The sequence below is a fragment of the Cyprinus carpio genome, chromosome A2, assembly GCF_018340385.1.
Source record: "Cyprinus carpio isolate SPL01 chromosome A2, ASM1834038v1, whole genome shotgun sequence".
NCBI classification, from domain to species: Eukaryota; Metazoa; Chordata; class Actinopteri; order Cypriniformes; family Cyprinidae; genus Cyprinus; species Cyprinus carpio.
The window spans coordinates 7,325,618-7,469,796 of record NC_056573.1 but is presented as its reverse complement, the minus strand read 5'-3'; the positions used below and the strand labels follow the sequence as shown (position 1 = coordinate 7,469,796).

Here is a 144,179-nt window from a genome sequence, read left to right as displayed (position 1 = left end):
TTACAGTGCCTCAGCAGACACTAAACCAGTGGAGCCATATTAATTACTTTTATATAGCCTTTATGTGCTTTTTGGAGCTGCAAACTTTGTCAACATTCACTTGCATTGTGTGGACCTTTCTGCAGAAAAGTGATACGTATAAGTATGACATGAGTAAATAATGGAAAAATTTAATTTTTAGCTAAATTATTGCTGTAAGATTTTGCACATATACATTTAATCTGCACTGTTCATAATCAGGTTTATAAAAGGATGTTGTCTTTTTAGGTGTTTGATGTAGGAGAGAGTCGCTCTATGCCTCTTGAGTTAACCCAGCAGGAGACTGACCTGTCTATCTGGGGGAACTTTATATTGGCCGCAGGATTGGCAGATGCTGTGTCTATAACTGTGACAGCAACAATAGACCTGTTAAAGACACAACTTCAGGTAGTTTTGGTCAGTCATCTAAATTCACTTAAATGAGTTTGCTTTTAAAATCAAAGGAAATAAATGCATGTCAGTGCCACTAAAGATACACTTATGAAAAATGATTTGCAAGATGACAAGAATGAAAGCAAAGTCAAGGCAAGGTGAATAGGATAAAATGAAATAGATATCAAAATTCCCCAGCTGACTGGTTGCATTAAGAATTGCAAACAAATTTTTTTTTTTGTATCGCAAGTTTCTGAATTTTTTTTATATGCAAATGAGACATGGTCTGATTAAATATACATTTTTAGAACAGAACAACCAGGTTAAAAAATCTTGTTTCTGTTTCCTTGAGTTTAATATTTTTACAATGTGGATTTTAGATATCTCTTTAGCATAAATCAGAAAATACTGTGCAAAGCCAGAAAAAAAGTACATTTTCACTGTTTTCAGGAATAAAATGTTTGAAATTACGTTAATAACTTCACTTAAGTTGGAAGTAACCACAATATACATTTAATTTGTGGAACTGAGTGTCTGATCTCACAATAATAGCTTAACACGCTGCAATATGCTGGATAGGTTTTTGGATCCAAAGCTGTGTCTCTGGGATTCCGAGAGCTGCAGACTGGAGGTTTTAGATCCTTGTGGCAAGGAAATGCTGTGAATGTTCTTAAAGGAACACCACAGTCAACCCTTCAGTGATTCATCTATGCCCAGGTGTGCCCACAAACATTTGCTCGCATGCGCAGAAATGTTCAGACATCCTTTCTGGTTGCACTTCATTTCGACACTTTAGACATTCTACTAACTGTAAGTACCTTGGAAACTACATGTCAACTAACTTTCATTAGTTACTTTCAATAAGTTGCCGTACTTGCAAAGTTATAATCAGTAGAACGTCTGTTGAGCGACCATCAAAAAAAAGTGTTAGTACTGTAGATATTAAACAGACAGACTACTAATACTCTAATGACTGCTAGTTGACATGTAGAAGTTGCAAATAGGTAGTTGAATGTCTAAAGTGGACTATCAAAATAAAGTGTTACCTTATTTCTTTATGTCACTGTCCTTACAGATGAGGATGTACACTCTTGGCGAGAGGGACAGTCTGTCAGTCCATCAAAGGTTTGGACTGGGCTGTGTGTCAGAGGCCGTGGCACATGCTGTGTTCTACCCCTTAGAGGTATCACAGTGCTACAGCAGGTTGGAGTTCCTTACTGTAAGGTGTTGTTTGTGAAATGTTTATGAAAGAAAGTGTGTAGTTGTTATGTCTGTCAGAAGGTGAACTTTTACAAAGAATTTCTCATGCAATAACCAGTTACACTTAATCAATAACCATGGAAGTCATAAAAGGTCATAGTTGTTTTCTTTTTCAGAACACAATAGACACATTGAGAAATGTCACATTTCTTTATCTCTAGTTTACAATAAAGACAGGATACAACAACATAAAGAGCAAAGGATGCAAATTAAGTGTATAACTAGTGCTGGGCGGTTTGACCAAAAATCTGTAGCACCTTTTTTATTTTTTACGTTTCTGACTGTTTCACATTTTTTTCTCCCTGACTGTGCCTTTATATGAATCAGAATGCATGAAACATTTGCAGAACATTTGCATTTTAATCGCAATCCAAACAAACATGCTACATGAGCAGTTTTTGATGTAAATTAGATTGTATAATTTCAAAATTTAACCCTTTAGCGCATACGATCACACCGGTGTGATCAGTCTTGGCTGGTCCCTGAAGCGTACGATCACACCGGTGTGATTAGAACTTTCAGTGCGTCACATCATCAACTGCTAAATTTAAATCCGCTTTCGCGCTTTGGCTGGCGCAGAGCCAGATCGGATGCGCTGAGCGCTGAACATATAATCACAAATATTCAGTGTTTTTCAACCATATAATGCTTATTTTAGGTTTCAGATATTTAAAAACACATAAGTACTTGCAAAACCATACATTTACAGTTTGTAAAATACACGCTGATGTCTATGGAAACGGCAATAATGACCCTAACAAATATAATTTGACTACATGTTTTTATTGATATCATATACAGATTGTGTAGGTAACTATAAAGGTTTACTCTGCCCTTCTCCGAGTTTACCGGAGACCTACTTTAATGTGTTTCGGGGAGGAAAGGATGAATTTGCGTGTTGTAAATCCCACAGCTCGGATTCAGCGCGAACTAACATGGCGGCGCCCATCACCCGGTATAGATTAACTAACACGGTCGATATAAATGTGTTTAAAACTACCAAATATATTTACTTGCACATATTTCAGAATCGGAATATCAGATATACCATAATATAGAGAGCATGTTTGTGAATATTTTGAATAAAACAGGAAAAACAAAATAAAAGCGATCCATGTGTCATACAGATCTATTTTGGCTTTGGTGTGTCACATGACAAGCATGACGCGTCGCCATCGAAACAGTAAGGCGGCACACTCTAAATAACGGTCGCCTGAAAAAGAACTCAGAGTCTCAGCTTGAATATTTTAAACTCACGTGCGAAAGGGTTAAAGCAAAAATAGAATGGTCTTTAGCTTTGTGAAATTCTGCTATATAAAACATCTGCACGAAACAAAAACTGCAGATGTGCTGAATGAGAACATAAATTTACTCTCTGACAGCAGGTGGCGCATATATGGAAAAGCAGTCATACAGTGTTTTCTTGGTTACTGCTGTAAACAAAGCAGAATGCTACATCAAAGTCATGTCACTCAGTGGCCATCTTTGAAGTGCAACTCCTATCTCTTTGAATGGGGAAATATCTAATTCTCCAAAACTGTTCACTAAGCTTACGATTAAATTTCATATTTGAAAACACCAAAGAAATCGTCTCAGGTTACATATGTAACCATGGTTCCCTGAGTAGGGAACGAGACACTGCGTCCTCTAGGGGTCACTATGGGGAAACTAGAGGATGCAGTTCAAGTTCCCTTGAAAGGGAACGTCTCAGGTTACGTATGTAACTATGGTTCCCTGAGTAGGGAATGAGACACTGTGTCTTCTAGTTTCCCTATAGTGACCCCTAGAGGACGCAGTTCAAAGTTCCCCTGAAAGGGAACTGACAACAACAGTGTCATAAATTTTGTTACTTTTGCTCAAATAGCCTTATAAAAACTTATTTTTCAGGCTACATCGGCCAGTGCACATGTGGTGTCCTAAGAGCACATCTCAGTCAGAATGCTGACTGTTTCTATAGCAACCCTCATTCAGAAGGCAATGCTTCCTGCGACTGAGCAGCCATATTGAGCATTTTTCCCCATTCAAAACCATATGATTGACATGGGTAACATCTTGGGTATTCTATAGTCTTTGGCTACATTAATATGCATTATAAACGGCCATAACCACCACAGACATTGAGAGGGACAAGTCCCCCCAATAATTGGAAATGGCCAAACTGTCACAGAAGCATTTTGCCTCATATAACAGCTAAACGCACGGTGAAAAAAACTGTTACATAGTTCTGAAACATAAACTCACAATGTATGTTTTGTTTTCTGTTTTATAATTTACTCAGTGCAACTTATAACATCCAAGTGAAAGATATAACCCCATCATGTCAGAATAAAACAACAAAAAACAGAATTACTGAGTTGGAAAAAGGATCATCCCTTCCTAAAAATAGGCTCGTTTGAGATGCAGCAAGCCTCGCCTGAAATGTAGGTGAGAGTAGGCGGCTGCAGTGAGGGGAGGAGTGAAATAAGTGCAGTCAAGACGGACAGTTCTGAGCTCTCGAAGTAGAACAGACACCTACGAGACTAAAGGCGGATATTGCGTTATTCACACTCATGCGCTGTGTTGCTGATAAATATGATATAATTTCAGTTCTGTTGATATATATATACTGTAATAATATAACATTTATAATTATAATTATAATATAACATTTATAATTATAATTATTATAATTATTAAAAAAATGCCAACAATTATTGCCACCACTGCACATGTGCAAGAAGACATTTACCACATTTACAATCATAATGAGTAATTCTGATCAACTTAAAATATTTGACTGTATTTCACTCATGAATCAGTCATTAACATTAACTTTAACATTAACCTTTCTCCTCTGGCAGTCAATTATGAGCTGGGCTAGACAGGATCCAGAGCACTTCAGTGACTCCAAGCTCTTCCTCTTCAATTTTACAGCATTTGCATCAGGACAGGCCAGTTACCCTCTTGCTGTCATACAAACACACCAGCAAGCTCAAGGTGAATATAAATCTGAACTGATGATAATTACTTGGATGAATGTTTTCTTTAATCAACAAAAATGTCTTCAAAGGCTTTTACTAAGTGGTATCTGTGCTGTACAATGTTGCACATTTTTATCTTCCTCATCTTAGAATATGGCTATCAGTCTTGTCTTAGAGCACTAAATACTGTTCTGTTCACATACAATTTGTTAAATAACATTGTAAATTATGTAAAGGCTTCCTATTACAAAATATGCTTCTTTTTATACAATACATTCCATTCCCTATCAAACAAAACACAAATCATAGAAAAAAAAAAAAAAGCTTGACCTTCAGTTGTCCTTTCATACAGAGAGTGTTCAAGCAGGTGCAGTAAGCTCTTCAACAGGACAGTTCAAGAATAGTAAATATTCTCATGTTAGTAAATACAATCGTCAGTACCAGACTGTACAAACATGTTGTTAGGGGTGTAGCATCTGGATATGCAGGGTATGCACGAGCATATGGGCCCGGGCTGATTGGGGGCCTGTCGAGGGGGACCATTTAATTAAAATAAGGGAACGTATTCTTAATTCATGACCATTCATATATATATATATATATATAGATATATATATATATATATATATATATATATATATATATATATATATATATATATATATATATGAAAAAAGTTCATTATTTTCCATAATGTAATGATAAAAATTATCAACTTTCTCTTCACAATATCCCACAGATTCTCTATGGGGTTCAGGTTAGGAGAGTTGGCAGGCCAATTGAGCACAGTAATACCATGGTCAGTAAACCATTTACCAGTGGTTTTGGCACTGTGAGCAGGTGCCAGGTCGTGCTGAAAAACTAAATCTTCATCTCCATAAAGCTTTTCAGCAGATGGAAGCATGAAGTGCTCCAAAATCTCCTGATAGCTAGCTGCATTGACCCTGCCCTTGATAAAACACAGTGGACCAACACCAGCAGCTGACATGGCACCCCAGACCATCACTGACTGTGGGTACTTGACACTGGACTTCAGGCATTTTGGCATTTCCTTCTCCCCAGTCTTCCTCCAGACTCTGGCACCTTGATTTCCGAATGACATGCAAAATTTGCTTTCATCCGAAAAAAGTACTTTGGACCACTGAGCAACAGTCCAGTTCTGCTTCTCTGTAGCCCAGGTCAGGCGCTTCTGCCGCTGTTTCTGCTTCAAAAGCACACGCCTGTGCACGGTGGCTCTGGATGTTTCTACTCCAGACTCACTCCAACTACCTCCGCAGGTCCCCCAAGGTCTGGAATCGGTCCTTCTCCACAATCTTCCTCAGGGTCCGGTCACCTCTTCTCGTTGTGCAGCGTTTTTTGCCACACTTTTTCCTTCCCACAGACTTCCCACTGAGGTGCCTTGATACAGGTGTTTAGAGTTAATTAGTTGATTCAGATGATTAGGTTAATAGCTCGTTTAGAGAACCTTTTCATGATATGCTAATTTTTTGAGATAGGAATTTTGGGTTTTCATGAGCTGTATGCCAAAATCATCAGTATTAAAACAATAAAAAGACCTGAAATATTTCAGTTGGTGTGCAATGAATCTAAAATATATGAAAGTTTAATTTTTATCATTACATTATGGAAAATAATGAACTTTTTCACAATATGCTAATTTTTTGAGAAGGACCTGTATGTATATATATACACAGTACAGGTCAAAAGTTTGGAAACATTACTATTTTTAATGTTTTTGAAAGAAGTCTCTACTGGTCATCAAGCCTGCATTTATTTGGTCAAAAATACAGAAAAAACAGTAATATTGTGAAATATTATTACAACTTAAAATAATAGTTTTCTATTTTAATATACTTTAAAAAAATAATTTATTCCTGTGATGCAAAGCTGAATTTTCAGCATCATTACTCCAGCCTTCAGTGTCACATGTAACATCCAGTTTATCACATGATCATTTAGAAATCATTCTAATATTCTGATTTATTATGAGTGTTGGAAACAGTTCTGCTGTCTAATATATTGATGAATAAAAGGTTAAAAAAGAACTGCATTTATTCAAAAAAAAAAAAAAAAAATTCTAATAATATATATTCTAATAATATATTTTCTTTACTATCACTTTTTATCAATTTAACACATCCTTGCTGAATAAAAGTATTGATTTTATTTAAAAAAAAAGAAAGAAAAAAAAATTACTGACCCCAAATTACTGACCAGAAGTGTATATTGTTATTACAAAACATATTTATATTTTAAAAACATAGTTTTTTTTTTTTTTTTTTATTTTTTTTTTTTTACTTTTTATTCATCAAAGTATCCTTTAAAAAAGTATCACATGTTCTGAAAAAAATATTAAGCAGCAGAACTGTTTCCAACTTTGATAATGAATCATCATATTAGAATGATTTCTAAAGGATCATGTGATAATGATCCTAAAAATTCAGCTTTGCATCACAGAAATAAATGATAATTTAAAGTATAATAAATTTAAAAACAATTATTTTAAATTGTAATAATATATCACAATGTTACATTTTTTTCTGTATTTTTGATCAAATAAATGCAGGCTTGATGAGCAGAGGAAACTTCTTTCAAAAACATTAAAAATAGTAATGTTTCCAAACTTTTGACCTGTACTGTATATATATATACACTCACCTAAAGGATTATTAGGAACACCTGTTCAATTTCTCATTAATGCAATTATCTAATCAACCAATCACATGGCAGTTGCTTCAATGCATTTAGGGGTGTGGTCCTGGTCAAGACAATCTCCTGAACGCCAAACTGAATGTCAGAATGGGAAAGAAAGGTGATTTAAGCAATTTTGAGCGTGGCACGGTAGTTTTCTGCCAGACGGGCCAGTCTGAGTATTACACAATCTGCTCAGTTACTGGGATTTTCACGCACAACCATTTCTAGGGTTTACAAAGAATGGTGTGAAAAGGGAAAAACATCCAGTATGCGGCAGTCCTGCGGCAGCGAAAATGCCTTGTTGATGCTAGAGGACAGAGGAGAATGGGCCGACTGATTCAAGCTGATAGAAGAGCAACTTTGACTGAAATATCCACTCATTACAACCGAGGTATGCAGCAAAGCATTTGTGAAGCCACAACACGCACAACCTTGAGGCGGATGGGCTACAACACAGCAGAAGACCCCACCGGGTACCACTCATCTCCACTACAAATAGGAAAAAGAGGCTACAATTTGCACGAGCTCACCAAAATTGGACAGTTGAAGATTGGAAAAATGTTGCCTGGCCTGATTAGTCTCGATTTCTGTTGAGACATTCAGATGGTAGAGTCAGAATTTGGCGTAAACAGAATGAGAACATGGATCCATCATGCCTTGTTACCACTGTGCAGGCTGGTGGTGGTGGTGTAATGGTGTGGGGGATGTTTTCTTGGCATACTTTAGGCCCCTTAGTGCCAAGTGGGCATCGTTTAAATGCCACGGCCTACCTGAGCATTGTTTCTGACCATGTCCATCCCCCTTTATGACCACCATGTACCCACCCTACTTTCCAGCAGGATAATGCACCATGTCACAAAGCTCGAATCATTTCAAATTGGTTTCTTGAACAATGACAATGAGTTCACTGTACTAAAATGGCCCCCACAGTCACCAGATCTCAACCCAATAGAGCATCTTTGGGGATGTGGTGGAACGGGAGCTTCGTGCCCTGGATGTGCATCCCACAAATCTCCACCAACTGCAAGATGCTATCCTATCAATATGGGCCAACATTTCTAAAGAATGCTTTCAGCACCTAGTTGAATCAATGCCACGTAGAATTAAGGCAGTTCTGAAGGCGAAAGGGGGTCAAACACAGTATTAGTATGGTGTTCCTAATAATCCTTTAGGTCAGTGTATATATTATATTATATGGCTAGAACTGCGTCATTTTTTTTTTTTTTTACAACATGCAAACACTGCATTGCTAAGGCCAAATGAAATAATAATTAATAATAATAATAAAAACTGTGAGCTTGCACAGTTTTAATTCTCTTTCTTTCATTTTAATTCTATTTTATCGAAAGATTTCGAAAGTAGCCATTCTTTCCTTTGCGATAACACAAAGTCTTAAATTAAACACCAAAGACATTGTGGATGAATTTGCCGAAAGAAAGGCCTGGAGAAGTAAATTTAATTAAATTAATTAAAACTAAAATGAGTGAGTAGATTCTTTCTTTCTTTCTTTCTTTCTTTCTTTCTTTCTTTCTTTCTTTCTTTCTTTCTTTCTTTCTTTCTTTCTATTTATTTATTTATTTATTTTTTGCATTTCATGCTGTTGTGTCAAGAGTGTGTTTTCATCAAGTAATTTAGTAAATATGACGGCACTTTAGTGCAATAATATTTTTAGAATAAACTCAAAATTACGAGATTAAAGTTGTTATATTGTGTAAAAAAAAAGTTAATAAATGTGAAAACTCCACCTATTCAAAATAAATAAATAAATAAAAAGTCTGTGACGGTTAACTGACTGATTTATGAAAATAATAAAACAATGTTGGCAAAGTTATATTGTTGGCATTTCTGAGGTAAATGTTATGTTATTGTTCACAAGCTGTTTTATTGATGATTTACGAAACACTGATTGATCGATTAGGTAAGTCATTCGTTTTATTAAGTTCTGATTTTTTTCAACATATGATATGAGATTCATTTGTTTATTTCTTGCTTGAAAAGAGGACAAAATGATTGATTCACATGCTGCTTGAACTGAGGCGAATACAGTGATCTCATGCCACATTAAAGAGCAGAAAAACACATTTATTGTTTGTATTTCATGATAAAATTGACAGAATGTAAAGGTGATTTTTGTTATATTAAAAGTAATAAAACAGGCTTGTTGCAATTATTGGGTGGCTGGCCCACACTACAGACTTGAAAACGTTAAATATTATTTCCAAGCATTTATACTGTCAATAAAACAGTTTGTGAATAGTCATATAATGGTATTTACCTCAGAAAAGACAACGATAAGGAGCGTTGGAGCACACATAACCTATGAGTTTTGGGGGCCGGTATGTTTTTGCATATGGGTCCGGGGCTGACTTGCTAAGCCACTGCGTGTTGTACATTATTTATCTTGTGAATTTCTTTAGCATTTACTAAAAAGTATTTGACCACTATGTTGTTGTTTATTCTCTCACAATTTCAGCTTTGTGTTCAAACTCTCAGAAGCCTACAGATGCTCTTCAAGGACTCTTTGGAATCTATGAGAAATATGGAGTCAGAGGTTTATATATTGGAATGGGTGCTAGCTTTGTCAGAGCAGTTCCTTGTGCTTTACTGAATTACACCCTGACCTCAAAATTTGAGACATTGCTTTATTCATTGTTATAATGTTGAATAATGGTTCAGGAATGATGTCGCAAACCTTCCTTTGAATTATGATAGATTACATATAGTCTTGTGTTACCTGTTATGGTAACAACTTATGACTTTGGTATCAGTATCACTGTTTTTGATACCTGAGCCTTTTAACAATTACATGAGCACAGTATCCATATTGTGCATCCGTATTTGAGGCACTGTATTGGGTTAATATATATTTAACAGTTTACAATATAGTTTTTGCAGTGAAATGTAAACCATGTTACCAACCATCCTGACATAAAAAATAAATAAAATCTTTATTTGCTTCATGCTATGAACTTAATCACATAGACACAGGTGTTCAATTTTAAGGCCAACTCAGACTTAATAAAAACTTTCCTTTCCTTTCCTTTCCTTTCCTTTCCTTTCCTTTCCTTTCCTTTCCTTTCCTTTCCTTTCCTTTCCTTTCCTTTCCTGTCCTGTCCTGTCCTGTCCTGTCCTGTCCTGTCCTGTCCTGTCCTTTTTTTTTTTTTTTTTGCTTTATACCCATATATTTCCTTGTAGGCTAAGCCCCATATGTTACTAAATTCCAGCAACACCCTTCCTGAATGTGTGGGAAAATTATTTTAACTGTGTATAAAATGTGTTACAACTGTACTCAGTCCACCCAATCAGTATCTGTACTGAATGAAAAAAATCTACTATTTGCAGTATGCAAACATCTGTAAAAAAAAAAAAAAAAAATTCTCATACATTTTCCAGTTTGTTTGCAAAGAACTAAACTCTACTGAAATGTAAGATGTTAGAGAGATGCAGTGAGCAAAGTTTAAAGAGAGAGAACAAAGACTAGGAAAAATCAAACCTGTGATATGATGACATACTTCTGAACATTTTGTAAATATTTAAGGAATAGTTCTCCCAAAACTGAAAATTCTTTCTTTATTGGAATAAATTTGGATACATTTAACATTGCATCACTTGTTCACCATTGGATCCTCTGCAGTGAATGGGTGCTCAAAAACAGCTCATAAAAACCAACAAGTTCAAGTTCAAGTTGAGCTTTGTTGTCATTCCGCTACATGTGTGGACATACAATGGAACGAAGTGTCATGCCTCACAGGACCACGGTGCTACATAAATACAGACATACAACGTGAAGTAAAATAGTATAAACCTATACACAACTAACCTACTGACAGATTTTGACTATAAATATACTATATAAAAATGTTTACCTATACATAAGCTAAAAAGTACAGACTATACGAATGCTTCACATAATACTATACCTATGCACAACTAACCTACTGACAGATTTTGACTTTAAATACTATAGATAAATGTTTACCTATACGTAAACTAAAAAAAAAAAAAAAAAAAAATACAAACTGTACAAATGCTACACATAAACACTGTACCTATACACAACTAACCTACTGACAGATTTTGAATTTGAAACGTAAGTCAAGCAACTGGCTGGGGAATAGTGCAAGATGATTTGTAGTGCACTAGCATGTAAACACATATTTGAGTCTTTTGTGGGATTATGTACACACAGCAGTGTGTGTGAAAAGTGTCTAGTGCGCATAGAAGAGAACTGCACAAAAAAAGAATGTTTGAGATGTTGTAAGTTTATGGGTGGAGGAGGAGGTGAGATGGTCCATGTTTCAGGAGGTATGGGGTTTGTGTGGGGTTTCAGAGGGTGGGGTGGTACAAGTAATCCACACGACTCCAGACCATCAATTCACATCTTGTAGAGTGAAAAGCTGCACATTTGTAAGAAACAAATCATCAGTGCATTTTTTTTTCTTGTAATGAAGATAGAGCACTTGAACTGTGTTATTATTAATTGTGTTTCTAAATATCAAGTCAGGGGAAATTGCATGTTTTTATTGTAATGTTATAGCCAAAAATCCCTGCAAAAAAATCATTTTTCTGATACCTTTCACACAAGACAGGGCCCAGATATTCAAGAATAAATAAACATTTGTTTTCATTGGTGGCAGCACCATGCAAGGAGCAGTTGGTTACACACATACTAAAACCTGATTGATAAATCTATCTTTCGCCTAATGGGTTAAACGGGCCCTCATACTCATACTCTGCATGCTTATCAAATATCAAACGGGCTTGACTGACGAAACTTCGCTTATTCCTTGCGCTGCCACAAGAGGACAGCGTCCACAAACCGGACTGAATTCATCGAAGCCAGCCGTTCTGGTTACGTGGCCCAAGTGACGTCGGCAAAGTTGACGTTTCACAAACATGGCGTCGCAGCAGAATGAAGTGGATGAGCTGTTCGATGTGAAAAACGCGTTTTATATCGGCAGCTATCAACACTGCATTAACGAAGCCCAGAAAGTAAAGGTAAGTGTCCGGCAAATAAATATTGTTCATGAGACGAAACCATTTCCTCAAGAGTTTTAGGTTCTAGAGTAACTTATGTCTGTTAGCTAGCGGCTAACACATTATACCTCATATATATCACGTAACTTACCTGTTTAAAGACTGTAATTAACAAATGACAAACAACTACATCGAATTGTTTTATATTTCTTTTAGACGTCAAGTCCAGAAAAGGATGTTGAGAAGAACATTTTTCTGTACAGAGCATATATTGCTCAGGTAAGCTCATCAGTCTGTTGTGTTGTTTTGTGTTGTGTTGATGTTGTTCGGAATAATCACACATACAAATTTAGATTGAGCTGCATATTATTTCTATGTAACAGTCAGCTACAATATATCTTTCCCCCTTTATCAATGAAGATACACAACTGTTTCCCTTTAGAGCAACAAAGACAGTGAAGAATGTCTTTTTTTATATAAAACTGATTAGGGCTGGTATTAAGGTGATCAATAACTAGATGGTTAACAGTGATGATTTCTGTCTTAGAGGAAGTATGGTGTGGTATTGGATGACATCAAGTCTAGCTCCTCTGAGGAGCTGCAGGCTGTCAGGATGTTCGCAGAGTACCTGTCCAATGAAGGCAAGAGGTTTGTGCAATCTTACTTTTTTTTTTTTAAACCATATATATTTAAAAATGTATAAACGTACAGTTTAGCCATTTGTTATGTCATTAAATGAATCCAGGGTTTCTGTGTGTCTTAAAAAGTCTTAATTCTCCCATCCACAAAAGGCATTAAAAAAGGTCTTACCTAAAGTTATGGCATTAAATGGTGCAAAGACTGCCAACAAATGAATGTTTCTTGGTGATGTTGTATTGTTTTCCAATACAAATATCTAAACATCAACATACATTTTCTTGAGATGCAAATTGAAGATATGAAGTCTTGTTGAACAAAATTAAGTGAACTTATGAGTAAAACAACAACAAATGTCATCTCATCTCATTTTGATTCAGAAAACAAGACATGTAATTTTGCTTCTCAAATAAATGTATCTCTATATAACATTTGTTCGACATTTGTACTGGAAAGCAAGACAAAATACTGAGGAAGAACATCACTTTTTTTGCAGGTATAGTAAAAAATATTGTTATTTACCCAGTATATTGTATATGGTAATGGAGAACTGTTGGAAGGTGTATGTGTAGTGATGCTAATACAACTTATTGTGGGCTCCTTAGGCATTTACCAATTGAGAACATACTGATGTAAATTTACCTTTGTGAAACCTGCATTATGCACTGATTCATATAACTTGTGGCCCATTACTTTTTTTAGGGATGCAATAGTGGCAGAACTGGACAAAAAGATGGCCAAGAGTGTTGATGTTTCCAACACCACCTTCCTGTTGATGGCGGCTTCCATCTATCTGCATGAGATGAACACAGATGCTGCATTACGTACCCTGCACCAGGGAGAAAGTCTGGAGTGGTGAGTTTCTGGAGACTTTCTGGTAGTTTCAAAAAATTGTGGATTTAATCTAACGCAAGTTGGATAACAAATCTATAAGTTGTTAATTGTCATTTCGTGTTTCTCTTATAGCATGTCCATGACTGTCCAGATACTTCTGAAGTTGGACAGAGTTGATATGGCAAGGTATTTGTTTTTATTCATTTATTCTTTCTTTTATTATTATTATTATTATTTAGTTTTGTATGTGTGTACAAATGGTATATGTATATGTTTTATTTAAAAAAAGTATATATTTGTTAAAAAAAGTAGCTTAACTTCAGATTCCTTGCTACAAATATAAAATTAAACCTGCTTTTAGTAAATGGCTTTAAATACATTATTGTCATTGATCTGTGTTGCTCATTAACTCCACAGAAAGGAATTAAAGAAGATGCATGACCAAGATGAAGATGCTACTCTGACCCAGCTTGCTACAGCCTGGGTCAACCTTGCAATTGTGAGTATTGAAGTAAACATGAAAAATTATTTTCTTGGACATTCCTTTTCTAAAGGCTGTGAGTCTGCTGCCGGCCATTCAGGCCATCAATGAGTGTCTCTCAGCCCAGTTTTTGCCATTTGTTCTGCACCGTTTGCACTAGTTGGACCACCGTCAGTGGCTTTTTGGTCCGTTGAGTATGTTGAAATGAAGTCGGATCCTTTGGTTGTGAGAATTCATTCTTATTGGTCATTTAGCTTAGCCAACCAGTGCATGAGAAGAAAAATTCAAATGTATAAATTCAAAAGGGCACACAGAGAAGACTCTTCTCATTTTACCTTAGCATATGCACATTTTTTCAAAGTGACGTGGCCATCGGTGATGTAAGCAACCGAAGACCAACTGATCAACATGATTCACATTTAAAATAGTATGCAAGTTCTGCTCTGTTTATGGTTTGTATATCTGCAATCCTATTACTGGTTTCATTTTTTTATTGAAGATGAATATAGACTACTGTCAACTGCTGGTATGAAAAGTTATTTACTCTGATGCAGATATAGAAAGTATGGGCCTGTCCTAATACCTACACTTGCGGTCTTTGCACTTGAGCACTTGTCTACTTACAAGACATATTTCCTGCATTTGGCACAAGTGTTCAAGTGGGCGTGTAGAACTTTTACTTATCCAGTTGGACATATTAAGTATGTCTAAGCTATTAGCATTGTAAAAATGTAAGTAACGTTTTCACAATCTTATTTACACATTTTGTACATTTGATACATTGCACTTCAAAATAAACTTCTAAATGTCTGTTCAGAAGTCCCTCTAACAGACTACAATTTAATAATTGTGATGCTTGTATAAAATCACTTGTAAATGATGTCTAAAATACACATGCAAATACTCATGCTTTTACAACCAAATTATATTTAACATCTAATTAATTTAGCTTACAGTGTAATGTTCAACATCTCACGATTTTGGGGCGTGTGCTTTTCAGAATTCGTTTTGAAATTTAGAATGGGTCATTTGTATGATTCATGTAGATCTGGTGAGTTTTTAAAATAATTTCGGGTGGGGGAGGGCTGTACCCGCTCAAATAAATCCGCATTCTCGAATTACAGAACCAAATGTTTCTTTTTACAATGTGTTTTGTAGCGTTGATTATACTACGGGGCCGTTGAATGCTTGAATCTGATTGGCTGACGAATGTTCTGAGGTGTGCAGTTATTTTCTGGGAAACGCACGGCGAACGTAGTTCCAGGCAGCTTGACCATATTACAGTTCCATATCACTTCGCATAGTAAAACTGTAATAATGGAAATTACAGGACTAACAAAAACAACAACATGACAGATGATTTTCCTAAAATACACATGACATTTCTCACTAGCGAGATAATAACATTGCTGTTTAGAAGCGCTGCTGCAGAAGAGGGAATGCACAGAGGTAGCCCAATTCACACAAGCTCTCTCTCTCTCTCTCTCTCTCTCTCTCTCTTTCTTTCTCTTTCTCTGTATGTCTCTGTCTCTCTCACTCTCTTTCTAATAACTTAATTAATAACTGCAACAGAATGCTATCAACGGCTCAAGCCTCCATTACCAGCTTTAAAATTATGTTTTGGAACCAGCAAAAGAGGCGCCAGATGAGATGCGGAAGAAATAATCCTACAATAGTGATTTAAGTACAAAAAGTGGACAAATCCCTTTAAATATATCATCTGATCAATATCTTGAGGTGTGGTAACTGTAGTATAACCGGAATAATTGACTCCGGGCCATTGAATTATTAGAAAAATAATGCACACCCGAGGTGTAACGGCCACTCTGCTTTGCGTCAAATTATTCCTTACGTATTGTAGTCTTGTTTTGTGGCGTTGAGTGTTGTAGCCAATCACAGGCATCTCTGTTGAAAGCAATGGCCATTCAGAGGTGTTTAATGTAGGTTAGTCAGAATTGCTTCACCAGTCACCTTGTATCCCTTTTCACCCATGGTGAGTTTGCTTCCCTGTAATTTATCACACGGCATTAAAGCAGTCAATACAGCACAGTCAAGAATAACTTGAAGAGATTGCCAGCGTTTAATAAACTGTGGACTAGCTTTTATTCTTGCTGCTGATTTGAATGGCAAAACTCCCTGTTTTAAGTGTCTGTTGATGGCCTTTCATTTTTAACAAGAAATGTGCACACTACTTTTCTGATGTTCGTTGAAATTTTTTGTCTTTTTTTCCACTTGCCAAATCTAGTCACTTGAAGTGTGTCCATTTTGGACTTAATGCCACCAGATGCGTCCCATCAGTTGTGGGACTATATTCAAGCCAGTCATAAATCGCATACCATTAATTCCTGAATTTTCTACCATTCCTTACTTGAAATGAAATTACCGGTTGATATGGCCCGTTCTCAATAAAGTTTACACGTGTTTTTGGTCCATGAACTGGATCTCGCTTTGAACACCACTGTCTGTGGAGGCTTGGCCAGGCCCCGTTCCAGAATTAAATCACTGAGGGTGCTCTTTGTTCCGTCCATGTATATGGATATAATGAATCTCTCTATACTACAGAGCCCCACACATGGAATGCAGGAAAAAATAGTAGGCTAAATGGTGTGCACAAATTACTTTTTCGTTCCCTCGATTTATAAATTATGCACGATTTACTAATTCTTCTCTTTGGTTTGCTAAATCGTGCAAACGTTTATAAATTGAGAGGATGAATTAGTAAATTGTGCACATGATTTAGCAAATCGGGGGAGCGATTTAGTAAATCTAGGGAATGAAATAGTAATCGTGTGCACGTTTTAGCATATCGAGGGAACGAATTAGTAAATTGTGCGCACTATTTATGTATTTTTTCTTGCATGTCGTGCGGTGCTCCATACTATACTGCACAATCAATTATATACATTGCATCTGCAATTTGTTTGTTATGATATGATTCGCAAGGGTGCACTCTTGCGTATTCAGCTGTGAGTGAATTCTTACAGACTAAAATGCCTCTGATTGCCCATTGCGATCGAGAAATCAACAGATATGTCTGTAATTGGCTACATTGCTCAACGCTGCAAAAACACGTAAATAGTAACTTTTGATCCTGTCCACAAATACACACTGGATAGTTTGCCAGGTCTTCAACTGAGGTTGCTTTTACTTTTGTTTGATTGTATTTAGCACCCTCTAGCACCCCTACACCCCTATAGACTACCCCTAATGTTGCCCCTGATGATGGGATACACTTAGCCTTGAATACCGCACTGAAGTAATATTCGAGTGGATTTAGTATGTGTTAAGGGCACTGAGATTTGGAGTTTTTATGACCTGGGATAGTTTTGTACACATACTTCCTATTGCATACACACGCTCTCAATGGCCAAGACTGCAAGTATGGGTATTTGGACAGGGCCTAAGTGCTAGTTGGCGGTTGACTGTAGTCTTTGCAGTGTGTTCGAATTCAGTTTGTGTCACAGCCTTTATTCTGACTGATTCATGTGTTTCCAAAGAAAAATTGTTGTCTTAGACCAGGGGTGTCAAACTCAATTCCAATTCCTTCAGGCTTATTTGAAAACTACATTGTATGTCTGTTGGAACAAAACTCTGCATGGCTCTGGCCCTCCAGGAATTGAGTTTAACACCCCTGTCTTATGCCCCGTTTACACTAGTGCATTATCGTTTTAAAACACATAACTTTTGCTACGGTTACACCTATTGTTTACACTACTCTGGCGTTTTCGACCCTCGAAAACCGAGACTTTTGAAAACGCTGCAGACCCTGTTTTAGTTTGAAAACTCCGGGGTTGTGTTTCTGTGTAAATGGACCAAAACGGAGACTTTTGAAAACTATGACATGGCTGCCCACATTCGCTCTGCGTATCCTTGACGACCGTGTAAACAATAACATCCTGCGCATTGTTGAACCCATAGATGTACAGGTAGATTCCCCATTCGATCGCTCCAAGCACGTAGACGCGTCCACGATCTAAATAATAGGGCATCTACCTATTCATATCTTTGGCTGTACCTGCATGAATGTCACGTGACATGCGTTTTAGATTGTGTAGTGTAGACGGAGATCAATTCTGAAACACAGCGGACATGGCAGTGTAGACGAGGATCGTTTTCATTCTAAAACGCCGTTTTAAAAACGAAAATGCACTAGTGTAAATGGGACCTTAGATTTTCAGCAAAATGTAATAACTTGCTTTTCCTCTAAACGCATCAATTTAATTCTTAATTTTTTTTTGCACTTAGATATGTACGATTTTGTAGTGAGTTGAATAGTGTGAAATTATTTTGTTTTATTTTAAATCTTTTAAATCCTATTGCTGGGTATGGCTGTTTGTTCCATTTTCGCTTAATTGTAAAAAAAAAAAAAAAAAAAAAAAAATAAATTTAGTTTTTTTTTTCTCATTGACTGGGAATTAAATGTTTTTTTTTTTGTTTTGTCTTTTTTTTCTACCAACAGGGGGGAGAGAAATTGCAGGAAGCATTCTATATCTTCCAGGAAATGTCAGACAAGTACTCGCCCACACTGCTGCTGCTGAACGGTCAGGCTGCAAGTCACATGGCTCAGAATAAGTGGGATGAGGCTGAGTCAGTACTCCAGGATGCTCTGGACAAAGTAAGATCCTGGATTTCAGCACAGCAAATAGCAAAATGTTTGGTCTAATTCGACAAGTTTGACAAGTACAGATTGACTTCTTGGTTGAATCCAACACCTTCGAGCTAAGCAAACAACTCAAACTCAGACCATATTAGAAATTCTATCATAAATGCACAATCTAATCAGGGCTTAATTTTTCTGCTAGTCTCTTGCGTTGACCTATACAAGGCAGCAAATTGGTTGCCTGGTTGAAAACTGAAATTACTATTGAAATTGAAAGCAGAAGTCATAAAGATGTGCTGCATATTGTTTATTCAATGAGCTGGCTTTGGTCCAACTGTGGTGAAATGTCATGATTTGTCCTTTATCTTATATAGGACAGCAGCCACCCGGAGACGCTCATCAACCTCATTGTGTTGACACAGCATTTGGGCAAACCTCCTGAGGTGAACTTTCTAAACATAAATTTTGTCAGTACAGTCAGCTACAGAAGCAGTGTGGATGTTACATGTTAAGATTAAAACTATATCTGCATGCTGAGGAAGCATTAGTTGTGTAAAGGAGAGCAGAGATGTTCATAGTTTCTTTGTTTCTGCACAGGTGACAAATCGATATATGTCTCAACTGAAAGATGCACATAAGTCACATCCATTTATTAAGGAATATCTTACTAAGGTATGGTTATTTAGTGACGGGACACCTTGTTCTGTTTTTCTTTTTTGAGAACATTGTGAAGGCATTATTTGAGTAACGTTGAAAGCATTGCTAAATTTAATAAAGACTCAATTATGTTCCCACAGGAGAATGAATTTGACAGGCTTGCCATGCAGTATGCCCCCAGCGCCTGAAAGAACTACAGTTTTAATTTGTCTCCTACAATGCACCACAATATTATTTTTTCTCTTTACATTTTTTTTTAAATGCCTTTAAACAAAATAACATTCATCTGTTTGAGATTTTTGTTTGCTCCGTCTTTTTGACACATCCAATACTATACAAACATTCCTGTATGATGGTTAAATAAATGTTTATCAAACATAGTGTTGTGTTGATGAATATTCATATTGTGATTTAAAAAAAAAAAGTGCAAAAGCTGTGTGAAGTGTCTTCATAACACATCAGTTCACCTTATTGATTGTGAGTTCATACAAAATGATAATATGGAGTAACAAACCATTACCAATAAAAATGTTTTAATTGAATGCACTTATGATCAGCATTATACAATGTTATAATATTGTTATGTTTATTTTTAGCTAGATTTGAGATTACAAAACAATAACAGACACCTTATTTCTCATGTTCTTACTTTGGGAGAATAGCTTGTAGCTTGTATTGTAGCACAGAAGCCTTTAAATTACAGTTTTTCACAATTGCCAGGGCATTTTCTGAAACATTTACCCATTTTCTCACAACTTTAAAAACAACTAAACTAAAATTCACAAAACAATTTAAATATAAAAATGTTTTTATAAAGATTACAGAACATTTATTAGGCTTCAAAAACGGATGGTTGTTCAACCAACAATGGTGATTTTTTTTTTTTTAATTTTTTTAAAAATAATTATAAATTAATTGACAATTTTATGTGCTATATTTTTGTATTTTTCTTTTATCTTTTTTTTTTTATTATTATTATTAGGGGACAGTGAAACCAATATTGTTCTTCATCATTCAAATATCCTAAACTTAATGTTATTAAGAAACACTCTATTTTGTTTTATTTACAAATGTCTTTGTAATCCCCTAGCTCTTTGTACACTCATTTGACCTCAGAACTAAAGATGCTGGAGAGTGCAAACTGCTCCTGTTTTTCATTTATAGTGTTTTCCAGGACCCTTCTTTCATGGTACACATATCACTTCCCTTCCCTTTTTTATGCTTTAGCAGCAATGCTGCACTTTGCAAAAATATGAGCAGGAGGTGATATATCATATTCCTGGCTCTGATCACAGGGAACATTCTGTAAATAGATGAAGACAACATCATTTCACAATTAACAGTCTTGAAAAATACATACTGTAAATGTTATTGGCCTATTCATCTAAGATCTTTATGTAAAAATTTTTTCCTAACATTCCCATAAAGCTATTAAAACATTTTTTAAAGAACATTTGTATAGCATTTTTACAACTTTAAACATATTTTAAACATAGCAGGCTGGAAGTAGCTACTTAATGTAATTAATTTATTTAATTAATTTTGTGTGTATGAGCATAGGAACATTTGATACAGTACACAAGGCTCATTTTTAACTGCAAAAAATTTGAACATGCAATGTGATCTTAACTGTAGGAAGAACAGAAAGTGTGGGCACAGTGCTGACTCTGAAGGAAATTACATCTGTTGCTATTATTCAATTAACTTTTTTTTAATTTAATAATAGCTTCTAAAGAAAAATCAGTCATATCACAAGACTGTCTAATGTAATCTGATCCTATAATAGTGTGTGAGTTGCCCCCAAATAATTTCCATTGTTTTGCTGACATCTGACTTGCCTCACTCATCACTGATAAAAAACAAACAATGGTCTGTCATCAGTAAATGTGATGATGCGGTTGCTGAAATGAAAATGCAGTCATAGGTGAATAGTGAATAGCCTGATATTTAGAGCTGAGACAGCAGCTCTGTGTACTACAGGTGATCTGAAGGAAAAAAAAAAGACTATCCTTTTAGGATTTGCTAAGGACACAATGTTTTGTTTGCACAGAATTTTTGCAGGTTGATTTCTGTACCTTTCTACCTAAGACATTATTACTACCTGTTCATTGTAGTTATTATGCTTTAATGGATGTGAATGGAAAACTGGGTCCAAACATCTGAGACCAGAGCACCGCTTGACCCATTAAAGAAGCCAATATGAACAATGAAGTCTGTAATTCAAAGCTGAAGTTAATCAGTTGAATAAGAATAACAGCAAATCCATTGCTGTTTTTTTTTTTCTTCATCAGACAGAATTTGTGTGTGTGTGTGTGTGTGTGTGTGTATTTGACATTTCTTTTATTAACGATTCGTCAGATTTTAACATATAGAGTAACACTTTTTTATGTTTTTATTTATTTATATATATTTTTTTTTAAATAACACATATTCCATATGGTCTCAGGGTTTTGTACTCCACAGATAGGATATGCCCTACTAAATATGCTGTCATGGCAACAGAGTTGTAAAATTGGATGCAAGTTTACAAATAAAATAAAATAAAATAAAAATCATACTAAATTCATGATAACATGCACATGCCTCTTATGCTGATACTTTTGAAACAGTGAGTATTTTAAAGTTTATGTGTTGGCCCCATTCATTTCCATTGTAAGTGTTTCAATGTTACCCACATTTAAAGCAAAAAGAGTGACAAGTGAAGATTTATTTATGTGATGAACATTATGCCAGAAATGCTGTTGATTGAACCTAATATGTACTGAACCTAGAAAAGTAACCTAAGAAACACACACATACTGTATATCATAAGACAAAGATGACTAAACCACCAAGTGGGTCACATTTTAAGTACTCCTGTTATTATGTTTACTATATTGACCACCTGGAAGCTGCCTGATGAAATGTCAAGTGCCCAGTTTGAGATAGATTTACTCAGCTCTTGGAGTTTTAAGATCACTTTTGACATGTTTATAGTGTTGAAGGTGGAGCTATGGGCAATAAATCAGTACACACATCCTAGTATATGTATAAACAGCTCAAGGACCGCTTGCAAGGTTGGAGAAGTAGTGCTGTGCATTGATTTATTTGTTCAGTATGAAGCTGCAGAGGGTCCAAGGATTCATGAATGATGCTGTCAGTAGAGGACAGAAGTGACCACAGTTTGACAGTAGTCTGTCTGAAACAGACTGAAAGCTCAGGATGAGTCAATGAACTCTTGAAAATGTCGGTGCAGACTGGGTCCAGCTGCTTTTCACAGGTTTGAGGACTCGTGGTGAGATGGCATCCGGTTCCTGTACTTACCTGCTAAGAACCTTGAACTCAATTTGCAAGTTCTCCCATTTCACAGAAATCATTTTGTTGGTCCCAAATTAATTAACAAACTAAATAATCACAAATTTCAGAAAGTGTGTGTGTGTGTGTGTGTGTGTGTGTGTGTGTTTAGCAGTAACAAGGTAACCAAAGTGATGAATATACTAAATGATGACAAATTTCAGAAAAAGTTATCGAGTACACATTTAATGTGTTTGGTCACTCCTTCTTTTTGACTACACAAATTTATCAGTGATTTTTATGTCTCATCATGTCACTCTACAGTCTCTCATTCTTTTCATAGAAATGCAAGTTAGAAGTTAAGTCAAAAGGTCTCAAAGGACTTAACTTTTACTTTCATGGTGAACAAAAACCCTTTGATACACGGACAGAAAGTCAGAATGATCCAGTTAAAGCAATAAAACAAGAACAGTTCTTAGAAGAACCAGGTACGAACACTTCATTCACACAATTCATAGTTAATATTTCCAGATTATCTTAATATAGCACAACATTTAGTGTTTATTTTGAGAATCACAGTATTTTTAATGAGGCACAAAGGTGGAATATGTTTAGAGGAACCACACTTGTGAGAGGAACTTCCAGAGCAGGGGTCTCCAACTACAGACGAGTGTATTGGAGCAGGGCTGGAACTGAAATCAGCAGGCAGGTAGCTCGCCAGGAGCAATGTTTGAGACCCCTGCTCTAGAGCGACTGTGACAGAAACCCATATCTCATATGGTGTAAATTGAATTTAAGTTCCAAGCTACAGGTTTAAGGGACAGTACATACCATAACAGTTCTTGTAAGAAGATCTTTTCAGCAGGAATTCACAGCCAAAGTCAGTCAGTTTGATCTCCAGAGTGTCCTTGTTGAAGACCCCTGGGAGCGCCACCTGACAGCCACTTCAATTGGCTTGTGAACTCCTCACTTGAAGAGGCTGCTGTAGTGCTCCCAAAAAAATGAGCATGTCCTCGGAGGGTGAAAGGTGCTCCAAGACCATTATGTAGGTGTCAGGGTGGTTCAGTCAGTCCAGCAGCTTGATGATGTGAGGTCAGCTTAAGGAACCGGTTTGGAATGAACAGTCTAAATTTTTTTAGACAGTTTTTATGATGTTTGTTGAAAGTAGTTTCTCAAATAAGGACTTGGGAAAAATTAAAGGCTGTTTAGCCAATTAGTTATTTGTAATGTTATTGACATTAATCTAAAAAAATATATAAAAATCTGTATCAGAGAGTGCAGCCTACAAGGCTGATGCATTGCATATCCTCCATCTTTGCTGCAAATTTCATAGCCACCTGAAGGTCATCCTTGTAATGGGTCCCTTCAGAGACCAAGCCAAATCCACCTTCCCCCTTCTTATTACCAATGCCAAAGTTTCAACAAATGTGATCAATTAAAAGGGAAATTTTACACTGCTTAATTATATAAAGCAGTTTCCTGTAGTGTGACGTGCTATATCTATTCTCAAATATTTTTTTTATTTTTTTATTTCTGATTCTAATAATTATACTTGTAGTCTTATGACTTAATATTAGCAGGAATGTTTAAATGAACTGCAATAAATAAATAATAAAAGTGATTAAAATTAATAATAAAAGTGATTAAAATTAATAGAAAAAAATAATATTAAAAATGGAAGGAGACTCCTGATGATCATTGTGATGTCCTGTAGAGAAGTGGTCTACAGAGAGGAACATCGACCAAATAAGTCTTTTCAACCAAATCATCAACCAAATAATTTTTTCTTTCTTCCTTTTGTGTATTTTTTTTCAGAATGTTTCCAACAATCTTTAAACATACGTGACCATATTTCAGGTTTGAATTTTGCTAGTCCCTATTCTCTCTCTCTCTCTCTCTCTCTCTCTCTCTGGGCTTATTGAAACTTTCCTTACTGGTCATAGATTTAGAGGATTTTTTTCCTACAGTGGTTGTGGCAGTGGTTGTATTTCCTCTGACTGCCACATGAGGGCAGCATATATTACCTTCATTCCCCTGCATCCCTACCATTTTGCTTGTTCTTCGGTTGTTTGTGAACATACTGAAAAATGAAAATGTACTGCCCTTTAAACTGATGTCAAAATATTTCCAACAGTCTGGTTGTTGACTAACATCTCTGACACTACTCAGCACAGAGCTATGATGATATAGCACAACTCCCCTGGAGGCACATTAACAGTAAACATTTTGGATATCGCCCTCTGACCCATCCATTTCAGGTCTTGGATTCTCTACTAATGAGCTTATGAGTTCAGGTGTGTTTGATTAAGCATAGTTTGAAAGTGTGTACTGTTGGTGTGTGTCCTGGCATAGCAGTCTGGCTGTGGTTGACCTAATACTATATTTTCACAAAAAGCTGTATTAATGTAATGTGTTTAAATTGTAGCATTCAATGTACTGTACGTTGTAGGCCTTTAGAAGACATGATATTTTTTGAACAAATATAAATATGTGACCCTGGACCACAAAACCAGTCTTAAGTCGCTGGGGTATATTTGTAACAATAGCCAAAAATCCATTGTATGGGTCAAAATTATTGATTTTTCTTTTATGCCAAAAATCATTAGGATATTAAGTAAAGATAATAAGAATTCATTTATATTTTGTAAATTTCCTACTGTAAATATATTAAAACTTAATTTTTGATTAGTAATATGCATTGCTAAGAATTCATTTGGACACTTTTAAAGGTGATTTTCTCAATATTTAGATTTTTTGCACCCTCAGATTCCAGAATTTTAAATAATTGTATCTCGACCAAATATTGTCCTATCATAACAGTACATCAATGGAAAGCTTATTTATTCAGCTTTCATGTGATGTATAAATCTCAATTTCAAAAAATTTACCCATATGACTGGTTTTGTGCTCCAGGGTCACATCTATGCACAAAGTTACCATGATAGCACCATCACCAAAAGTAATTAATTGTGCCTGCCCTGCTTTACTATAACACGCGTTCATTGTGAGTGCTAATATTATGTTAGGTTAGAACAGAGGCCGGCTACTGCCAGAGACACAAAGAATAATTTCTTATTAATGTTTGTAATTTCACAATAATTTGTCTTAATATATGTATATGATCAAAAGCCTGTTGTGTAATGTCTGATACATTTTAACATGATTTTTCTAAAAATTGATAAATGGATAATCAAGTAATATGAATCTTGAAATACTACTAACAATACTAATAATATAAATATTATTCTTGCATTTACTAAAACTCATTGAACATACATTTTCTACTTATTTTTTAATTAATTAATGTTTTGGATTGTTTTGGAATACATTTTTTATTAGTCTTAAGGTATGAAAGTTAATCTTACTGAAAAGATTACGTTATATAGATATGGCAACCAATTGTTGCATTTATTATCAATCCATATTTAATACTGAAGATTGAAATGAAACATAGCAAATTACTTGGTTTGAAAAGCTTTTAAAACGTATATATCATGATGTCATAGATCTAATGTATTGCACTTTGATGGGTGTGTAAGTGAATACTGTCATGTAAACTGGTTATAAATTGATTATCAAATAAAAACACTTATTTAAGCAATTCATTTTAAAACACTGATTTATTTGTGGTTGAAACTCAACTACTGTGTGTTGCTCAGAGGTGTGGTTCTTTCTGACTTGGCCGCATTTGGAACTGTTTTCACTGGTGGAATAAAAACAAACAAATAAACTAATGAATGATTGAAAATGTCCATATTGTAGAATTCAGTCAATATTAACTTCTTGTTTCCTATACTGTTGTATAAAATCAATAACACACTATGGCTGAATCACAGCCCTGCTAATCTTGGAACAACTGCATTATGCATTCTGTTCACAGAAATTACTACTTCTCTTCCCAAAGAGTAAAACAAAACATTAGATTTAGTTTTTATGGAATGATTACAAAAAATATTGCATCTATATAGAAGCTTCAGTTCCTATTCATTGTAACTGCGTGGAAAAGAGCAACTAGCACTTTTTTCAAAACTTCTCTTTTTGCATTCCACAGAAGACATACGGGTTTGAAACAACATGAGGGTGAGTAGATTATGACAGACTGTTTATTTTGGGTGTACTATCCCTTTAATTGTTGTTGCTGGATTAGGGATGCAGTCCTAATTAGTGCAATTAGAGCACATCAAAGCAAATTTCAAAGTGAGTTATTTACCCTCTTTTTTGGATAATCCAGTTTTCCACCAGTTTTCCATCAAATAAACAACTACTTCAGGCCACAAAGTTTGATAATGCCTTCACTCTGAATATCTGCTTTATCTGTAGCTGCTATACCTGACAATATGTTATTTTGATTTTATCAGTTGCCTGATAATGCATGTTTCTTTATCCTAGAATCCAAACCCACATTAAAACATGCACAAAATACTATTAAATATCACTGAAACCAAATGATAATTATAATAATTAATTAATTCATTAATTAATTAAAAAATTAAATGGCCACAAAACAAAATCTTGGCTCAGTCCTAAAATAATATTTCTTTCTACATCTCTTATTCTGTACATTTTGTGATGGCAATGTTTGACGTTGAATGTTTAGTTATATGAGTGGTAATGAAAGTGTTCATGGAATATGGAAATTATTATACACTTTTATTTGTTTGATAAATTTCTATTTTAATATTCTTAAAAGTTATATGCTTTTGTTGCAATCCAAAATGATTAAAGGCACTCTTCAGTCAAATAGGAAATTGGAACAATTGTATGCTAAAACTACTCTGTCTTATGATTTAGTATCTGGCTGGAAAAGTGACTAACAACAGGGAAATTTATCTGCTTATTAACAGAGGGGTATACGCTGGGTTGAGAGGTGAGTGTAACCAATCAAATTGTAGAAAACTTTGCTATTTTTATGCATTTCCTAACATATAAGTGTGTGTGTGTGTGTGTGTGTGTGTGTGTGTGTGTGTGTGTGTGTGTGTGTGTGTGTGTGTGTGTGTGTGTGTTTGTACAGTTTTTTTTTCTTTTGTGACTCTTGGCTGGTTGCTAAAAAAACCTTATTCCTGTAAAGAGACTTGGAGCTGGTGATTTAATGCTGCGCAGCTGGAAAAAGGAAGCACTAAAGATTTTAGCACTTACATTGTAGAAGTCAAGGCAGTGCTAGTGGCTTTTTGGATGGAATGCCGTACCACAGGTTAAGGGTAGTGGCGCAAAAACAAGGTATGCAGTATATGCGGTCCATAGTGGCGCCGCACAGCTCTTTAATAAAATGTTATAAATAATCAAAAGCTTAGTTGTTTAAAATAATGAAACATTTTTATTTAATGGTTTTTAGCATTTTAAACAAGTTCAAAAAATATTTTTATTATAAACTTAAGATGCATATCTCTTTAAAGTCCGCATGAAATCAAAATTGACTTAATTTACTTTACAAGCGCACATTGCAAGTCTTGATAATCATCAAATTAATCTGAATTCTTATAATCTTAATAATCTTAATTAATCAAATTAATCTCAAAATAATATGATTAATTAATCATTCTTTGCATGATGAAGGCACCTCCGTGTGGGCATGTGATGATGACAAAGAAGGGCACTTCAGAAACAGTTGTTTGGTCCCCTACACCCTTCAACCCTTCGAAGCTCTCACTCCGGAGGGTAAACCCTTTGAAGGGATTAGGGCATAGGGATGAGCCCTTCTAAATGGAACGCAGGGAGTGACTGACTTTATGAATGTCTCACTGAATCATTGATTCAGTCGATTCATTTAAAGGGGTTATATGATGCGATTTCAAGTTTTCCTTAGTGTTACAAGCTGTTCGTGAATAGATAAGATCCCTGAAGTTGCAAAGACTAAAGTCTCAAACCCATAGAGATATTCTTAAAAGTTTAGACTGGTCCAAGCCCTCCTAAAACACCTCGTTTAAACACGCCCCCACATGTCTACGTCATAATGTGGGAAGATTTGCATAATGCCACCCAAATGTTCACGCAAAGAAAGAAGGCGTAACTTTGATTCTCGCTGTTGCTGCCGGCACTATGTCGCAGAGCCGCTGTTTCATCATGAAAGAGAAAATACTTTGTTTGGTCTTCCAAAAGAGGACACAACTAGAAATCAGTGGTTAAGTTGTATTTACAACACTGTTCCAGAACAGCTCAAACCAAATATTCTGATGTGTGCAGTGCATTTTATGGAGGACTGTTTCCTGATCCTGGGAGAGTAGACTACAATGCCGGCTGTTCTGACTCACAGTCTGTAAGTATGTTAACATATGTAAAGAATTTACCACTGATGATTCAAACATGAGTTTTGAGCAGTGTAGAGCAGGGCGTGTTGTTTGTCGTTTCTCTTATCACAAATGCAGACATGGTTATATGTTTACATGGCACGATGCAACGCGTAAAAAGACAGTAGATGTCGCGGCGGTGTTCTGACCGGGACACACATCACAGTATGGCAAGGGGCGTAACATTTCTGTGACACGCTTGAAGCATTCGGCCAATCACAACGCACTGGATAGCTGGCCAATCAGAGCACACCTCGCTTTCCAGACTGATGAGCTTTGTAAAAAACAACGCGTTTCAGAAATAAATGTCATATATTAAAAAAAATAAAACACATTATAAAAAAAATAACTAATTTTTTGAACTTTAATCCACATAAACACATTTCAGTACACCAAATACATAAAATAATGTTCTTTTTAGCAACATCATATGACCCCTTTAAAAACTTGGACTCTGTGTGTTGATCAGAGACGCACAACAGTTATCCTTATTTTTATTGGCGAAGTTACTGACAATGTGTCTAAAATGTAAATATTCACACCTTATCTTCATTTTTACTGTAGGTAAAAAACATTTATGTAACCTATACTGTCTTTCTAAACGCCAAATGATGATGTCACATGTACAACTTTCTTGCGCATCTGACTAATATTACCACACGCTTGTATTTTACCAACACTCAAAACAACATCATTAATTTTAAAAATATTCACACACGCACATCAAGTTCAACAGCACCAACCCAAAAATAGTAAACTTTATCTCTTGACTGAATCTGCACATGCATTTCAAGTGTTCTTGCTCCGTCCAATCAATAAATGCACATCTTTGAATGAGCCTACTGTCAATACCACCCATTTCAGGGGCTGCCAAAATTAATTTTTTTGGTAACACTTTATAATAACTGCACACTATTGATCATTAATTAAGCATTAGTAAACAGATAATTCATAATTTATAAAGCATTAATAGACATAAATAAGCAGTTTACAAATACAGATATAAATGCTTTATTCTTGATTTAAAAGCATATCTATAATGTGTTTAATAACTTTATTATCATACTTTATTCATGGTCAATTTATCATTTCTCAATAAAGTATAGCATTAATTACAAACCGGTTATTTAGGAGTTGCCAGTGATTCATAAGTTCACAAGAAATTGTAAGTAAATGTAGTAAATTCAGGTAGTTATAAAAGCATTTAGTAGTGGTCAGTTAACTATTTATGTGAGCTCATCTAAAGTGAGGACTAGTTATGCCTTGTAAAGCATTTATAAATGATATTTAAAGGCCCAGTTATCTTCTAAACAGAAAAAGGAAACAAACACAACACAGTGATACAGAACATAGAAATATTAACAGCCTTTAAATCTCATTTGTAAAAGCTTTACAAGGCATAAATAGTCCTCACTTTAGATGAGCTCACAAAAATAGTAACTAACAACTACATATGTTTTATAACTACCTGAATTAACCCTGAATTACAGTAGAAATATGTGTTCATAAACCATTTATTAACACTCTAAGTACTATTACTATATGTCTGAAAAATAAGATGTATGAATGCACATTTAAATAGTTTTATTAATCATTTACTTACAATTTCTAAGTGATCTTATGAACCACTGACAACTCCTTAATAACTGGTGTGTAAATAATGCTATACTTCATTTAGAAATGATAAATTGATCATTAATAAAGTATGAAAAAACAATTATTAAATACATTATATATATGCTTTTAAATCACGTATAAAACCTTTATATCTGTATTTATAAACTGCTTATTAATGTCTATTAATGCTTTATAAATGATGAATTAACTGTTTTCTAATGCTTAACTAATGATTAATAGCGTGCAGTTATTATAAAGTGTTACCAATTTTTTAAATCAGTTAGAGCTATAGAAATACATATTAATATTTACAAGTAAATCTCCGTATTATGTGTAGGCTAGCCTACTTTCTGTAGTCACATCCTGACTCTGCCACTGCCTAAAAGGGGAAAAAATCAGTTCATTTCTGAGTATCTCTATTACTCAAAGAAAAAAAAAAAAAGAAAAAAAATAGTTTGTCAATGGGCTATTGATTTACATTTGAGAGAAACTAAGAAGATTGTATTTTTGAAGATTGTAAAATTGCCGTTTTGAATTCAAAATAGGCCATCTGTGTGATTCAAGTAGATCTGATGAGTTGAAAACTCTTGCTACTTCATAATTTAATACAAACCAATGCTGAACTTTGACAATAAAGAGATTTTTAAATACTATAATAGTGATTTGATAATGTCTAAATATAAACCCATTAGCAAAGCATTTGAAAAGAACTATATTTCAGAGTGGAAATGGTAAAGGAAACAATAAATGATCCTCTGCTTCCATCTAGTGGTCATAATGGGAATCATGACATCCATTTTAAAAGTATTTGTTTTTCTACCAGGTAAAATTTTGGCTGAAATCTTCCACTTAGCATGGCAAATTTTCCATGAAATATCTCTGTAAGTAAAAATGAAAAAATGCAGATGTTCTTTAAAGTAAATTTTACTTACGGTGTTCTCATTTTATTCAAAAATGTGCAAAAATATGAATAACTTTGAGGCAAATGAATAATATTAATATTATTAATATTAATAATAATATATATATTTTTTTTTTACTTCTGATGAGCTTGAATCCTTATGCACAAGCAGAAGCTAGTTAATATGCTTTTTTGTCATTAACTTACAGAAAGTTTTCTGCGGGAGTTAGCGTTAGAGGCTACTAGAATTCAGGGGGGTGCAAACACCGATCTTGCATTCCCCTCAGCAAATGTCCAAACAAGCCCCTGGTTAAGGGAGGGCCTTCTGAGTATAATGGGCCATGAACATGAGTTTGTCCATGCACCTTAAAGTTGTAATGTAACTGAAGTAACAACGGATCTTTTCTTTCTTTGTTGTGAAACAGATTATCGAAAAATAAATTGTAGGGTGGGGACTTGGTTTCATTATGATTTGATTGAATGGTGGGAAATCTGGATGAGAGATTGTAGTCAGTTGTAGGAAAGGGGCGGGGTTTAAGCAGACTAGATGATTAGAGAAATCCTGCATGCATCATCGGAGGCAAGTCTGTCATTTCACTGGAAGACTGAATTATATCCTTTTGATTAAAAACTTGATTAAAAAAGAGAAAAAGAAAACAGAAAGAGATTTCAACTTATTTTTAAAATAATTGTGTTTAATAGTAGAATTTGTGGTGAAAAACTACCCATGATGCTGTACAGAAAATTCTACTAATCAGAGAGCCATGGCGAGCAAATCGTCCCAAAAGAGATTGCAGGGAACGCCCTCCGTCATAAAGCAACGTATGACATAATCAAGTATCTTTGCACAGATTTTGCAATTACCTTAAAATATATAGTTTGTGTAGACATTTTCAACAACTTTAAATGAATAGTTTTGTATTTCACCAATGTTTTTAATTTGATTATGTCATGTGCAATGCTTCATGGGATTGTGGGTTGTTTCCTATAAAGCCTTTATCAGAATTAGCCAACACTTTTAAAAACACTGTTGTAATATTTCATAATATTACAATTTTTTGCTGTATTTTTAATCAAACAAATGCCTTGGTGAATTTTAAGATACTATAGTTTCAAAAACATTATAAACATTTAAAATGTTGAACTTAATTTACCTTATAGTTAATGATATCCATAGACTTTTTCATACTATGGTAATCAATGGCTACCGTCAACTGTTTGGTTACCAACATTCTTCACGCTCTTCTTTTGTGCGCAACCTAAGAACCTCATACAGGTTTGGAACAACTTGAGGGTGAGTCTATTATAGAATTTTTATTTTTTGGTAAACTATGCCTTTAAAAGAATAACTCATAACAAAAGTAAATAATCTACAGCTGCATGTTTGAAATAAAGAAATTCATCAAGACATTTTTAACTTCAAACTCTTGCTTCTGGCTTAAATACGGCACCCATTCACTGCAGAAGACCCTTTAGTGAGCAACTGATGTAATGGTATTCTCCAAATCTCTACTGATGAAGAAATAAACTCATCTAAATTGGTTAACATTTTCTGGTGAACTATTCCTTTAAGGCTGAGGAAAATAGTGGTTGAGAATGGGACTTATCATAAAACCTCCTCCTCCTTTTTAACACAAAAAAATAAAACCTTTTCTTGTAACACCACATTTAAGTTATGTTAATATATATATATATATATATATATATATATATATATATATATATATATATATATATATATATATATATATATATATTATATATACAGTACAGACCAAAAGTTTGGGAAACATTACTATTTTTAATGTTTTTTGAAAGAAGTTTCTTCTGCTCATCAAGTCTGCATTTATTTGATCAAAAATACAGAAAAAACAGTAATATTGTGAAATATTATTACAACTTAAAATAATAGTTTTCTATTTGAATATACTTTAAAAAAATAATTTATTCCTGTGATGCAAAGCTGAATTTTCAGCATCATTACTCCAGCCTTCAGTGTCACATGTAACATCCAGTCTATCACATGATCATTTAGAAATCATTCTAATATTCTGATTTATTATGAGTGTTGGAAACAGTTCTGCTGTCTAATATATTTGATCAATAAAAGGTTAAAAAGAACTGCATTTATTCAAAATAAAAAAAAATTCTAATAATATATATTCTAATAATATATTTTATTTACTATCACTTTTTATCAATTTAACACATCCTTGCTGAATAAAAGTATTAATTTTATTTAAAAAAAAAGAGGGGGCAAAAAAATTACTTACCCCAAATTACTGACCAGTAGTGTATAATGTTATTACAAAATATTTATATTTTAAAAACATAGCTTCTTTTTTTTTTTTTTTACTTTTTATTCATCAAAGTATCCTAAAAAAGTATCACATGTTCTGAAAAAATATTAAGCAGCAGAACTGTTTCCAACTTTGATAATGAATCATCATATTAGAATGATTTCTAAAGGATCATGTGATAATGATCCTAAAAATTCAGCTTTGCATCACAGAAATAAATGATAATTTAAAGTATAATTAATTTAAAAACAATTATTTTAAATTGTAATAATATATCACAATATTATTTTTTTTTTCTGTATTTTTGATCAAATAAATGCAGACTTGATGAGCAGGAGAAACTTCTTTCAAAAACATTAAAAATAGTAATGTTTCCAAACTTTTGGTCTGTACTGTATATATATATAATAATAATAAAAAAATTTAGGTTACCTGACAAATTTGTGTAGCCTAATAATAAGCAATAATAATCCAGTGAGCTTGTACCTCCATATGAAAGTGAAAAAAAAAAAAGTTAAAGTGACGTGACATACACCCAAGTTTGGTGACCCATACTCAGAATTCACATATGCACAAATGCAAGTAACATTAAAGTAAATCTTATAAATAGACAATTATTGTCTTATTATTACCGCATGAATATACTCTCTTTGTAACAATAGTGAAGTTCATTTCTATCATCAACACCGATCGTCCTTTACGTTACAGTGCGCTGATAGAACAGGAATGAAATATCCGTCACATGATGAGGGGGCGGGGCTCTCGTAGCTATGAGCCAATAGCAGCGCACGTAAACCCGAGCTTTGTAGATCACGGAATAGAGCATGAATAACGGTACTCCACAATATGTACTGATATGTTTCATTATTTCCACACCAACGTCGGGAATCCATTACTTATATAAATAAATCATTAAACAGCCAATACTGGCCTTTTCGTCTATAGACTGAGACGATCGCTTCAGCACTGCGAGCTGTTTATTCAGTCTTAAGATGGCCTGGATCTGGAAGGTAAGTCGAGCAGCTGAATGTTTGTCTCGCATTATATCTAATAATGTATGGATGCGCATTAATGTTCTGCTCAGATTACAGTCACATTTTTTTTTTATTTTTTATTTTTTATCTGAAGTATGCAGCGAGAAACAGCGAGGTTTATGCTAAAAACTGTGTGCATTTGTAATGAATAAAACTGTGTGGTAGAAGCTCATGTCTGGTAACACTGTTCAAATGCGACACGTGTGATCACCCAGTTTGCTTACACTTTGCAACCAGATTTAATGGCTGTATCCTGGTTTATATAATGATAAGACTTGTGTATCCAAACATGTCGACAGTGTCTGATTCTGCAAAGACCATGTAAGAGACATAAAATGTAACAAAGTTATTCGTTTTCCTGTAATATGCACTTTATTACAACCAGTGATGTATTTTTATGGTTTTTATGTCCTCCTTGAGGTTTGACAACCTTCTATTCAGAAACAAATGAAGACCTTCATGCATCATGAGACCACTACTCATAATATATTTGGGTGGAGGGTTTGTTTTGTGAATCATTTTGTGATGTGAAAAGAAAAAAAGGATAGTAAATACATTTTCAAACCTGCTCGAATATCTGACCTTGTGTCAATCGAAAAAAAGAAAGAAAGAAAAAACAACTCTAAAAACCTTTGTGAAGTGATTTTTTTTTAAACTTTCAAACATGGGAAGTAAGTAAAACGAGAAAAGAACATATTAATTAAAATAATAACTGGAATACACTTTACAACTTTTGCCCTAATTTGCAGTCTGGACGCATCAACGCAAGTTGCTAAAAGTCATTGCCAGTCTGCAGATGTTCAGCAGTCGGAGTTGACAGATTAAGCAGGAAATTGTGTAGTGTATGATGGACAAATACTCAAATTTTAGCTTCAGATTCTATGATTCTATCAGGTCTGAGAATATCAGACATGTCTGATATTTATATCCAACCTAATAACACAAAAAAAATAATTTTACATGTAATGAATAGAAAAAAAATAAGTAGCATATTTCCGCTTGGGTTTGTTGTTCATAGTGTGATCCTCAGTGTATGATGCCTGTAAAAGTTGTGTAATGTATTCCAGCCAACATTATGACACTTCTTATGACACTACTTCTCTTCTCTTATGACACTACTGCAAAACAATTAGCCTATTGTTTTCAGACAAGTTGACAATCTCCAATTGGTCAGACACACTGATAGTTCCTCCTCCCAAAACCATTTTATTAGTTGAGTCAGTAGCCAAACGTTCGTCGAGCCCACTGATTCTAAGAATGGTAACGAACAATTTCCACTTGAGCTTAGTTCAGCATGTCACGGTTACAAACAGTTATCAGCTCCACAGTAGAAATTGGTATCAACTGGGCTGGGACCCATTCAGCAAAGAATGGAACGGCTAAGCAATGAGAACGGTGTATGACCAATTGCACATGAAGGTTGTGTTCAGGAAACTTGTCTGAAGACAATAATTGTTTTGTAGTTCTGCTTGTAACAATATAGGGCGTGTAGAAATCACACTTCAGTTTTAGGAACCGGCTGTGTAAAATTGTGTAGACCACCATGCATAACCTTCTATACTGTGTTTTTAAATATCTGTTTTTTTTTTTTTTTTTAAATATGTGTTGTTTTGTAAATATCCACTGTGAAAACAAAGCCGTGTTTAGCAGTAATGTTTAAAAGAAACAGCACTTTAACAGCTGTATGGAAAGGATGCAATGTCCTACACGCAAAGGGTTGTTTAGCAACTATGTTCAACAAGTAACAATTTTAATTTAAATTACAATGTTTGCATGCCATTCGTTGAAACTGAAGACATATAATCAGGAGATGCCTGTGTGGCTGTAAATAGCTTCAGTTGGCTGTACTGTCTGATAAAGAGGTGCCTTTGTCAGTGCTTTATCATTACCCTTAATCTATACCTCTGCATCAGACAGCAATCAGCAAACAGAGAAAAGCTACAGGTTATCTATTTAAAGCTGCTCATATAAAATACATGTTCCTGCTTATATGGACCTGAAGTGTTGGGGTTCCGTTGGAATTCCTTGAATCCTCTTTAAGCACATTTCTTTTTTATTCTGGACAGTTTGGATGGTAATATAACGTTCAAGAGCTGGTGAGTGTGTAATTGCTAAGAATTAGTTTCAGTGTTGTCACAGTGGTCAGTTCGGCCTGTGCTCAGCCTTCTGCATGCATACACTTCACTGTAAAAAGACTTGCAATTGTTACCTTACTTGATTTAACCATAGTTTTGATCGTGCAACTTATATTTAAGTTTATATTTTTGATATTTAGATATTTAGACATGTTAGAAAGCCAAACAATTTGTATACGAAAACAATACTAATTTAATATTATTATTGTTATTATTATTTCTAAGACAGTAATATATTACTATTGAAATAAAATTATTTAACAAATTAATAAGTAATTGTTTTACTTTATTGTATTAACATTTCCATGCATACAGTCTCTGAGATGCTGAAAACCAGGGCCGGCCCAAGCCTTTATGGGGGCCTAAGCAGAATTTTATTTGGGGGCCCCTCGGTGTCGCCAATACGACTGATTATTGTCAATTCACACACTATAAATCTAACTCAGCCATTATCAGTTTTATTTGTTGTAGCTGTGTTGCTTACATCACACCAGTGTTTTTACCCTTCTGTGATTTTTAATTGTAACAGTACCAAACCCACAAAAGTGGTCAGGTGTTAATTTGCACTTTAACATTCAGCCTTACAGTACTAAGTGGTATATAATGTGGTGTACTGAAAAGTAGCTAAATAAACCAGCAGACAATGCATTACAGAAAATAATGTTATTTTAACCGCATAAATGATTATACACAGCAGCAAGTCATCTGTACATAAAAAAACAACAACTCTTAATCTATAACTAACTAACTGAGGCATAATGGTATTGGAATATACTAGCAAAGACCCCAAAGGTATAGGCAAAGGTACATAATGTTAAGCTGTTATTACTTATAAGTACTTATAAGTTTATGAAACAGAATTGTTTTATTACAAAAAATATACACCCAGGAAAATTAAAAACTATTTATACTACTACTATTTATACTATTTATTGCAAACAGTGGCAGTTATCTGCACCTCAGTATTATAGAACATTATAAAGCAGTATGTGGTAATAATGTATTGAGTGTAAATTATAATTTTAATTCAAATTATTAAATGGATGCCACCTTATTGGGACAATAAAGCCCTCCCTACACCTACTCTAACCCTACCCAATACTTTATTTTGAAAGGTTTGATTATTTTCTTAATTTTCATTGAAAATAAATGCTTTTCTGATGTGATCTGAAATTTGAAAAGGGAGAAAAAGTTTGCCAAAAGGCAGATTCGGACCCAGGTCGATCGCATCAAAATGTGTAAATTTTACCATCTGCGCCACAAGAGTTGATGACTGTCAGCTGCCTTTTGTAGTGTTCACTAGCCGATTCATACATTGGTGAGTGGAGTTAATGTAAACAGCCTCTGCCAACAATTATTCTATTTGCACAAAAATCAAGCCATTTCATAAACAGCCGCTTAGCCCCTGGTGGCTATGCTTACCCAAACAACAGCTTAGTTATAAAACGCGTATACCAGCTCTGCTGAAAACAATGAATCATGAGCTGCACACATGTAAATGAACACAGTGCTGTGCTTCACTCTGAAACATGCAGCACAGAGTATATTTATTAAACTGAGTCGAGTATAATAAAAAATTATAAATCACAGTCTTTTGCGATTTGATAAGTGTACTAAGCCATATCACAATTTCAATTTTAGTTTTAGTTGAGAAATGTAAAAATATTTTTCATTCATTTATGAAAGTGTTGTACAAATTATCTAGTGATTGATTGGAAACTCTGGTTAGTGTAATAAGAAAATTTATATTCAATTATCCACTGTCCGAAAGTTTACTTTGTGTTTATTCCGATGAATATGCCTGTAATGACCTTGTGATCTTAATCCATAGATAATATAGAGAAAAAAAGAAATGTATTGTGTGTTTTTAATGGGAAAAAATGTCTTATATGGACAGTTATGACTGAAATGAAGTCAAACTGGGCATTGCAAATATGTTTCAGAACATTTCAGAAAATAGTAAAGACCCAAAGAATCTAAATCAAGAGATTATGAGTAAGATCATGAGAAACAGACAGTTTGGATGGGATTACACATAATTCTATTAGGCTAATTTTAAGAGGTTTAACTTTTGAGTGGATCAACAGTCAAAAATAAGCATTTTGCATATTTCTATTGACATAAACACAATAGCAGAGAAATGCTAGTAGGAGTTATTCAGCATAGCAAACTTTAGTATTTTTAAACATATGCCTGCATGATATTAGCCCAATTTAGCCAATTTAAATGAGCTTTCCCTGCATGCATTGCATTCTGACTAATCCAGCACCCACTCACACACACATGATAACTTCACATTTGGCGCATTATACATCTTAACGCCGCTGTATAGGTTTATTTTAAAGTCTTTTATTGTATATGGAATATATATTAATATATAAGTGTTATTTTTTTCTGTTTATGGCAAAGCCATAAGCATCATTACTCCAGTCTTCAGTGTCACACAAAAACCCACAAAAAACATTGTTCCACAAAAAAAATCTCCTCATATTCAAAATTAAAAAAATAGTTGTGTTGCTTAATATTTTTATTGAAAGCGTGATTTATTTATTTTTTTGGTATTTTTAAAGAATAGAAAAAACATTGTTTGGTAACTTTATAAATGTCTTTACTTTCAATTTTGATCATTTTAATGTACGACTGCCAGGGTCAGAAATGAACTTTTCCATTAAGAAATACTCAGATCGATAGTTAGGGCAAATTAATACTAAAGGAAAACTTATGTAATATGAGATTACTTCACCTTCAAAATGACAGACACCAAACAAAAAAGGTAACGTTAAATTTTACTAGAGCTCCATTATCGGTTCTGCTTTCAGCACTGGAGAATAAAAGATATATTCTTAGATGTTTTATTATTAGTACATGAACATTATCTTGCACATTTTATCTCCCCAACAGATTCTAATTTGAAAGAAGTTTGTAATGCATGCTTCGCTATTCCCAATTCAGAAGAGCGCACACACAGCCTGTGTCTCTGAATTCTTCTCATACTCGCTCCTCTCTGCCGTGTCTCATGGAGGAGCCGTTTAAACTTGCAGCACACACGCAGCATGTCTCATAATGTTCAGTTATACTCGTGCGTGGCTCCGCACCGCACGTCTCCACGAGCGCATCTGGCAATATGGATGGGACTTGACGCATGCGTCTATTGGTGGGATGTAATCTGTCAGATGGGAAACAATAGAACAACAGGAATTCCTATTGGAATAATAATAATTTTGTAATTGTTTTAATGGAAACCATAAGAATTTATGTGATGGTTTCTATTGTTTTTTTCAGCAGGGTAACAAAACCCATATTGTGCAGCACACTATTGACAATATTAAGCTGAAGCTTGACTTCAAAATTAAAATCGCAAATCAAATCACAATCGCAATATCTGTCAAAAAAATCGCAATTAGATATTTTCCCCAAATTGCACAGCCCTAATGTATATTTTTTATATATATTGTTCAAGTATTTAAAATAGAGTTATTTCTTGATTCAAACATTTAATGAAAAATGCAAACCTGCAAAAATTCAGAATGAACAACTTTCACATCACTTTATGAAGGTATACTTACATTAATATTTATAATGACTGTTTCGTGCATGGATGTTATTTCAGTTTTAACTACTTAGTTGTGCTTTGATGATAATTAAATTTGAAGAATGAAAATTATTTTTGGTAAACTTTCTGTCTGGATTTAGTTCAGAAATGATCTGTAAACAATGCCTCTCTCTCCATTTACAGAGAAACAGTGTTGGGCAATATTTGCTCCCTTGTATTGATTTCCAGGAGCATTTTTTTTTTACATTCGTCAGGGCAATTTTTTATGATCGCCTTATTAATTGTATATGTTTTGTCTTTAATGTTAGATACTTTAACCAATTTTTTTAAATTTAACTAATTACTTGCAGTCAAAATACAGTTACCAATAACATCAAACTGTTTAAAATGGTATAAATATATAAATATATAAAACAGAGACCCATTGACTAATCTAAACACCTCTTATTGGCCATTGCATTCATAATCTAAACAGAAACGTGTGTGATTGGTTATAATGCTCTAGCTGAAAAAAAAAACAACATGTAAAAGGCATCTGATGGAATGTGTACAGATCATTAATTTAGTTAATTGACACTTTTCAATTATTTTCCCAATTCTTTTTAATCACGGCAGCCATAATAAATTTAGTTTAATTGTACAGGGGCAATTTCAGCCTCTTTGTTATGAATGTGATTTTTGCCACAAGCGCCCATTAATTTTCAACCCTGGTCCCTGCTAAATAAAAGTATTTCTTAAATTAATCTCACTGACCCCAAACATATAAGATATAAAAATTTATAAATATGCTGTCTCTGAATTATTATAATGCTTATAAAAATATATACTACTGATGAAAAGTAAAGTTAATTTTAGGTAGTAGCACGAGTCTGTGTTAAAGGGATAGTTCACCTATAATTACTTATTTAAAAAAAAATAATAATTTTAACCTATATGATAACATCAGACGTCTCAGTACAACAATGCAAGGGATGAACAAATAGAGGCCCATTTAAAATTTTTGGCTGAACTATTACCTTTAATAGCCCTAGTTCAGAGATGTGGCACATGCAACACTTCAAAGCATGTTTTGCTGTTTAACTAAGTCAAGCTTAAAAGGTTGCAGGTAAGACGGATTAGCAAACACTTTACACATTAACCTTCCAACAAGACGATTTCCCCTTTATTAAATCCAATTTGGTCCTTGTTCCATTCGGATGTCCAACAAGAACTCTCTGTTGCCTGGATGTGTCACTGTGCAACGTTTAGTTTTGTTATTGTAGCTCAGCCTTATTTGGGAGGCGGAGAAAGACTGCCAGGCTAGGAAGTGAATGACATCTCATTTGACTAGTAATCTGGCTTGGAATGGTAACAGTGTTGATGTGGGTAAGTAGCTTAGCAGGAATGCGAGGAGGCCAGGGAGAGATATTGCAGGCTTCTGCTTGTGTGGCTGTTTGAGGATTTACACTTCTGATCCATTTACACACAACAGATGTGAATCCAAACACATGGATTCAGTTGCCTTTTTTTAATGAAGTAGAATTTCTAATGGATGATTTTGTAGTGTGCAAATTTGGTGTTATAGGCCTAATTTACTATATTGCACTAGGGCTGATCAATTATGGCAAAAATCATAATCACGGTTATTTAACACAATTATGAGTGGGCCACATGACCAAAACTTTATATGAGTGATTTATTTAAAGATAGCAATATATATATAAAATATATATTTTCTGTAAATAAGGTTGCTATGACATCTACATTCCAGAGACCAGCGAAATTTCACAATTCTCAATACCACAGCAGTATACTAGAGTAACTAATATTAGTAAAAAAAAAAAAAAAAAGTCCTTAAAAATTATTGAAAATAATTAAACAGTCAGTAAAAAAGTAAAGGACAAACGCAATAGGAAAAAAATTTAATGAAACAAACAGTGCAAGTCTAAAGTATTCAGCTAACAGGCTACTAGAGAAATTGCATAACTGAATGTAAAATAAAACAGCACAGTCTTCACTGTAAGAATTAAACTTAATTTGTTTCTTATTAAAGCTACAAAAGTCCTTTAGTGTAGAGCAGTGGGGGATTTTCTCTCTGTCTTTTGTTGTTTGATTAATATGAAGCCCACAGTCAGCAGCAGGAATATTAGGCTGCTGTCACTTTAAGAGCCGCACGGATCCAATTTACTGTTATGCACAGGTTTTCATTCTCAACTGTTTACGTGCATATATTACATAACCGACAAGGGTTTACATGAATAATCACTAAGTGCCGCATTTTTACGGCTTTTAAAACACACAAATTTTTGCATGGTATTTGACCAGTTTAGGATTGCCCGTACAGCCTAAAAAAATAAATTAAAATTTCCTTTTCCTTTCCCTCCAATAAGCGCCTTCAAAAGAAAACCCCCCTAAAAAAAGCGCAAGTTCTCTTTCGTGCTTTTAAAAAAATTAATAAATCGAATAAACTTTGATAAATCAAGCACGTCCAATTTTGCTGACGACGTACATCCAATTTTACTCTCATGTGAAATATATAATAAAAATAAATATACATAGAGAAAAGCAAAAAAAAACACGAAAATAAATAATTATTTGTACATTTATTTCCTTATTTATGTATATATTTATTTTTTTTTCCATATTTATTTATTTCTTCTTTTATTTATTTATACATTTATTCATTTATACATTTACTTATTTCTACATTTAGTTATTTTTACATTTATTTATTTTCTACATTTATGTTTTTCTACATTTATTTATTTCTTCATTTATTTCTTCCTACATTTCTTCCTGCGCAGGGTAATGAGGAGGGCGTGGTTTACCTCAGACATAGCAATCGAGCTCAGAGTAAGCGAAGGCGAAGGGTTGAGGCCACAGTGACACCCTGTGGCGAAATACAATAAGTATCACTGACGTTGATACGGTCTGTGACTGCGAGGTATATGGTTAAATCCTTACTGTGTGACATGGATATGCTCGTCTTTATTCCGGACATGGTCTTAGAACATCGTTTGGTCTGGATTTGTAAAATGTCCTGGGCTAACAAACATGAAACAGGGACTCTGAAACGGAAGCGCTTTATTTTTTCCATTTTTCGGTCAAAACTCACGGAAAGGAATCAGGGCACAAAGGCTACAGTGAAGTCAACGCAAGCATATTGACCAATGCTTTTGAAACGAGACCATTGCATTTGAATGTAGCCTAATTTCCAAAAACAATACTGACAGCAACAGCCTTATTAAATGTATGAACGTCACGTTAATCCACATCGATAAATTCAGTTAGAGGATAAGACTGTAGCCTATAGGGCAGTTAGCCAACCACTAAAATCCAACCAGATCTTCATCAGAGCCATCAATACAGAAGAGATCTTAATGCATTTACACAGCAATTAGCCTACAAGTGCATACAAAATATTATGAAGTGTCTTACGCCTACATTTTGAAGACATAAATATGACATGATGGAATCAATGAAGTGATAGCCTACGTTTAATATGAAACTAAAACAGACACCAGGTGGCAGAAAGTCACTGTCTTAATGAGTGAGTTCAATCCACTCGTTTGATACACCGAATCAAAAACAACTCGACGTGTTGAAGCGATTTGTTTCTGATCATTTATATTTAGGCCTATGCGTTATCTAAATAATTATAATAGACTAATAATAATAATAATAATAATAATAATAATAATAAATAAATAAATAAATGACCAAATGCTCAAAAAGTTGGCAGAGAGGGGTCATGTTCGGGGAAACAACATAATTGTTGATAGGCTATATTTTTCGGGGCCATGGGTTTAATGCGCAAACCTGCGTGACCATATAGCAACTATTCAGAAATGGAAATAACGAATGCATTAATATTTTGTTTTGAATTTAAGAAAAGTCGATTGAATATTTACAGGTTTTATCTCGTTATTATTTTCAGAATAGTAACGTCTTTGTAACCAACCACAGTGATCAAAAATCTCTATCTAATAGGCTACTTCAAAGATCAAATCAAATTATATATTGTAAAAGTTTGTACCAAATTTATGTAGCCCAAAAAACATAAAAAAAAATAGCCTACATAACTTTTTAATTATTATTATTATTATCATTATCATTCTTTCTTTCTTTTTATTATTATTATTATTAGGCTATTGTTATCATCATCATCAGCAGCTGGCAAACCATAATGGAATCTATTTAAAGGGAATGATTGTGGTGGGGAGTTTGGTCAAACTATTGCAGTGATAGCCTACTGCGAATATAGACGGTTTCAACGGCATCAACATAAACAAACGTTAATGCGCGTGAGCGCTTTTTTGTGGACCTAACTTAACTTCCGTTAGACTCCAAATAGAATCAATAACAACAGTCAAGTCCCTCTAGAGTAGATATTTTTTGATAACAAACAAAACTATGTTTGCTGCGTGGATCAGGCGGACTTAATGAATATGCAAATTCATTCTTTGCCAGCAGGAGATGTTTTAAAGCATAGACATAAAGCGCGATAAATAGAGGTTTCCCCAGTAACAGCTGTAAACAAAGCAGAGCTGGTACGCTCATACGCTGCTATCAGGCATATAACATGCAAGTCCTACTTCAGAAATACAGCGATATAAAAAATCAAATGTGCCTCGTTTTGATATTTAAACATAAATGTAAGGAATTATTATTATTAAACGTGCAGTACGTTACGTAATGTTTACGTTACTCATGTTTATTTAACGAAGCCTTTTTGAAAATCGATCAGTTTTAAAATTGTGTCGAGTCTCCAAAAATAAATAAATGTATGGGAAACACATCCCGCAGCACAACCACCTGAGCCCAACCTTCAGTCTACTCATCACCTTGGCTTTAACCGCGTTTGCAGATGGCACCGCAGCCAGACCGATATAACACAGACCGGAAGTTAACTTAGGTCCAGGCGCGTGCGCCCGATGAAACCGTCTATAACGGGTTGAAATAAAAAGACGGCGCCGTCCACAGAGACATTTCTATGTGCACTATTTCATCCGTGAAAACCTTAGTCCCCTGGCTATCATGTCAGAATCTGCAATTCAAAATAAATTTTGCCTGCCACTGCAGCAAATTCAGCAGCTTTTAGATATTGTTGTTGGTCCGACTTTGTCAAGACAAACCCGACGGAACTCAGCCCCGAAATTCAACTGCTGTCGCTCTTCTCTTTCTTTACTTTCCGCTGTAGCTGTTGGGTCCGTGTATATTTTGGTCATTCGATTTTCTATTTAAAAATTAATAAAGATAAATGTTAAGAAACGGAAAACGAAAATTAGTTAATACGAAAATTTTCGTATTTTTTGTTTGTGGGTAAAAAATGAGATTATGCTTTAATATTTGTTTGAATGTGCGGGGTGGCGCTGAAACGCCCCTTTCATCCCTTCTGTACCGCACCAACAAGCGGCAACCGCAAGCTCAGTTCATTTTCACCAGGAGAGAAGCGGCAGACAGCAGAGTTTATTAATCCTGCGGATTCTTTGCTCGGGGTGCTTGCAAGCTTTATATATATATATATATATATATATATGTATATATATATATATGTATATATATATATCTATTGTATATATATATATATTATATGTATATATATATATATATATATGTATATGTATATATATATATATATGTATATGTTATATATATAATGTATATGTAATATATATATATATTATATATATAATATATATATATATATATATATATATTCAAATGTCATTGAATAAATTAATTTCTGTTTGGTCAAAAAAAAAAAAAAACAAAAAATAAAATATTTATATTATATTTATATATATTTTTTTTTTTTTTTTTTTTTTTTTGACCAAACAGAAATTAATTTATTCAATGACATTTGTATTTAACCTAATAATCTAAAATTACATGAAATATGAAGATTTTTAGCCTACTAATTTTAATCTATGCCTATTTAAGAAAAACCTCAGAACATGTTTTCATTTGCTATACAAAAAACAGCAACTGAAGCTTTATCTTGTAGAGTGTAGTCTGCTGCACTTCTCCGATCGGCGGATCCCGATCCACAGCTTCCATCCCGATAACAGGAAAGAGCTTCAGCTCCGTCAGTTTGGGTCGTAAGACACCCTAAATCAGTGCCGGCCCGAGCCTCTTGGGGGCCCTAAGCAGAGTTTGATTTGGGGGGCCCCCCCTTCCACCATGCGGAGTCACCTGTGCTTCAAGATTACCTGACACAAATGTCACACTATAATGTTACATTATAAATGAATACAGTGAGGTTATGTATTAATACAAAATAAATAAATAAAAATCAATACTTAACATACTTCACTCTTAAACTTCTGAATACAAACTGTCACAAAACATGAAATAAATAATTTGCCAAATTGAAGAAATTATATAGGCTGTGTAATCTATAGCAAAAATGTAACAGCAGCAATTACATGGCATTTGGCTCCCTGTGCAGGCATTTGTAATAACATGTACATAAATAGTTTATTTTGTATGTGCCTACAATATGTATTTTAACAGTGTTATTATTAACCAATCATTATTGCCTCATATTTTTTTAATATATAATGCAATAATTTATATGAAGTTAATTTAAAGGCTATTGATGGCTTAGGTCTGTAACAACAACAACAACAACAACAACAAAAATATTACAGTATATTAATACTTCTTTGTAAATTATTATTTGAAGTAACAAAACCATGGTTAATTTGCAGTTGCCATGGCTACAAGAACAATGATTTGTGGTGTTATTGATAAACCCATGGGTAATTTTTTGTAAGGGAACCTGAGAAGAAAAAAAAAAAAAAAAACTTTAACAGGAATGTGCCTGAAAGTGATAAAAGGGCCTAGTTTTTGCCTAAATGATTTATAATTTATTTTAATATATATTAAAAATGTATAAGGTGACTGCAAGTCTTTCTCCTCAAATGCTAATGAGCTTCAAATTTGCCTTTGAGCCACATGTGAAAAAGTAGCATAATTTACATATGTCTTACAGTTTGTTTTAATAAATATTCAACATTATATTCAACTGTGCATTATAGCTGACACCTAGATGAACAATTACAGTGGTTTTTATGACTGTAAGTCATTCTCCTCAAATGCTACTGACGTTAGAAAAGTGTATAACAATATCGCATGTAACTTTAGAGACGGTCCCTAAATTTGAGACTCTCGAACGTACAACGACAAGCCACCTTTATGTCCTTTCTTCTTTCTCTTTTCGGCACCAGAGGGATACATCTTTTTGTGACATGGTTTATCATTTATTACAGTGACGCGCACTTGCGTGCCGGCGCGAATTGTCAATGCACGCGAGGTGTCTATGTGCAATTGCGCATGACTAAAACGCAGACATCCCAAGTCTCCCGGAAGTCCCGGGAGTCTCCCGTATATTGATAGCGGCTCCCTGATGCCTGCAAATTAGTTAAAATCTCCCGGAATCTAGAGCGAGCGAGCAAAGGCGCGTGCGAGACAGAGACTGTGTTTCAAACCGTGTAGCGCGCGCACGGCAGAGAGGGAGAGGGGGAGCGAGAGACCTTGCGTGTGTGTGTTAGTGTGCGTGTGTGCGAAGCGCATGTAAGACAGATATAGCATCCTGATTGGCCTGTTTCGGCAAATCAACCAATCAATTGTCAGTGTGGGCGGGCTTTTATCTCTTCTCCTGAACCAAATTAATCAGTTATGTCTATCTAGAAAACAGGAGCACCATGGCAGAGGGAGAGTGCCAAAAAAAAAAAAAAAACAAGTATAAGACACATTTACGGCAGACTACACGAAAGTCTTATAAGTGTCAAAGATAATGACAGTCTTGCTCGCTGCACTATTTGTAACAGCGACTTCAGCATTGCCCATGGTGGGTTAAATGATTGCAAAACAGGCCTGTTGAGGTGAGTTGACATGTGTTTCATTTCATGTGCATATTATTCAGGCTAGTTGCCAAGGCTACATGAAAAACACAAAACTACTTAGACCTGTTTAAAATTGCAATGAAAAAATAAATAAAAAGCAGTTTACATAAATAGTATAAGCAGCTTATATTAATAGTAAAATTAATATACATATTTAAACATAATTAACGAATAATAGCATAGGCCTATAGTTTATAGAAATAATATTTTATGCTTTTATAACTTTTAGTAAAGTCATGTCCTGTGGTGAAAACTGTCATATCCTTGTCCTCCTTCCTCTTTTTTTGGGGGGTGTGGGGGGGGGGCTTCAGGATACCTCCCTGAAATGACTTTTTGCAGGTTGGGATGTCTGAAAACGCTAGCAGACACAGCAGCAGTTGTTGGTAAATAAGTTTTTTTTGTCTTGAATTATTCATTTATTCGTTCATTATTCATTCATTCATTCATTCATTTATATCACTTTGTTTAAGTTATTTAATTGTAAAAAAAAAAAAAAAAAAAAAAAAAGAACTGATACTTTCTGGGGCCCCCGGTGGCGAGGGGGCCCCAAGCAGCCGCTTAGTTCGCTTATGCCTCAGGCCGGCCCTGCCCTAAATAACATTAAAACCTTACAAAACTCAACAGGACTTGCTTTCTGCCATCTCGGTCTACATTAACTTCTTTCTGAAACGTCAGAAATGAACCAGGCTCATGCATCAGACGAACCATGTCTAGCTGGACATGTTACTTTTAAATAGTAGCCATTTAAAAAAGAAAACAATATTAATACGTTAAATCATAATTTTTATTTATTTAGGGCCTATGTAATTCAAATGAAAACCAACCAGAGGTGCAGTGTTTCCCGTCTGAAACTCATTATCTGTAATTAGTCACACCATCACTATATTCAAAAGGTCATCTACAGAATTCGTGAATTCAGTTCATAATTCTAAGTAGCAACTATAGCCTATAATTAAAACATTTAAAGTAGACTAATTATGGGGAAAACTTATTTTAATATACATTTTATTATAAATGTGGGGTTGGATTTTTCCCATTTTATTTTATTTTTGAAAAGGCCTAGAATAAAATAAGTAGGCAAAAAATTAGTAGTAGCTAGGCCTATATTTTATTCCATGTCGTTGTAGATCACCGGCTAAAGTAAAATTCAATTGTACTGTTTATACTGATAAAGTTTCAAGTCTGCTTTGTCAATAATAGGTAGCAGCCGGAGAAAAATTATAGTAGATTATTTTTTTATTTTATTATTTATTTAATTAATTTATTATTATTATTATTATTATTATTATTTTATCTTGCAAGCGGTACAGAAGGGATGAAAGGGGCGTTTCAGCGCCGCCCACACATTCAAACAAATATTAAAACATAATCTCATTTTTTACCCACAAACAAAAATACGTAAAATCCACGCTACATTTTCTTTTTCCGTTTCTTAAACAAAACGAAAAAACAAAAAAAAAAAACACGAAAATCAAACCGTTTCTCATTTATCTTTTATTTATTTATTTTTATAAGTAGAAAATCGAATGACCAAAATTTACCACGGACCCCCAACAGCTACAGCGGAAAAGTAAAAAAGACTGGCAGAGAAGAGCGACAGCAGTTGAATTTCGGGGCTGAGCTCCGTCGGGTTTGTCTTGACAAAGTCGGACCAACAACAATATCTAAAAGCTGCTGAATTTGCTGCAGTGGCAGGCAAAATTAATTTTGAATTGCAGATTCTGAAATGATAGCCAGGGGACTAAGGTTTTCACGGATAATTGAAATAGTGCACATAGAAATGTCTCTGTGGACGGCGACGCCTTTTATTTCAACCCGTTATATTCGCAGTAGGCTATCACTGCAATAGTTTGACCAAACTCCCCACCACAATCATTCCTTTAAATAGATTCCATTATGGTTTGCCAGCTGCTGATGATGATGATAACAATAGCCTAATAATAATAATAATAAAAAAGAAAGAAAGAATGATAATAATAATAATAATTAAAAAGTTATGTAGACTATTTTTTGTTATGTTTTTGGGCTACATAAATTTGTACAAACTTTTACAATATATAATTGATTTGATCTTTGAAGTAGCCTATTAGATAGAGATTTTTTGATCACTGTGGTTGGTTACAAAGACGTTACTATTCTGAAAATAATAACGAGATAAAACCTGTAAATATTCAATCGACTTTTCTTAAATTCAAAACAAAATATTAATGCATTCCTTATTTCCATTTCTGAATAGTTGCTATATGGTCACGCAGGTTTGCGCATTAAACCCCCATGGCCCCGAAAAATATAGCCCTATCAACAATTATATTGTTTCCCCAAAACATGACCCCTCTCTGCCAACTTTTTGAGCATTTGGTCATTTATTTATTTATTATTATTATTATTATTATTATTATTATTTATTAGTCTATTATAATTATTTAGATAACGCATAGGCCTAAATATAAATGATCAGAAACAAATCGCTTCAACACGTCGAGTTGTTTTTGATTCGGGTGTACCAAACGAGTGGATTGAACTCACTCATTAAGACAGTGACTTTCTGCCACCTGGTGTCTGTTTTAGTTTCATATTAAACGTAGGCTATCACTTCATTGATTCCATCATGTCATATTTATGTCTTCAAAATGTAGGCGTAAGACACTTCATAATATTTGTATGCACTTGTAGGCTAATTGCTGTGTAAATGCATTAAGATCTCTTCTGTATTGATGGCTCTGATGAAGATCTTGGTTGGATTTTAGTGGTAGGCTAACTGCCCTATAGGCTACAGTCTTATCCTCTAACTGAATTTATCGATGTGGATTAACGTGACGTTCATACATTTAATAAGGTGTTGCTGTCAGTATTGTTTTTGGAAATTAGGCTACATTCAAATGCAATGGTCTCGTTTCAAAAGCATGGGTCAATATGCTTGCGTTGACTTCACTGTAGCCTATGTGCCCTGCTTCCTTTCCGTGAGTTTTGACCGAAAAATGGAAAAAAAAAAAAAAGCGCTTCCGTTTCAGAGTCCCTGTTTTCATGTTTGTTAGCCCAGGACATTTTACAAATCCAGACCAAATGATGTTCTACGACCATGTCCGGAATAAAGACGAGCATATCCATGTCACACAGTAAGATTTAAACCATATACCTCGCAGTCACAGACCGTATCAAAGTCAGTGATACTTATTGTATTTCGCCACAGGGTGTCACTGTGGCCTCAACCCTTCGCCTTCGCTTACTCTGAGCTCGATTGCTATGTCTGAGGTAAACCACGCCCTCCTCATTACCCTACGCAGGAAGAAATGTAGGAAGAAATAAATGAAGAAATAAATAAATGTAGAAAAACATAAATGTATAAATAAATAAATGTATAAATAAATAAATGTAGAAATAAATAAATGTATAAATGAATAAATGTATAAATAAATAAAAGAAGAAATAAATAAATATGGAAAAAAATAAATATATACATAAATAAGGAAAATAAATGTATAAATAATTATTTATTTTCGTTTTTTTGCTTTTCTCTGGTATATTTCTGTATTTATTTATATATTTTATTATTTTTTTTCTTTTTTACATTTATTTGTATATTTATTTATGTATTTATTTATTTTTTATTTCGGCAGACTTGGCATTCCATACAGTTGTGCTATTATTCTATGTTTACACCCCCTTCATTATAAACAGTATGTGATGAATTATGATGACAACTTGGACCAAAAATCCAAGTGTCACTTTTGATTTAGATGAATTTGTTAACAGTGTTACTCAATGCCCCTGCATGCCAAGGAGTCTTTCAGACAAAAAAGGCTTTTTATATGCTGGGCTTTTAGAGACCAATTTTGTTGTAAAATCTAGAGATAATTTTTTATAACTGATTGCTGGTTGTATACAATATAACAAAAAACAAGAATTTAAAATCAAGTGAGTTATATTTTAGACACAAATTAAAATAGTTCCAATCAAAGCCACAGCAGAACTGTTTTGCGTCTCCCAGCAACACACAGCAGTGTTTCGTTTACTGAATATATCAACATTTTTAAATGAATCTAGTGAGTCAATGATTCAGTGACCCATTAATAAAGACAGTCACTTTTCTTGTTTCTGAATGATCAGTCGTTTGAACGAATCGGTTGAATGAATGATTAAATGACAGTCATTAAAACAGTTATTTGCCGCCACCTACTGGTGGTTTGGTTTCAAATTTAAAAGTAACAAACATTATAAAAATAATATTAATTTATAAATAACATTTAATATTTTAGCCTGCGATGTGGACGCGATTTTACTCTGTTCCAGAGCATATGATTGACTCCCAGCCTTGAGTGGCAGTCTTACTAACCAATAGAGTGAGCGCATCTCCGTTCTCCCCAATCAGCTCTGCTCTAACAAACTGCGTAAACGCCTACCATTCAAAAAAAAAAAAAAAAAACATACCCAGAGAGTGGGAGAAAGAGAGAGAGAGAGAGAGAGAGAGAGTGAGAGAGAGAGAGTGAGTGAGTGAGTGAGTGTGTGTGTGTGTGTGTGTGTGTGTGTGTGTGTGTGTGTGTGTGTGTGTGTGTGTGTGTGTGTGTGTGTGTGTGTGCATGTGTGTGATTATGGCGTCTACAGGGTCAGATCGATAGTTAGGGCAAATTAATACTAAAGGAAAACTTATGTAATATGAGATTACTTCACCTTCAAAATGACAGACACCAAACAAAAAAGGTAACGTTAATTTACTAGAGCTCCATTATCGGTTCTGCTTTCAGCACTGGAGAATAAAAGATATATTCTTAGATGTTTTTATTAGTACATGAACATTATCTTGCACATTTTATCTCCCCAACAGATTCTAATTTGAAAGAAGTTTGTAATGCATGCTTCGCTATTCCCAATTCAGAAGAGCGCACACACAGCCTGTGTCTCTGAATTCTTCTCATACTCGCTCCTCTCTGCCGTGTCTCATGGAGGAGCCGTTTAAACTTGCAGCACACACGCAGCATGTCTCATAATGTTCAGTTATACTCGTGCGTGGCTCCGCACCGCACGTCCTCCACGAGCGCATCTGGCAATATGGATGGGACTTGACGCATGCGTCTATTGGTGGGATGTAATCTGTCAGATGGGAAAACAATAGAACAACAGGAATTCCTATTGGAATAATAATAATTTTGTAATTGTTTTAATGGAAACCATAAGAATTTATGTGATGGTTGCTATTGTTTTTTTTCAGCAGAGTAACAAAACCCATATTGTGCAGCACACTATTGACAATATTAAGCTGAAGCTTGACTTCAAAAATTAAAATCGCAAATCAAATCACAATCGCAATATCTGTCAAAAAATCGCAATTAGATATTTTCCCCCAAATTGCACAGCCCTAATGTATATTTTTTATATATATTGTTCAAGTATTTAAAATAGAGTTATTTCTTGATTCAAACATTTAATGAAAAATGCAAACCTGCAAAAATTCAGAATGAAACAACTTTCACATCACTTTATGAAGGTATACTTACATTAATATTTATAATGACTGTTTCGTGCATGGATGTTATTTCAGTTTTACCTACTTAGTTGTGCTTTGATGATAATTAAATTTGAAGAATGAAAATTATTTTTGGTAAACTTTCTGTCTGGATTTAGTTCAGAAATGATCTGTAAACAATGCCTCTCTCTCCATTTACAGAGAAACAGTGTTGTGCTAGGAACATTTGCGTGTGTATGTGCGTGTGTGCGCGCGCGCGTGTGTGTGTGAGTGAGTGAGTTTTGATCAGTTTTTAAAATCCCATGGTACTAAACATATCTCAAGGCTTAACTTGTTAACCTATTTTAAAACTCTTCAGGTCTAAAATGTTTTATAGAATCTGAGAGCAAAATTTTGAGTTCACTTACATCTACATTGTGTTATTGAAAAAGATCAACTATACTCTGTCATTCCAGGTCTTGCCAGTCCTTTCCATCTCTTTTTACTAGCTCAAAACCAGAGAGTAAGTTGAGACTTCCTTTTCCACTTGATAAGTTCCTGTACTGTACGCTTGTCTGCAATTTCGTCACCCTATAGAACCTTTCCTTGAGTCCTTAATGAAAGAAGTCTTTTTGGAAGAAAGCTTTGTTTAATTCTATCTTCTCAGGGTTAGATATCTTCATAGACTAAAATGACGTCTAAAACCTAGACAGATGCGAGTTTGTCTGTTTAGCAGGAAGCATTACACACCTAGGTGTTAGCTCAAGCTCCTAAGTGACATGGAGCTGTGCTTTTATAAAGGAATTGTTTGAAATGTCTATTTAAGGAACAATACCATGTGAATTTTCCATTCCAAAACCAGGTGTTGTGGTGTTCGTCTGTGAATCATTAACCTCTCCCTCAGAGAATAAATAGGTTTGCTGAGACAGCAGATAATGAATTGGATTCTTTCCAATCTTACAGTAGTAAGAAAATGCAAGACTGGTTGGAGTCATACTTTGTGGAAGAATTTTTGGTAACACAAATCAATTTATTGAGCTCATACATAAAAGATCAAAACTGTCTCCAACAAATGCCAACAAATGAATTATAAAAAATTAAAGAACAGGAAAGAAAAAATATTGCCAGGATGATTATATGTGACCAAAAACATATATTTTTTAATTATTATTATTTAATTTATGTTATTGGCTCATTCAAATCATCCCTTCATTTTTAACCATTTCATTGCCACCTTATAGGTATTTTGAGATTACAAAGTATAGAAAATGTTTGTTGTAAACTTGTAATGTCATGCAATAGAAGTTTAAATGGCTCCCCGGTTACTGAGATTTTCTATATGTCTCTCTTGTCATATTGAGAAAGCCATACATTTCAAAACCTGCACTAAAAAGCAATATGCTAGATCCAGTGTATTGACACTTTGCCAGATATCATACAGTATGCCCAGTGCTGGCTTAGTATTTCTCTGATGGTGTAGCTATTTCCTGAAGCAGATGGTCATTGCCGGGGATCTGCCTCGAGTACACAGCGTCCTAGATCTAAAAAAGCCACAATAATTTCACAAGGCAGCTGATATACGTGTCTGGGCAAAGTTCCAGGTCATTTCAAAATATAAAGCCAAAGAAGTACATCAGTGAACGAGAGCCTTTTTGTGTGACCCTCGCTAGGAATAATGGTGCTCAACTGTTTTAAGTGCAAGGTGTCAGAGAACAGCTCAGTGTTCATATTAATCACCCAACGAGCTGACAGATATTGTCTTGGCCTTGGAGAGCACAACGCAGAAATTACCAACTATGTCAGCTGTAAGTTATAAGGCAAGATTGTTGTATGTTTGTGATTGACAAATTTTTTTATAGAATAAGACATGGAACCTTGTGAGAACCGTGACTCTTCTGTGAAAAAAAAATGGATTTGGTTAATTATTTTCATTTATCAACACGTTTCTATTAATAAAACAAGTTTAAAGGGGTCATATGATGCGATTTTAAGTTTTCCTTTCTCTTTGGAGTTTTACAAGCTCTTGGTGCATAAAGAAGATCTGGAAAATTGCGAAGACTAAAGTCTCAAACCCAAAGAGATATTCTTAGATATTCAAGTTAGGACTTGTCCACGACCTCCTAAAACGCCTCGTTTAAATATGCCCCCACATGTCTATGTCACGATGTGGGAAGATTTGCATAACGCCTCCCAAATATTAATGCAAAGAAAGAAGGCGTAACTTTTATTCTCGCTGTTGCCGCCGGTGCCATGTTGTGGAGTTGCTGTTTCAATGTGAAAGCAAAACTGTGAAAGCGAAAATACTTTGTTTGGCCTTCCAGAAGAGGACACAACTAGAACTCAGTGGTTAAGTTGTATTTACAACACTGTTCCAGAACAGTTCAACACAAATATTCAGATGTGTGCTGTGCATTTTATGGAGAACTGTTTCTTGATGCTGGGAGAGTAGACCACAATGCCGGCTGTTCTGACTCACAGTCTGTAAGTATGTTTACATATGTAAAGGATTTGCCACTGATGATTCAAACGAGAGTTTTGAGCAGTGTAAAGCAGCGGTTCTCAATTCCAGTCCTCGTGCCCCCCTGCTCTGCACAGTATGTTTCTCTTATCACTTCAGATGTTTGTTCTATTCGAACGTAAGTGCCCTGCGAAGGTGACATCACTGTATATTCCACCATGATTCCAGTTCGAAGCGAACATATAAGTTCCATTCAAAGTGCAATGTTTGAGACGTGAATTTAAATTGTATTTATTTACAGAGCTATATGATGTCACACTTCTCAGTCCGTGTGTGAAGACGTTGCGAAGCGCAAATCCTCGAATGAATGTTCTGAAGTGAGGTAAACTTCAACAGATTTCCCCTGCTCAGGGAGTAAGGAGCAAATTGAACACTGTGTAGGGACCATGTCAATGGGAACACAGTTCATGCACGGAGCTCACTTCTAACGAGCTGATTATCTGAATCAGGTTTGTTAACAAAAAGAGACATGCAAATATGCAGAGCTGGGGGGTGCGAGGACTGGAATTGAGAACCGCTGGTGTAGAGTAGCGCTTGTTGTTTGTCGTTTCTCCGATCACAAATGCAGACATAGTTTTATGTTTACACGGCACGGTGTGATGCAACGCAACACGTAAAAACACAGTATAAGTCATTATAATCCATAATTATGTCCCCACTGGATGCAACAAATGGGTCATTTGTAATGGGTTTTATTGTTTTTGTCTTGTCACACCGGTGTTCTGACTGGGACATGCATCACAGTGTGACAAGGGGTGTAACATTTCCATCACACACCTGAGGTATTCGGCCAATCATAATGCACTGGATAGCTGGCCAATCAGAGCACACCTCGCTTTTCAGAACGATGAGCTTTGTAAAAAAGGACTCGTTTCAGAAAGGCGGGGCATAGATGAGAAACAATAATGTACAGTATGTGGAAAATGTGTTTTTTGAACTTTAAACCACAACAAACACAATTAAATAAACCAAACAAAAAAAATAATCTTCTTATCAAAACAACATCACACCACCAAAAAAAAAAAAACAAGCAGAACTGTGATAATTTCAGCAGAAAATCCTGTGAAAATATCTTTGAATGGTCTTCAGATATCTTTACAATCGGTAGGATCAGTTGCAGAGTCTCGGTGGTGAATGCTATACCATATGGCAGCAAAGACGTTCAAATATTATGCCAACAATATTCTAGCTAATAATTCATTTTATTACTGTAGAAATTTGACCAAAGCCTAATTTTTTTGGAGAGCTTTAAAAAACTTCAAAAAAAATAAAAAAATCAAAAATCAATCCAAAATATACAAAAATAAAAAAACATAATGAATCCAAAATATACACAATTACTACAGTATTTGGCTTGTCAATATTCTTTATGCTGTATCAGGTATTTAAGTACTGTATGCTTGTATGCAAAATACTAAGCATGTGTAACATTTAGCACTGAATAAAAAGCTTCAAATAATATATTTTCCTCCTAATTCTATAAACAGATGTAACATAAAAAATTAATAAATAAATAAATAAATTAAGTTCTCCAGCAGTAAGTTGTTATATCATTTATCTTTATGCTAAAGCGAAACAACTTCCCAATTTTCAATCGATGTGTTATCATAAATTTTTTTCTTAAATTACGTTAATCTCCATTTTAGGGATTATGCTTTGACGTTAAATACTGTGATGATCCGTGAGTATGAAATGGTAACCTGTGAGCTGGTAAGTGTTTTATATTCCAAAGGCCTATAGCCACATATTCTACTATACCTAATTTTCCCCTAATGAAATTTTAATTGGGGTACAGTGGGGGTGCGTTGAGGAGGGTGTGATGTGTCATTTCACCAGGATTACATCTTCACTGACCTGGATTTATGAAAGCCTTTTAAATGCTAAACAGTTCAGTGTTGTCAGAGGAACAGGACAGATGGTGAGCATTCGACTGTAATTGGCAATATCTAAAAAAAAGTGTGCAAGTTGATATGAAAAATTGAATAAAGGAAGAACAATGCACCGAAAGACATCTGCAGGACAGTGTTTCAGAGACTTTACTGGAGGGATTTATCTGTTTTTACAGTACTTGCTTTGGTATAGTTTATTTTTATTTTTTTTATTTTTTTATAGTTTATTGGCATACTTATTATGTTCAGCACTGGTGCCAATTGACTAAAAATTCAATTACACAAAATACAATTTTGTTATAGCACAACAGTTTGATTTAAAATAAATGTATTATACAGAAACAGCAATAATTGTAAAAAATTTTTTTACATTACACTCGCGAATGTAATGTTACCATTAATCAAATTAAAAATGAGCTCACATAATAGAGTGCAAATAAAAAAATTAAATGAATTTAAAAAGCTTTTATTAACTAAATCATCTCTGGTGAAAAAAAGAACACTTAGAGAAAGTCTTTGCAGATCAAGATCATGGATAGAAAAATCCCTTTAGAGTAGAATTAAACAATTTAACAAATGTAAAGAGTATGACAGTATGACACAATCTGCTGTCTTCAAAAACAGAGTGACTTTGCTGATATGCTGAGTGAGTATATACCAGTACATATATTTGAAGTTATAAAGAGAAAAATTGACAATCTCTCATGAAATGCATAGTAAATATATAGAAAATAATTGGATAAGTAATCATTTTGTGCTACTTAATCCTGAAAAAAAAAGAGTAAAAAACAAAAAAATCAAATAATAAAAAAAAAATAAACAGAGGTTTTAATTATTGTACAAAAATCCTCTGAATGCAAGCAACTACCTACAGTAGAATTCTTGTCTAATACTTAATGGCTGCTCTGTCAAGTATTCGTTGTCAGTTAGGAATCTGGGAACCACATCCTGCGAATAGGATGTAAAATGTGGAAATTACACATATGGACTGGCCATAGGGCAGTGCTACATATGGAAGTCCCTGCGGTAGACTCAGCCTGCCTGGGGTGAGATCACTACGTAGCAGAGACGGCAGAGAAATCTCTGCTAGGAAAAGACATGGGCTTACCATGAGGGAAGCCGTACCGTGGAATAATACACATGTAGGATCACCCGAAGGGGGAACCATTACACACGGGCACCTAGCCCAGCACAAGGGCTGACCTTGGGCATTCACATGAGTGTTGGACATGCCTTCTGGCAGTCCGCCATGCCTGACTGCCGAGGGTGCGGGAGGAACTTCAACAGGGTTCGCCAAGAGGGAAACTGAACTGAGAAGCACTTAAGCACACGTATCCAGTCTGTAGAGGGGAATGGCGCAGCAAGTGTGATTGACACCGAGCGGGTCCAGCATTTTACAGGGCCATCTGAGGCAAGTACATGACTTTAAACACGCCCAACACTCAGATCAAAAAATCTCTCAAACCTGTTAGGTGTCACCCAGCCGGCAGCTCTACAGATGTCTGCCAAAGCCAGGAGGAAGCCACAGCTCTGTAGAGTGTGCTCTCACTCCTAGGGGGGGCACGGTAAGTGATGGGCCTGATATGCTAAGACTATAGCCTCCACTATCCAGTGGGCAAGTCTTTGTTTGGAGACAGCCTTTCCCTTCTGCTGGCCTCCGAAGCAGACAAAGAATTGGTCTGAGGTCCTGAAGCTCTGCTTGCGGTCCACGAAAATGTGCAAGGTGTGAATGGAACAGAGCAGAGCAATGGCTAGGTCTGCCTCCTCCTGGGTCAGTGCTTGCAAGTTCACCACCTGATCCCTGAAAGGCGTGGTGGGAACTTTGGGCATGTATCCAGGCCGGAGCGCGTAGGCGTGCGCTCTAGCTGAAGTGATGGTGTTTACTACCGCTGGAGGTAAACCACCTAGAACCTCCGCGTCCCCTCCAGAGACCACACGTGGAGATTCTACAGGTCTGTTCCTCACGGGTGCCAGAGGGTGCCCCCTCTCTGAGAAAAGAGATCCTTCCTCAGAGGAATACACCAAGGAGGGTCTTACGGGAGGAGCATCAGTTCTGGGAACCAAGTCCGAATGTGCCAGTATGGCGCTACTAAGAGGACCTGCTCCTCGTCCTCCCTGACCTTGCACAGCGTCTGTGCGAGAAGGCTCACTGGGGGAAACACATTACTTGCGTAGACCCCCTGTGCCCAGGTGTGTGCCAGTGCATCTGTTCAGAACAGCTGGCAGGGGGACATGTCCAGAGAGGCAAACAGGTCTACCTGATCAGCTGGACTGTCTCGGTGTGGAGTCGCCATTCTCCCGGAAGGGTGGGCTGACGTGAGAGCCCATCAGCTGCACGATTGAGCTCGCCTGGGACGTGAATGGCACGAAGTGACCTCAGATGCTTCTGACTCCAAAGGAGGAGTATTGTCTGTTCGGACCAGTACGTGCCTGTCCCGAAGCCTCGGTTTGAAGCAGCGCAGAGTAAGCCATTCTGCCAGCAATTCTAGGCAATTGATATGCCACTGCAGACGAGGCCCTGTCCAGGTACCTGAAGCTGCATGCCCGTTGCACATGGGACCCCAGCTGATAGCAGAGGCATCTGTTGAAACAACAACATGCCTGGACACTTGCACTAGAGGAACCCCTGCCCATAGAAAAGCAAGGTCCGACCACGGGCTGAAGGTTTGGCGGCAGGATGGGGTAACCAAGACCCGGTGCGTGCCGCATTGCCATGCCCATCTCGGGATTCGATCTTGAAGCCAACGCTGAAGCGGTCTCATATGAAGCAATTCGAGTGGCGTGACAGTGGCTGTGGATGCCATATGCCCCAGGAGCCTCTGAAACTGTTTCAGTGGAACCGCCTTCCGACACCGAGAAAAGAGATCCTCTGCACAGGGGAGAGTTTGCTCTTTTCCCAGTTGACCCGAAGCCCCAACCGGCTGAGGTGGCTGAATACCATGTCCCTATGTTCGCACAGCTGAGCTCGGGACTGGGCCAATATGAGACAATCATTGAGGTAGTTGAGAATGCGAATGCCGTCTGCTTCTGCGTGGTGGAGAACTGTTGGGCGAAGCTCTTCACCGCATCGCCGAAGAGGCCAGCCTGGGAGATCGGAGAGTCCAAGAAGTGGTGCTTGTCAGACTCCCTCATATCTGCCAGGGTAAGCCAAAGGTGTTGTTCCTGGACCACTAGCACAGACATCGTCTGACCCAGGGACCACGCCGTGACTTTTGTCGCTCGTAGGGCAAGGTCAGTCACAGTCTGCAGCTCCTGCATCACACCTGGGTCAGAACTACCCTCGTGCAGCTGCTTTAACGCCTTGGCCTGTTAGACCTGCTAGACCTGCAGGAGGGCCATGGCGTGCAGGGCAGAGGTGGCCTGTCCAGCAGCTCTGTAAGCCTTGGCCATCAGTGCGGACAAGAACTTACAGGCCCTGGACGGGAGGCGTGGATTACCCTGCCAGGTGACAGCGCTTTGCGGGATCAGCGCTTTGCTGGATCTGATTCGGGCAACGCCACTCTCCCAGAAGGAGGCAACGCAGCCGAATCTTCATCTCCAGAGCCTAGCTCGTTCCCCGATGAGGTGATCGACATCAGATCATCTGCTGGTGGGCCGGATGAAGTGCTGGGCCCTGCCCTGACCGCGGCATCATCATCCGTAACGCGGTACACCAAAGGGCACGATGCGCTGGAGGAGGAGGGGGCCCTTGGAGACTCGTTCGGTAGGGAAGCCCTCACTGTGACCTCAGATTCACCCCCCGACCATGAACTGAAGTAGCCCTCCTCTTGAAGGAAGAACTAGAACGGGGCATGGGGAGGGGGACTCCTCCTCGTTTGACGAAGAGTAGCCTTGATCGCAACATCACGATGGTCATGTTCCCACAAGGAGAACATGACTCATCCACAAACGCCGCCTCAGCGTGCTCGAGGTCCAGGCACGAGATGCAGCGATTGTGACCATCAGATGAAGCGAGCACATCCAGAAACGCATGAGTGGAAAGACATCTTTAAAAAGACGCCCCGTCACTCGTGGAGCTCTTTTAGTAATTGCGCTTTTAGTTTTCGTAAAAACAGCGAAGTGTTGAAGCTCCCAGGAGGAGTTGCAGCGTGACCACAGAATGGGAAACTGCAGCACACTGAGAAAAAAGCAGCAGCACTGGCAACCCCCGCTGATGCGCCATAACACCAACACTTGCGTCAAAAGGCTGTCTTGACGACACTCTCAGTATTCCAACACTCTCAGTATTCCAACCAGCACTTTTATGCAATATCCCAAAATTTGCATAAAAATAAGTGGATGGAAACCCAGCTACTGACACTGGAGACCCAATTAACTACAAAACATAAAATACATCAAAAGAAATAGCATTGGGATATTGCATAAAAATCTACAACAGAACTATGTATAAAGTAATTCTGTTTCTGAGTTTTTAAAAAATGTGAGAGCTCTATGAAAGTCAGTTCCATAGTTGAGGTAATTTAGCATATAATTTTTGCCTTAATTTCTAGTATTTTTATTTTTTTATTTTTTATTCAGCTCCAAATGAGACTCTTGATGACAAACTTAAGTTGTGCAGAAAAAAAATAGGCTCTTGGAAATGATTGCAAAAATGAAACAATAAGCATACTTTTTAAAATATGAAATTACAACCGCCAGTAGGTGGCAGCGATTTTCTTAATGAGTGAGTTAAATACTTAAATCAACCGATTTGTTTTAAATGCTAATTCATTTAACTTGGCAAACAGTTGTACTCATAGTCTGATTGAATCTTTTACTGGACAGTGTAAAGCTGAGCAACAAAACACCTTGTTGCTCAGAGACCCAGTAGTTCTGCTGTTTGTTTTTTTGTTTTTTTTTGACAGAGCAAAATGGAAGTTTGTGCCTTTAAGTTACTCAGTAACTTCTTGTTTATTGTACATTTGTGATCATGCAGATATTCAGAAAAACAGGACTCTTGTTTGAGTGATAGGCTAACTCCTATATCATAGACGTTATAAAAAAATCAATGATACATAAAATACCATTTTTATTTTTTTATATAATTTTGATGACATTTCTGCCCCACTATGTGTGATGGCAGTGAGACAGGAGAGAGCGCTCAAAACTCCTCAGATCGCAGAATTTAGTGGAACATTAATATAATATAGAATCATGCTATAGAAATTTAGAAATTCTAGAAATTTACTGCTGCACCAAGCTGAAAAAATGGGAAGGAGAAATGTGTGATGAGATTCGAAATAGTCACCAGTTGAGAAAAGTAATGTCCTACTGTACATTACCTATTTCTGACAGCTGTAATAAAAATCATGAGAATAGGTGCCTGCTAGTAATGGTGACTTGACATACTAAAGTTCTTCTTGTGCACTATATTCCAAGTCTTCTGAAAATTATGGACCATTTATAGTGCTTTTTTAGTCATTTTTGGAGCTTGACAGACTGAAGTTAACATTCATTTTCATTGCATGCAAAAGACCAGGGTGAACATCCTGCCTAACATCTCATTTTGTGATCTAGAAGAAAGAAAATCTTACTGGTTTGTAACGACATGAGGGTGATCGATCAATCTCTTGAATGCAAGCACATGTCTGAATCCACTTCATTAGTAGATGAGTTTTTGTTTGTGAGTTGCCATCTCATTTCCTTTGAGGGCTAGTGATGATTCTTAAAAAGACTGCAACGATTCTGCAGGAGAGGATAGAGCACAAATGCTTAGTAAATATTTATAGAATCTCTTATTAATTGAAATTGGATTTTAATGGCTCACTCTGCCATGGGTGTGGAAACAGTTTGTCGGGGAAAACATTTTTGCATTGCTAATGTAATTTCCACGCTTGCTATTGCATTTCTTGCTATTACTGTGCACATGTAACACTTTGAGCCTACTCTAGCAGCTAATTTAATTTAAAAGTCACCTGTTAGTTACATGCATAACATGAATACATTATAAAACATGTCTCAATGAAAAAAGTAATGAATAAATATAAATATAAATATAAATATAAATATAAATATAAATATAAATATAAATATAAATATAAATGATATAGGGGTTGTTATATCTGCAGTTATAAACAATAAAAGCCATTTTAGTAGTAGAACATTACAAATTACTTAAAAAAAAAAAAAAAAACTCAGCTTATTTCTATACTTTTCTTTCACAAAAAATAAAATGTATTTTATTTATTTAGGTCCAGAAAAAATTATAAAAAAATAAATAAAAGAAATTATCAAACATTACAATTCCTCCAATCTGGACTAAGATTTTATTTCACTTAAACAACTCTCAAAATAAAGTGCTCTGTGACCAGAAAGAGGCAGAAATAAGTTGCTTTATATAACAATACATATGTTTATAAATGGTCATTTTTTTCCTTAACCTTATTGAATGTGTCATCTTTCACATCAAATGCTTACATTGTTTCAATTAATTCAGTTAGAATAATAAGAAACACTGTAGAGTTTTTACCATTCAAATGAAATCAGTACAAACTACATCTTTCCACTGCAGGAAACACAGAAGCTGCATCTGAAGTGGCATTAGATGTATTTACACAGACTGTTTGGTGAAGCTGAGCTGCCATAAATGCATTTACACTGCACAATTGTAAATGCATAAATAATTAGATTGTTTTAAATAATTTTTTGAACAAACAAATAAGAAATGTTGGGAAAAGTGCAAGGATACTTCAAATATGAAAAAAAAAAAAAAAAAACATGCAGATGTGGGCGTAGGTGTGACTTCAAAACTGGCCAGTTCGGGCCAATCATGAGGAAAATTGGCTAATTCCAGGCCCTGGTCAGTCGATCTGTGCATCTCTAATTTTAATATGTATTAAAATAGAAAACTGTTCTTTTCTCTCATAATATTACTGTTTTTACTGTATTTTGATAAAGTAAATTAATCCTTGGTGATATACCAGTGTCTTTGTAATTTGCTGATAAATACTGTAGAAATACATTGCTGCATCTAACAAGCAATTTTAACTTTTGTCAGATTTCCCTCACGTCTCTACCAATTGTGTTTGAAGTTCACTTTTTATTCTCATTAACGGCTTGTTAACTATTGGGAAGATTTGTACTTGTTGTGGATAAATATTTCACTATTTCTTACATACATGATAACAGATAAGCTACATAAATGCTCCCATCAGAATTGCTCTCATTCATTATTAGCATGCATCTCAGTGTGGCGTCCATGTATTCGCTCCTCCAGATGTGTTTAATTTCCCACCTTATATCTGGGAGCAATCCAATTTCTCTCTCTCACTCGCTCACTCACTCTCCTCACACATACTTACCAGGCTGACAGGATGATTCTAGTCAGTGAATGGGATTGCTGTGACGCCTAGTTCTCAGTCTGTGAATGGAGATCAATACTTGTTGAAATGAGTCTGGTCGTGGCTCTAGAAATAGCCCTTCAGCAGAGAGATGTTCCACAGAGAAAGCTTTGTTAGCCACAGTGTCAGCTGCAATCTCCAGTACTGTAAAACTCCCTCTCAGGGCCGGTCGTAAAGAAGCTTCATAAAATAAAGAAAATAACCTATCCAACTGATTGTCCAGTCCTGAAGAGGAGCCTTGCATTTTATAGTGTCTCTTCATATTTGGGCAAGTGAACATCCCTTGAAATGGGAAATTGTTTCTTGCAGGTTGCCTTTCATACATAGCTCAACATCAAATTTTCACATTCACACAGGATAATATGGTTGTCAGCAGGGATGAAATGATTAGTCGACATTATTGACAACAGCAACAATAAAAAATAGTCAACAAATATGTTTGTTTTCGAATAGTTGTTTGATCTCATATGACTTAATGTAAAGGCACACTGTTAACAATTTCCTTGTATCTTTACAGTAAGTTAGGTGGCAGCATGATTGCAAGCAAGTTACTGTATTCAGTTTTACAGCATATATATATATATATATATATATATATATATATGTATATATATATATCAGAGATGGGCACTCGAGTTAGTGACTCGAGTTGCATTTTTATAGACTTCAGACTTGACTTCGGACTCGAACTGATGTGACTCCAGACTGGACTCGACTCGAGGATGAGGACTCATGAATATTTTAATTAGTTTTATCCTTTTATCCTTACTTAGTCTTATTTATCTGATTTTCAAAAGGCAGACCGCATCCACACCCCTGCATCCATCCGGACCGTGAACCGTAACAGCAGCACCATTTTAAGTGAGCAGTGCATCAAAACAGCGGAGCAGATCACATAACAAGTGCTCAGGGTCGTTTATGGTAAATATCTTTCAGCGCTATACAGGTGCTGGTCATATAATTAGAATATCATCCAAAAAGTTGATTTATTTCACTAATTCCATTCAAAAAGTGAAACTTGTATATTATATTCATTCATTACACACAGACTGATATATTTCAAATGTTTATTTCTTTTAATTTTGATGATTATAAACTGACAACTAAGGAAAATCCCAAATTCAGTATCTCAGAAAATTAGAAATATTACTTAAGACAATACAAAGAAAGGATTTTTTTTTAGAAATCTTGGCCAACTGAAAAGTATGAACATGAAAAGTATGATCATGTACAGCACTCAATACTTAGTTGGGGCTCCTTTTTGCCTGAATTACTGCAGCAATGCGGCGTTGCATGGAGTCGATCAGTCTGTGGCACTACTCAGGTGTTATGAGAGCCCCAGGTTGCTCGTGATAGTGGCCTTCAGCTCTTCTGCATTCTTGGGTCTGGCATATCGCATCTTCCTCTTCACAATACCCCATAGATTTTCTATGGGGTTAAGGTCAGGCGAGTTTGCTGGCCAATTAAGAACAGGGAGTACCATGGTCCTTAAACCAGGTACTGGTAGCTTTGGCACTGTGTGCAGGTGCCAAGTCCTGTTGGAAAATGAAATCTGCATCTCCATAAAGTTGGTCAGCAGCAGGAAGCATGAAGTGCTCTAAAACTTCCTGGTATACGGCTGCGTTGACCTTGGACCTCAGAAAAAACAGTGGAACAACAACCAGCAGATGACATGGCACACCAAACCATCACTGACAGTGGAAACCTTTACACTTGACCTCAAGCAACATGGATTGTGTGCCTCTCCTCTCTTCCCTCCAGACTCTAGGACCCTGATTTCCAAAGGAAATGCAAAATTTACTTTCATCAGAGAACATAACTTTGGACTACTCAGCAGCAGTCCAGTCCTTTTTGAAGTGAGACGATTCTGACGCTGTCTGTTGTTCAAGAGTGGCTTGACACAAGGAATGCGACAGCTGAAACCCATGTCTTGCATATGTCTGTGCGTAGTGGTTCTTGAAGCACTGACTCCAGCTGCAGTCCACTCTTTGTGAATCTCCCCCACATTTTTGAATGGGTTTTGTTTCACAATCCTCTCCAGGGTGCGGTTATACCTATTGCTTGTACACTTTTTTCTATCACATCTTCGCCTCTCTATTACTGTGCTTGGACACAGAGCTCTGTGAACAGTCTATGGTAGTCTTTTGGACAACTGTCAAGTCAGCAGTCTTCCCCATGATTGTGTAGCCTACAGAATTAGACTGAGAGACCATTTAAAGGCCTTTCAGGTGTTTTGAGTTAATTTGCTGATTAGAGTGTGGCACCAGGTGTCTTCAATATTGAACCTTTTCACAATATTCTAATTTTCCTGAGATACTGAATTTGGGATTTTCCTTAGTTGTCAGTTATAATCATCAAAATTAAAAGAAATAAATATTTGAAATATATATCAGTCTGTGTGTGTAATGAATGAATATAATATACAAGTTTTCACTTTTTTTGAATGGAATTAGTGAAATAAATCAACTTTTTGATGATATTCTAATTATATGACCAGCACCTGTATCCTCTAGTATTTTTATCTAAAGCCAAACACGCTTTGTTCAAGCTCTTTTAGCTCTGTGTGCTTTCTCTCTTCGTTCTTCTCAACAAAAGAACATAACAATTATATTATCTATAAAAATAAAACACATCAAATGCAAACCATACCTTCACTTCACATCCGAGACAAGCAACAATATTGTTCTGCTCCATACAGTGTCTTCAGTGAGCTACGAGTTCAACACGATCTTGGAAGCTTCTGGTGTTGGCGGCACTGTGCTTCAGCGGTGGTCGTTCCTGTGTCGAGTGGGTTGCACACTTCAGGTTGCACTACCCCCTGTTGTGCTGCAAGCGGCCATTTCCCCTGTGTGCCTCAGCACTAAAATAGCATTTCCCTGAAAGAGCAATTTCTCTAAAAGAGCTTCAAAGAGCTGCCTCGATCTAAGGCTCGTCCTGGTGGCTGCCAGGCGAGAACTACTTCCGACAGTAGTACGGGTGGTTGGAGGGTCACAGTGGTGGCAAACACTTCAGGGAACCAACCCTTGGGGGGACAACATTCCTCTAGTACCTCCGATCCAGTTGATTATAATATAATAAAGCTTTATTGCAGACACAAGTCCATATAACACAACATACAGCATAAGAAAGGAGATACAAAAATACATAAAAATTCCATAATAGCCTATAGAATATACAGGCTATTACACCAGTGTCGTCTAAGCCTGGAAGTGTATCTATAACAGCTTTTTCAAAGGACTGACTAGGGCTTCGATTATATGGTTCACTGAATTGTCCAAGTCGACACATAAAACCAAACATCAGTTGCCTTAAGAGTGCCTCACAGGTTTGGCACTCTATTAGACACAAACAAATGACTGGCACTATGCCACCTAGGGACACGGAGCAGCAACCTCATTGCATCATTGTATGCTACCTTTAGCCGCTGCATACTTTTTTCTTATAGTTAGACCACAATTGAGCAGTATATAGAGGTGTGATGTAGGTTCTAAACAAAGAGCACTTCACAGAGTTAGAACACATAAAAAACTTCCTTATTAACATATTGGCTTGAGCATAAATTTTACAACGCTGACGGTATAGGTCTTTGTCATCCGTCCAGTCGTTAGATATCACATGACCTAAATATTTAACTTCCTCACACAACAGCAAGGAGGGCTGTCTGACAAAATAAAAAGTCGGAAAAGTTGATTTATTATCCTCATTGCTTCTAACTACCAATTATGTGGCCTGTTTCTTAGTGTTATATTTAATATCATAATCAAAGCCATATTGCGAGCAGACTTTCAGCATCTGCTGCAGCCCAACGCTGTAAGGACAGAGCAGGACAAGATCGTCTGCATACATAAGATGATTAACAACAATGGTGCCCCACAAGACAGCCAGTTTTTAACCTATTTAACTGGTCTGACAGTTCATCCCTATAAACATTGAATAAAATAGGAAGACATTAATTCCTCCCTTGTCTCACTCCGTTACTGAAATAAAATGGAGCAGATACAAACATTTGTCCCATTTGACCTGAAACGTTTGATGGGCATACCAAAACAAACACTAAAAATTCTCACTAAAAATGTAGGGGCACCTCTATCAAGCAATTTTACAAACAGTCGTTCATGATTGATTCTATCAAATGCCTTTGACGCATCAATAAAACATAAAAACATGGTCGAATTCAGGCTGTTATACCTTGACACAATCTCTTTAAGAGCATAGATACACAAATTGGTTCCATGCTTTCTTTTAAACCCAAACTGAGTTGAGCAGCCAATGGAACGCGCTGGGCCCTCTTCAAAGAGCGTACCAGCAGTATCCTGCGGGGCTCCTCCAGACGAACGGATGTGGATCACTGCATCAGAGGGAGAGCTCTCTGAGGAAGTTTTGGCTGCGCTGCCGCCCTCCAGGATGGTGGCAATGCCTGAGTCTGATCCACAGATGTCAGCTATGCTTTCCTGGGCCGGCGAGAAGGTAGGGGGCTCGAGTGGAAAACTCCACCGTGTCCCAAGCCTTCCAGGCTGGATGATTGGTTTCTCAGCGCACCGTCCCAGTGCCTTTCTTCCCGGAAGTGCATGAGGAGCTCACCAGGTCGTGGATGGCACTTTTACTGACAGAAACCGGCCTGCTGGTTCCTCCTCCCTCAACGGTGGTTCAGAGAAGGGGTATTCGGCGATCCCCCTGGTGGAGCGGTCGGTAGCAATGCAATTGTGTCCTAAGTCCACCTCCTCCTGGTGGGAGACCCGTTGCTTCCCCCCCCCTCCAGTAGTCCTTCTTCTCTAACAACCAGTCACTACCAATACTTCCTGCGATGCTACTCCTGCTCCTTACTAAAACATTAAGGCGTTACTGCAGTTGCACCAGGCCAAGGCACTGAAAGACCTGCACGAGGGTGGTAACTATCCAGAAGTTCTAAAAGAGCTCTGAACCGCCACTGACCTTGCGCTCCGAGTGACAGAGGTCACTGCGAGTTCTCTGGGTCATACATGTGCATGCTTGTGGTCCAGGAGCGCCATCTCTGGCTGTGTCTGGCTGACATGAGGGACAACGACAAGGTACAGTTCCTCAATGCCCCTGTGTCCCAGACCGGCCTCTTCGTTGATGGAGTCGAGAGCTTTGCCCAGCAGTTCTCGGCTGCACAGAAGCAGAAGGTTTTAGCATTTTTTTTTTATTCCCAGCAGGGAATGGTAATCATACTGCCAAAAAACATTGTTACTACACTTTTACTATAATAAAACTAGGGCTGGTCCGAATACCATTTTTTGAGGTTCGAAGCTTCTGTAGTAATCAACACCGAATATTTGAAGCTTCGGAGGGAGGGGGCTGAATATATTCTTCTCTATAATAAAGGCAGGAATCTCTGTGTGTCTGTCTGTCTGTTTGCATTTGTATTATTTCGAGAACTGTTCATCCAATCGACTACACACATGGCGGGTGTGTTGCTGCGGACCCAAGGGAGTGCAGTGTTGCATTTTGGTGCAATATGGACACGCGACACATTCAGAATGTCTACACTTCTAATGAACTGCAGAACAGTGCCAGCCGGAAGCAGCTCTGTGTCTCTCACTCAATTTAAAGTGCTCCCACACAGCTGAGATCTTCGGCATTTTTGTCTTTTCTTCCAGATGAACTGAATCATGACTTTCATGACATTCACTCAGGGGCAATTCAAATTCAAGCGCAAATGAGAACCATTTCATGGGAGATGCCAGGTGTTAGAAAAAAAAAGAATATTCAAATCTCAAAACTGAAAATCGAATGCCAACCCACCGAACAAATATTTGAATAATCAAATATTCTGGTCCAGTCCTAAATAAAACCATGGAAAACCTTATCGTCACAAATGTAATTTTTTATTTTTTATTTTTATAAAAAAAATAAAATAAAAAAAATAACTAATTCACCTATATTCCTCTCCCCGTAAATAACTAATGTCTGTAATAGCTTCCTCTGGAAAGCCAGTTTTCAGCAAACAACCCTGCTTCAGTTTGTAAAGACCTGAAAGTAATTACAAACTACAAGCTGTTGTCCCCTAGTTTTGTAGGGAATCAAAAACTGTCTGATGACCTGAATGAGTTTTACTGCAGATTTGATCCCGGTCTCACACCCCACACCCATACTGCCTATCTTTCTATGTAAACATCAACACCTCCAGCAACCCCCCTTTCCCCTCACTGCATTTTGGATCAGTGAAGATGATCTGCATCAGGTCTTCAGAAAACAGAAGAAAAAGAAAGCACCAGCACCAGCACAAGCTAGATTAAAGTGATTATTACATTTTGAATATGGATATTTTTCTTACAAATACACATCGATTTGCCACAGGAGGACTTTGTTCAACCCACAGAGCCATGTGAGACACTTTTTTTTAAATGGATGGACGCTTTTTATTTAACTTCTTTTGGACTGATCCATGCAACACCCACTGAGTGGTATTAAACAGCTTGAAAGATCAAAGACAATTTTTAATATAACTCCGACTGGATTCATCTTAAAGAAGAAAGTAATCTACACCTAGGATGCCTCTGGGGTGAGTAAAACACAGCCTAATTTTGGGTGAAATAACTCTTTAACAACCAGGAGCTCAAAACAGTGGAGATGATAGTGGACCTGTCTGGTTCAGATCAGCTACCAAAACTGACCTGAGGAGACAACAGCGGATAGTCTGGACAGCTGAGTGAATCACTGGTACAACCCTTCCCACTCTCCGAGAACTGTACTCATCCAGAGTGAGGAAAAGGGCTGGCCAAATCATTCTGGACCCCTCATACCCATGTCACTTCCTCTTTGAACTGTTGCCGTCTGGTTGGCACTACAGAGCAAGGAGCACCAAAACAGCCAGACACAGGAAAACTTTCTTCCCTCAGGCTCTGAACGGTTAAATGTTCTCCCCACTGTGCAATAAAACATGTAATACAGAACTATCTATATTTATATTTATTATATCTGTGTTATTTATTTAACATATCATACGTCTATCCACATTCCCGTGCTTAATTTTTATAAAGCATATCTGTACATATAGTGTTTATTGTCTTTTTGTCTATATTGTGTATTGTTTTTGTATATTTTATTTTAAATCACTTATTTTTATTTTGTTATCTGTGTCTTGTCACTTGTCATCCTGTCTGTGCACTGGAAGCTTGTCACCAAGACAAATTCCTTGTTTGTAAGCACACATGGCGATAAAGCTATTTCTTTCTGATTTCTAATGTTAGCATTTTTTTCTTTCATTCTATTATTGTAATAATTGAATCAAATTGGTCTATTTTATTTTGAGTGTCACAGTTGTCCTATGATGGCGCTGTTGTCCACTCTCCTGCTCACTCTCTTTTTATCTCTTTCTGTTTGTCAATGCTTTTGAATAATCCCTTGCCACCAAAATGGGTGAAATTGTGCAGAACATAAGGTCTGTGCAATGATTAAACTGATGGATAGTACAACAATGAGATGAGTCATATGCTGTTGATGATGGAAATTCTTCTACATTTTCTCTCTCCCCTAAGCCTTTAGATCACCCCCTGAATCTGACACATCACTTTGCCAAGATTTGTTGCCACAGACTGAAATCAAGGTGGAGGGATATTTTCTTTTTATTGCTGTGAGAACAGATACAGGTTCCATTAAAGTGCTTTAGGGTCTAAATAAATTTTACTCTATGGTTTAGATACTTGGATGATTGTCAAAACCAAATCAAATTTTAGTCTAAAATCTTATTAGAGTCTTTTAACAACCACAGTGAGAAAGTGTTTTAAAATAGTCCTTTTCAGCCTAATTTAATTTCAGATCACTTTAGTGAGAAAGTGTGTGTGTGTGTGTGTGTGTGTGTGTTTGTTTTTGTGACATATCAGGACACAACTCTGTTTAATGACATGGGTATGTCACAGGTATTACAAGGAGAGGGTGACTTATGAGGACATAACCCATGTCCCCATTTTTCAAAACGCTTATAAACCCATACAGGTGTAGTTTTTTTTTTGAGAAAGTAAAAGGGCACAAAGTTTCCTGTAAGGGGTAGGGTTAGGTGTAGGGTTGGTGTAGGGCGATAGAATATACAGTTTGTACAGTATAAAAACCATTACGCCTAGGGGATGTCCCCCCCCCCACACTTTTCACAAAAACACAACATGTGTGTGTGTGTGTGTGTGTGTGTGTGTGTGTGTGTATATATATATATACAGAGCTGGGTAGTAACGGATTACATGTAATCTGGATTACGTAATCAGATTCCAAAACTCAAGTACTTGTAATTAGAGTAAACTACTTTTTAAAATACTCGTAATCAGACTACAGTTACTTTTTTATGGATTACATGATTACATTTAATTTACACAATGGTAATAAGTTGTTCACAATTCACTGATTCTCCTAAATTTAAATTTTTTTTTTACGTTTATATTTTTTCCTATTAAACCTGCCACATATATACGTTTGTGATTCTTCGAGTTTTTCCGGCGGAGAATCGCGCTCAGAAGAAATCAGTAACAAGATAATGGAAAATGGAGGGGAACACAGCCTTTAATATGTTCTTTATGGGGGGGGGCCTATATTTTTTGTAATGTTGATTTTTCTTTATTGTTACTACCCTATGCACTTCAAATGTTTTGAGATGAAATATTTTTCACTTAGATATGGTCTTTTAATATATATATATATATATTAGCAATATTATTGTTGCAAGTTTCATTTTCTTTAATATTCATTTTTTGTAATATTGTTTGTCTTTTCCTCATTGTTACTACGCACTTAAAATGTTTTGAGATGGATAGAAATTCCATTGCTGTGTAAATTTAGTCTTTTTCAAAATTCATGTTTGCAATGTAGCTATTTTTTTTTAATGTTTTTCATTGATACATTTAATATACACTTCTAGTGTTTTATTAGATTAAATATTTGACCTGGCAGTAATATTGCTGTGAATTTCATGTTTTTCAATATTGGTTTTTGTAATGTAGCTGTTTTCTAAATGTACTTAATTATAAGTAAATATCCTTTAAAATCATTAGATGTGATTTTGTTTTATTCAGTGTTACCTAGCAAACACTTACAGCAAGGTACATTAGTGTTAGTATTTTTTAAGTATTAACTGTCCATACATTGCACTTGAAAAAGAAGCTATTGTGGCTCTTGTTGGTGAATTAAATATATTTTGTGGAATATATTTTTTCTTTTGTATCTGTCAAAATAGTACAAGATTAGACTAATTCAATATATATGATATCAAATAAGGGTTAGCACAAATGTAATCTAAATGTAATCCAAAAGTAATCAGATTACGTTACCAAAAATGTGTAATCTAAGAGATTATATTACTGACTACAAATTTTGTGATGTAATCTGTAATCAGAAACTGATTACAATTCATAAGTAATCTACCCAGCTCTGTATATATATATATATATATATATATAATAAAAAATGACATTTTAATATATGGCATTTATGTGGCCAGTCTATATTGTGAATACTTGCTGTATTCAATATTATACACAGTATAATTTTTTAGAAAGTAAAATTTAAAAGAGAGAAAAAAAGAAGATTTAGGAAGAATCAATAAATTTCAAATAAATTACTGCCATTGTGTGAATAATTTGTAATCATGTAATCCATAAAGTAACTGTAATCTGATTAATGATATTTTTAAAACATGTAATCTAAGTACTACATTTTTGGAATCTGATTACATAATCCAGATTACCCATCACTATATATGTGCAAAAATATAAATTCTATGCAAGGTGCTTCCTTTGCTTTGAGTCTTTACTGTTCATCTCATTGCCACAAAATAAATGTGACACCATTCTTAATATAATGATGTAACATTCCAGCAATCTATGCAATGCAGTCTTTTAGTCTGAGCTGTAAATGGTAATTTTTTTAAATCAACTCTTCATGTTTGATGTCTTCCTGTGAAGTGCAAACCCAAACACTCTGCCTGAGATGTTTGATGTGCCAAATTTGAGCCCCACTGGCTCAGAAAGATTTGCTGACAGCCACCCTATTATTCCAGACACGATTCCATTCTAGATGGCAAATTACATGCCATCAAACTACATCAAAGAACATAGACATCCACACCTTAGCAGCGAAAGTGGGTGGTTTTGCTTTTGTGTTTCTGTTGCATGAAGAAGCATCTGTAATGTGTTATATTGCTGTAAACAGCTGTTGTTTAAAGGGGTCATATGATGCGATTTCAATTTTTCCTTTCTCTTTGGAGTGTTACAAGCTCTTGGTGCATAAAGAAGATCTGTAAAGTTGCAAATACTAAAGTCTCAAATCCAAAGAGATATTCTTTATAAAAGTTAAGAGTCAACTAACCCTCCTAAAATGGCTTATTCTAATGCCCCCTACATCTACGTCACAATGTGGGAAGATTTGCATAACACTGCCCAAATGTTCATGCAAAGAAAGAAGGCGTAACTTTTATTCTCGCACATCTTATTCAGATGTGTGCAGTGCATTTTATGGAGGACTGTTTTCTGATCCAGGGAGAGTAGACTACAATGCCAACTGTTCTGACTCACAGTCTGTAAGTATTTAAAGGATTTGCCACTGATGATAAAAAAAAAAAAAGTTTTTTAAACGTGAGTATTGAGCAGTGTAGAGTAGTGTAGAGTGTAGAGTTTGTCGTTCAAGACAGTATAAGTCAGTGGTTCTCAATTCCAGTCCTCGCGCCCCCTGCTCTGCACATTTTGTAAGTTTCTCTTATCGCTTCAGATGTTTGTTCCATTCGAACGTAAGTGCCCTGTGAAGTGGACATCACAGGATATTCCGCCATGATTCCAGTTCAAAGCGAAAGTATATATTCCATTCAAAGTGCATTGAAGTGTGCGAAACGTGAATTTAAATTGTATTTATTTACAGAGGTATATGATGTCACACTTGTCCGTGTGTGAAGATGTTGCGCAGTGCAAATCCATGAATGAATGTTCCGAGGTGAAGTAAACTTCAATAGATTTCCCCTGCTCAGGGAGTAGGGAGCAATGAACACTGTGTAGGGACCATGTCAATGGGAACACAGTTCATGCACGGAGCTCACTTCTAACGAGCTGATTATCTAAATCAGGTGTGTTAACAAAGAGAGACATGCAAATATGCAGAGCTGGGGGGCGCAAGGCCTGGAATTGAGAACTGCTGGTATTGTCATTATAATCCGTAATTATGTTTCCACTGGATGCAACAAATACCTCGTTTATAATGGGTTTTTGTCTCTGCGCTCCGGGACACACAGCATCACAGTATAGTAAGGGGCGTAACATCTCTGTCATGCACTTGAGGTATTTGGCCAATCACAACACACTGGATAGCTGGCCAATTAGAGCACACCTCACATTCAGAATGATGAGCTTTGTAAAAATCGACACGTTTCAGAAAGGTGGGGCATAGAGGAGAAACGATAATTTACAGTACAAGGAAAATAATGTGTTTATTGAAACTTAAACCGCATAAATCCATTTCATTACACCAAATACACAAAATAATGTTCTTTTTAGCAACATCATACGACCCCTTTAAGGCATGATGCAAACATAAGCAAATTGAACTTTAAATAATTGTAATCCAGCTTAAAGGTTCAGTCACAATTATCATCGTTCAGTGATTTTTTTTCTGGGGGAAACCCAGTAATTTCAATTCGAATCCACTCAATCTAGAATTTTGTTTGAGATTTCATGCATATTTTGCATTGGGTTTATCTGTTGACCAACAGACAGCTATGTAGTTTGAAAGAGATTTCTGTGTTTTCTGTTGTCCATACTGTAGATTGTTACAATATTACTAATGAATACACAATTGACCTATTTGCCCCCAAAATTTGACAAATTTGACGCACCTTAAAAGTGTAGTTCAACCACAAATGAAAAGTTGCTGAAAATGTATGCACCCTCAGGTCATCCAAGATGCAGATGACTTTGTTTCTTAATTGCAACAAATTTGAAGAAATGTAGCATTACATTACTTGCTCGCCTATGGATTCTCTGCAGTGAATGGGTGCCGTCAGAATGAGGGTCCAAACAGCTGATTAAAAACAATGCACAAGTGATCCACATGACTCCCTATCAGTTCACATCTTGTCAAGCAAAAAGCTTCATGTTTGTAAATTCATCATCACATTTTTAACTTTAAACCATTGCTTCCAACAAAAAGAGGTGTTCTCTATCCATAATATTGCATTCTCTATGGGAAAAGTAATCTTGTCTGAATCAGGAGAAAAATACACACATATCAAGCACTGTCTACATGCGAAAACAAAGTTTTCAAACACAGGGCATGACGTTAAAACGCCTTGATGAATTTGTTTCTTATAAACAGATTTTCACTTCACGAGAAGCTAATTGAATGTCTAGTTGTGTGGATTACTTGTGGATTTGTGTGATGTTTTTATCAGTTTGGACTCTCATTCTGACGACAAATTTTATTCTGATTCCATGTGGTTTTTAAAAGTTAAATTGTTTTACTGTTTATTGCAAAAGATGTTTAGACAGTGTTATTTCAAAAGAGAAGTGACTCAACTCTTATTTATATTACATGATATTTTAGGTTTCATATAGAATATCCGTAACACTCTAAGTACTTGTCCATGAACTGCATGCATTCAGTCTAATCAAGATGGGCATGTTTCAAGTAATTTTTCTCAGCGTTTCGAAAACATTTACTGATACATTTGTATGCACTTTGACACTGTATGTCTGTGGGCACATCATTATGCTGAGATAGCTTTGACAGTTCTCCATATTTCATTGTGAAAAGAGAACAGAGAAGTCAAATTTTAAGAGCTTTTTTTTTGGAACACTCAGTAGAAAATGTGTCATATCAGATCAACGTAAAGAAGGAGAAGAGACAGTTTTAATGGGAAAAAAATTAACTATTTATCAGCTTGGATTGTCCTCTGCGATCAGTCGAGTATCAGTCAGTTTCTGTCAAGTTTAATCCTTCTTTGGACTGCTTCAAACCATTAGGACCTGTACTGAGAAATAAGAGCTTTGTTCTGTTAAAGGGGTCATATGATGTGATTTCAAGTTTTCCTTTCTCTATGGAGTGTTACAAGCTGTTCGTGAATAGATAAGATCCCTAAACTTGCAAAGACTAAAGTCTCAAACCCAAAGAGATATTATTTATAAAAGTTAAGACTCGTCCACGCCCTCTTAAAATGCCAATCAGAGCACACCTCGCTTTTCACAACGATGAGCTTTGTTAAAATCGATGTGTTTCAGAAAGGCGGGGTATAGAGGAGCAAAAATAATGTATACACCAAATACACAAAATAATGTTCTTTTTACCAACATCATATGACCCCTTTAAGATATTATTGCTTTTGCTAAATCATATCCTTATTATTATTTCATTATGTTTTTGTTGTATGGTTGTATAAAGTATCTAACTTAAAATTAACTGAGCATGATAAGCAGTTTGCTTTAAATACATCTTTTCTCACCTCTGAGGTCTTGACCTTTTCAGTTAGATACTTAACACTTAAAATAATATCCAAAATAATTCATACTTCATATTTTATTAGAATAATCTGTTATGATTGATACTATTAATATTAATAACTATTGTAATTATTAATTTTAATGACCAATACATAATATTTACATAACGTAGTATTCTACATTTTTCATTGCATTTTGTTCTTTTACCACATGGTTTCCAACCCCCCAGGAATAAAATTGTGACACCAACGAAAGAACATTAGTTAGGGCCCTCACATAGTATTGACTACATAGTTACAATCACATGTTAATTTGTGGAAAAATTTCTATGTATATCATATACAAACCAACATTTTATCTTAAACTAGCAAATACAGCCCTGCTTTGATTTATTAAATTGGAGAGAGAGGGAGATAAAACTGAATATTATTAATAAAAAATGGTAGGATATATTGTGGTTTTGACAAATATGAGCCAATGGAAGCATATAAAAATGAAATAAAACTGGGCCCAATATATAGCCTTGCAGAAACCGATTCGGGGGAAGAAGAAACAATTCCTAATATGATTTTTGATGAACAGGACTGTTTTGAGTTTGGTTGATTATTATTTAGTGTAGAAGAGGTTGCACCACAGCAGGGTGGCATGGTACTGCTTAATAATTGTAATGTTTATGTCATGTGTGTTACTTTGCAAAAATGGCAAACTCTCTATAAAATGGGTAAAAAAAAATATATATATAAATAAATAAATACATACATTTTACAATTAAAACAGGTTATATAACATTTAGTTTGACCTCCTGAGGATTTTTGGTGCCTCCTTTCACAAACCATTTGTCAATAAATAAATAAACAAGCAAGCACATTTTGACTGTGACAATGACTATTTTGTCTGAATGTTTCATTGCCACATTTTGCCCATGAATCAGAAAAGCTTAATGATGCGATGTTTTCTGTTCTTCTTTCCCTTCTCACAGAAGAAGTCAGTGATAGTGACCAGTTTGATTGTGGTGGTATCTCTGTTTTTGCTGGTGATTAATTTCTCAGAGAAACCCTACTTCCTGCTGCAGCCTGTATTTGGCCAGTGCTTCAGTCGAATCTGTATGTTCTCTCACCCGCCACACAAAGGCTTCAAACCCCACCCCGGCTACCTCAGCGTCCCTGACCAGGAGGTGAGACTAGAACACACTTAAAACATTCAGTGGCATGTCCTGGTTTTACACTGTGTTATATTTAAAAAGATGCAAACAGGTTTATTTTCAGTCAAAGAGAAAAATGTAAATTTCACGACCAATTGAACTGGACAATCACTGTGGATGTGAATTAATTGAAAAGCAAGTTTTCAGTAAGAAATATTTCAGTATTTCATATTTGTCACATTATCAATATCAGTTTTATGCAATCAAAAGTGTGTAATAATGTTTTACACTGCTACAATGCTTCCTGTTTTTCTGTTTTCCCTTAAGCAATGAAATCTGGAAAGGTGAATTTCGATTTGTTTTTGTTGCAGTGACAGTCACTTTTTTTTTTAAAAAAAAGTTGGAAGGAAAACTTCATATCACAACACCAAAAAATAATATATTAGCACAAAAAATAAATTATCTTCAAAAAAAATCCAAAATCTTCTATGGTCAGTCATATCATTCTGAATATACTTTGTAAGGTTGGCAGGTTATGACTTTCGTACACAAGAGTTTTATATGTAGTGATTAAAGTACTCTTGAAGCAATTTTCCACTTAAAAAGAAGAAGAAGAAAAAAAAAAATGTTTTTTTGTTTCTGGGTTCTAATGAGTTTGTTGTTAATGCTGAATTCTACAAGCATAAATATTTATGAGGATATTAACAATAGTTGTAGCCTATTCTGCCTCAAGATGTTGTCAAGGATGTGTGGATGATGAAAGAAGCTGCAGCCCAAATGTTTAAGTGAAGTTTTGCCAAGTCTTTACTCTCATATTCAAGGTCGTTGGAGAGTTTTCCCTTCACACAGATGAGGCTTTGAATCTTAACTGCCAGGTTCATGTAGTTTCAACTGTTCAGGTGATTTATTGCCACAATTAGTGCAGAGAGGTTTGCTTGTTCTCCTACTAACAATGGAACAATGAAAATGACTAAAGAAATGATAGAGAAAAATTAATTGGATTTATTGCTTCAATCTGATCTCTTAAAAGCATCCAGCATTTTAAATGCAATTTGGTATGGTTGAAATGGGTCAGGAAGGTTAGATTCATTTAGCTGTTTGTGCTTTCATCCTGCTTTATGCACAAATACAGGGGAAGAGACAATCCTAAGACTAAAGCTACAGTATGCTGAATGCCTTTGTCAAGGTTACAAAGTGCTATTACAACAGTCATGCCTGAACAAAAGATCTTTTAGTTGTTACAGCCTCTCTAACCTCCAAATAATTGAGCTCTTTTAAAGTCTCAAAATTCTCCTCACCAAAAACAGTTTGTTTTACACCATAGAAATCCAGAATTGAAGTATTAATAATAACTAAAGCTTCTCAGAATCTACACCGCTGTAATTCCACAGTAAACACCACTGACTTTGCAGATTGCCAGAAGGCAATTCTGAAATGCTTCAGTAAATCAAATCTCAGTGAAACAGGCTTTATTATAGATTTTCTTTTTAATCCTTGACTGCACCAAATAAAACTTACCTTTTCTTCTCATCTTTACTCATCTTTGAAATAATTTTAAAAACTATTAAACGCTGACAGTCTTTAAAGGGTTTTCGTTTTTTAAGTTAGCTTACATTTTGTACTACTGTAGCTTACCTACAGCTTTTATTTTTTGTATTTGATTTGTTTTATACTCACAAATAGAACTTAGAAACATGTTCTTGTCTGAAATGATGGAGTGTGGGTGTTGTAGTCAGGGGCCTCACATTCACAGTAGAGCAGGCTTACCTGTCAGGTCAGTGTCTCTGTCTGTCAGCTCACAGCGAGATGAATGTCTTTCATCTTTCTGCTGATGTTCTTGTCAATACTTTGCTCTGAACTTCTGCCATACACTAAGATTGGGTGGGTATGTCTGTTTACCATTTCTGTCTTTGTTCAATGAAACCAAGGCAGAAGAAAGGAAGAAGTGGAGGAAAAGACAAAATATGACAGTGGTAAATGAAAGATATAATAAAGAATAAATAAAAAACAAACAAAAAACACATTTTTAATTCAATAATACCATCTTACAATTATTCAATAATAAGATTAGGAATTACTGGTAATAGTCCAATTACTAATATGGTTACTGGGAAACAGGTTAGCTAGGGTTGCACTTAGCAGTAACATATTGTGTAGTGTTTAGCAGGTATTAATATAAGCTGCAAAAGAAAAGATGGTACCAGGAAGGACACACACATGACCAGCATCACCGCTTGGCAAGTTTCGGTACCAGTGATGCAAACTTGTCACCTTTCGGTGAAATTCGCCATTTTGAATTCAAAACGGGTCATTTGTGTGATTTGTGTAGATGCGCTGAGTTTTTAAAATTGTTTTAAAATTGTACTGACTCAATTCTGTACCCGCTCGAAGTCACCCGCTTTCAAACTCTCCTGTATGTTTTTGTGTGCACACTCTGGTTTAGAATTACAGAGCCAAAAGTTCCTATTTACAATGTTTTGCAGCATTGAGTTTTGTAGCCAATCACAGGCATCTCTGGCCAATCAGAGGTGTTTACTCTAGGTTAGTCAGAATCCGCTCTGATCTAATTTTTGTTTTTCGCAAGTTTGCGTAGTTCTACACACTCACATATCTTCCTATTATCACAAGACATTAAGAAAGTAAACACAATGTAAATAAGATATTCATTTTGTAGTTAGTTATTGATTATATCAGGAGTTTTCACGTGAGTAAGCTCGGACAGTTACGCTATAAGTGAAGCGCCCTTTGTTCGGTTTTTTACTTCATTCACAGTTTGAAGGAAAGTGTAAGAGGACCAAACCGTCCACATACACTGTTTCAGGAATGACAAACGCAAGTGTAAAAAAAAACAATATTCAATCCACAAAGATAACAAAACTACAGCAGCAACAAGATACTGTAACTTAAAGCTCTCCTTCAATGTGTCCTTTTTAGGCAGTTTTTGAAAATGTTTATTTTTTAATTAAATCTAAAAAAAAAATGCCAAAATATTTAATGCATTATTTAATTATTATACCATTAATAATTAACTTAATTTGTAGGTAATTAGTTAAGTTTTTTAAATAATTTACCATACTAGGCTGTTGGTGTCTGGGCTTATATATATATTTATTTATTTCTAAATGACCTGAGACTTTGTGACTTCCTGCTCTTTCTATACTTCATAGTCATTTTATAATAAATCCAAAAGCAATGTGAAAAAAACTAGGGAGTTGAAATAGCAGCTGAGCTAATGAGTGATCCTCTACTATGGAAGCAGATTGGTCTCAAATATAATTCACGCAAAAAACATGATTCACACATGCGTAGACAATTTCACATGCATGAAACCTAATTCACGTACACACAAAAAAAATTAACGTGTGCGTGAAAAAAAAAATATATATTCACAAAAAGCAATTCACATGCGCAAAATAAAATTATATATTCATAAAATACATTTTCACAAATGCAAAACACAATTCGAAGATATACAACTGTGCACAAAACCTTTGAATGTTTAAAATGTACGAGTGTTCTGAAATGTACAAATCGTCCATTTACTACGAATCCACTCGGATTTGTGTGTGTGTGTTTTTGAGACTTTCCTGGCAGAGCTCTCTTCCCCACCTGGGTCTTTCGTACTCTTTAGCCAATCAGATGCGAGCTTACCATTCAACCAATCATATCATAAGCCACTGAGACTGCATTCAGAAGCTCCCAGGCAATCGGGGAGACGTCAAGAGAGAAGCCCATAGAAGCCCTGGCGTTACATTTTATAATACTATACAAAATAATTAATCAAAAATTACTTTACTCCCTGCTCACTCACCTCGCCAAAGAACTCCCCGCTTAAGCTCGCCGTCTCTGCAAGATTAAACGATGGCAGTTTACACATGACACAGCTACTAGAAGATTTACATCTGTCAGACAGGTTGCTGAACTCATCAAGCTTATTTTGATCTGCACGTCAGAAACGGAATTGCTAAAAATCGCTAAAAATGGGCTTCACTTGTCTCAATTGAGTTCCAATTGGGGTCGCTGTGTCCATTTCTTTTTGACTGTCTATGGATTACTGATGTAAAGGCTTAATTTCCGTTCTAATTAATCCATATTGCGCAAAAGGTGCCGCAGAATCGTGCTCCTTGAATGCACTCTCAGTGGCTTATGATATGATTGGTTGAATGGTAAGCTCGCATCTGATTGGCTAAAGAGTACGACAGACCCACGTGGGAAGAGAGCTCTGCCAGGAGTCTCAAAAAGCACAACACACACAACAAAAAAAATTCCGAGTGGATTCGTAGTAAAAATGACGATTTGTACATTTCAGGACACTCGTACATTTTAAACTTCAAAAGGTTTTTGTGCACAGTTGTATATCTACGAATTGTGTTTTTGCATTTGTGAATGTATTTTAATGTATATATAATTTTATTTTGCGCATGTAAATTGCTTTTTGTGAATATATTTTTTTTTTCACGCACGTTAATTTTTTTTGTGTGTACGTGAATTAGGCTTCATGCATGTGAAATTGTCTACGCATGTGTGAATCGTGTTTTTTGCGTGAATTATATTTGAGACCAATCTGCTTCCATATTCTACTGCCATCTACTGGATATAATGGTAACTTCATGTCATTTTCATCTTAAAGGGTTAGTTCACCCAAAAATCTAAATTAGGCTGTTTTACTCACCCCAGAGGCATCCTAGGTGTATATGAGATTTCAACTTCAATAAAAATCCATTCGGAGTTATATTAAAAATAGAATTTAAACAAAAAACCCCGTTTAATGGCACTCAGTGGGTGTTGCAGTGCATCAGTCCAAAAGAAGTGAAATAAAAAGCGCCTATCCATCAGTGTTAATTTTGGCAAGAAATTTTAATTTAGTTTTAGTCTTAGTCTTTTGACTATAATTCTTTTTAGTTTTAGTCAAGTTTTAGTCATCTGATTTGTATTAATTTTAGTCTTATTTTAGTCTAAAATTGCTTGGTATCAAGTTGACTAAAATTGCTTGGTATTTTTAGTCGACTAAAATAAGACTAAAACAATACCACAGATTTAACAACCAAGTTTTATAAGGTATTCATTTGTCTAGCAATATTGCATGTTTTTAAATACCACAATATTGCTAGATTGTATGTATAATGATAGGATGTTTCAACAGTCACGTTTTCACATGACAATCTAGAAATATTTGTGATAGTGTCAACAAGTAGACATTTTGAAATATACTAAACATTAGTATTAATCAAATGTAATGTAGCATAATTTTATGTATTCGTATGGTGCTCTCTCATCTAAGGGGCTATTTTACAGTACTTTCAGTTCGTAATATTTAATGCTACAAAATCTAAGCCCTGCAGTCTTCCAATTTTGTTTAGCTCGATAACAAAAAGAACATCGTTGTGAATTTACCTTTGAGAAAATGTCCGGGTGGCTCGTCTGTAAATGTCTTTTCAAATTGTTCTGTGTTCTTGCCACGAATTACCCAGCTGTGCCGCATGCTTACACTTTGGTTTTTGTTTTGTTCGTCGTCAAATGTGAAGTGAGCCCACAAGTCTCCCCTTCTTTTTCTCCCGGCTGTGGACATTTTGTCGCTCTTTTAGACATCGGCTGTTTCTCAATTCCAAGAACGCAAAGAACGGACTTGTGTTCTCGTGGAGACCGGTCTTGCCAAGCTTCCTTGGAAGAACGAACTCGGGAAGGATGCGAGAACACACCCTTATGAGTATTGAGATGTGCTGCGTTCTTGCTTTTAACTGACCGCAATAATCAGAGCAAAGCAGCGGCAAATGAACCATAAATATAACATAACATTACAAACAAATGTCATAAGTTATTAAAACATTTCAAACTATTATAGATAACATTTCCATACCGTATAATTGTATATCGTTTTATTTTATAGCGTTATATGTTTAACTATGTCTATGTTAAGTTTATTTTTAATATGCCAGTAAAAATACTGCAGACTTTCTCCGGTCTTATAACTTTATTAAAAATAAGTAAAAAAAAACGGTAAATGTTTACTTTCAAGAGCTGTCAAGCATTTGCGAGAGCGAGTTTAAAGCTTGCAGGCTTCCGTACAGCGGCCGCGCTGTAATTTCTTCTGTGATTTCTAACGGCTCGATTCTCTCAAGTCTGCACTCGATGCATCCTCGATATCAAGAACACATCCGGGCACTTCCATGCGTCCTCTGTACTTGCGTTCTTGAGAATTGGAATTGAACTTCGACGGTTAATGATGACGTATAGCGAGAACACAAGGACGCAAGATCGCTAAAGAACGCATATTGAGAAACAGCCATCGTCTCTTCCAATGCCGTCTTCCCGCGAGCTCAGTCAAAGACTGAATACCTTCGCTTCACGTCTCAATAAGTCAGGCTCTGATTGGTTCTCTTCTCAAGCAGTCTTGCCTGTTCTGTTTTGCCGATTGGTTCTTTTGTTCATTCCTCGCGTCTCTCTAGTCTGCTGATTGGATTTTCGTCACAGTCTATTTTCGTCTCGTCCTTTATCGTTTGACGATAATGTCAATCAATTTAGTCATAGTTTTAGTCTCCATCAGTCACTTCTTTTTTTAGTTTTTTGTTTCGTTTTCGTCCGCAAAAATATATTCGTGACGAAAATAATGACGAAAATATTTAGTCAACGAAATTAACACTGCTATCCATAAAAAAAGTGTCTCATTCGGCTCCGGCAGGTGAACAAAGGCCTCCTGTAGCGAATCGAATCGAATCGAATCTACATTAAATTAGTTGAGTTAACATAATTAGTTATCAACTAATAAAACTAGTAAAGCCGATAAAAACATACCTCAGGTCAACAATGAATCAAGAGAGGCTGTCAACACGGACACTAATTTCAATTGAACAGAACATATGAAGGTCTTTGGATATGGAGGACATAGTGACAGCATTTGCTCATAAGCACCATTTTTAAGCTGACAATCCTTTACTGTAAATATGAAAATTGTACTGTATCTTCAAGATTGTATTTGTACAGTATTGTATCTCCTACCATAAAGATGAAAATTGATATTTTGTTAAAGATTAAGCACTTTGTTTAAAATAAATAAATAAACAATTTGTGTTCTATTATATGTGTTTTAACTACTTTTTGTATGTTGTATAAATATATATCTAGGTAACGAAGATATATTAACAAAATAATCTTTTAGAAGAGCCTCATCTATTCAGTTTTCCTGGGCCCCCCACTTCATCTTGGTTTGCCTCTGCCAATGGGTCAACAGGCTAAGGTGGAATCAGGCTGAGGAAGGGGAGGAACTGAGGAGCTGGATAGAACCAGTGATGGTGACCTGGATCATCCTGAATCATCCTGGATGACCAAAAACAAAGATGATAATCCAAAGCACAATAAACGTTAAAGCTTTACAAGGTAAAGACAATACCTGTCAAAGAACAGAAGAAACTGAGGGCATATACACAGGCTAATGAGAACTAAACAAGGCACAGGTCTACAACATAATCAGTTACTAAGGAGCTAGTGACTAGAACAAAGCAATCAGGAACTAAAACAAGGAGATGCAAACTAAAAGGCCTTAAAACAATGTGACAAGGTTGAGTAAAAATAAACAGAAAATGTACTATAGGGTATATATATATAGGATTTTTTTTTTTTACTGACTAACAAGCTGTGGACAATGAAGGGCTTTCCAGAAGTATGTGTAGCATTACGCGACATACTGTTTTGTGGTGCTGGTTGAAATACTGATTGAGTGATTACATGATACATTTCAGTAAGTTCAACATATCTTCTGATATTATTCTGGTATATATTCGGTCCACATGCTACAGCAATCTGTCATGCCGCATTTAAGAGCGGCAAAATGTAATTTATTGTTTGAACTTATAAAATTGGCAGAACATGAAAGCTAATACTTTTCATATCAAAAGTAACAAAAAACTAAGTTTACTGCAATTATTGATGTAGAAATGCTACAGATAATGTTTAGTAATGTTTTGTTGCGTGCATCAGCTGAAAACACCACAGACTAAAAAATTAATCAACTGAAGATTGACATTTAAAATGAGAAAATAATATTGTACCTGTTGTAGCTAATCCGCGTTGTATGCACAAAAATAGACACTGGCACAATCAAAACATGCCATCGGACAGGCACTAACTAAACATTACCTTTTAGGCCAATGATTTCGGGCCTCCAAAACTGTTTGGTCAAATATTTTTGGGTTGCCAAAATTTTTCAGTAACATATAAACATAAATACAAGAACAAAATAATCATATATCAAAAAGCAAACACATATTGCTGTCTAAGACTAGAAGTATTGATTTTTTTTCTCCAAACTTTATTGGTATCATCTACATACACAGAAATAAAGCACAGTACTGCAAAAATGTTTTTTTTTTTTTTTTTTTTTTTTTTTTTTCAAAATAATGTTGTTTACATGCTTGTGCTGTGCTGTTGTAGCTTGACAAAGTGAAGTCGTATTCTTCTTGTTTTTCTCATCTCAGTTTTAATGAAAAAATGTCTTATTTTCTCTGGGCTGTTGGACTAATGTGGTGTATCATTCACTTTCTTATACAATAGCAGCGCCATGAACATTACTGTATTCTAACATCCGAGCTGTCTACACAGCTGCCCAGAGTCCAACTAGGCCTATATCAATTTGCATTTCAACCAGCTTTGCTTTTCTAGCCCTTAGAAACACATGAATCACAAGTAACTGATCTGGCTCAACAGGGACCCAGTCCACTATGGCCTGTCAACCACGCAAACAACACAATCAGTGTTCTAAAAGCAACCCAGACTTCAGAGCATTTTTTTTTTCAATCTGTCTCATAAAGCCGCAGGGAGTGAGCGAAGGCTTTTAGCTCTTAGAAAAATGTCCAACATCAATACGTCTCTTTCCTACACGCAGGTAATGTAAGGCCAAGTGTCAGCAAAATTCATGTTGTGTGTCCCATGAATCATTCATGCTGTCTCATGAGGTCAGAAAGGTTAAGGTTGTGGCCTTCTGTCAGGTGACATATCAGGTTGTGTGCTTTCAGACAGGCTGCTGTCTAAGCTGTCAGTAACTCCTAAATTATCATTCTTACACATTCTTGCATGCTTTCCATATGAATGATGGACTTATTTTTGGGAAAACCAGGGGTGACTGTAACAGAGGACAGTTGCAAGATGGACGACACATTTTCTGAAAAATAAATAACTAAATAAATAAATAAATGAAAAGAAAAACATTTTTTTCAGTATTGTTCTTTCACATTCTAAAATTAAGGTACTTTCGGATTTAATTGTTAAAGTCTGGAGTAAGTGTTTTGCAATTAAAATGAAATGATTTGATGAAACATTATCTCATCTTGTTGAAAACTGTTGTTTAATCATCAATATATTTAAGTACAAATTATTTAATTTATTTAAAATAATCATGATTTAGGTGAGCTAACACTTTGAAATTGTATGCATTATTAATAATAGTTCAAAAAGTCCCGCACAAAGTAAGAAAAAAAAATATATGCAATGATATTATTAAATTCATCTGTGATGTTATTTGAGATGCAATGAGTGAACTAACTAAAGGGATACTCCACCCCATAATGAATTTTTTGTCATTAATCACTTACCCCCATGTCGTTTCAAACCCATAAAAGTGTCGTTCGTCTTCGGAACACAATTTAAGATATTTTGGATGAAAACCGGGAGGCTTGTGACTGTCCCATAGACTGCCATGTAAGTTAAATTGTCAAGGTTGTTGTTACATTGTTCAACCATAACATAGTCATTATTTTTGTTTTATTCGCTTACAAAATATTATTCTTGTCACTTCATAACGTTATGGTTGAACCACTGATGGCAGATGGACTATTCTGACAATGTCTTTCATACTTTTCTGGACCTTGACAGTGTAACTTATTTGGCAGTCTATGGGACAGTCACAGGCCTCCCGGGTTTCATCCAAAATATCTTAAATTGTGTTCCGAAGACGAACGACACTTTTATGGGTTTGAAACGACATGGGGGTAAGTGATTAATGACAAAAAAATCATTTTGGGGTGGAGTATCCCTTTAATACAAGTTTTTATATAAATATGTTATTTTGACAACTTTTTTAGAATGCAAACCAAAATAAAATGCTTTTATGTAAATCGTTAAACTTTATGAAAACATATTTAATTTTTTAATTAATAAACAACCACTTCAATATTTTGTTATATATTCATTGGAATTAGTAGTTAAACAGGATATAGTAAACAAAACTGTATATTCATTTATTAAATAACTGAAATGCCAGTTTGTTTCTTTTATTTTAAAGTGTCATTGTCGCAGTTACTATAGCAATAAAAATAAGTTATACATGATTACGAGCAAGATTCTAATTCTAACCCTTGCAACAGCAATAACCAGTTCCAAAAGCAAAAGCAAGTTTATTATTATTGTTGTTGTTGTTGTTATTTAATTGAGCTACAGAGATGTTGTTGTTGTTGTTGTTGTTTCCCACAGCATTTTGTTTGCTCAATCAAAGCACATTTCAGGTGCAGATGGTTTGATTTACATTATTCTTGACAAACCCTGTATAGATTTATGAAGAAATGATCCTGACAGAGAAGTTCCACAGTGTGCATCAGTTGAACTTTCATTTCAAAGTACGCTTTGAAGGCTTTTTTTTTTTTTAGTTCGGACCAGCCGTGATTATTCTCCCTTTGGAGTCCCCTACACAGACATCATGTATGCCATTTCAAATGCACTATAGTCTAATCTGTGTGGAGGCTGTTTTTGGTTTTATTGACTTTGCATATATTCTTTTTTGTGCCTTTCTAGTCTATTTTTGTCCTTGTTTGCAGTAAACCCAGGGGTATTTGATTGAGTATGTCATTAGTGTATATTATCACCACAGGATTATGTTCCAACATGACTAAATCTTATCAGAGACCATAAATGTGCCTCCACTGACATTTATTCTGACAGAAATATGTGACTTGCCCTTTAACAGTGAGCGATGTTTAGGCTGATAGCCAAGCCAAGGACATAATGCTATACACTTAAAAACTGGGCTCTGTCGACAGAGGACGTTTTATCCGACCTTTGGTGCATAATATTACCTTCACACATGCATATTAAGATCGCTTTTTTTTGTTGTTGTTGTCTAAAATGAAGAAGTGGAACAGACTTCTGTGGAGGCCCCCTGTTTGGCACAAAATGCACAAATAGATGCTGTTTGCATAATGAAAAATTAATAGAATAGTATTTAAGAATCTTAATGAATTTCATGGTTGTGTGTAATTCTATAATTGATTGGCAAGTATGATATCACATAGTATACCTTTATGCTGTACTATTTATTGTGTGTTTATATTGTCTTTCATGCTGATTTGGACAGCCTTGTATTTACACTTTGTTCAAGGATATACTGTAGTTATAATACCAACCCTACTCTATTCATGTAGATATAAAATGGTAAGAAAATGTGAGGTTACTTGAATCACCAGCAGAGAAAGTTTAAAGGATAAAAAAAATAAAGGAGTAAAACCCAATAAAAAATACTCATTACATTAATCAGATCCAGATTCTTTTGAATTGCTTTAATATCAAACAGTTAAATCTTGATATATAATGGATTAATCCTATGGAATTTTATCATGCCGTCAAACAAAATTGGAGTTAAATTGAATTTGAAAGCAAAATTAATGTTTCACCATATGGACCCCACCTAAATTTGCAAAAGTAACATTCTCAGCTTGCAATGGGCCCATTAGTCATAGATTTTCCTTTATTTCAACTTGTTTATGATTTCTAATTTTGGCAAATATTGTTTATGCTTTTTATTCCTGGAAAATAGAGCTTATGGTAAATAAACTTTTTTTTCCAGCAGTCGTAAAGCTAGTCCTAATTTATGCATCATCTTTTCTGCATCGTGTCACAGAGACCTTGTTTGTTTTGGCAGGTATATCAGGACTAGCCTAGTTTTTGGTTTTATTATGTTCACTGGACTTAGGCTGCCGAGTGAGGCAGGCAAAAATAATTCTGTTGTCAAAATGCTACGCACATTTAAAAAAAAAAATGCTTGAAGAGTTCAATTTATCAAGAGTTGCAGTGGTCTGAAGTATTGTATTCCATCTCTGGTTTGAATACCAAATGAAAACTGAATTCTCTCTCTTATCTCTACCAGAATTGTATAAGCACTGTCAGAGAATTAAATAGTATAGTAATTACAATACTACATGCCATTTTTTCAGAACAAAAATAAACGAGAATAAATTTAATTCAAATAGGGGTTCAGGCTTGCACAAGCAGTTCTTTTAAAAGCCCATTATTCATTCTCTTAGTGAATCGTATGTGTTTGTGTATCCATCCCTCACTGATTAGAATTCCTACAATGCAAACCATTTGTTTATGTCTTATTTATGTCTGTAATATTTAAACATTTTTTTTAACATTTGCAAAGAGATATTCCCTTAAGAAATAGTTTGCACAAAATTTGAAATTAGCTGCAAATGTATTCACCCTCAGGCCATCGGAGATGTAGGTGAATTTGTTTGTTCATCAGGAGAGTTTGTGAGAAATTTAACATTACATCATTTGCTCAACAACGGATCCTCTGCAGTAAATAGGTGCTATCAGAATGAGGATTCAAACAGCTGATTAAAAACATCACAATAATCCAGTTGTCATAATAATCAATTAATATCTGGTGAAGTGAAAAGCTATGTGTTTGTAAAACCAATCCATTAAGGCGTAACTTTAAATTGTCACTTCTGGACAAAATCTTAATAATCTATAATTCATAGTCCATAATTCATAATAACACTTTCTTCTAGGGCTGTGCAGAAAATTGAATCGAACATATTTGCTTAGAATTTTTTTTTATTTATTTTTGATCTGTGCATATTTCTCTCCTGATTCAGAAGAGACAGCTTTTTCACTGAAGAAGCGATAGGAATAGAGGAATCATATTTTATTTAACAGTTTGAAGTTAAAGGGGTCATTTTCATGTTTTCCGTTTTCAAGACCTGCAAAGCTACAAAGCACAGAGTCTCCCACAAAAGGAATTTTTCTATCTAAAAGAGAAGACCGATCCAGACTAGCCGAAAATGGCTCGATTGAATTTTCCCTCACATATCTACCTCACTATGTGGAAATATTTGCATAATACCACCCAAATGGATAAGCAAAAAGAAGGCGTGGTTTCAGGTATCGCAGTAGTGTTGTTGCTGCTATGCTGTGGAGACACTTTGTATTTCTATGCAAAAGCACTTTTTTTGGCCTTCCGAAAGTGGACGCAATTAGGAGTCAGTGGTTAACATTTATTTACAACACTGTCCTACAACAGTACAACCCAAATGTTCGAGTGTGCAGCACATTTTACGGAAGAAAGTTTCCTGAACCTGGGATAGTACAAGGCCAGCTTTGCAGAAAGGCAGTTTCTAAAAAATGGGGCAATTCCAACTTTGCTAGGACAACCTGGCACTTCTGAATCAGAGCTTTGATTCAGCATATGTTATAATTAAAATATGCTATTGTAATATGCTATTGACTTTTTTTATAATAATTGACTGTTCACTCCTAATGATCACTCCTACCCCACCAGACACGGCCGCCAGGCACCAGGCTTCATCACAGCTGCTGCTCTTCTCGACCAGCCACACGCTGTGGCCAATAGACTGTGCAAAGCCCCGAGCTTGCTTTGCTCAACACCACCATTGTCCCACACAAGACCCGGCTCTGCCGCAGGAGCTCTTCCATATTTCCTCACTGGCGCAGCAGTTCCTGCTCCCGCAGGAGCTCTTTCATATTTCTACACTGCTGCAGCAGTTCCCGCTCCCGCAGGAGCCTTACCTAAATTCGCACATTGCCCCAGCAGTGCCCACTCCCGCAGGAGCTTTTCCATATTTCCCCACTGCCGCAGCAGTGCCTGCTCCCGCAGGAGCTTTTCCATATTTCCCCACTGCCGCAGCAGTGCCTGCTCCCGCAGGAGCTTTTCCATATTTCCCCACTGCCGCAGCAGTGCCCGCTCCCGCAGTACCTCTTCCGTATTTCCCCACTGCCACAGCAGTCCCCACTCCCGGAGGAGCTTTTCCATATTTCCCCACTGCCGCAGCAGTGCCCGCTCCCGCAGGAGCTTTTCCATATTTCCCCACTGCCCCACTATTTCCCCACAGTTCCTGCTCCAGCAGGAGCCTTCATCTGTATTTTAATCTGCTGCAGCAGTGCTCGCTTCCGCAGAAGCCATTTTTTTCTTTTCAGATGCCACAGCAGTTCCCACAGGAGTTTTCTTTTCAGATGCTGCAGCAGTATCTGCTCCCACAGGAGCTCTTCCATATTCCCGTATTGCCGCAGCAGTCCCCGCTCCCGAAGGAGCTCTTCCATTATTTTCCCACTGGCGCAGCAGCTCCAATAGAAGCCTTTGTCTGTATTTTAATCTGCTTCAGCAGTGATCGCTTCCGCAGAAGCTATTTTCTCTTTTCAGATACCGTAGTAGTTCCCACTCCCGCAGGAGCCTTTTCCGTGTTTCCCTACTGCCGCAGCAGTGTCTGCTCCTGCAGGAGCCTTCATCTCTCTCTCCCAATGCCGCAGCAGTTTCTGCTCCCGCAGGAGACATTTCCATATTTCCCTACTGCCGCAGCAGTAGCCACTCCCACAGGAGCCTTTTTTGTATTTTTCTACTGCTGCGATTAGTAGCATCTCCCGCAGGAGCCTTTATCTCTCTTTCAGCAGTGAATGCTTCCACAGAAGCCAAATTTTCTTCCTAGATACCGCCACAACAAACATATACCAAAGGACGTCCAGCACTCCTCTAACATTTAGCCTTACTTTTTGGGGGATTATAAATGCATGTATCTGGCTGCTGTCCCATTCTAATTACATTTTTGGTGGAGCACTTGGGTCAGGGGTAAACTCTGAGCTCGGACCCCTCTCCACAGACAGGGGGAGTACCCCGGGCTCGAGGGTAATTACCGAGTCCTCTCCCCGGACAGCAGGCCAAATACGCATAACATTTACTCTGTTCATTATCTGTAAGTGTGAACTCGTGAAGTGATGTTTTATTAACACATTTTGGGAGGAGCATGATTGTGGTAAGGGGGATTACATTTCCGAGTTGAGATGTTCAACCAATCACATCGCACTGGGTCAGCTGGCCAATCAGAGCACACTGCGATTTTCGAAGGAGGGGCTTTGTAGAAATCAACACATGTTAGAAAGACTGTAAAAAAATAATAACCAATAATAAAAATAACATGAAAAATAAAGCATTTTTTGGAACATTAAAGCATGCTAACATATTCTATTACACCCAATACACAAAATAATGATCTTTGAAAATAGCATCATATTACCCCTTTAAAAATGTCTTTAGGGGTTTGTTTATTACAAACATTAAACTTTTTGCTTCCCAAAGCATTAATTTATGGACTGAAGTTGTGTGGATTGTGATGTTTTTATCAGCTGTTTGGACTCTCATTCTGACAGCACCCATTCACAGCAGTGGATCCATTGGTGAACAAGAGATGTAATGCTAAATTTCTCCAAATCTATATGGAGGAAGAAACAAACTCATCTACTGTAGCTTGGTTACTTAAGTGTGAGTAAAGTTTCAGCGTATATATATATATATATATATATATATATATATATATATATATATATATATATATATATATATATATATATATATGTATGTATGTATTATTATTTTTTCAGTAAAGTATTCCTTTAAACTACATCAAAACAAAGAATCCCACATAAAATTTCTTTTATATGTTGATCTGTATTATATTTTAAAAGTCTAATCACTATTTTTAAGTGAATTAATTACCACTCGTTCCATTACATGTTAAGTACAATAAACTACAAACTACATCGTGTCTCCAAAGTAGAACTGAAAAATCTAGGACAAACACGCTTGTGTCTTTAATCAGCTGTACTATTTTAATGATAAAAGCTCTGGTCTGCTTTGTATCACACTTACTTAGTCATTGCTATTTGCATTTGGTGTCTCTCTCTCTCTCTTTATGACCTTGTTTTCAGTCTGATTTAACATATCCAGAGGTGCTGAACTCTGCATGGGGCTTTATATCAAAAGTGCTAATGCATGAAGCCCAGTCATAAAACAAACCTATGAACCGATAACATAAACATTATGCATAAAGGTATTCACTTATCAACATGTTTTATTGTAACTGTCAAAAAACCTCCTGTAACAGGCATAATTTGCTTCTGCATTTTTAGGGTAGGCTTTACTGTAGATATTTTTAGCAATATAATTTATTAGGTGCACATAAAATAACCTTATATTTCACATGATAACACTATACACTGTACTGTACACTATACTTCCTATTGTACATGTAAATATATGATATTGTAGCAGTGCATTTCAATTTATCCGTTATACATCAAATCACTTTATTTATTTCCCATGTGTTTTTCCATCTGTGCATATTTTTATTTATTTTTTATTCTGCCCAGATTGGCATATGAAACCCAGGCACAGGCCAGATGTTCCAGGACGGTTTAATGACCACCAATGACAGTGTGTTCCTAGTTCAACCATTCAATCGATATGTGTAGATCAGTGTAAGTTGTAAGTCCAGCAGCAAGTTGAGACAGACTGGGTCTTAATAGAAGGACAAGCAAGAGTCCTACAGCTGCTCTGAAATTTCTCTCAATTTTCCCTAAATGATTTCATGCTGGTAGGAGGGATTAGATCTAGATGTGGTGGACCCTTATATTCAGTGCAGGTAACTAGTAGAGTGAAAATCAAAAGGGGTTTGATGTGGGAACCAGGATTGTGCATCAACATTTATATTAGATTATTTTTATTTTTTTTTTTTTTTTTTTTTAAGGTTTTAAATAATATATTATTTATGATTTATTTAATCAGTTTGATCACTTGATCAATTGAAGGTTTTAAACTGATTTTCAATTGAGGTAGCAAACAGGATGCAAATTTGTAATTCACACTGAATTTAACAAAATAGGATTAAAATGAAATGAAGTAGAATAAATTCAAATACCTGTTGTAGTTAGTTTGGGGACCAATTCTCACTGTTAACTAACTATTAACTATGGCCTTTGCCTTAGTAAACTACTACTTTGCTGCATATTAATTGTTAGTAAGGTAGTGGTTAAGTTTAGACTTGGGGTTGTAATAAGGGAGTACTGATAAGCAGCCAAAATTATAGTAATATGTATGCTAATATGTATGCTGATGTTTAATAGTGAGAACTGGTCCCCAAACTAATGTGTTACTTTTCATTTATTTATTACTTAGTTTATTATTTCAATTCAAATAAAGTTTTGGCTGGAGCAAAGGTATTCTTCAGACTGGTGGGTTTAGACTTAAATTTTGTGTGAAAAGTAAGAAATTAAAGGGGTCATATGATGCGATTTCAAGTTTTCCTTTCTCTTTGGAGTGTTACAAGCTGTTCGTGAATAGATAAGATCCCTAAAGTTTCAAAGACTAAAGTCTCAAACTAAAGTCTAAAGACTAAAGTCTCAAAAAAAAAAGTCTATTAAGACTCGTCCAAGCCCTCCTAAAACGCCTCGTTTAAACACACCCCCACATGTCTAAGTCACTGTGTGGGAAGATTTGCATAACACCGCCCAAATGTTCACACAAAGAATGAAGGCATAACTTTGATTCTCGCTTTAGTATTGTTGCCGCTGCCATGTCGTGGAGACGCTGTGTTTTGTTGCAAAAGCGAAAATACAACTAGAAAGCAGTGGTTAAGTTGTATTTACAACACTGTTCCAGAACAGTTCAACCCAAATATTCCAATGTGTGCAGCGCATTTTATGGAGGACGAGGACTGTTTCCTGGGAGAGTAGCCTCCAATGCTGGTGTTCTGACAAATAATGATGACTCACAGACTGTAAGTGCGTTTTCATATTTAAAGGATTTGCCACTGACAATTCAAACGCAAGTTTTGAGTAGAGTAGCGCTTGTTGTTTGTCGTTTCTTTAATCACAAATGCAAACATGGTTTTATGTTTATGCGGCACGATGTGCAACGCAACGCGTAAAAAGACAGTATAAGACATTATAATCCTTAATTATGTCCCCACTGGATGCAACAATTGCCTCGTTTTTAATGGGTTATATTGGTTTTGTCTCATCCCGCCGGGACGCGGCATCACAGTATGGTAAGGGGCGTAACATTTCCGTCACACGCTTGAGGCATTCGGCCAATCACAAGGCACTGGATAGCTGGCCAAACAGAACACACCACGCTTTTCAGAACGATGAGCTTTTTAAAAATCGACACATTTCAGAAAGGCGGGGCACAGAGGAGAAATAATAATGTACAGTTTGTGGAATATATATATATATATTTTAACCCTAAACCGCATAAACACATTTAATTACACAAAATACACAAAATAATGTTATTTTTTAGCAACATCATACAGTATGACCCCTTTAAGACCAACAACAGAGACAATACCTTTCAAAATAAAACACATGCAGTGAGAAAAAAAACTAATATCAGGAAAACAAAATATGGTTTGGGCAGAGTGTGATATATCAAGAAGATGAGGGGGCTGTGCACTGAACCATGAGGCACTCTGGTGGTTAGTTGGCAAGTTTTAGAAAATCTTTCAAGAAACCATGGCTATACTCATAAGGCAGAACTCAAGGTAGCTCTAGACCTCCTCCTACGCCACAGACCTGAAGTTGACTGTTTCTGATCATGACTGGCTTTTCTAAATAGGGTGTCATGCTTTAATATATATAGAGATGCAGAAAAACAGGTGTGGTTTGAAAAATGAATAAATAGTAATGTTATAAAAACATGGTGAATGCTATATTGATTAAATTAATATGGTGAGTAGTTTAAGTAATTTTACTTTAATAGCCAAAATCTTCTGGCCTTCTTAAAAATACTGTAGATTTTGCATCTATTTTAATTTCCATATATGTATTTCATCTGCTGATACACATAATTTCATTTCCACTTTTGGAAGCCAAATGAATATCATTTTCCAAGCACTAAGTGTGTCTGAAGGCTTACTGCTGTTGTTTTTCACCATGTCACAGTCACAGTGATTCAGTGCTTGTCTTATCAGTTCTTTGTTCCCAGGAGAATAATGTGAGTAATGTAACATTTAAAGAGGCGTATCTCAAATTACTTCCTAATTGTTACTGATCTGCTGGTCAGTCATAAGCTATTGATCGACCCCTGCCACCATTATCCTGCCTTGAGCAATAGTAATTTGTGCTCAGATCGGCAGATCAGCCAAGCAGGGCAAACATGCTCTAATATATTAGGCCAATCTCTTGGCACTCAGCATCCCTTTTGTATTCTAAGCGAATAAATAGAAAGACCAGGGTAATAGATTTAATGCCATGCTGTTGATGATTAGTCATTACACTGCTGGGTAGAAGGGGTAAGTATTTAAGGGTCCTGTCAAAGCAGAATTTCACACTCTGCATACCCACATTTTTAGTATATTTGTCAAGCAGACTAAGCAGACTATTACATCTATTACAGTACTGCCTTTAATCAAATCAGAACTAAAATTTAATATGTAGCTGTCCCATCATATCACTTGCTATGTTTTTCCGGTAAGAGTTTTGTTCACAAAAATCAGGAGTATACACAGGACCACCTGACTAATTGAGATGGATAAGTGTTTCTTATAAAGCTTCATATTTCTTTCTACTATAAAAGTGGATTCTCATCCAGTGGAATGCATGACTCTAACAAGAACTGAATATAGCAGTAACATTCACAATCATGCCACACTTGGCTGCACCTGAAAGCACACAGCATCACCTCTCATCTCCTCAATGTCACGTATCCACAAAGCCATTCAGTGGATTTAGTTTTTTAGTTTTTAGATCAAGGTTTAGATGAACGATACAGTAGGACAATAAAATTCATTGTTGCTAATGCCGTAAACAGGCATTAAAGAACATAAATGTGCAATTGTCAAGTAAACTCAAATATGGTAAAGCATCTATCTATCTATCTGTCTGTCTTTCTGTTTGTCTGTCTTTTTTTTATTAAGCAGCATAATTTTTCCATATTGATAATAATCAGACATCATTCTTGTATGCCAATTTGGTATTCAAGAAACATTTCTAATCATATAATATTTAAGACTGGAGTAATGGATGCTGAAAATTCATTTTTACCATTACAGGAACAAATTACATTGTAATATATGTTAATATATTATAAGATGTTTCAGAATTATTGCCTTGGTGAGCATAATAATAATAATAATAATAAAAACGTTTTAAAATAATAAAACATCTTGTCAACCCCAGCCTTTGAACGGTATTATTTAATCATTAAATTAATTAGTTAAAATAATAATTTTCATACATTGTTTTGTATCCTTTTTGTGCTGTTAGTGTTTTTACTAGCTGTGCTCACTTTTGTTCACGAGTTAATGACATTATTACATATTTTTACATATCTTGTAATGTGTGGAGTTTTCTGAAACAGTACACATTGTGAAAAGCTCTACGCACATAAAACTAACTTGACCACACATGCCTAATCAGGATCAGTAGATTTAGTATTGTCACTACAGTGAAAAGCTGTTTTGTTAACATAGTCAAAATAGACTATAAAAGCCTGCATCCTCTGATGCTAATTCACCAATTTCCTTTTCTCTCCTTTAGCCATTGAAGCTGCATTGTGAGGTTTGCAGTATAGTGTCCAGCTCTGGCCAGATGCTGGGCCGTGAGGCAGGAGCTGAGATCGACCAGTCCTCCTGCATATGGAGAATGAACAGTGCACCCACCCGCGGCTTTGAGAGGGACGTGGGCCACAGAACAGATCTGAGAGTGGTGTCTCACACTAGTGTTCCTCTGCTTATCCAAAAACCCCAGCACTTCTTTGGCCAGGGGAATGAGACCATCTATGTGGTGTGGGGACCCTTGCGCAACATGAGGCAGGATGGCAAGGGCATTGTGTACAACATGCTCCGGCAAGCAGTGGAAAACTACCCACATGTGCGCATCTACGTTACCACAGAAGACCGCATGAATTACTGCGACACTGTTTTCAAGAAGGAGACGGGCAAAGACAGGTGAGAGTGCTGTAACCACTGTCACCTGTTTGAGGTGCACTGCGCATATGAAGGCAGTAGTAAATCTGGTCTGATTCTAAACATTTAACATCTTTAGTTGTAACTGTAATACATGAACTCACAATTGAACATGATCTGAATTCAGAATCTCAACTCAATTTGAATTGAAATTCAATTTAGGTATGGATAATTGCTATTCATATGATTAATTGAAGGAAGTATAGTTGTATTTACTTTAATTAAACGGAAATGAAATTCAGGGAGCTTATTTTTGTGCATGTAACCCTCCTTTTTCTGTATTTACTATATTCAAAAATACATTAAAATATAATTTACAGTATACTGTACATGAAATTACTTGAATACACCTCATCTATGATGAACATATTTTTCATTTCTATATTATAATTTAGAGTTTTATGGGGGAAGTAAAAAATGTCAGGGTGACACATATTATGATAATGTAATGAAGAAAAAATAAGCAGTCTTGCATAATTTGTATCATTATTTCATATTAAAAACAAAACTACTTTAAAAACTTTTGTCCACCGTGACTTTTTTGTCATGTGGTGCAACTAACGTGGAAACATGTAAGAAGAAAATTATGTTATTTAAAATAAATATTTTATTTTAGGTTGTAAAATGTCATATGGTGCAACTGCTATATATTATTTATTATTAATCAATGTGATTTAATATAAAATATAATGCAATAGTAATTGTATTTATACTATACTTATTAATTAATAAAAGGTGATGGTACTTATTGCTTATTAATATTTTAAAAACATTTGTCCACTGAGTCAAGGTCATGTGGTGCAACTTGTGGAAATGCAGAGGGGGAAAAAGTGACCTATATCCAAAAGTGTGTGTTTTGAAATATTTAAAGACAGTCATGAATATTGGCTTAGTAGGCTTTTATATATACTGTGTGTATGTATATATATATATATATATATATATATATATATATATATATATATACAAACTCGATTCCAAAAGGTTGGGACACTGTACAATTGTGAGTAAAAAAGGAATGGAAGAATTTACAAATCTCATAAACTTATATTTTATTCACAACAGAATATAGATAACATATAAAATGTGAAAGTGAGACATTTTGAAATGTCATGCCAAATATTGGCTCAATTTGGATTTCATGAGAGCTACACATTCCAAAAAAGTTGGGACAGGTAGCAATAAGAGGCCAGAAAAGTTAAATGTACATATAAGGAACAGCTGGAGGACCTATTTGCAACTTATTAGGTCAATTGGCAACATAATTGGGTATAAAAAGAGCCTCTCAGAGTGGCAGTGTCTCTCAGAAGTCAAGATGGGCAGAGGATCACCAATTCCGGCAAAGCTGCGGCGAAAAATAGTGGATTAATATCAGAAAGAGTTTCTCAGAGAAAAATTGCAAAGAGTTTGAAGTTATCATCATCTACAGTGCATAATATCATCCAAAGATTCAGAGAATCCGGAACAATCTCTGTGCGTAAGGGTCAAGGCCGGAAAACCATACTGGATGCCCGTGATCTTCGGGCCCTTAGGCGGCACTGCATCTCATACAGGAATGCTACTGTAATGGAAATCACAACATGGGCTCAGGAGTACTTCCAGAAAATATTGTCGGTGAACACAATCCACCGTGCCATTCGCCGTTGCCGGCTAAAACTCTATAGGTGAAAAAAGAAGCCATATCTTAACATTATCCAGAAGCACAGGCGTTTTCTCTGGGCTAAGGCTCATTTAAAATGGACTGTGGCAAAGTGAAAACTGTTCTGTGTTCAGACGAATCAAAATTTGAAGTTCTTTTTGGAAAACTGGGACGCCTTGTCATCCGGACTAAAGAGGACAAGGACCACCCAAGATGTTATCAGCACTCAGTTCAGAAGCCTGCATCTCTGATGGTATGGGGTTGCATGAGTGCGTGTGGCATCGGCAGCTTACACATCTGGAAAGGCACCATCAATGCTGAAAGGTATATCCAAGTTCTAGAACAACATATCCTCCCATCCAGACGTCGTCTCTTTCAGGGAAGACTTTGCATTTTCCAACATGACAATGCCAGACCACATACTTCATCAATTACATCATCATGGCTGCGTAGAAGGAGGATCCAGGTACTGAAATGGCCAGCCTGCAGTCCAGATCTTTCACCCACAGAAAACATTTGGCGCATCATAACGAGGAAGATGCGACAAAGAAGACGTAAGACAGTTGAGCAACTAGAAGCCTGTATTGGACAAGAATGGGACAACATTCCTATTCCTAAACTTGAGCAACTTGTCTCCTCAGTCCCCAGACGTTTTGCAGACTGTTTATAAAAAGAAGAGGGGATGCCACACAGTGGTAAACATGACCTTGTCCCCAACTTTTTTGAGATGTGTTTGATGCCATGAAATTTAAAATCAACTTATTTTTCCCTTAAAATGATACATTTTCTCAGTTTAAACATTTGATATGTCATATACAGTATGTTGTATTCTGATACAAATATTGAAATTTGAAACTTCATTGCATTGTAATATTACACAAATCAGTGCAACTTTCCTAACTTTTTTCTAAAATATTACGTATATATATATATATATATATATATATATATATATATATATATTATATATATATATATATATATATACATTTTTTTAATTGATTCAGACATGAATCCCGCAATGTCAGTTGAACATTTCATTTTATCATGTCACATCTGAAGCCAATGTGTTCTTGTCCTCTTTAGATGCTCAATACAAATATCTGTAGCCTTCTATAAAATGGCACTTCAGTAACTCTCAGGACGGCAGAGTAGGTAAAATCTTCCTCGTGTTGTTGTCAACATCCCAGCGGTACCAAAGGTGAGATGTTGTCAGAAGAAATCAATGGACTCTCAAGGTTATTTGAGTTCCGAAGTGCACTCGCTGTGTGCTAATGAGTCTGGCACACTGTGCGTTCATAGTGCAGGAATTAATCTGCTGTTGATATTACTCATTACAGTCATCAGACCATAACATAACACCCTCATGAATGTTTCATTTGAAGTTGAGTGCTCACAAAGTCAGCAGGTTCACTGTAACTCTCTAAAAAGTCTCCAAAAATTCTTTATTTCATGGAGAGGCTTAGATTACATTTGATCAGTCCGACTGAAAAGCTGCGATAGTTCTGCCTTTCAAGAGTAATCCCCACATGATAGCCCTAATGCTGTTGTGTTATAGCACAGATAAGAGATATTCCTAAGGAGGGCTGGATAGGATTATCTTTTATCCTACATCAATTTCTTTAGAGGAAACGCAAGCAGATAATGATGTCTCAAACAGTGTGCTGCAGTTTGTAAATCCGGTAGGTGAGATACGGCCATTTACTGCACAGAGAAGAGTCCCTAATAGTGTGAGTGAATGCATGGCCATGAGCAGATGTGTGTGTAATTTCAGTAATAAATCAGCCTTAATAGAGCAGATCGGCATGTCAGGAAACAGTTGGCAGCAGAGCCTTTGTTCTGAATCACATTTTCAGAGCAGCTTCACTTCCAGACAACACCTGTGATTGGACAGTGTAGTTGAAAGGCACCAAATTATCGCCAATACAGCTTTAAATCACAGAAAGCTGTGGCAGAATTCAAAAGAACTTAAATGCCCAGAAAAACATAATAATTATGGAATCATAACAATAAAGGTTTTTTATTGGCATCTGTGGATCCATGAAGAACCTTTAACATGGAACCAACAGGTTTTTTATAGAGGAAGAAGCTTCTTTAGATTTTTAAAATGTCCTTCACACTAACAAAAAAGGTGGTTCTTTTAAGAACTTTTTGCTGAAAGGTTCTTTGAAAAACCAATAATTCTTCTACTACATCACTGCTAAAAAAAAATCCCATTTGGAATGTTTTGAAACCAGAGTTCCACTGTGAAGTCAAACATGAAATTATAATGGACCTGTTTATTGTTGTTGTTGTTGTTCTTCTTCTTCATCTTCTTCTTCAACAACAGTTTTTTAAATGAGATAAATAAATGTGGTCATTTAAATTTATAATACGGTTGTGTATTAATTTATCTTAATGGAGGTTATTGGTGTTTATTGTGTGTAATTTATCAGTACACATTATTTAAAACAATGAAACATTTCAAAATGCACTAACATTCTCCCCCTCAGAAACAGCTTTCTATTTTGGCTGATGTCACAAATCTCTCTTAATTTTTTACCCTCTCCCTCTAACCTAATGCCCACTTTTCATGCTCAATCAATTCTTGAAAGATGAAATCAAGGTCTTTTAGTTCTTAAAAATAAAAAAAGAAAGAAAACATTTCTAAAGTAAATGTCTTGGTGACTTTAATTTCCTCCGAAATTTGAATAACTAAATACTTGAAATTATACACTGTGTATCCAAAAAAAGATTAGATGCTGAAATCCTAGCAATCTTCTTTTATTGTTACAAATGCAAAAAATAAAGTACTTAGTGCATTTAAAATTCACATTCAGACAATTAATTATAGTACCAAAAAAACAAAAAAAACACAACACAAAACTCTAAACTACATTAAGACTTTTTTGAAAACTTTTTAGGGCAAGGAATGTTCTACAAATCTTGTCTTGCATCTTGGATCCTTTAAAATAAAATAAGATAAAGGTTTTAGCAGCTCCTAATAAGAACTTCTTTCCCTTGGCAAATGAAGTTGCACCAATTTCACAGTCTAGTTAAGTTCTACTGGAAACTATTCAATATAGAGTAATATGAACAGGATAGCTAGCAACCTGCCACTTAACATATTTGAATCCATTTGAGATCTACCTAGATGACAATGGATTTGATGGCTGTTCGATTTTTGGGGGAGTGTGAAATAAACAATTTTGTTTTTATTAAAGACAGATTGCTACATCTTTTGTTGTATCAATAACTTTTATTGAATTTATTACAGCACATACAGACCGATGTCAAATTTAGGATAATGTGTCAGGGGTCAATGACATGCTGCTAATCTTTTAACAGGAATGAATTAATTTATTCAAAAATAAATTAAATTTGCAGTTCATAAATACAGTGAAACTTGAATACACCGCTTCTATGGTGAGCATATTGTTAATTTTTCTTCTTCTTCTTCTTCTTTTTAGAGGGGAGCTTTGAAAAGAAAACCTTGGGTAGTCTTGTATGATATTTTCATTACATTGCCTTTTAAAACTTTGGACTTTTTTTTTTTTTTTTTTACTGTTTTTGAAATTAGTATCTTATACTCACCAAGGCTGCATCAAAAATGCAGTCAAAAGTTATTTGATTAAAATATAATAAAAACTGTGTAACAGTTCTCTGCTTTATTATTTAATTTATTTGTTTTGTTTTGTTTTTCAGAACTGAATTTTTATTTATTTATTTATTTTTATTTTTGGGGGGATGTGTGCATTATTATTTATCTCTGTGTATTATCTGAGTTTCAATTTTCACATTGTTCACACCTAAATCCAGTTTTAAATCCCTGTCAGACACTGAATGAAATCCCAAGAGTATACGAGAACATCCATTTCTGTCACATTAGTCCAGTGTGATCCATCAATCAGAGGCTAACCGTGTGAATCAGCAGGGGAAGTGAATGAAAGACAGCCCATTATTCTGAGTGTCAGACATCCACCCATCTGATTGTGAGCAGAAATGACGTTTCAGCTATGTGTGATGACAGCTATAATCTAGCACATGATGAATGAGAACTTAAGGGTTCCAGGAGAATGATTGTGCTCAGTTTGAGCAATTGTGTTCTCACCTGATACTGTACTATTCTGTCCAAGTGAAAGCATTCTGAGGCTGATTGTCAGTTCTAACAGTAGACATTACAAAAAGGGCCAAAGTAAACTCCCTGTTAAATAAAGCTTAACACAGGACGTACCACTTACACTAAACCCTACCCTACACCAAACAAAAAGCAAACGTGAGATAACAAAGCATTAACTGAAGCAACATTTATTCTTGCTTCTAGTGAGCTGAGAGCTCTTCTATATAACTTGTGTTTTGCAGGACTTGTACCCAACTGCTCTGAATAAAAGTTATTGGTGTTTTATTGCCACTGTATATTGTTCATTTAAGCTGGAAACTGCAGTGAATTGTATTTATAGGTACATTTTTGTAATTGCAAAAATTTATAGAGGTGCATCTTTACAATAAGCCTACTGTAGGTTGGAAATAATGTTAGATTATGTTAAAATTTGTGATTTTCTGTATTCAATTGTGTAAATGAATGTGGTCAACCGATATATTGCTATGGCCGATGTGTCAGAAGCATTTTATATTGGAAGCTGAGAATGCCAGTGGCAATTCTCTGTCTTCATTAGATTACTGACACTTTTTAACAGTTCTGTCTAATAAATTATTAGTAAATGGTATTTGAGAGATAGCGTTTGTTTTTCTGTTATTAGTAGAAAAGCAAACAGGATAATACTTTCTCGTCTACTGTCAACATTAAGCAAATTCATATTTAGATCACTTTAAACATCCAATAAACATTATATAAAAAAATCAATATCGGTTGACCACTAATTTTTATTTCTAAAATATTCTGGTTCTAAACTCATAAACCCTAAATTTAGCACAAACCACTTTTCTCTCTTTTTTTTTTGTCTTAGATTTTATTAAAATTGAACAGTAGAGTCTACAAATGTCTGTATAGATGACATTTAATGTTCAAAATATGATTGCTAGTGATGATGTTGTCATAGTATTTCCATTTTCAGTTGTGATTATTCTTCTTTCTTACATATATTTGCCTACTGAATTGTCATTGGTCTTGTAATCCTTCCATATATTTAGTCATTTAAAGTCACCCTGATGTGCACAATGATTCTTGAGTCGAGTCAACTGGAAACCAGATGGGTGTCATGACGACAGCAAAGTGACTCTAATGCATTTCATTTGCATAGAACCAAAAACTTTAAGGTTAAAACTTTAACATTATGCTTTTGCAGCCTTGAGAGAACTGATATTTCCTTTGGGAAATGCAAATTTATCTTTGTTTTAAAAGGGAGTCAGGGAGTACAAGTACTGTATTAAAGAAAACGCTGTGCAGTAAACAAAGATTGAGCACTTCATAATTATACCAGGCATGTGCTTTGGTATATCACTGTAAGCAGGACACAATAATTTTTTATTTTTTTTTTGACAGGGCATATTAGACGACTTTAATTAGCATCATTGCATTTCAGTGAAATGAGACATGCATCTGTATTACTGCAGGAACTACACAGTCCTCTGACTCACTAATCCAAGCAATTAAATATTTGTTTTCTCACATCATGGTGTGAATGATTAAGTTCTCTCTTGTTTGGTACTGTATATGGATCAACTGGTGAATTTTTCAGATTCTTAATCGGCTTAGAGTTGAAACTGCTCATTTGTCTTCAGCTGAAAGAAATGACAAGTAAGATTTAGTTTAGAAGTTTTGCATACATATTTTCAAGTAAATTTCAGTGGAATAAAATTAAGTAAAATCTGTTGATGTGAATGAATACATCTATAATAAAGTTAATTAATACATTTGAAACATTTGAATTCATAGATTAACTTTTACTTTTATCTAATGTAATAATGCTTCAATAACTTATAAACAATAATTAACATTTATACATTCATTTAAGGCACATTTCCAACAGCTCACTCACTGTAAACAAACAAACATAACTATTATTCACTTGAAATTAACTTCTTTCCACAATGTCATATCTGAATAAAGGCAAAATGCCAATCTAAAATAAAGTGAAAGGGTAGCACTTTCCTATAAGGTCTCATTTGTGAACATTAGTTAATGCATTAATTAACATCAACTATGAACAATATACATATTTACAGCATTTATTAACCTTTGTTAATGTTAGTTAATAAAAATACAATTGTTCATTGCTTGTTCGTTTTAGTTCACAGTGCATTAACAGATACAAATTTTCATTTAAAAAATTTAACTAAGATTAGTAAATGCTGTAGAAGTATTTTTATTGTTCATGTTAACCAATGTAGTTGAACAAATGAAAGCTTGTAAAGTATTACCAAGGACAGCACAGTACTAACTCTTCTGCAGTACTTTTTTTTTTTTTACTATGCTTCCTAGCTTTCTCTTTTTATAATTTTTAATGTTCTTCTGACCTTTCTTCCTCTGCTTTCATTATCCTTTATTTCTCCCCTCCTCAACTGCCTCCTCAACCATTCTGTGTTCCCTCACAGGCTGTGTGTTAGCTTTTGTGCAATCTGTGTACCTGAACAGCACCTGCAGTGCATTGGGCCAGGCAGAATCTTCCAGACTGAGTTCTTTTATCTTAAATGTCACACATTTACCGGTTTGCTGTCATGCTGTGTGGGGGGGGGTGGCCTGGTAAACTATGTGCAGATAACAGCAGACAGCCCTCCTAAATCACACTGTCACATTACCTTGTTGCCATGATAGTCCTGTTGACCTCTCTGTTGACACACACACACACAGGGTTCACATTGTGTTCACACACTCAACACATTTGTCTGTGATTGGCTACAATGATCATCGCTTCATGCTCTTCACCGAGCATTTACACAGATACACAAGGAAGTGTTTGAAAGCTGCATCTGTCAGTGTTATATCTGCTCATAGACGGATCCGCTGATAGACGTATCTGTGGAGTCTGTGAATACAATGGCAAATTAGAGCTGTTTAAGAATCTGCTCAATTGTGCTCAAAATGCTAGCGGGAGATGCTGGCATCGTCACATTTTTTAAATTTCAGTACCGACTGGTACCGACATCAGTATTTTGACAACACTATATGGTACTATATGCTTGTTACCAAGCAAAGCACGTCAAGGCAAGTTTATTTACAGATCACATTTCATACACAATGTAATCCAAAGTGCTTTACATAAAAAGGATTTTTAAAAAGAATGGGAAAAAATTATAATAGATGCATATGAAATAATAATAATAAAAAAAAAAAATATATAAAAAAAAAAAAATATATATATATATATATATATATATATATATTATATATATATATATATATATATATAATTATATATATATATATTAGAAATAATTAATCTAATAAAAAAAAATAACATATATATATATATATATATATATATATATATAATACATATATATATATATCTCAGGGCTGGGGAAATAAATAGATGCATCACGAATCATGAAATGATTCGGCATTGATTCTGAGATTTTCTGAATGCATCGCGATTCTTTCTTGAATCGATTCTGAGCTTAGTTTTGAACAGCAGATGGCACTGCTTGCTTTAAAAACAGCACCGTACTCTGCATGTTTCCAAATCCTTACACGCACTTGCACCTAAAAATAATCATTCATAAAATTTGAAAAGGTTGAAGCAAATTACAAAGGTGTTCACAGTGGGCTGTGTTTACATTAATCTTGTGTCATAAAAGCATTCTGAGCTGAGGTGAAATTACATGACTTAGCCGAATGCACAAGCGCTCTTTAGCATATATATATATATATATACATTCACCTAAAGGATTATTAGGAACACCATACTAATACTGTGTTTGACCCCCTTTCGCTTTCAGAACTGCGTTAATTCTACGTGGCATTGATTCAACAAGGTGCTGAAAGCATTCTTTAGAAATGTTGGCCCATATTGATAGGATAGCATCTCGCAGTTGGTGGAGATTTGTGGGATGCACATCCAGGGCACGAAGCTCCCGTTCCACCACATCCCAAAGATGCTCTATTGGGTTGAGATCTGGTGATTGTGGGGGCCATTTAAGTACAGTGAACTCATTGTCATGTTCAAGAAACCAATTTTAAATGATTCAAGCTTTGTGACATGGTGCATTATCCTGCTGGAAGTAGCCATCAGAGGATGGGTACATGGTGGTCATAAAGGGATGGACATGGTCAGAAACAATGCTCAGGTAGGCCGTGGCATTTAAACGATGCCCACTTGGCACTAAGGGGCCTAAAGTATGCCAAGAAAACATCCCCCACACCATTACACCACCACCACCAGCCTGCACAGTGGTAACAAGGCATGATGGATCCATGTTCTCCATTCTGTTTAAATGCCAAATTCTGACTCTACCATCTGAATATCTCAACAGAAATCGAGACTCATCAGACCAGGCAACATTTTTCCAGTCTTCAACTGACCAATTTTGGTGAGCTCGTGCAAATTGTAGCCTCTTTTTCCTACTTGTAGTGGAGATGAGTGGTACCCAGTGGGGTCTTCTGCTGTTGTAGCCCATCTGCCTCAAGGTTGTGCATGTTGTGGCTTCACAAATGCTTTGTAAACCCTAGAAATGGCTGTGCGTGAAAATCCCAGTAATTGAGCAGATCGTGAAATACTCAGACCGGCCCGTCTGGCACCAACAACCATGCCACGCTCAAAATTGCTTAAATCACCTTTCTTTCCCATTCTGACATTCAGTTTGGAGTTCAGGAGATTGTCTTGACCAGGACCACACCCCTAAATGCATTGAAGGAACTGCCATGTGATTGGTTGATTAGATAATTGCATTAATGAGAAATTGAACAGGTGTTCCTAATAATCCTTTAGGTGAGTGTATATATATATATATATATATATATATATATATATATATATATTAGGGCTGGGCAAATTAACATGTCATTGCATTAACACATTAATTAACTAATACCGACAATTATTTTATCGCACGTTAACGCAGTTTTTTTTATTATAATTGTTATTTTGAAAGTCCGATGCTCACTGGCTCTGAATACACATACAGACAAACCATGGGTCACAGGAGGGGTGGGGTGTTGATCAGTACTTGTTTGGGATGGGCGTCATCATGCATCTCAACCAATGAGAGCATTGGGGTGGGCCTAACACCGTGTCTACACTGGACGTGAGTGGTGCGGTGACATGTAGCTTGTTTTAGCTTCAGGCGACCTGAGTTTGAGTCTTGACTAGAGGACTTTTCCCGGTCCCATCCCCCTTTCTCCACCACTTCTATACTGTCCTATTGCAATAAAAGCAAATAATAATAATAATAATTAATTAATTTAATTATGATACCAACATGTATTGACAGGTTTTAGAATGGATATACCTGTACATGACATATATATCCAAAAGTTTTACACATGCATAAACATGCATACACATTTATATGCACATACATATTTATATGGGCTAGGCATATAGACTAATATATGAAACTGCTCCAATTTCTAGGTTTCATATATATTTTACTTCATGTGACTATACCTTATATATCAAAATGTAATAATATATATATATATATATATATTATATATATATATTATATATATATCAAAATGTAATATATGCACATATATATTACATTTGCAGGAGCTGCTGGCAGTGGGAGGCTGGTTGGGGGTGGGGGGGTCCCTTTTTTTGTTGTAACATTGCAGTCCTGGATGTTTTGGAGCAGTGAGAAAGAGTGTCCGAACAGTAGCTAAACACTGCATTTGCTACTAGACACTTGCCATATTAATACAGAATTAATTTACAGTCAAAGAAGCCATCATGTTTGGCTCATCCCATTTAAAATGTTAAAGTCTGAACTGTCCATTTTATACCATCATTTAACAGGCAGGTTTAAATGTAGCATTTAATTGCCTAGACAGACTCTTATGGTTCTCATCAACAGTTGTGAAGTAGTCACAATTCTGCCTCGGGAAAGCATTGGTTGGCTTCCTCTCAATGCCTAATTGAATCAGACCCTTTCACCCGCAATATTAATGAGTGCACCTGCACATCATGCAATATAATGTGACAGTATAATGTCATTAGAGATAATTAGATCTGCTGACTGTTTGGTTGGAAATAATCAGACTAAATTGTGTTCAAACACACTGAGTGGACTTTAAATGTAGCCCTGATGATCAAGTTACCAAGATGCAGCTCTAAAAAAAAAAAAACAAAGGCATATCTGAATCACTGGACGCCATGGTGTCCAATCCAGTCCAATCCAGTTTTTTGAGATGATCGAATCCTGTGTTCACTGGAAAGGGCACATGTGTCATTACTTAGAAATCTCTTGAAAGTAACTGACATTGGATAAATAAAAAGAAATAAAAAGTAATTTTTTACATATATATATATTTTATCATATGTCACCCGAAACCTTTGATATTTATTGAGAGCAATCAATAGCATGAGCACAATTTCTTAACAGCAGATAAAAAAGTTTTTAGAAGGATTTTAAAGAAACCAAACCATTCCAAAGCAGCCAAAGTGAAAAAAGCTGACACGTTGTGCATAAATCTAATCAAATCAACAATTTGATACGTTATTTACAAAGATTTCCTATTTCAGTATGATATATTAAATTAATTAAAATTAATTGTAACAATACAAAATGTAAGTATATTATCGGCTATCTCTAATCTACTAAATACAACTATAAGACATGAATAATATAATATTAAGTTATTATTATTAGAACAGTTACATCATGATTTTTTTCTAAAGCTACATTGAAACCATGTGTAAAGAAAACCATGTGACTTGATTATATACAACTTAATATACTACAATAAATATTAAAATATTAATAAATATTATTTGATGATTTTTTTTTTTTTTTTTTAGCATCTTGCACCATGAGTATTGTATTTTTAAGTTAAAAATATTTCTGCTAAACTGTCTTGATTTTTGGTTCATTCCATTGTGCTAGCTGTTTTGCACTCGTTAGCATGGCCCTGGTGGTAGGTGCTGTAACTGCACCATCCATTGATGGACATTCAGAACTAGCCTAGTTGTCTATTGTGACAAAATTCATTTGTTGATGTCATTTTCCTTTGGCTTCAATATGGACCTCTTAGAGTAAACCCGAAACTGGGTCTACAGTGATACAGGTCTACTTTAGGATTGAGAAGTCGAGTAGTACTCACCAACTAGTTTCTTTAGAAAATATGTAGTTTTGTTTATCCATATTAAAAGAGTTGCCACTGATGTGTGAAAAAAAGGTAATTAAGAGTAATTGACACATCTTGACTCATCTGAAGCGTGATGTTGTATGTATCTAGTCAATTTATTGTAATTGATTTATGTTGAAATGCATAGGAAAGGCTTTGTGTGAATGTGCTGCACTGCAGCTTGGTTTAAAAATACCTTCAGAAGTCTGAAACCTATCATGTCAACATACAGCATTGACACTAATTTTAACCCTAATCCTGTATTTCATACTGGAGGCACAAAGGTAGTCCTTTTGATTACTTCTTTAGCTTACTGTTTTCATTCTGGAATGCTCATGGAGGATTTCTGAGATGTGCTTATCTTTTCATTTATTTGTTATTTTGCTCTGCTGCCCAAAGTCTCTCTGCATAATTTTAATAAATATATTCTATATTGACTCCCTAGCCTCTGATGTATTACTACATGCTTATGTTATTAGGAAATCCATTTCCTTCTTTTTTAGCAGGCACTGTAATTCCAGCTCTTTGTAGATTTTGGCTGAATGTCAGCAAAATAGCAGAAATGACCTCCCATTATCCAAAGAGTGCTTCCCGAGGCACCGCCGTTTGTGTATTCTTGGGAAAGTTCTGTTGAATCAACCGTGTGTAGGGATGGATAGCTTTATAGTCCATGAATTCAAGCGCTGCCGGAAAACTGTATGAATAGGGTGAGGAAATAAAAGTCCTAATGCATGCAAAAGGCCTCATCATTCATAGGCTATTATCACAGAGCCTTGAGCCTTTGAAAGAGACATTACCCAGATGGGATGTGAGCAGAATTCAAATATTGAAATTGTTCATTATTTTGCACACTCATATTCCTCCCTGCAGCAAATACAGCTACGCCCAGATTAGATTTGTAGTTCAACAAAGTCAATTTAGCCCTTGAAGATTGATTTCGGTAAAGTTATTTTTTTGTTTTGATGTGTAAATGATAGGAAGAAGACATTTAGCTTACGTTGAACACATACAGAACAGAAGCCTGCAGTGTGACAGATTCCATCTAAAACTGTTTTAAACAGCATTTTACTTTTTTTATTCATTGGAAAACTTAAAAGAAATGGTGACCTTTTATATGAACTGAAATATGCATTCTTAAATATGTAAGCAAATTTAACACATTCAGTTTTAACTGTTATGCATCAGCTACTCACAAGTAAAAATTAATGAATTTGAGTGTAATTTTTTGTTTATTCAAGTGCAGATAAATGAATTGGAACAAAATGAACCAGAATAGCAAAAGAAAACCTAAGATAGATGTAATTATGTTTATTTTGACAGATGTTGCCTTAGACAACAAGTCACACACCCAGTTAGATATACAAGTTACTCAACAGTTAATAAAAACAGATATCATGTGAGTTTATAATAACAGTCTTTAATCATTTTTTTTTTATCTTTTTACCATATTAAACAGCAAATTAAGATAAGTGGATTGTTATTTGTGCCTATTTCAGGTTTTGATTAATAATAAGGAAGGATCTTTGACATGTACAGTATTGATCTAGCATGCCTTAATGCAAAAATCTGCAAATTAAAGAAATTAATCTGTTTAATCCAGAAATATTTCTTCCTACTGTAAATGCACAGGCTATCCTCAGATGAGCTGAAACTGACGTTAAAGACATTAGATCTATTTCTAACCATGAAAGATGGCAAAATCATGCAATGCTGTTTCTCTGAACTGATAGAGATCAGAGCATATGGCTTTAGCTTGTCATAGATTAATGAATATTTCTGCAGATGAAATCTGTTCAGTAAGCAGTCCAATGTGGAAAAAGTGACTAGTGTGATAAATTAGTTCATGCACTGACTCATCATATTAAACATTTCAGAATTCTTCTTTCCATGTACAGAAACTCAGTCAAGACTCTGAATGTTGTAATATTTGAGGTCACCCCATTTAGGCATGTATTTCTCTTAATGCCGTTCATTCACTGCTGAGACTGAGCTATTATGACTCGTAAAGAGTTCTGGCTACTGAAACTTTATAGAACACTGTTTACAGAATGCACAAACAAAACTTATGTCTGCTTAGATTTCCTTTGAGAATTTTTTGAGGGTTCAAAACATCCAGGAATATGCCATTGCATGAAGCATGATGTTTTGATGAATGTATCTCTTGCATGAAAGCATCCCTTATGGCTAACTTAGCTGTTTCTGTAAAGTAGGCCAAGACATCCGTAAAGATTTACTCAAGCGGCTGCATATGTGCCATTGTCTCAAAATGACAGATACTTGACCTATGAATATTAATTAAGTTAAGCTTAATATTTGGATGTATTCTTTAGATATCAGATCTGTAGTACAATATTTGTTCATGTCCAAGTCAAAACTGCAATGATTGTGCTTCTAGTTTCTTTCTTCTTCTAAACACCAAAGAAAATATTTTGAAAAATGATGGTAACCAAACAGTTGACTTCCATAGTATGGAAAAAAAATTAAAATAAATACAATGGAAGTTAGTGGCTACTGGTAACTCTTTGGTTAGCAACATTCTTCGAAATACCTTCTTTCATGTTTAGCAGATGTAGAAATTCATACATGTTTGGAGTGAGCAAATTACAGAATTTTCAACTATCCCTTTAAAATATACATGTATTCATTTATTTAATACAGTTATTTGACATCTTATTTGATCTATTTTGTAGGCGAGAACATAGAGTACGACTAGTTGGACTAATATAAGTTTTTGTTTTGATCAATCAAAATTGTAGCTCTACATCACAGCATGTATCCTTGATTTCACTTTAAAGCACACAAACAAGCAATAGAAAAGTGGAGAGTGTGTCTGAGAGCTGTGCACGACAGAGAACACTGCCGCTTTCCGTCACGGATGACAACCGTAACAACCACTCAGCAAAACATAAAACTCTACAAATTCCATTGCCAAATTACCTTTCAAAACACACACTGACAAAATGAAGCTCCTGCTAAGCAATTGGAGATGCTTTCTTTGACGATATATTCTGTCGGCCATGGCAAAAAGTCTCTCCTGTCATGATTGTAAATGGCTGTATAGTGTTTATTTTGATAATATGTTTGATTCTTGCTTTTATCTTGTCCTGATGCCTCTTTTAGCTATATCTACACTAAAATAATGAATTCATTACTCTTACTTAATTTAAGAAAGTTTTTCCACATGGTTTAATTTATTTCATTCAAATTAAGTCAAATTAAATTGATTAAGTCAAACCGATGTAATGTACAGGTGCATCTCAATAAATTAGAATGTTGTGGAAAAGTTCATTTATTTCAATAATTCAACTCAAATTGTGAAACTCATGTAGTAAATAATTCACTGCACACAGACTGAAGTAGTTTAAGTCTTTGGTTCTTTTAATTGTGATGATTTTGGCTCACGCTTAACAAAAACCCACCAATTCACTCAAATTAGAATATGATGACATGCCAATCAGCTAATCAACTCAAAACACCTGCAAAGGTTTCCTGAGCCTTTAAAATGGTCTCTCAGTTTGGTTCACTAGGCTACACAATCATGGGGAAGACTGCTGATCTGACAGTTGTCCAGAAGACAATCATTGACACCCTTCACAAGGAGGGTAAGCCACAAACATTCATTGCCAAAGAAGCTGGCTGTTCACAGAGTGCTGTATCCAAGCATGTTAACAGAAATTGAGTGGAAGGAAAAAGTGTGGAAGAAAAAAATGCACAACCAACCAAGAGAACCGAAGCCTTATGAGGATTGTCAAGCAAAATCAATTCACAAGGAATGGACTGAGGCTGGGATCAAGGCATCAAGAGCCACCACACACATACGTGTCAAGGAATTTGTCTACAGTTGTCGTATTCCTCTTGTTAAGCCACTCCTGAACCACAGGCAATGTCAGAGGCGTCTTACCTGGGCTAAGGAGACGAAGGACTGGACTGTTGCCCAGTGGTCCAAAGTCCTCTTTTCAGATGAGAGCAAGTTTTGTATTTCATTTGGAAAACAAGGTCCTAGAGTCTGGAGGAATGGTGGAGAAGCTCATTGCCAAAGTTGCTTGAAGTCCAGTGTTAAGTTTCCACAGTCTGTGATGATTTGGGGTGCAATGTCATCTGCTGGTGTTGGTCCATTGTGTTTTTTGAAAACCAAAGTCACTGCAGCCATTTACCAAGAAATTTTGGAGCACTTCATGCTTCCTTCTGCTGACCAGCTTTTTGAAGATGCTGATTTCATTTTCCAGGAGGATTTGGCACCTGCCCACACTGCCAAAAGCACCAGCAAACTCACCAGACTTGACTGGCCAACAAACTCAGCAGACCTGAACCCCATAGAGAATCTGTGGGGTATTGTCAAGAGGAAAATGAGAAACAAGAGACCAAAAAATGCAGATGAGCTGAAGACCACTGTCAAAGAAACCTGGGCTTCCATACCACCTCAGCAGTGCCACAAACTGATCACCTCCATGCCGTGCCGAATTGAGGCAGTAATTAAAGCAAAAGGAGCCCCTACTAAGTATTGAGTACATGTACAGTAAATGAACATACTTTCCAGAAGGCCAACAATTCACTAAAAATTTTATTTTTTCTTATGAAGTATTCTAATTTGTTGAGATTGGTGAATTGGTGGGTTTTTGTTAAATGTGAGCCAAAATCATCACAATTAAGAGAACCAAAGACTAAAACTACTTCAGTCTGTGTGCATTGAATTTATTTAATACACGAGTTTCACAATTTGAGTTGAATTACTGAAATAAATAAACTTTTCCACAACATTCTAATTTATTGAGATGCACCTGTAGTATGTTTAAATTAACTTTTGGTTTGTCACACTTAATCTTAAGTCTGAAAAATAAGATCAATGTTTTTCATTTATATTCTACATTATACTTTTTAAGAAAGTGTGCAAGAGAACTTAAAAGTTATCATTTTAGTTATGTTCTTGGTGTGATTGGGCCCTGCATTTTATTTTACAGGAACATATAACTTAATATAAATTTACATGTTAATTCACTTCATTTTCTGTACAGATATAATATTGCATGTTATGTGTATAGTGTTATTCAGAAAGGTTTTACAGCAGTACACAATGTTATTTTACCATAGATCTAGACAGAAATTATAGTAGTAGCATCAATGGCTGCATATTTCACACATAAGTCATATAAAGAGATGGCACTTTTAGGTTTAAGCAGAGCAGTGGAAAAATAATATGAAATCCACACCTCAAGATAACAATTAAAACTTAAAGGAGGCATCTGAGCATGTGTTTTAACTGAACCAAACAAGCAAAAAATAGCTTGCCTTGTTACAATTCGAAGAGATCACCTTTACCAGTGGTCCACAAGATTTGAGAGATTATTAAAGGTCTCGCAAAACCCAAGAGACTTGAATAAAACACAATTTATTCTCAATATTATAATGTATTTCATTTTATTTGAATTGGCACAAGGTTAGGTTGTTTCAACTAAAGTATTTTAAATTTATTCCTAAAATTTATATATATATATATTTTTTGATCCCACCAACTTTCATTGTACAGACATTAACCTTTTTCAAAATATTTTTGTTTGTGTTCCAAAAACACATTTTCTTTTACATTTTAGGGTGGACTATCCCTCATTTTCAAGTTTAACTAGATTTTTTTTTTTTTTTTTCAAAATCTTTGAATATTAAGGCTTTAGTTTTTATTGAGTATCTCTTAATGCCAGTGTATTTTGTCAGGCAGAATAAAAAAAAAAGTGGGAAAAAAGTCAAAATATACATAAATTCAAGATATAGCTTGTATTTACATGGAAAATTAGACAAAAAAAAAATGCACATGCATCGTGCCTAACAACGTTGCTTAGCTGTTCTGAATTCACTGTAAACCACAGCATTTGGGGGTTTATTGCTTTAGGAAGTCATACAATAAAATTGTGCGAGTGTTACGGGTGCTGGTGTGTTAATCAAGGCACATGATGAAGGAGATAACAAAAAGGCTTTTAATGATCCACGGGAGAGAAAAGGGCACATCCAACACAAATCTTCCAACATAGACATGAACAATACTACAACATTAGAACAACATCAATCATGGACCAGGAAGAACTAAACAGACAGGGTATATAAACACAAATGAAGTAATCATGGAAATTCAGAAAGCTGGCGAATGTAACACAACTCCCCCTCCCGGAACGGTGCGTCCTCGCACTGCAAGAGGAATACCAGTGGAGGGAGGGTGGGGGTTCTGGAGGCGGGCGTGGGGCAGGCAAGGGGCAGGCGAAGAGGGAGCAAGGAGCTAGGAACCAGGGTGGAGTGGATGGAAGGAGGAGCCAGGGAGGAGCCCGGAGCAGGAGGAGCCAGATGGTGCTCCAGAGACCAGCCAGGATGGAGATCCATGGTGGAGTCGACGGCGGGAGGAGCCATGGTAGAGGAGGAGCCGATGACACCAGGGGGCCGACAGACGGAGACAGCGCCGGTGGGTGAGGAGCCCAAGATGGAGCAGAGCAGCCGCAGCGCCAGAGTTAAGCCGAGGATCCGGAGGGCCAAGGCGGAGCAGAAGGCTCAGGCGACCAAGGCGGAGGTGGGGCCCTGGCAGACCACTGCAGAGCCGGGGTGACTGAGGATGGAGGCAGAACCAGAGGGAAGGAGGAGCCTGACAGAGCTGGAGGGATGGAGTGACGAGGCGAAGCCAGAGGAATGGAGTCCAGAGGCGGCGGATGGTCGACGACTGACCAAGGTGGAGCCGGAGGGACGAAGGAGCCCAGTGGAGCAGGTGGGATGCCGGTCCACGGCAGAGACGAAGGAGCTAAGAGCCAAGGCGGAGCCGCCGGGTCGAAGGACTGAGGAGGAGTCCAGGGCTTGGAGGCTGGAGGCGGAGACAGGGAATCCACACGCCAAGGCGGAGCTGGAGACTGGAAGTCCTGCGGCGAACCATCGTGCCTAGATGGCGCGGACTGAGGGTGAGCTGCCGGACTGACTGGCACCAGCGGAGATGAGGTTGAGGAACTGGCTGGTCTAGGAGGAGATGAGAGAGGGAGGATGGGAGGAAACACAGGAGGATCTGGGCTGGGCAGAACCAGCGGAGAAACAGGAGGATCAGGGCTGGATGGAACCAGCGGAGAAACAGGAGGATCAGGGCTGGGCGAAACCAGCGGAGAAACAGGAGGGTCAGGGCTGGGCGGAACCAGCGGAGAAACAGGAGGGTCAGGGCTGGACGGAACCAGCGGAAGAGAAACAGAGGAACTGACAGGTCTAAGAGGAGGCGGGAGAGGGAGGTTGGGAGGGAACACAGGAGGGTCAGGGCTGGACGGAACCAGCGGAGAAACAGGAGGGTCAGGGCTGGACGGAACCAGCGGAAGAGGAGCAGAGGAACTGACAGGTCTAGGAGGTGGAAGAGGGAGGTTGGGAGGGAACACAGGAGGGTCAGGGCTGGACGGAACCAGCGGAGAAACAGGAGGGTCAGGGCTGGACGGAACCAGCGGAGAAACAGGAGGGTCAGGGCTGGACGGAACCAGCGGAGAAACAGGAGGGTCAGGAATTGCCTCCCCAAACCAGTCTATAAGGTCCATTAACTCCTCTCTATATTTCCCAGAAACCAAATGCAGCTCACCCTCAGTCGCAGGAGTGTGGGCAGGGCTTTCCTCCACGCCCTCGATCTCCACCAATCGTCCCACGACGCACGGTGTTGCCGGCTCACACACCTGGTCAGTCGCGCTCTCGAGTTCCTGCTCCCTGTCGGTGATAGGCTCGGGCTCTGCGGCTGTGGTGGGCTCTAGCTCCGTGCAGCGGGATGGTGGCTGGCTGGTCTCTGGTTCGGGAGTGGGGCTGGAGATATCCTCTTCGGCGGTGCAGATGGTAAATCGGGATCCATTGTTCTCCAGCACCCACTCCACGAAAGCGGCAAAATCCTCTCTGGGACCGATCGCTGGGAGGCGTGTCTTACACCGCTCGCTCAGGCCCGCAAAGTAGAATGCACATAGCGAGCGGTCAGGGAAGTCCGTAAGACACGCCAGATCGCAAAAGTCCCTGGTATGGTCCTCCAGCGAACGGTCCAGTTGCTCCAGGCACAGGAGTTGGAGTGCTGGGATATCCATTCCGAGAGGGGGGAAAACAAAAAGAACACAAAAAGAAAAACGCCACTAAACTGTTTGGGTCCGTGATTCTGTTACGGGTGCTGGTGTGTTAATCAAGGCGCACAATGAAGGAGATAACAAAAAGTCTTTTAATGATCCACGGGAGAGAAAAGGGCACATCCAACACAAATCTTCCAACATAGACATGAACAATACTACAACATTAGAACAACATCAATCACGGACCAGGAAGAACTAAACAGACAGGGTATATAAGCAGACAGGAGGTTATCAGGGAAATGGAGACAGGTGGGGATAAATCAATTAACAAAACTAGAACAGGAAACAGACCAAATAAGGAAACTGAAAGTCACTGAATGTAACAGCGAGGAACGACATTAAATTACTAACTAGACATCTTCATTCTTTGTTTAGCATATTCAAATTGAAGGATCATGAAATCTGAGCTCTGGTACAGGATTTCAGCAAACAGCAAGTTTAATTTCCGTTTGACATACAAGTGTAAGCTTTCTGATTTCTTCACACATACAAGTATATTTTTTGAGTGTATTAATGACAAGTGCCAAAAGCAGCCTCCAAAACGTACCCATCTTGGTACAAAATTTAGCTGTGATTTCAATCCTTTTATTGACGCCCCTAAAATTCAAGCTATTGTATGAGGGCAAAAATGGCCCTGCAAGAATTTTTGTCTTATATTTGTATGATGTGATATGGATGGATATTTTAAACAGTAGTTCAATAAATTAAGATGAAGTAAACTGAACAAATAACTCATTACTTGCTGGTTTTAGTTTCATATAGAGAGTATGATTTCATTTTTCTAAAATAATTTAGTTTTTTCAATAGTCATAAAAAAATACCAATTTATTATCATTAGTTATGCAATCAAAATATTTCTTTCTAAATTTATTTTTGTCTTGTCTATTCAATGCTTTTCTCATCTACCACAATAATGACTTTAAATTATCTTTTGGGGAGTAATTTCTGAGCCAAAATTAATATGTGATTAATTAGCGATTCATTTCAATAATTAATCGGCACATCATGCAAGTAATTAGCTTAAAAATTTAATTTACTTGACAGCCCTACTGAAAAGAGGTATGGCAGCATGAGCTGCTGCTGGATTAATTGAAGTTGTGCTGACCAGGTAAAACCACTTAAGAACAGGAGCTGGTGCACTTACTAAAGGCCTATCATTTACTAGCATCCCGTTGACAGCCTCAGGGTTATTAATAGATCTTGCCGAAATGAAAGTAAACAACCTTAGCTTGGAGGAACTGTCTGTCTTCTTTAATGTGTCAGGTAATAATGGCCGTACTTAGTTCCCTCACAAAGATAAATTGGCGCAGCCAAAGAGTGCTAGGCAACTCTACCATTCTCCTCTGGCTAAATGAAAAACTCATCCCAAGGGAAGAAATTGTTTAAAACATCTCAGGGAAGCACTGTTCAGCTGTATTAGTCAGCAGAATTGCACCATTAAAAATTAGCTGTTTAGATAAATCACTTAGGTAAAGAATAGCAGTACTTCTCCATTTCTGCAAGGTTGGTAAGCAATTCTATCACAGTAGTGGCATCGTATAATGTTGTCTTGTGGCTATATACAGTATTACCAACAGTGTTTATTTGAAAGTTTGTTCCAGTGTCTTGCCCCATAATCTTCCATTGTAAGTGCATTACCATAAACATGATTACTGGTTATATTTTAAAAAGGATACATCTTTAAAAAAAAAACAAACAAAAAAAACATTTATTTTTACTTGTAACACACAAGAAGATATTTTCAAAAAAATACTATAGTGTTAATATTCATACAGTAAAAGTAAGTGGGATCCAGTGTTGTTTCTCATGGAATTATATTGAATTTGTATTGTATGGACAAAAATGTATGAAAACATTCTTGAAATTTTCTTAGCTTAACAAAAGAAAGAAAATAAGACAGTTTGAAAGTAAAAATGATGAAACGTTGAAAACGATGACAAAATGTATATTTTTAGGTGAACTATCCCTCATTTTCAGGTTAAAATAGCTCAAATTAAGATATATTTACTCAAGAAGCAACTCTTAAATGCAAGTGTATTTTGTATGTAACAAATATGCTTGTGCAGCAAGACAAAATATACTTTTATACCAGTGACATGCAGCTGCAAATTCTCTGCATTCCCAAGCATTTTAAAAGAATGAATTCGGGAACTGCTAACTAATATTAACAATAGTATAAATTCCCTTGTCATGTGAGGTGTAACATATAGCTTACATTATAGAATGTTGGGAATATGTATGTAACTTATTTATTTGCCAAATGATGATAATTTTCTTCAAATTTGTGCCAATTTGGAGCAATTTGGATGACTGTATGGTCTATTACGAGTCCTCATTAATGGTCCACATCTCGCATGTGGGTGATTTCATGCGCAGGAAAAACTGTCCATTAATAATTTGTCCAAAAAACTGCGCTGTTTCTGCCAGATCTTGATTATCAAAAATCTAATTGTATTTGATGCAAATTTAACTTGACTAAATCAAATAAACAATAAAATTTGTATATTTTCATGTTTTCTCAAGCAAAGCAAATTTAAAAAAATCAAAAATTTAAAATCAATTTATTTTTATTTTTTGCCACCAACAACGTATGTTGAAGGTACACATTATTTGGCAACATGCTTGAGCAAACTAACCTAAATGAAAAACTTTGAAGATTTGTATTGTTTTCCCCATGCTTGACAAGTACTGCATGTTTGATGTGTGTGTATGTGTGTGGGTAAGTATGTGCCAGGAATAGCCATAAGGAAAAGCCTTATAGCTGTTGGCTGTTTGGTCATGGGTGTTTTGTAATTTCTGATAATAAATTAGATAGCATGCCACTGTTACATAGTAAAACTATGGTAGTCTAATGGAACAAGTCCTAATATCAAATGCAGTGATGCATTTTAAATAAATGTAAGAAAACTGAAAAATGGAAGAAAAAAGACAAGAATTTTTTTGTAATTGAGCTAAATGCTGATGAATTTTCCATGAAACAAAATTTTGAAGACATCCACACAACTCTTTCCACTAAGACCATGACTGTCAAGCTCCAAAAAGGACCATAAATGTTCCATTTCCATAAAGTTGTATGAATTGTGCACTGCATTCAAAGTCTTCTGCAGTCATACAGTGCAATGAACGACATTAAATTGCAGTCACTATTAACTGGAAATCATTTATTCTTCATTCAGTATATTTAAATTGGAGCACCATGAAATGTAAGCAATGTTGGTGGATTTTCAACTACCTACCCCCACAAAAACAATTCCAATAATACACTCTATCCCATAACAAAAAATTAGCTTAAACCATGGTAATAAAATATTAACCTTGGTGATTCATAAAATGCAAGTCAGCACTAGAATGTCAAAAAAAAAGCATATACAGGTAAGACAAAAATTATAACCTATGGCTCCTGACAATATAGTGAAGTCTTACGAAGCGAAACAATTGGTCTGTGCAAGAAACTGAACACTATTTACAACATTATTACCTGTAATCCATAGGCTCAAGCAAATGGGGAAATCCAATTCCTTTCTGCAGACTGGCCCCTTTGGACAGTTTGTATCAAAGAACTTGTTCAAATAACAGTTTCACCAGTTTGTTATATAGGCTAGAAAGTAAATAAAGCATGTAAAGTAAAGCATATAAAGTAAATAAACTAGTCTTCATCAGCCCATCTTTTTACAGAAACCATGACAAACCATAAAAATACACATCATACCCTTAATCCAAACTCCAACTCCAAACAATCTCATATCAGCAGTTCATCAGTCTTCAGTCTGAGTCAGAACTATTTCCTCAGTTCAGTGACGGTTGGAGGAAATGGAGCGCTGAATGAGTTGGCAAAAACCAGCATCATAGGATCATATATCCTGGTATTTCTTGCATATCCCAATTGTTTTGCTTCATGAGACCTCAAAACATATTAAGAGCCACGAGTATTATTTTTGTCTTGCTGTATATCCTTTTTTTGACTCTCAAGTATCAGTAGCCGCTGACTTGCATTTTATGCATCCTCAAGGACCATGGTTTCAGCTGAAAATCTTCTTTACTTTCTTCTGAAGAAAAAAAGTCGCCTATATAAATAGATTGCCTAGAGTAAGTACTGTAAATTAACAGCAAATTTTCATTTTTGGATGAAGAATTCCTTTAAATTGGGGAAATAAAAAAAAAAAAAGAGCTGCATGAACATTCTATAAAATGTCGTCCATTTGTTTTCCACAGAAAAAAAAAAAAAACACAGCAAATGGGTTTGGAGCATATAATTCCTGAATTTTCATTTTTGTCTCAACTATCCCTTTAGGTTTTCCAGCTACCAGAGAAGCCGTCATTAAGGGGTGTTGTGTTCAGCTGAACAATGTCTCAGAAACTGTATGAATGGCAATTTAAAACTGCACAGAGCAGAGGAGGGTTGATGGCTGGGAATTAATGCTTGTACTTTGAAACCAGGTCTGCTCTTTCTGATGAAACCGGTGTTCTTTACAAAGCGCCTGGGAAATGGATTTTTCCACAGGTGCCAATGGCTTCTCTAAATGGCCATGTGCTCTAATATGTCTTGATGACTGACCACTTTCCTGAACCCTGTGTGGGGAGAGTTTCAGGGGCTCAAGTTGCAGGGAATATAAGCGTCAGGACTGTGTGATGGAGGTACTGAATCTGTTGAGGTGCTTTATACAAGTGAAGGGAGCACATGTGCACTTACAGTGTGATGGGACTTTATTTACTTCAACTTATTTCAGATTTTGAGAATCAGTCTCACACAAACTAATTATTTCTTACCTGTGAAGGCAGATGCTTCTGTTCTGTATACAGCAGCTTCTATGTTGTTAGTTCTGGTCACTCTTTCACCTATAAGGTTCACTCGGTTTATGTTCTACACACAGGTGCTTCATTTTTCTCTTGAAAAAGATATCACAGCATTTTGGAAGCTATATTTTAGATTATTTGAATATAGATCACTCAAATGCATGTTGAAATTATGTGATTTTATGTTGGCAGGATTCAGTCGGGGTCGTATCTCAGCACCGGTTGGTTCACACTCATTCTGGCCATGGACATGTGCAAGGAGATCCGTGTCTACGGCATGATCAATGACACATACTGCAAGTAAGACTGACATGCAATCTATCACTTGACAATGAGCTTTAAAGAAGCTTCACCTGTTTCCAGAGTGAAATAGGAGAGCAGAGCTGATACAAGAGCAGCGTTGTGGGTTTCATTTAACATCGCGGGAAATGTCCACCCTGCCATAATACAGACATGCAAACAAATATCTTTGCTTCAGAATTCTTCACTTGGTTACCATTTTAGATCATGCAATGTTGGATTATGTTTTATCATACTTTGAACCCCTCAAAACATTAGGTACATTACCTAATGTAAAATAACACAATTGCAGTATGATTTCCTGCATGATAAGAGTAGCGCTACATTCAGTTCCATTTAGTGATTCTTTCATTTTCGGTTCATTAATTTGAAGGTATACTCAGTAGCTGCCTCATTTTAGAAATGTAACTATTACATTTCAAAGTAAGAAAGAAATTACAATAATTTATACCTCACAAGGAATAACAGTTCGCTTTGCAATGATTACTTTTATGAAATGAGACATCTTGGATGAAGCATGCAGCTAACAAATGTGACTTTTGGAGGGAACAACCTATGAAACGAGACACAAGGAGTAGTTTTTGGCTGCATCCAAAATCACTGTTGATTTCCGTCTGTTGTCTGGTTTTCTAACACACCGTTATGCATGTCTCCTGTCACTGTGATTCTGTAGTTCACTGGCAGCATATAAACCCCTTTACCATGAATCTCACACTATGTTTCCATTTTAATGATAGTGTCCTTAACAACCTCACGCCCCCCTCTGCTGCAGATAGACATAAGCATAGCACGTAATGATGTGATTAGTGTGTTTATAAAGCAGCTATTATAGTCTGTTTTCCCAGCCATTTATTCATTTCGCTCTCCACTTCAAAACAATGAGCAATTTTCATTTCACAGCAAGTCCCAGTCACCGATAAAAACTGGCAAGTGAGAAAACAGTGGCTTGAAAGTCATTTTGATGAAAGCCAGTTATTCTGGGAAGTTTCTATTTTAGGATAAAGTGCTGAGCTGTAGTTGGAATTGACCTCACTGGATGTGTTTTTTGTTTGTTTTTTGTAATTAAAATTCAACAGGTGCTACTGGGAGAGATAATTGAATCTATTTGTGACTGGGGGATGGGGGGGTGTGTTAATCCCTGCTTTTCTATTTTCAAATGTTTTTTTTTTTTTTTTTTTTTTCAGAAATGCGTGATGCAGAAATAAAATAGATTGTAAATGCCTTTAAATATCCTGAAAATGAAACTTTGTAGTGTGATTTATTGTGATGGAATGGCAAAGTAACATTTATTTATTTTCACATTTTAGATCAGAAGGCTACAGGAAGGTGCCGTACCACTATTATGAAGCAGGAAGTCGTGACGAATGTGCCGAATACCTCTTGCATGAGAGCGCCCCTTACGGCGGACACCGATTCATCACAGAGAAGGCTGTTTTTGCAAAGTGGGCTAAGACGCACCCCATCAAGTTTTTCAGTCCGGAGTGGCAGCTGTTATGACCAAGACTCCCTTTCTTTCAGAATATCCCCTGATACTACAGCTCTGTTGGCTCGTTCCTCCTGCATTGTAAAGTAATGCTCACAAAATGTGCCACGCAATGGCTAACAAATCATTCCAATTGCGATTTCAAATAGCAGTTGTCTGAGTGAAGTAAGTCCCATCGTGACCATGAGGAGAGGTTTCTAAGGAGCCTTGTGTTGATCCTGGTGTGATCAAAAAGTGTATTTTGCATGTTCTCATTTCATACTCATTTTCAGAGCACACATATTGCAGAAAAAATCTACAAAGAACGCTACATCCTTGCTTTAGCTTTCATCACCTCAAATGGGCTCAATTTAGGGCTGGCCAATATACCAAATTATTTATATAGTTATAGGTAACCCCCCTTAAAAATAATCACTTTTTGTTGCTTTGCAGCCTGAAATGAAGACGGACACAGTTTTTGTTTTATCCAGCTGTATTTACTCAGTGCAACTATCCAAGTGAAAGATATAACATCAACATGACAGAAAAAAAATACAAAAATAAATAAAAAACAGAATCACTAAGTTTCACTAAATTATTATTATTATTTTGCATCAGTCTCCTGACTTGTGCCTGTCCACAGCTTTATCCTGGAGATCTTCTGACAGTGTGATGCCACCCATAGTTGATTATTTACTTTAGTTGCACTACCAAGGACTGAAATGCTCCAGAAAAGCTCTTTTCATGCTGAGCTAATCAAAATAACCACATCTGAAAAAAATGTCAAATTGCTTTGTGTGCCATTGAGATGATGATTAGCTACATCTGATTGAGTGGGTGAGGGGGTGGTCCTTTATCCAACTCAGTGATTATACACACAAAATCATTGCATATAATATTACATAAATAATTGCCACATACATATATTAAAAAATATGTGACAATCAACGCGTAAATACAGCTGGATAAAACAAAAACTGTGTCTGTCTTCATTTCAGGCTGCAAAGCAACAAAATATGATTATTTTAAAGGTGGGTGATTCTTTTCTATACCCACTGTCTCTTGATATTTTTCAGCTTTTTTATTATATTTTCTATACATTTTTATTTATGTACTTGAAATGGGATAGGGGATCACATTTTTGCATTTAAATGTTTAAAAACATGAGATGCAAAGAAAGTGGAATGGACTTGTTTTTTACAAGTTACCTTGACCCACCCTGTTTTTAGACTGCTGTTACATTTTTTATTTAGGTTTTTTTTTAATTTTACATTTTTTTTACAAATAGCCATTGTTAAACTACACTAGAGAATGCTCTGCAACTCTAACTGACAAAAAATAGATGAGCTTACAAACTCTGTTTCTGTTTAAACACTCTCATTCTCGAGTTTGACACGGTCTTTAGGAAACAATAGGCAAATTAATATCACATTAAATTATAATGACTCACAATGCTGCTAATTTTTATATTGCCTGCAACATAATCTTTATTTTTACATAAACTTATGTTATGGTTATTTCTCCTAGACAAGCTTTGGACTGTCTTAGGAAAACTTCTGTCACTGTTAAATGTTTCACTTCCGTACAAAACCTACAAAAATCATTAGCCCAAAATCCTGAAATGTTTCACTACACCGCTGACATCACTTTGAAAACATGTAACATTGAGAGCATCCTTTGAACTGCTTAATAGGTCATTCAGCAGCTTATCATTCCCCATGTTTTATTTATTCTCTGAACAAAGGAATACATGAGTAGAATCCATGTTTGTTGATATGGGACTGTAGAATACAAAGTGATATTCTGTTGTTACGTGCCATGAAAAGAAAGCAGCATTGCTTACAATATCTAGGTCTGCTGACAAAAGACATGAGGAACGATTCAGAATGACTGAATTCAGATGTCAAGACTGTGCCTGTATGAAGTGTAGCATATATTGACTGTGCAAAGCAACCTATCTTCATTTTTTATGCCTTAATTGCTTATTTAAAAATGACACTCCAGTCCACCACCTGTCGGTATCCTGAATTCCTGTGAGATGAAGCGACACTGTCCCTGTTGTCAGATCAGCAGGTTAATTTTGATCATCTTCTGTAGCTAAGTATCATAGCATCATATAAACCAGCAGACAGTGCAGCACCTTTAGGGCTCCCCTCCTGCTTTGAGACGTCCCCTGCGCCTGACGTCGTTTTTCCCCTTCAAACACTGCTTGCACTCTTTTTGCATGTATATCAAGAACATTAATCATCGGTGATACTGTACATAACAATTTTTTCTATCAGCTTGTGATTCTGACATCATCTGGCAGCTCAGCCTGGACAGCCTTTCTCTTTTATGCACCACTCTGTGTGTGAGCACCGTCACAGTTTTTTCCCTGGAGAAAAGATGGACTGGATGCACTGGCTTTGTGAAAAGAGAACTATATATGGCATGAGAATATGAGAGTGATACACAGAACGGGAAGCAGGCGCCAGTGCTGGAGCACTTTGTTGAGATACTGCTCACTCCTCTCTGGCCAACCTGTTCATTAAAACAATTGATGTCAGCTCAATTTCTCAGAGTGCTGACCGAGGATCGTCATTTCCTGGCCTCTGTATTGATTTTATTCACCATGTGACATAAAACAGAGCTGGTCAAGAAATGGCACTTTCACTCTGTGATGTATTTTTGACTTTAACTTCTGCTGTTCATGCCTCAGTTATACCTGATGCTCTCACAATATACACTTCATGACCAAAAGTATGTGGACACTGCAAAAATCTTTTTGTTTTCCCATTAGAAATATAATCTAAAACAAAAACTAAATACATACAAACTAAAAACTGAAAATTAAAAATTAACAAAATTAACAAATAATCATAATATTATCACTTACCCCCTCTTACCCCCTTTTTTTTTTTTTTGTGTGTGTGTGTGTGTGTGTGTGTTTGTGTGTGTGTGTGTGTGTGTATGTTAGCATAAACCTCAGTAAATGTGACTGTATTTATACTTGAAGCAAGATAATGATAATTATAAGAAAATTATTTTATAAAAAAATTGTTTCTTACAACAACAACATTATTATTATTAATATTATTGTTGCTGTTGTTAGTAATAATAATTATTACTTATATATTCATTATATAATTACTTTTATAATAATAATAAGTTTTATTATTATTAATATTATTATATTATTAGTTGTGTGTATGATCATGTGATTTCCTAACTATCATGTGACATGGAAGACTGAAAATTCAACTTTGCCATCACAGGAATAAAATGCATTTTAAAATATTTAAAAAAAACAGTTATTTTAAATTGTAATAATATAAGATACTTTTTTCAAAAACATTTTTAAAAAAATCTTACCAATCCCAGACTTTTGGATGTACTCGTGGGTAACAAAACAAAAATACTGATACAAAAAAAAAATACTGATTTACAAAATAAAATCACACCACAATTGAAAATCACACCCTTATGTGCATTTTTAAAGCCATTGGCATTCATACTGAGGTGGTTCTTCCTTTGTTGCTATAACAGCTTCCACTCTTGGAAGGCTTTCCACCAGATGTTGGAATATAGATGCAGGGATTTGCTTCTCTTCAGACACAGGAGCATCTGTGAGGTTGGGTGCTGATGGTGGGTGATGAGGTCTGGCTCACTCAGCTTTCCAAATTAATTCCAGAGGTGTTCAGTGGGATTTGTGTCACACTTTGTGAAGGCCACTCAAGTTTTTCCATCAACCTTTCTTTGCACACAGTGACTGGAACAGAAAAGGGCCCCATTCTTTTAGAAATGTTCATTTTAGGGGATGGCATGGTTGTATTATTGATTTTATTAACTTCTCAGTAATGGGTGTGTCTGAAATAGCAACTCTTGTTAATTGGAAGTGAGTGTCCACATGCTTATGGCCATGTTGTGCATATCAGAGCTACGTTATCTCAGTCTCATGATGCCTTTCCACTGATCTACAGCAGCTTTAGCGCTTCAGCACAAGCATGTGAATGTTGACACAGATACCCGAATGAGTCAAAATTCAGCACATTTCATTTGCTTTTTGTTTGTGAAAAACACTGCATTGAGCTTGTTCTGTTAGGTTGTTTCTTTTCCAAATGTTGTACTGTAAGTGCTTTTCTTGAGCCTTTTAAAAGTGTGCGAGCTTGAGGAATACATTTTATCACTTTTCTTTGCAGTGTAAAGTGTCTTTTTTTAGTTGCTTTTAACTTTCATTCTAGTTATTGTATTTTTGCTGCATGACTTTTTCTTTCTTTCTTTAAGGTTTTAGACATTCACTGCAATCAGATGTGCGATGATTTGCTGTGTTTCCCTCCATTGTTAGTGCAATCTACTAAGAGTCAAATATACAGTGCTTTCCAAAAGTAACAATCCCACTAACAAGGACACAGTTGCCTTACAATTGCCCTCTAACTGTGACTCATTGAAATTACTTCCACATTTTATAGGGGAAAAAATTAAATACTAAAAATAAAAAGGGATCATCATTCAGATCCATTATCATTCTTTTATTCCAATGGACAATAAAGAAAAAAAAATTGTAAAGCCCTTTACAATTAAGTGAGAAGAAATGCATAGATGAGAAGGTTATACATATCACAGTAGCACAAGCTATTACTTTAGCATTAGATTTTTACAGTGGTGCAAAACTAGGTTGCTAAGTGATTTTTAGCATGTTGCTATTTGGTTGCAAACTGGCCTAGGTCACAAAAGCCCACCAACAATTTTTTATGCTATTCGGATCCCTAGATTTTGCTCTTTCAATATAAATTAGGTTTATAAATTAGATTTTTAAATTAGACTCAAACCAAAAAATAAAAATACAATAATAAAAATAAAATAAAATTCCATTAAAATGTAAAACTTTAAAGTTCAGTTGCCTTGAATTTTTAAATAAAATAAAAGTGGTGCCAAGTTACAACCTGCAATGAAAAGTGCAGTACGCTTTGATTTGAATTAATGATCTAAATCAATGTTAAATTAAAAATAACAAAATGTTGTGACAATTTAAAAAGATAAACACAAAGATTTAGTTATAATATTATGATAAAATTGTCCAAAAATATACATGGAAGAAAAAGAAAAAAACATAATCATGACCTAGATGGAATATGGGAAAAGATTTTTGGTGATTTAAAACCAAATCTAACACCCATATCTAAAATAAACCCCTCACACTTACAGTAAAGTAAAGTCATGATAGCATCCTGCTGTGGGACTGCTTTTCAAAAGCAAGGACTTGGTATCTTGTTAAAAAAAGAAGGAATAATGGAGCATTCTAGAATATCTTTTAGCTTTAAAATGATCCTATGCACATGCCCGGTTTAACAATGGAGTGGTCTACAAGGTGAATTTCCTACAGTAGCACCCTCAAAGCCGTGATCTCAGTCCAATTATGAATCTCTGGCGCAATTTGAAAATCATTGGTGCGCAAGAGTCACTGACTAACCTGAAATATCAATCTGCCTGGGGAAAATGGGACACAATTACACCCTAATACAGTTGTGAAAAGCTGGTACATACCACAAAAGACATTTATAGAGCCAGGTTTGCAGCTGCCATTGCTTCAATGTTAGCTTTGTAATATACTCAAATGTGTAGACTGAATATGCCGTTTTTATTTTTATTAAAAATGTAAAACAAATTTTCTTTAAAATTGGATTTGTACCTATAGTATAATGAGAGAACTATTTAAGGGTCTGAATACCTTTGCAAAGCACTGTATCATCCTGTGTTGTGATCTTGATCATGTTATGAAACTTGCCTTGAAAGTAGTTCACAGTGTTTGTCTGTAAAAATGAGTCTTGTTATGTTAACTATTTTGTGTAGTGTGTACAAAAGATGCAAAAGTCACATCAGTGTCACATGATCCTTCAGAAATCATTCTAATATGCTGATCTGGTGCTCAGTCATTGTCAATTGTTACTGGTGTCCAATTATCAATAATGGTTCTTATTACTTTACTCATTTATTTGAAAAATAAACGTTTGGCAACAATTTAATGCATCTTTGCTTAAAGGGGTCCTATTGTGCTCTTTTACAATGTATTGATTTTGTTTTGGGGGTGTACTAGAACAGGCTCTCACACTAGGTTGTTCGAAAAACACATTACTTTCCACCTATTTTACATTATAACAACACCTCTCTCCCAGTCTGGCATGAACGGCTGGACTAGTTCCTGTATCAAATGAAGGCCCGCCTTCTGAAATACGAAATGCGCTGTGATTGGTTAGCTGGGCCAGTGTGTGTTGTGATTGACAGCACTCGGCGCCCGGTCGGGAAATGTCATGCCCCTTACCATAGCCACCTGCTAGCTTCAGTGTAAATATTGTGTCAATATCAAATCAATTTGAGTGCAATTTAAATCTGGATGATTGTAAACACACTAAGTTTGTCTGTCTTGGGAAAACTAGCGCGTCTCTGACATACTCGTTGTCTTCTCTAGTGCAGCTCAACCTGGTCACATCCTATTTGTCGATCTTTGTGATATCACAAATCCCAGAAAATATGCGTTGTAGTCCAAACGAGTCGTTCATTGTAGTTTTTGAAACGTGATTTCTGTTAAATAAAATATCTTCTTTTGAAGTGAACTTTGAGCTTTGTAACTTTGCAGATCTTTTTATTGCTCAAACAGCAACATTACAGACTAACTAAAGTTGAAAGAGTGAAAAAGCATAATAGGACCCCTTTAATAAAAGTATTCATTTCTTTGGGGAAAAAATGTATAGTAACGTATGATAGGTTGAAGTGTAACAAAAATATAACACAATCAGCATATTAGAATGAAATCTCAAGGATCATGTGACACTGAAGACCAGAATAATGGATGCTGAAACTTGTGGTTGTCCATCACAGTAATAACTTATTTTAAAATGCAGTAAACTAGAAAACAGTTATTTTAAATTGTAATAATAGTTCACAATAGTGCTGTTTTACTGCATTTGTAAACAAACAAATGCCGCGTCAGTGAGCATTTAAGAATTCATATATATATAACATAATATATATATATATATATATACATACAGTATATATAAAATTTTTCGAAACTTCTGACTGATAGTAAAGCAAATTGTAAGTATGATTTGCTCTGAATAACTAAGAATTCTGACAGTCCAGGTTGGAAAATGACATAACAGTATAGATTGTTAGTTGGTGGCATGTATTAATGATGCCTTTGTCATATTGGTTGGTTTGCTGCATTATTGTTTCCAGATATGGTTGCATTTGAGAAGTGGAAGTGATTATGAACAATGTTTACACTCCTCATTAAAATCTAAATGAACCATTGGATAGTGAGGGAAAATGAGCTTTAATACCCCATCAGCCTTTTCCCATTTTCTTATATCGTCTGTAATTCTGAAAGTGCTGTAAGACCCCTAAGGCTAATGCCAGTGGGCAGCGCTGCGTCAATGATGTTCACTTGACATTCTGTAGTGGATCTCAAACTTTGTTGAAGTAGTTCAGACAGCTCGTCACTTCACTTATCAAATGCATAGATTTTCCTGCAAAGTAATTTCTCTGCAAGTATGCTGTTGCCATTCATTGAACAGATGGCATTGCCATATGTACTGTGCTCCCACCTAGGCCTCTGCTCACAGCTCACAACCACTATTTCACTGCTGTTCTGTGGAATGGCTGTAAGAAAAAACTATATGAGAAAACACCCATGGAGTATCTTTAAAATTATATTGTTTATGACCCTGCTGCTTTAAACCTATTACAAACTAAGCTGGTTTTGATGGTCTGCTTTGCTGGTTTTAGAGGACCATTAGTCTGGTCAGACTGGGAAACCAACTAGCTGGCTAGGTGAACAGCAGCTTCACCAAGCTGGAAGACTATGGAAGCAGATTAATCTCAAATATAATTCACGCAAAAAACATGATTCGTAGACAATTTCACATGCATGAAACCTAATTCACGTACACACAAAAAAAATTCACGTGCGTGAAAAAAAAAATATATATTCACAAAAAGCAATTCACATGCGCAAAATAAAAATTATATATATCATAAAATACATTTCACAAATGCAAAACACAATTAGTGAGATATACAACTGTGTCACAACAACATTTGAAATTGTAGAGACTTTCCTGGGCCGAGCTCTCTTCTTCCCCACTGTGGTATGTCTTACTCTTTAGCCAATCAGCAGCGAGCTTAGCATTCAACCAATCATATCGTAATCCAATGATGAGGCATTCAGAAGATCGCAGGCAATCGGGAGACTACAACTGTGCACAAAAACCTTTGAATGTTTAAAATGTACGAGTGTCTGAATGTACAAATCGTCATTTACTACGAATCCACTCGGATTTGTGTGTGTGTGTTTTTGAGACTTTCCTGGCAGAGCTCTCTTCCCACGTGGGTCTGTCTTACTCTTTAGCCAATCAGATGCGAGCTTAGCATTCAACCAATCATATCGTAAGCCATTTTAACTTGAAACTGTTGTTTCTGGGTAAAATACGAGTCATCTGTCCTCAAACCTTAAATCTACATTTTAGGCAGCTATGAACTATTGGATGAACTATTCATTGAATCCCCCTTTCCAGCAGCATATATTATTATAGTAATATATTTATATTGTTGAAAATTATATATTTATTTTGCTTACCAATCACAGTGGGGAAATCAGTGGTCCATCACACCCTTGTTATAGATTTTACATTTTTGCTGTTGTAGAAGCTAATTGTTCTGTGTTGTTTAATATTATCACTTTGTCTTTAACATCTGTAACTATGTACAGTATGCTACTTTTTTCCCTCTCTCCTCCTAATTGTCTGTTACATAGTCATAGGCGGAGCATGTGTAATGCTGGGCAAGGATTAACCTTCCCCTGGACACAGCTCAGAAATTAATGGGGCCATGGGGCAAAAAATGGCCCAGATTTTACAGATGTCACAAATAAAATGGAAATGAAATGAAAAGTGTTGATTACGGCTTTAAATTTAGAACTGCTCATGTTGCATCAAATTTCTTTTTATGTGTTTTTAAGCGTTGCGCATTATCACCAAGCACACACGATTCTGTTGAGATTATGAATGCAATAGCCAATCAGAGGCATTCAGATTAGTTTTGTTCAGTGCTTGATCTCTTGATCTCTCATCATAAACAAACAAGTCCAGATGTACCTACAATGTAAGTAAGAGATTTATTAACAGTGTAGACAGCTTCATTGATTATAACCGGAGTGTTTTTGAGAGTGCTTAAACTCACACTAGACTGAAGTCAGTGATAATGTTCTTTGATAATGTAAATGTTCTTTGCTCACTTTCTGTAATGTCTTTGCTGTTTGAATAACAGTGGAAATGAAAGCGTTGTAAATAGTAACTTACAATGTTTTTGTTAAATTGTGATCATGTTTAATACAAAAATATTTTATGACATGACACCCACATATGGTACTTGCCTAAAAAGATGGGTTTATAATGTGATGTATTTAATAGATTACACTAGGCTACTTTTAGCCTTACCCTAGAGTTGGCTCACCCTCCGCCTATGACTGCAGTGTTTGGTTTTTTAAGAAAAAAAAAAAAAGTTATGCATTAACAAAAATGTTTGCTTTTCAAGCAATGTGATTGTGTCACACTAATTTTTGTACTTGCTGTCTGGCTGTTTGTAATAAATCAGAAAATTAACTTTTGTGCTTGGTTGTGACATGAAACACGTAACATACTGCATTCTGAAAATCTTTAATTAACGGGTCGATGACATGCTTTTTTTCACCTGGGTCTATTAATTTATTCAAAAAAGGATTCAATTCAATAAAAGTACTTTTAATTAAAATTCATTTGGATATTTGTGGGGGCCTAAAGTAAAATATGTCAGGGTGATACATCTGCTCTAAAGTTGTAGTGATTTTGCTTTCGCCAACCTAGGGAGGTGAAATATTGTAGTGATGGGTACTCATCTCATCGACAACATTATGATTTTTGGATCACATGTTACTTAAGATGCGGTTATGAGTACATCACATAAGAAAGATATCTAACTTATTGAACCTCTTACTGTATTATCAACTCAAGGAAGACACAAGTGTAATAAAATATATTTTATTAACAAAAGATAGACAAAAGTAATCAACAACTACTAAATGAATACTATGAATGATAAAGGAATAAAGTGCACAAGATGCATAAAATGCAAGTGATAAAGTTGGGTGTTGCTATGGCAGAGTTATGTTTTCCTTTGAAAAGATAAATTGAAACTAACAAGAACCTTATTGATTAACCTTATTACTGGAGAACCTTATTATTCATCAAACAAATAAATGTAAGATTATTTATTTTTAACTGATCAGTTATATAACATCTAATTTAAATTAGAAAATCACATAGTGATAATAGTCAATAGCCAAGGTCTCTTGAAGAGGTATGGATAAAGATATTTACATTCTCTGTGGTCGAGTGAGCAGTCCGGTTGTGGTGACTTCTTCCACTGGTTGTGCTGGTATCAATGCAGTGAGGAAAGGAGCAGGAATCCATTTCAACACGGGGCTGATCTCCTGGAGCACCAAAGGGTCCTAAAATTTAGAACACAGACATGGCCCTGGAGTAGGTGCAGAAGGTCTGGAACACAGAGATGAAAGTACCTTGAAGTGAAGATTTGCTTACCGGAACTTAAACTCGTTGTAAATGTCTGTATGTCTTCTGCCTCTCTGGGCTAGAGACTCGGAACTTGGTCAATCCACTTTGTCTCTCTAGGATAGAGACTCTGGATGTGCTGCATCTGTTGTTGTCTCACTGGACGAGGATTCTGAATGCAGGGTATCTCTTTCCTCACGGGCTGGAGGCTCAGAATGTGGTTGCATCTGTTGCTACCTCAAAAGCTGGAGAGCGTGGTCTGTTGACGTCTGTCCCTTACAGGCCAGAGACTCAGAGCCTGAATGTATCTGTTGCAGTCTCACCTTCACAGGCCGGAGACTCAAAACATTGAACGTATCTTTTAGCTGCTCACTGGATGTGCCCGACCTTTATCCTTTCCCTGTGAGGATATTGCAATTTGGCGCTTCTCCATTTCTGTGCTGTGAATGGCATTTTCCATCAGAGTGGGGGAACACGGTGTGGTCCACCCTTCTTTCCTCCTGTGGAACTTATTTACTGGTGCATTTCTCACTTTCCAAACCACAACCAGAATACGTTTGGCAATGTTACGAATGCAATAAGTCCAAAGATTATGGAAAAAGAACGAACTGTCATGCAGGCATCCATTTGTCCATTAACAGCTTTAAATGTTGCACTACACATAGCTGTCACTGAGAATACTTATTTCTCTGAATAATATAAAAATGGATGTGTTGTAGTGTGCATCAGTTTCAATGTTTGAAAACACAGTTATGAATGTATTTGGATGGATCTCTGTGATCTCTCTTCTTACACCCTCTGCTGCTGCATCCGGAGGTCTGAAGGAATTTTTATGGCGGTCACAGGCCAATCCTTAGGAATCAGTCTCTAGGTGGGTGAAGTGCAGAAACTGCATTTTGACCAGTGAGAAGCCTTGTCCTTCCTGGGCTTGGTACTAGAGATCTTCTCTTTCAGTTCAATCCAATTCAAGTTTATTTGTATAGTGCTTTTCACAATACAAATTGTTGCAAAGCAACTTTACAGAAAATGAAGTTTCTACAATATATTTAGCAGTAGCTTATCAGTGGTGACTGTCAGTTAATGTACATATGGCAGAAATGTACGGAAAAATCAATTAAAGACATAATCAAACAGATGATGAACACTATTAACAGCAATTGTTGTATGTTGCAATGAAACTTATAGCAAAATTTGATAGCAAAATCTTTTTGCCCCTGGCTCTCTATCTGATGGCTTTGGACAGTTTGCTTATGTTAGTCCACCAAGATCCAACCAAAATGTAGCAAACCTTTGTCCACTAGTGTGGTCAGAGAGGCTATAAACTGGGTCCTGGAATGTGCTGTTCACGACAATATCATATAGAAAAAAAAAAGCTTCTTCACTGCTTATTAATATATGAAAAAACGTTTGCCTGCCACATTAAAGTGAGGTGGTACAATATCAAATTTGATTATACAGTGCTTTTCACAATGCATACAGTATCTTCATGACTTCAGTTCCTTTACAAACCCCAGTTTGGGAATCCTTAATGTAATGTTAATGTTAAATGCACACACACACATATATATATATATATATATATAGATATATATATATATATATATATATATATATATATATATATATATATATATACACACACACACATACATATATCTGTATGTATATGGATAAAGTTGGACATGCTTATATCCAACTTTGTAGAAAGAGCTGGGTGATAAAATAGTTCCTTTTTGTCACAAAATAAAAAATCAGGAAGTTAAAATTAGCTATATAGTATATATCGTTTTACATTAGTGTACTATGAGTTCACAATGTATCCATATTTATATATACAGCTAAGTCATAATTGTCACGGATCCAGCCATCCAACCAGCGTCAGACCCTACAGCTCAACCTTCCCGTTCCAGCTCACCTGTGTATTAATTCCATGCACCTGCCTCTGCCTAATCAAGAGATGCATATAAACCCGCACTCACAGACACCTAACCGTCTGGTCTCGTCTATCGCGTATGTGTAAGACTTACCCAACTCCCGATCTCCAGTTATTATATGAACTCATCATTAAAGTTCAGTGAGCTCTCATCTTTTCTCCTGTGCTTCAGTGGTGTGTGACAATAATACAGTTTTTCTAATAATTTTTTTGACTATATAAACAATCACACAGCTAGGCAATAAAACTTTTTTTTTTTTCTGTTGATATAACAATCCAGCAGCTGAGATTTGCTATATAGTACATACTGCAAATTTTTTTTAAAAAATTCAGACAATTTGACCTTTTTATGACAAGGCAAGGTTAGTTTAGGTTGTTAAATGTCATTGTAGTGCAGCTCCACAAAAATGATATTTATGAATTATTTATGATATTCTGCAGGTACAAGCATCTGTTGGGGAAATAGTTTTTACCTTGGAAAATATATTTAAAAACCTTTTTGAAAATAATGATGTGTACTGTATGCTATGTATTCAAGGTGTAAGGAAAATATGCTGTTACATTTTATTTGATGGTAACAAATAATACAACTAAGCGGAACCAGCAAAACAAAAGAAACCACAAAAAAACCCAAGCAGGGCTATTCAATTGGCGGCCCGCGGGCCACATGCGGCCCGGAAGCAACCTCCAAATGGCCCAGCCCGTGGTCCCACCAAAAAACGCCTAGCAACAACGCAAACAATGCAGAGCGTGCCGGTAGTAGCCTAGATTACAATCAATATGTCTTTCTCAACACTGAAACGTAAAATTGCCGATGAAAACCGTCAGTTTAACCCTGCCTGGACTAACAAATACTTGTTTATTTTACCGCCACATCCAAACGCCAAACCGATGTGTTTAATTTGTAATGAATGCGTTGCAGTATTTAAGGATTACAATGTGCGGAGGCACCACAGTGAGAAACATCAGACTTTCCACACCAATTTTCCCGAGGGATCTCAAGAGAGGGTAGCAAAAGTGCAGAGTTTGATTGCATCTTACAAACGGAGCAGTACTACCATGGTGCGGTCATTCACAGCCCAAGAGAGAGCTACCGCAGCATCACTTCGTGTTTCCTGGATATTGGCAAAAAAGAAAAGGCCATTCACAGACTCTGAAACCGTGAAGGACTGTATGCTGGCCGTCGTGGATTAGGTGATAAATGACGATAAAATTAAAACGAGCGTGGCATCTGCTATAAAAAACGTACCACTGTCAGATACTTCCAACATTCGTAGGGTTGAAATTCTTGCTGCAGATGTGTAAGAAACACTGTTAGGAGACCTGATGAAAGCTGATACTATGTCTATAGCAGTGGATGAGTCCACAGACAAAACTGATACTGCTCAGTTGTGCATATACTATGTCCGTTTTTTTGACAGCAAATGCTTCAGAGAGGAGCTGCTCTGCTTACTGCCATTAGAAGGTCACACAACGGGCGATATAGTCTTTGGGAAAATTTCCGCTTTTTTTAAAGACAATGGTCTGGATATGATGCGTGTGTGCATGCTTGTGACAGATGGGGCTCCATCCATGACAGGGAAAGTGAATGGTTTGGCAGCACGATGGTCCGCTGTTGCACCTCAGTTGATCTCCTTACACTGCATTGTGCATCAGGCAGTGTTGTGCGCAAAACTAAGTGGGGCGCTCAAAACGACCATGGACAACGTGATGGCTACAATTAATTTTATTCGCTCCATATCAAGCCTCCAGCACCGCTTGTTCCGCATGCTGCTGTCAGAAATGTCTGCTGAGCACCACGACCTGCTTTTGCATAATGACGTGAGGTGGCTGTCCAAAGGCAAAGCACTGGAGCGTTTCTGTGGTCTCAGAGAGGAGATCATAACTTCCCTCCGCAGCAGCAAGCAAAAAAAGGCAGAAACGCACTTGAGTCGCATACTGGACGACAACTTCATGGCCGATGCCTGCTTTCTGAGCGACATATTCAAACACCTGAATGATCTCAATTTGGCACTACAAGGCAGAGACAAAACTGTCATCGACCTTGTGGAACAGATGCGCGCATTCCCAGTTAAACTGGACCTTTTCGCAACTGATTTGATCACAGGCCGAATGCTGCATTTTCCGACACTCCGCAAATGCATCTCATCCCCCGCACAAATCACGAATGTGATGACAGATTTTATTGCGAGGTTGAAAATGAACTTTGCTGGTCGATTGGATGGACTTGTTCTGCCCACAGAGGTGGCCGTTTTTGTCAGAGACCCGTTCACTGTTGCAATAGAAGGGGACTTATCCGCCAGAGCAAAACAAGTGGTTCCTTCCATTGACGAAGGGAAATTCACACTCGAACTTGTTGACATGCGGTCATCTGTAACCATGGCACAAGAGCTTTGCACTAACGGGCCTACAATGTTTTGGACTAATGTCAACGTACATCAGTTCCCTAACATTAAGAAAGTAGCGATCGTCATGCTCAGTATGTTTGGTTCAACTTACACATGTGAGTCAAGCTTTTCACACATGAACTCCATAAAAAGCAACTCTCGCTGCTCCCTGACTGACCGTACTCTCCACCAATGCCTTCGGATTGCATTGACAACTTACGAGCCTAAAGTCACTGCTCTCGTTCAAAACAAAAAATGTCACTTCTCCCACTAAATTAGCTGGGTAACTGTAGCCTACATCAATATAATGTTTGGATGTGTAACAAAGGCATGCCTAATCACAATGTGGTGATTTAAAATATGTTCCCTCAGTATGTGCAATATGTGCTGTAGTCCACCTTGTATTCATGTGTTAGTTATAGCCTAGTTGTGAATACAGTGCACTTTTTTATGCACTTTGAGATGTTCCTGGGTCAAATGTGAGCAAGATGTTTATTTTGTTTCAAAAGAA

The 144,179-nt window shown here is 36.1% G+C and overlaps 3 protein-coding genes across 4 annotated transcripts in view; all 3 read left to right on the top strand.

Moving 5' to 3' along the window:
* The first annotated feature begins 12,141 nt into the window (after positions 1-12,141).
* Positions 12,142-19,890, top strand: LOC109087455 (coatomer subunit epsilon-like). Its single transcript, XM_019101654.2, has 10 exons — positions 12,142-12,323; positions 12,519-12,581; positions 12,850-12,950; positions 13,641-13,793; positions 13,905-13,958; positions 14,190-14,271; positions 18,713-18,868; positions 19,228-19,296; positions 19,451-19,525; positions 19,651-19,890. The coding sequence occupies exons 1-10, from the start codon at positions 12,222-12,224 to the stop codon at positions 19,696-19,698; spliced, it is 903 nt and encodes a 300-aa protein (XP_018957199.2). The 5' UTR covers positions 12,142-12,221; the 3' UTR covers positions 19,699-19,890.
* A 14,781-nt stretch (positions 19,891-34,671) lies between these two features.
* On the top strand, positions 34,672-129,280 carry st6galnac3 (ST6 (alpha-N-acetyl-neuraminyl-2,3-beta-galactosyl-1,3)-N-acetylgalactosaminide alpha-2,6-sialyltransferase 3). 2 transcript variants are annotated; one of them, XM_042770932.1, is made up of 5 exons: positions 34,674-34,895; positions 80,066-80,260; positions 100,820-101,229; positions 127,196-127,303; positions 128,611-129,278. In XM_042770932.1, the coding sequence occupies exons 1-5, from the start codon at positions 34,878-34,880 to the stop codon at positions 128,798-128,800; spliced, it is 921 nt and encodes a 306-aa protein (XP_042626866.1). In that variant the 5' UTR covers positions 34,674-34,877; the 3' UTR covers positions 128,801-129,278. The 2 variants fall into 2 exon arrangements, with proteins under 2 accessions (XP_042626871.1, XP_042626866.1); XM_042770937.1 differs by lacking the exon at positions 80,066-80,260 and having other exon boundaries at positions 34,672-34,895; positions 128,611-129,280.
* Positions 129,281-142,622: 13,342 nt separating this feature from the next.
* LOC122135349 (zinc finger BED domain-containing protein 5-like) overlaps positions 142,623-144,179 on the top strand; it is a 2,621-nt gene continuing 1,064 nt past the window's right edge. The window contains exon 1 of the mRNA XM_042714268.1: positions 142,623-143,784. Within this exon, the coding sequence (XP_042570202.1) occupies positions 142,623-143,784 (1,162 nt within the window). The remainder of the gene's footprint in view (positions 143,785-144,179) is intronic.

What these genes read in the sequence shown, in the direction of transcription:
- LOC109087455 (XM_019101654.2), top strand. Translation starts at nt 12,222, where the DNA reads ATGGCGTCGCAGCAGAATGAAGTGGATGAGCTGTTCGATGTGAAAAAC. An exon ending in ACGAAGCCCAGAAAGTAAAG is followed by an intron (nt 12,324 to 12,518) that starts GTAAGTGTCCGG and finishes TATTTCTTTTAG; the next exon opens with ACGTCAAGTCCAGAAAAGGA. An exon ending in TTAAGGAATATCTTACTAAG is followed by an intron (nt 19,526 to 19,650) that starts GTATGGTTATTT and finishes ATGTTCCCACAG; the next exon opens with GAGAATGAATTTGACAGGCT.
- st6galnac3 (XM_042770932.1), top strand. An exon ending in AAGGAGACGGGCAAAGACAG is followed by an intron (nt 101,230 to 127,195) that starts GTGAGAGTGCTG and finishes TTATGTTGGCAG; the next exon opens with GATTCAGTCGGGGTCGTATC. An exon ending in ATCAATGACACATACTGCAA is followed by an intron (nt 127,304 to 128,610) that starts GTAAGACTGACA and finishes TTCACATTTTAG; the next exon opens with ATCAGAAGGCTACAGGAAGG.